The following is a 144179-nucleotide window of genomic DNA, read 5'->3' as shown; positions in this document are numbered from 1 at the left end:
GTGGAAAAAACGTGGTCGTCAAAGGTGACATTTGCCTAGTGATGGGCAAAAATTTCCAAAATTCAGTAGTGATGGGCAAACAAAAATAGAGTGACATTTTCAATATATTTTCTTGAAAAATAAAAAAACTTTAAGGGAAAATTCGGATAAGCAGTGGAGGACGTAGAGAAAATTCAGGAATAATTTTCTCTGCCGGTCCGGAATTTTTCCGCCCACCCGTTCTCCCACCACGTGCTGGCAAAGTTGGTGATTCCCCTTAAAGAGCTAAGACGCAAAAATTCGAGGAAAACTAGAAAGTGAAGCCGGAAAACTCCGATTTTCAGTGAATGGTGTCGAGGCAGAGGGCTTTTAGTTTTCAAAAGTGATTCCGGGAATTTTCCGCCCACCCCTTTTCCCCCCGCGCCCGTAAAACTTTGAAGGGTGTCGCTGAGACGGCGGAACACGCCGTTTTCAGCTGCCCCAGGTTCGCCACTGAACGCGGAAGGCTGCTCGAGGCGGGTAGTATGAGCGAGATCACCCCCGAGGGTCTCGTTGCCGCTCTGTTCGAGAGGAAACGTTGGAGCAGCATCTGTGAGTTCGTCGCCGGCGTCACGGACGAGCTCCAGGACGGTTGGAACGCGGAAAGATAGCTGTTGGCTGTGCAGGGCCAGCCGTCAGCCGCACACCTCCCTGACAACTCGGTGGCCGTCGCTCGTAACCAGCGCCGGAACGTTGCGAGGAACGCGGCACGGGCGAGAGCGAGGGAGTTACAGCGAGGTGGGCGGCCCCCAACACCACCTCCATCGCCGACAACAGCTGCGCGCCGGGCAGCCATTCGCGAGCGAGTCGCGAGATTCAGGGAGAGGCGAAGGACTGTGGCCTCCCTGGCATGGCTGTACGGCGAGGGCGCGGATTCGTCCAGCGACGAAGAGGACGATTCTCCGCCAGCAGCTCCAGAGCAGCAAATCAGCAATCGACCAGGTGGCCTCTCTGCCGCTGAAGCAGCCGCGGCAACGGAGGCAGAAACAGCGGCACGTTAATTTAAAAAAAAACGCAATGAGAGTACGAAGGGCTTTGAAGCCATAGTAAGCGGCCTTCGATAGGCACTCGAAGATTGGTTTGAACTCAGGAAAAGAGAAATTTTGTATATATGTTAAGAAACGATAAGAGTAGGTTACAAATGCGCGATGCTACTTTGCATATACACCCTGGCCAAAAAACCCTCGCGGGGCAACGGTCAGGGGGTGGAGTGTGGATTTTTTGTTGAGGCTTATTATAGATAGATTTCAATAAAAAATTCGTATTAAAAAAAAAAGCCACCAAATGAATGCACGTGTTCGCAGTGCTCGTGGTGATTTGTTCAATTTTTAGGTGAAAAGTGTTTTAAAATCGTGCGAAAACGCTTATAAACGCTAAATAACGATAAAACACAGTGTTTAGTGGTGAAAAACTAGTGAAAATCGATTCATAAACAGTTAAAAAGTGGGTGCAAAAAAGTGTACACATTTTGTATGGGGAGTGTTTACTTCCTTTTTTTCCCTCATCTTTACTCCTATGGAGGCCGAATGGGGTACTAAAATGTGCGTGAGAGTGCCCGCTATGTGATTGTGTAAAAAAACCGGACGGAAAACGGTTAAAATCTGATAAAATAGCGTTAAAAAGTGGTGGAAAAAACGTGGTCGTCAAAGGTGACATTTGCCTTGTAATGGGCAAAAATTGACAAAATTCAGTAGTGATGGGCAAACAAAAATAGAGTGACATTTTCAATATATTTTCGTGAAAAATGAAAAAACTTTAAGGGAAAATTCGGATAAGCAGTGGAGGACGTAGAGAAAATTCAGGAATAATTTTCTGTGCCGGTCCGGAATTTTTCCGCCCACCCGTTCTCCCACCACGTGCCGGCAAAGTTGGTGATTCCCTTTAAAGAGCTAAGACGCAAAAATTCGAGGAAAACTAGAAAGTGAAGCCGGAAAACTCTGATTTTCAGTGAGTGGTGTCGAGGCAGAGGGCCTTTAATTTTCAAAAGCGATTCCGGGAATTTTCCGCCCACCCCTTTTCCCCCCGCGCCCGTAAAACTTTGAAGGGTGTCGGTGAACGCCTTAATCGGGGGAAATTAAGGGGAAAAACTTTAAAGTGTGTGAAAAGTGTTTTAAAATCGTGCGAAAACGCTTATAAACGCTAAATAACGATAAAACACAGTGTTTAGTGGTGAAAAGCTAGTGGAAATCGGTTCATAAACAGTTAAAAAGTGGGTGCAAAAAAGTGTACACATTTTGTATGGGGAGTGTTTACTTCCTTTTTTTCCCTCACCTTTACTCCTATGGAGGCCGGATGGGGTACTAAAATGTGCGTGAGAGTGCCCGCTATGTGATTGTGTAAAAAAACCGGACGGAAAACGGTTAAAAACTGATAAAATAGCGTTAAAAAGTGGTGGAAAAAACGTGGTCGTCAAAGGTGACATTTGCCAAGTGATGGGCAAAAATTGCCAAAATTCAGTAGTGATGGGCAAACAAAAATAGAGTGACATTTTCAATATATTTTCGTGAAAAATAAAAAAAATTTAAGGGAAAATTCGGATAAGCAGTGGAGGACGTAGAGAAAATTCTGGAATAATTTTCTGTGCCAGTCCGGAATTTTTCCGCCCACCCGTTCTCCCACCACGTGCCGGCAAAGTTGGTGATTCCCCTTAAAGAGCTAAGACGCAAAAATTCGAGAAAAACTAGAAAGTGAAGCCGGAAAACTTCGATTTTCAGTCAGTGGTGTCGAGGCAGAGGGCCTTTAATTTTCAAAAGCGATTTCGGGAATTTTCCGCCCACCCCTTTTCCCCCCGCGCCCGTAAAACTTTGAAGGGTGTCGGTGAACGCCTTAATCGGGGGAAATTAAGGGGAAAAACTTTAAAGTGTGTGAAAAGTGTTTTAAAATCGTGCGAAAACGCTTATAAACGCTAAATAACGATAAAACACAGTGTTTAGTGGTGAAAAGCTAGTGGAAATCGGTTCATAAACAGTTAAAAAGTGGGTGCAAAAAAGTGTACACATTTTGTATGGGGAGTGTTTACTTCCTTTTTTTCCCTCATCTTTACTCCTATGGAGGCCGGATGGGGTACTAAAATGTGCGTGAGAGTGCCCGCTATGTGATTGTGTAAAAAAACCGGACGGAAAACGGCTAAAAACTAATAAAATACCCAACCAACAATTGACAGCTATCTTGTTGGCAAAAGGGGTGATGAGGGAAGATAAACAACAGAGAGAAAGGTAATGGTGTGTTGAACCACGCCGCTGACCTGTAGGGAGAAAGAGATAGCATCTGGAGAGAACGAGAGAGAATGAAAACAGCTGATCGGCCTTCAATAGGATTTCAAAACAAAACCAAACTGTTCTAATGTTAGGAAAACATTTAATTAAATGTGATAGTTTTAAGTGATAAATGCGTGCAATATTGAAAGTGCAGAGTGCGCGAGGAATGCTGAGCAAGCTGGGAGAGCCGATGAAGAACAAATCGGCCGGGAACGAGAAGCGGAAAGCCAACCCAGAACTAACAGACGACAACATTCATCAGACAACAGTTGTAGACGTTGCTGGTAAATGTTTCACGTTTGGTATACCTCGGAGCTGGAATGTGAAGTGAGCACGTATAGCGTTATAAATGCGCCAAAACAACATCTTCAAACTCTTAAAATAAACCGGTTTTAATAGCCATCCACATACACTAGAACATTTATTAGTTGAAAGAATCTACCGGTCTACAATCCGAAAGAAAAGTGTATCTTGCCCGGGACTTCCTTCCGCCTGGGAAAGATGAATGGGACAAGGATAAGTTGTTTTGGATAGTACGGACCACCAGCTACGAATCAAGTCACATGAATGCGCGAAACAGAACGGTACATTCGGAATGGATTGTCGAATCTGCTGAACAGATTGTTTGAGGCTGAACCAGGGACGGGAGTGGACTTGACACAGGCCCCTTTACATATGTTTGTAAATTGTTATGATAAGAGCAACGCCCATAAGGAAATGCACGTTTGTGTGGATGGGCTTGCGAACCTGGGCCCCCGAGGCCGCTCAGTTAGCTTAACGGTAAACCCGCCACTACGGACCAGGACAATCAAAGCTGAGAGAACTGGGTAAGAACCAATGGCAGATGGTTGTATAGAACCAAAGGCTAGCGCTGATCAGTATAGTGGTTCCCCGATGATGCCATGGAGTTGCAATGCCGATTGTCTTAACGCCCCCCAAACTCCTCGCAAAAGCTGACCTTGACGGGAGTTACTTAGTAAATATATATCAAGCGCATAAACTTTTCCTAATTCGTGCCCGACGGGTGAGAAAACATATAGGATATATGGTTTGAAATCTTCATATTCATTCTTCACAACTCATCCCACACCTGCTGGCGACCAATGACGTCATCAGGCTATCTTGGAAGACCCGGGGAGAGAGTGCCTTTGAAGAAGACCTTTGCCCCTTTCAGTTAAATGCAACTTTATTAACACTTTCACACATTTCACGAGTGGGAAGGAGATCCGGAAACAGATCATTGATTCGACTCAACTCGCCTCCCTCCGCTGACGCTCATTCTGGTCAACATGAGATCCACGTGCGTCAGAAGCTTTTATGTATGTACATATTTTGCGATGTTTCTTGATAGATTTACACAGCAAACCACCATCCTCCTTTCCTGAAATATACAAATCCTTTAACAAAGTTAGACAACTAGAAACACAAATCAACATACGCGAGCCACTGCAAAATTTCTCCTGTTGATGTTGTTGTTGTTCTTGTTCTTGGTGAGAAGCTCCCTGCCTGCAAGTGGAACAAACAATCTTGTGATGAATGACCGTCCCGCATCACTTGCACTGCTGGTTGATATAACGAAAGAACAGCCTCACCAGAAGTACACCGAAGCCGCACGGAACCAGAAAAATGCAGCAGCACGCAATAGGTATGTGTTCAAATCCAGTTATATCTAGACTTTATTCACAGAGCCAGTCACCCATCTATTCAACGCAGCAGAATGAGACGATATACCGACGTAGCAAACTCCCGCTAAAAGTATGATGAAACAGAGAACGGAATACAACAACAACACTTCGGCAGGACAGAGAGGGCAAATAGCAGCACAACACATGTGCCATGTGCCCAAGACCCGGAGCACGTTCAATTAAACGTGGAGCACGTTCAACATTTTTTGGACGTCAACCAATTTTTTTTGGGACGCCATTTTGAAATGCCAAACCAATCGACCGTCAGGCACAAACATGAACCGACCTTCCCTCTAAATCCTGCGATCGAGGAGTAGGTGAATTTAACCGTGGTGAATTGCCGCATGGGTAGCGTTAAAAAGTGGTGGAAAAAACGTGGACGTCAAAGGTGACATTTGCCAAGTGATGGGCAAAAATTGCCAAAATTCAGTAGTGATGGGCAAACAAAAATAGAGTGACATTTTCAATATATTTTCGTGAAAAATAAAAACAAATTTAAGGGAAAATTCGGATAAGCAGTGGAGGACGTAGAGAAAATTCAGGAATAATTTTCTGTGCCAGTCCGGAATTTTTCCGCCCACCCGTTCTTCCACCACGTGCCGGCAAAGTTGGTGATTCCCCTTAAAGAGCTAAGACGCAAAAATTCGAGAAAAACTAGAAAGTGAAGCCGGAAAACTTCGATTTTCAGTCAGTGGTGTCGAGGCAGAGGGCCTTTAATTTTCAAAAGCGATTTCGGGAATTTTCCGCCCACCCCTTTTCCCCCCGCGCCCGTAAAACTTTGAAGGGTGTCGGTGAACGCCTTAATCGGGGGAAATTAAGGGGAAAAACTTTAAAGTGTGTGAAAAGTGTTTTAAAATCGTGCGAAAACGCTTATAAACGCTAAATAACGATAAAACACAGTGTTTAGTGGTGAAAAGCTAGTGAAAATCGATTCATAAACAGTTAAAAAGTGGGTGCAAAAAAGTGTACACATTTTGTATGGGGGAGGGGAACCCAGAACTAACAGACGACAACATTCATCAGACAACAGTTGTAGACGTTGCTGGTAAATGTTTCACGTTTGGTATACCTCGGAGCTGGAATGTGAAGTGAGCACGTATAGCGTTATAAATGCGCCAAAACAACATCTTCAAACTCTTAAAATAAACCGGTTTTAATAGCCATCCACATACACTAGAACATTTATTAGTTGAAAGAATCTACCGGTCTACAATCCGAAAGAAAAGTGTATCTTGCCCGGGACTTCCTTCCGCCTGGGAAAGATGAATGGGACAAGGATAAGTTGTTTTGGATAGTACGGACCACCAGCTACGAATCAAGTCACATGAATGCGCGAAACAGAACGGTACATTCGGAATGGATTGTCGAATCTGCTGAACAGATTGTTTGAGGCTGAACCAGGGACGGAAGTGGACTTGACACAGGCCCCTTTACATATGTTTGTAAATTGTTATGATAAGAGCAACGCCCATAAGGAAATGCACGTTTGTGTGGATGGGCTTGCGAACCTGGGCCCCCGAGGCCGCTCAGTTAGCTTAACGGTAAACCCGCCACTACGGACCAGGACAATCAAAGCTGAGAGAACTGGGTAAGAACCAATGGCAGATGGTTGTATAGAACCAAAGGCTAGCGCTGATCAGTATAGTGGTTCCCCGATGATGCCATGGAGTTGCAATGCCGATTGTCTTAACGCCCCCCAAACTCCTCGCAAAAGCTGACCTTGACGGGAGTTACTTAGTAAATATATATCAAGCGCATAAACTTTTCCTAATTCGTGCCCGACGGGTGAGAAAACATATAGGATATATGGTTTGAAATCTTCATATTCATTCTTCACAACTCATCCCACACCTGCTGGCGACCAATGACGTCATCAGGCTATCTTGGAAGACCCGGGGAGAGAGTGCCTTTGAAGAAGACCTTTGCCCCTTTCAGTTAAATGCAACTTTATTAACACTTTCACACATTTCACGAGTGGGAAGGAGATCCGGAAACAGATCATTGATTCGACTCAACTCGCCTCCCTCCGCTGACGCTCATTCTGGTCAACATGAGATCCACGTGCGTCAGAAGCTTTTATGTATGTACATATTTTGCGATGTTTCTTGATAGATTTACACAGCAAACCACCATCCTCCTTTCCTGAAATATACAAATCCTTTAACAAAGTTAGACAACTAGAAACACAAATCAACATACGCGAGCCACTGCAAAATTTCTCCTGTTGATGTTGTTGTTGTTCTTGTTCTTGGTGAGAAGCTCCCTGCCTGCAAGTGGAACAAACAATCTTGTGATGAATGACCGTCCCGCATCACTTGCACTGCTGGTTGATATAACGAAAGAACAGCCTCACCAGAAGTACACCGAAGCCGCACGGAACCAGAAAAATGCAGCAGCACGCAATAGGTATGTGTTCAAATCCAGTTATATCTAGACTTTATTCACAGAGCCAGTCACCCATCTATTCAACGCAGCAGAATGAGACGATATACCGACGTAGCAAACTCCCGCTAAAAGTATGATGAAACAGAGAACGGAATACAACAACAACACTTCGGCAGGACAGAGAGGGCAAATAGCAGCACAACACATGTGCCATGTGCCCAAGACCCGGAGCACGTTCAATTAAACGTGGAGCACGTTCAACATTTTTTGGACGTCAACCAATTTTTTTTGGGACGCCATTTTGAAATGCCAAACCAATCGACCGTCAGGCACAAACATGAACCGACCTTCCCTCTAAATCCTGCGATCGAGGAGTAGGTGAATTTAACCGTGGTGAATTGCCGCATGGGTAGCGTTAAAAAGTGGTGGAAAAAACGTGGTCGTCAAAGGTGACATTTGCCAAGTGATGGGCAAAAATTGCCAAAATTCAGTAGTGATGGGCAAACAAAAATAGAGTGACATTTTCAATATATTTTCGTGAAAAATAAAAAAAAATTTAAGGGAAAATTCGGATAAGCAGTGGAGGACGTAGAGAAAATTCAGGAATAATTTTCTGTGCCAGTCCGGAATTTTTCCGCCCACCCGTTCTCCCACCACGTGCCGGCAAAGTTGGTGATTCCCCTTAAAGAGCTAAGACGCAAAAATTCGAGAAAAACTAGAAAGTGAAGCCGGAAAACTTCGATTTTCAGTGAGTGGTGTCGAGGCAGAGGGCCTTTAATTTTCAAAAGCGATTTCGGGAATTTTCCGCCCACCCCTTTTCCCCCCGCGCCCGTAAAACTTTGAAGGGTGTCGGTGAACGCCTTAATCGGGGGAAATTAAGGGGAAAAACTTTAAAGTGTGTGAAAAGTGTTTTAAAATCGTGCGAAAACGCTTATAAACGCTAAATAACGATAAAACACAGTGTTTAGTGGTGAAAAGCTAGTGAAAATCGATTCATAAACAGTTAAAAAGTGGGTGCAAAAAAGTGTACACATTTTGTATGGGGAGTGTTTACTTCCTTTTTTTCCCTCATCTTTACTCCTATGGAGGCCGGATGGGGTACTAAAATGTGCGTGAGAGTGCCCGCTATGTGATTGTGTAAAAAAACCGGACGGAAAACGGCTAAAAACTAATAAAATACCCAACCAACAATTGACAGCTATCTTGTTGGCAAAAGGGGTGATGAGGGAAGATAAACAACAGAGAGAAAGGTAATGGTGTGTTGAACCACGCCGCTGACCTGTAGGGAGAAAGAGATAGCATCTGGAGAGAACGAGAGAGAATGAAAACAGCTGATCGGCCTTCAATAGGATTTCAAAACAAAACCAAACTGTTCTAATGTTAGGAAAACATTTAATTAAATGTGATAGTTTTAAGTGATAAATGCGTGCAATATTGAAAGTGCAGAGTGCGCGAGGAATGCTGAGCAAGCTGGGAGAGCCGATGAAGAACAAATCGGCCGGGAACGAGAAGCGGAAAGCCAACCCAGAACTAACAGACGACAACATTCATCAGACAACAGTTGTAGACGTTGCTGGTAAATGTTTCACGTTTGGTATACCTCGGAGCTGGAATGTGAAGTGAGCACGTATAGCGTTATAAATGCGCCAAAACAACATCTTCAAACTCTTAAAATAAACCGGTTTTAATAGCCATCCACATACACTAGAACATTTATTAGTTGAAAGAATCTACCGGTCTACAATCCGAAAGAAAAGTGTATCTTGCCCGGGACTTCCTTCCGCCTGGGAAAGATGAATGGGACAAGGATAAGTTGTTTTGGATAGTACGGACCACCAGCTACGAATCAAGTCACATGAATGCGCGAAACAGAACGGTACATTCGGAATGGATTGTCGAATCTGCTGAACAGATTGTTTGAGGCTGAACCAGGGACGGAAGTGGACTTGACACAGGCCCCTTTACATATGTTTGTAAATTGTTATGATAAGAGCAACGCCCATAAGGAAATGCACGTTTGTGTGGATGGGCTTGCGAACCTGGGCCCCCGAGGCCGCTCAGTTAGCTTAACGGTAAACCCGCCACTACGGACCAGGACAATCAAAGCTGAGAGAACTGGGTAAGAACCAATGGCAGATGGTTGTATAGAACCAAAGGCTAGCGCTGATCAGTATAGTGGTTCCCCGATGATGCCATGGAGTTGCAATGCCGATTGTCTTAACGCCCCCCAAACTCCTCGCAAAAGCTGACCTTGACGGGAGTTACTTAGTAAATATATATCAAGCGCATAAACTTTTCCTAATTCGTGCCCGACGGGTGAGAAAACATATAGGATATATGGTTTGAAATCTTCATATTCATTCTTCACAACTCATCCCACACCTGCTGGCGACCAATGACGTCATCAGGCTATCTTGGAAGACCCGGGGAGAGAGTGCCTTTGAAGAAGACCTTTGCCCCTTTCAGTTAAATGCAACTTTATTAACACTTTCACACATTTCACGAGTGGGAAGGAGATCCGGAAACAGATCATTGATTCGACTCAACTCGCCTCCCTCCGCTGACGCTCATTCTGGTCAACATGAGATCCACGTGCGTCAGAAGCTTTTATGTATGTACATATTTTGCGATGTTTCTTGATAGATTTACACAGCAAACCACCATCCTCCTTTCCTGAAATATACAAATCCTTTAACAAAGTTAGACAACTAGAAACACAAATCAACATACGCGAGCCACTGCAAAATTTCTCCTGTTGATGTTGTTGTTGTTCTTGTTCTTGGTGAGAAGCTCCCTGCCTGCAAGTGGAACAAACAATCTTGTGATGAATGACCGTCCCGCATCACTTGCACTGCTGGTTGATATAACGAAAGAACAGCCTCACCAGAAGTACACCGAAGCCGCACGGAACCAGAAAAATGCAGCAGCACGCAATAGGTATGTGTTCAAATCCAGTTATATCTAGACTTTATTCACAGAGCCAGTCACCCATCTATTCAACGCAGCAGAATGAGACGATATACCGACGTAGCAAACTCCCGCTAAAAGTATGATGAAACAGAGAACGGAATACAACAACAACACTTCGGCAGGACAGAGAGGGCAAATAGCAGCACAACACATGTGCCATGTGCCCAAGACCCGGAGCACGTTCAATTAAACGTGGAGCACGTTCAACATTTTTTGGACGTCAACCAATTTTTTTTGGGACGCCATTTTGAAATGCCAAACCAATCGACCGTCAGGCACAAACATGAACCGACCTTCCCTCTAAATCCTGCGATCGAGGAGTAGGTGAATTTAACCGTGGTGAATTGCCGCATGGGTAGCGTTAAAAAGTGGTGGAAAAAACGTGGACGTCAAAGGTGACATTTGCCAAGTGATGGGCAAAAATTGCCAAAATTCAGTAGTGATGGGCAAACAAAAATAGAGTGACATTTTCAATATATTTTCGTGAAAAATAAAAACAAATTTAAGGGAAAATTCGGATAAGCAGTGGAGGACGTAGAGAAAATTCAGGAATAATTTTCTGTGCCAGTCCGGAATTTTTCCGCCCACCCGTTCTTCCACCACGTGCCGGCAAAGTTGGTGATTCCCCTTAAAGAGCTAAGACGCAAAAATTCGAGAAAAACTAGAAAGTGAAGCCGGAAAACTTCGATTTTCAGTCAGTGGTGTCGAGGCAGAGGGCCTTTAATTTTCAAAAGCGATTTCGGGAATTTTCCGCCCACCCCTTTTCCCCCCGCGCCCGTAAAACTTTGAAGGGTGTCGGTGAACGCCTTAATCGGGGGAAATTAAGGGGAAAAACTTTAAAGTGTGTGAAAAGTGTTTTAAAATCGTGCGAAAACGCTTATAAACGCTAAATAACGATAAAACACAGTGTTTAGTGGTGAAAAGCTAGTGAAAATCGATTCATAAACAGTTAAAAAGTGGGTGCAAAAAAGTGTACACATTTTGTATGGGGGAGGGGAACCCAGAACTAACAGACGACAACATTCATCAGACAACAGTTGTAGACGTTGCTGGTAAATGTTTCACGTTTGGTATACCTCGGAGCTGGAATGTGAAGTGAGCACGTATAGCGTTATAAATGCGCCAAAACAACATCTTCAAACTCTTAAAATAAACCGGTTTTAATAGCCATCCACATACACTAGAACATTTATTAGTTGAAAGAATCTACCGGTCTACAATCCGAAAGAAAAGTGTATCTTGCCCGGGACTTCCTTCCGCCTGGGAAAGATGAATGGGACAAGGATAAGTTGTTTTGGATAGTACGGACCACCAGCTACGAATCAAGTCACATGAATGCGCGAAACAGAACGGTACATTCGGAATGGATTGTCGAATCTGCTGAACAGATTGTTTGAGGCTGAACCAGGGACGGAAGTGGACTTGACACAGGCCCCTTTACATATGTTTGTAAATTGTTATGATAAGAGCAACGCCCATAAGGAAATGCACGTTTGTGTGGATGGGCTTGCGAACCTGGGCCCCCGAGGCCGCTCAGTTAGCTTAACGGTAAACCCGCCACTACGGACCAGGACAATCAAAGCTGAGAGAACTGGGTAAGAACCAATGGCAGATGGTTGTATAGAACCAAAGGCTAGCGCTGATCAGTATAGTGGTTCCCCGATGATGCCATGGAGTTGCAATGCCGATTGTCTTAACGCCCCCCAAACTCCTCGCAAAAGCTGACCTTGACGGGAGTTACTTAGTAAATATATATCAAGCGCATAAACTTTTCCTAATTCGTGCCCGACGGGTGAGAAAACATATAGGATATATGGTTTGAAATCTTCATATTCATTCTTCACAACTCATCCCACACCTGCTGGCGACCAATGACGTCATCAGGCTATCTTGGAAGACCCGGGGAGAGAGTGCCTTTGAAGAAGACCTTTGCCCCTTTCAGTTAAATGCCACTTTATTAACACTTTCACACATTTCACGAGTGGGAAGGAGATCCGGAAACAGATCATTGATTCGACTCAACTCGCCTCCCTCCGCTGACGCTCATTCTGGTCAACATGAGATCCACGTGCGTCAGAAGCTTTTATGTATGTACATATTTTGCGATGTTTCTTGATAGATTTACACAGCAAACCACCATCCTCCTTTCCTGAAATATACAAATCCTTTAACAAAGTTAGACAACTAGAAACACAAATCAACATACGCGAGCCACTGCAAAATTTCTCCTGTTGATGTTGTTGTTGTTCTTGTTCTTGGTGAGAAGCTCCCTGCCTGCAAGTGGAACAAACAATCTTGTGATGAATGACCGTCCCGCATCACTTGCACTGCTGGTTGATATAACGAAAGAACAGCCTCACCAGAAGTACACCGAAGCCGCACGGAACCAGAAAAATGCAGCAGCACGCAATAGGTATGTGTTCAAATCCAGTTATATCTAGACTTTATTCACAGAGCCAGTCACCCATCTATTCAACGCAGCAGAATGAGACGATATACCGACGTAGCAAACTCCCGCTAAAAGTATGATGAAACAGAGAACGGAATACAACAACAACACTTCGGCAGGACAGAGAGGGCAAATAGCAGCACAACACATGTGCCATGTGCCCAAGACCCGGAGCACGTTCAATTAAACGTGGAGCACGTTCAACATTTTTTGGACGTCAACCAATTTTTTTTGGGACGCCATTTTGAAATGCCAAACCAATCGACCGTCAGGCACAAACATGAACCGACCTTTCCTCTAAATCCTGCGATCGAGGAGTAGGTGAATTTAACCGTGGTGAATTGCCGCATGGGTAGCGTTAAAAAGTGGTGGAAAAAACGTGGTCGTCAAAGGTGACATTTGCCAAGTGATGGGCAAAAATTGCCAAAATTCAGTAGTGATGGGCAAACAAAAATAGAGTGACATTTTCAATATATTTTCGTGAAAAATAAAAAAAAATTTAAGGGAAAATTCGGATAAGCAGTGGAGGACGTAGAGAAAATTCAGGAATAATTTTCTGTGCCAGTCCGGAATTTTTCCGCCCACCCGTTCTCCCACCACGTGCCGGCAAAGTTGGTGATTCCCCTTAAAGAGCTAAGACGCAAAAATTCGAGAAAAACTAGAAAGTGAAGCCGGAAAACTTCGATTTTCAGTCAGTGGTGTCGAGGCAGAGGGCCTTTAATTTTCAAAAGCGATTTCGGGAATTTTCCGCCCACCCCTTTTCCCCCCGCGCCCGTAAAACTTTGAATGGTGTCGGTGAACGCCTTAATCGGGGGAAATTAAGGGGAAAAACTTTAAAGTGTGTGAAAAGTGTTTTAAAATCGTGCGAAAACGCTTATAAACGCTAAATAACGATAAAACACAGTGTTTAGTGGTGAAAAGCTAGTGGAAATCGGTTCATAAACGGTTAAAAAGTGGGTGCAAAAAAGTGTACACATTTTGTATGGGGAGTGTTTACTTCCTTTTTTTCCCTCATCTTTACTCCTATGGAGGCCGGATGGGGTACTAAAATGTGCGTGAGAGTGCCCGCTATGTGATTGTGTAAAAAAACCGGACGGAAAACGGCTAAAAACTAATAAAATACCCAACCAACAATTGACAGCTATCTTGTTGGCAAAAGGGGTGATGAGGGAAGATAAACAACAGAGAGAAAGGTAATGGTGTGTTGAACCACGCCGCTGACCTGTAGGGAGAAAGAGATAGCATCTGGAGAGAACGAGAGAGAATGAAAACAGCTGATCGGCCTTCAATAGGATTTCAAAACAAAACCAAACTGTTCTAATGTTAGGAAAACATTTAATAAAATGTGATAGTTTTAAGTGATAAATGCGTGCAATATTGAAAGTGCAGAGTGCGCGAGGAATGCTGAGCAAGCTGGGAGAGCCGATGAAGAACAAATCGGCCGGGAACGAGAAGCGGAAAGCCAACCCAGAACTAACAGACGACAACATTCATCAGACAACAGTTGTAGACGTTGCTGGTAAATGTTTCACGTTTGGTATACCTCGGAGCTGGAATGTGAAGTGAGCACGTATAGCGTTATAAATGCGCCAAAACAACATCTTCAAACTCTTAAAATAAACCGGTTTTAATAGCCATCCACATACACTAGAACATTTATTAGTTGAAAGAATCTACCGGTCTACAATCCGAAAGAAAAGTGTATCTTGCCCGGGACTTCCTTCCGCCTGGGAAAGATGAATGGGACAAGGATAAGTTGTTTTGGATAGTACGGACCACCAGCTACGAATCAAGTCACATGAATGCGCGAAACAGAACGGTACATTCGGAATGGATTGTCGAATCTGCTGAACAGATTGTTTGAGGCTGAACCAGGGACGGAAGTGGACTTGACACAGGCCCCTTTACATATGTTTGTAAATTGTTATGATAAGAGCAACGCCCATAAGGAAATGCACGTTTGTGTGGATGGGCTTGCGAACCTGGGCCCCCGAGGCCGCTCAGTTAGCTTAACGGTAAACCCGCCACTACGGACCAGGACAATCAAAGCTGAGAGAACTGGGTAAGAACCAATGGCAGATGGTTGTATAGAACCAAAGGCTAGCGCTGATCAGTATAGTGGTTCCCCGATGATGCCATGGAGTTGCAATGCCGATTGTCTTAACGCCCCCCAAACTCCTCGCAAAAGCTGACCTTGACGGGAGTTACTTAGTAAATATATATCAAGCGCATAAACTTTTCCTAATTCGTGCCCGACGGGTGAGAAAACATATAGGATATATGGTTTGAAATCTTCATATTCATTCTTCACAACTCATCCCACACCTGCTGGCGACCAATGACGTCATCAGGCTATCTTGGAAGACCCGGGGAGAGAGTGCCTTTGAAGAAGACCTTTGCCCCTTTCAGTTAAATGCAACTTTATTAACACTTTCACACATTTCACGAGTGGGAAGGAGATCCGGAAACAGATCATTGATTCGACTCAACTCGCCTCCCTCCGCTGACGCTCATTCTGGTCAACATGAGATCCACGTGCGTCAGAAGCTTTTATGTATGTACATATTTTGCGATGTTTCTTGATAGATTTACACAGCAAACCACCATCCTCCTTTCCTGAAATATACAAATCCTTTAACAAAGTTAGACAACTAGAAACACAAATCAACATACGCGAGCCACTGCAAAATTTCTCCTGTTGATGTTGTTGTTGTTCTTGTTCTTGGTGAGAAGCTCCCTGCCTGCAAGTGGAACAAACAATCTTGTGATGAATGACCGTCCCGCATCACTTGCACTGCTGGTTGATATAACGAAAGAACAGCCTCACCAGAAGTACACCGAAGCCGCACGGAACCAGAAAAATGCAGCAGCACGCAATAGGTATGTGTTCAAATCCAGTTATATCTAGACTTTATTCACAGAGCCAGTCACCCATCTATTCAACGCAGCAGAATGAGACGATATACCGACGTAGCAAACTCCCGCTAAAAGTATGATGAAACAGAGAACGGAATACAACAACAACACTTCGGCAGGACAGAGAGGGCAAATAGCAGCACAACACATGTGCCATGTGCCCAAGACCCGGAGCACGTTCAATTAAACGTGGAGCACGTTCAACATTTTTTGGACGTCAACCAATTTTTTTTGGGACGCCATTTTGAAATGCCAAACCAATCGACCGTCAGGCACAAACATGAACCGACCTTCCCTCTAAATCCTGCGATCGAGGAGTAGGTGAATTTAACCGTGGTGAATTGCCGCATGGGTAGCGTTAAAAAGTGGTGGAAAAAACGTGGTCGTCAAAGGTGACATTTGCCAAGTGATGGGCAAAAATTGCCAAAATTCAGTAGTGATGGGCAAACAAAAATAGAGTGACATTTTCAATATATTTTCGTGAAAAATAAAAAAAAATTTAAGGGAAAATTCGGATAAGCAGTGAAGGACGTAGAGAAAATTCAGGAATAATTTTCTGTGCCAGTCCGGAATTTTTCCGCCCACCCGTTCTCCCACCACGTGCCGGCAAAGTTGGTGATTCCCCTTAAAGAGCTAAGACGCAAAAATTCGAGAAAAACTAGAAAGTGAAGCCGGAAAACTTCGATTTTCAGTCAGTGGTGTCGAGGCAGAGGGCCTTTAATTTTCAAAAGCGATTTCGGGAATTTTCCGCCCACCCCTTTTCCCCCCGCGCCCGTAAAACTTTGAAGGGTGTCGGTGAACGCCTTAATCGGGGGAAATTAAGGGGAAAAACTTTAAAGTGTGTGAAAAGTGTTTTAAAATCGTGCGAAAACGCTTATAAACGCTAAATAACGATAAAACACAGTGTTTAGTGGTGAAAAGCTAGTGAAAATCGATTCATAAACAGTTAAAAAGTGGGTGCAAAAAAGTGTACACATTTTGTATGGGGGAGGGGAACCCAGAACTAACAGACGACAACATTCATCAGACAACAGTTGTAGACGTTGCTGGTAAATGTTTCACGTTTGGTATACCTCGGAGCTGGAATGTGAAGTGAGCACGTATAGCGTTATAAATGCGCCAAAACAACATCTTCAAACTCTTAAAATAAACCGGTTTTAATAGCCATCCACATACACTAGAACATTTATTAGTTGAAAGAATCTACCGGTCTACAATCCGAAAGAAAAGTGTATCTTGCCCGGGACTTCCTTCCGCCTGGGAAAGATGAATGGGACAAGGATAAGTTGTTTTGGATAGTACGGACCACCAGCTACGAATCAAGTCACATGAATGCGCGAAACAGAACGGTACATTCGGAATGGATTGTCGAATCTGCTGAACAGATTGTTTGAGGCTGAACCAGGGACGGAAGTGGACTTGACACAGGCCCCTTTACATATGTTTGTAAATTGTTATGATAAGAGCAACGCCCATAAGGAAATGCACGTTTGTGTGGATGGGCTTGCGAACCTGGGCCCCCGAGGCCGCTCAGTTAGCTTAACGGTAAACCCGCCACTACGGACCAGGACAATCAAAGCTGAGAGAACTGGGTAAGAACCAATGGCAGATGGTTGTATAGAACCAAAGGCTAGCGCTGATCAGTATAGTGGTTCCCCGATGATGCCATGGAGTTGCAATGCCGATTGTCTTAACGCCCCCCAAACTCCTCGCAAAAGCTGACCTTGACGGGAGTTACTTAGTAAATATATATCAAGCGCATAAACTTTTCCTAATTCGTGCCCGACGGGTGAGAAAACATATAGGATATATGGTTTGAAATCTTCATATTCATTCTTCACAACTCATCCCACACCTGCTGGCGACCAATGACGTCATCAGGCTATCTTGGAAGACCCGGGGAGAGAGTGCCTTTGAAGAAGACCTTTGCCCCTTTCAGTTAAATGCAACTTTATTAACACTTTCACACATTTCACGAGTGGGAAGGAGATCCGGAAACAGATCATTGATTCGACTCAACTCGCCTCCCTCCGCTGACGCTCATTCTGGTCAACATGAGATCCACGTGCGTCAGAAGCTTTTATGTATGTACATATTTTGCGATGTTTCTTGATAGATTTACACAGCAAACCACCATCCTCCTTTCCTGAAATATACAAATCCTTTAACAAAGTTAGACAACTAGAAACACAAATCAACATACGCGAGCCACTGCAAAATTTCTCCTGTTGATGTTGTTGTTGTTCTTGTTCTTGGTGAGAAGCTCCCTGCCTGCAAGTGGAACAAACAATCTTGTGATGAATGACCGTCCCGCATCACTTGCACTGCTGGTTGATATAACGAAAGAACAGCCTCACCAGAAGTACACCGAAGCCGCACGGAACCAGAAAAATGCAGCAGCACGCAATAGGTATGTGTTCAAATCCAGTTATATCTAGACTTTATTCACAGAGCCAGTCACCCATCTATTCAACGCAGCAGAATGAGACGATATACCGACGTAGCAAACTCCCGCTAAAAGTATGATGAAACAGAGAACGGAATACAACAACAACACTTCGGCAGGACAGAGAGGGCAAATAGCAGCACAACACATGTGCCATGTGCCCAAGACCCGGAGCACGTTCAATTAAACGTGGAGCACGTTCAACATTTTTTGGACGTCAACCAATTTTTTTTGGGACGCCATTTTGAAATGCCAAACCAATCGACCGTCAGGCACAAACATGAACCGACCTTCCCTCTAAATCCTGCGATCGAGGAGTAGGTGAATTTAACCGTGGTGAATTGCCGCATGGGTAGCGTTAAAAAGTGGTGGAAAAAACGTGGTCGTCAAAGGTGACATTTGCCAAGTGATGGGCAAAAATTGCCAAAATTCAGTAGTGATGGGCAAACAAAAATAGAGTGACATTTTCAATATATTTTCGTGAAAAATAAAAAAAATTTAAGGGAAAATTCGGATAAGCAGTGGAGGACGTAGAGAAAATTCAGGAATAATTTTCTGTGCCAGTCCGGAATTTTTCCGCCCACCCGTTCTCCCACCACGTGCCGGCAAAGTTGGTGATTCCCCTTAAAGAGCTAAGACGCAAAAATTCGAGAAAAACTAGAAAGTGAAGCCGGAAAACTTCGATTTTCAGTCAGTGGTGTCGAGGCAGAGGGCCTTTAATTTTCAAAAGCGATTTCGGGAATTTTCCGCCCACCCCTTTTCCCCCCGCGCCCGTTAAACTTTGAAGGGTGTCGGTGAACGCCTTAATCGGGGGAAATTAAGGGGAAAAACTTTAAAGTGTGTGAAAAGTGTTTTAAAATCGTGCGAAAACGCTTATAAACGCTAAATAACGATAAAACACAGTGTTTAGTGGTGAAAAGCTAGTGGAAATCGGTTCATAAACAGTTAAAAAGTGGGTGCAAAAAAGTGTACACATTTTGTATGGGGAGTGTTTACTTCCTTTTTTTCCCTCACCTTTACTCCTATGGAGGCCGGATGGGGTACTAAAATGTGCGTGAGAGTGCCCGCTATGTGATTGTGTAAAAAAACCGGACGGAAAACGGTTAAAAACTGATAAAATAGCGTTAAAAAGTGGTGGAAAAAACGTGGTCGTCAAAGGTGACATTTGCCAAGTAATGGGCAAAAATTGACAAAATTCAGTAGTGATGGGCAAACAAAAATAGAGTGACATTTTCAATATATTTTCGTGAAAAATAAAAAAAAACTTTAAGGGAAAATTCGGATAAGCAGTGGAGGACGTAGAGAAAATTCAGGAATAATTTTCTGTGCCGGTCCGGAATTTTTCCACCCACCCGTTCTCCCACCACGTGCCGGCAAAGTTGGTGATTCCCCTTAAAGAGCTAAGACGCAAAAATTCGAGGAAAACTAGAAAGTGAAGCCGGAAAACTCCGATTTTCAGTGAGTGGTGTCGAGGCAGAGGGCCTATAATTTTCAAAAGCGATTCCGGGAATTTTCCGCACACCCCTTTCCCCCCGCGCCCGTTAAACTTTGAAGGGTGTCGGTGAACGCCTTAATCGGGGGAAATTAAGGGGAAAAACTTTAAAGTGTGTGAAAAGTGTTTTAAAATCGTGCGAAAACGCTTATAAACGCTAAATAACGAAAAAACACAGTGTTTAGTGGTGAAAAACTAGTGAAAATCGATTCATAAACAGTTAAAAAGTGGGTGGAAAAAGTGTACACATTTTGTATGGGGAGTGTTTACTTCCTATTTTTCCCTCATCTTTACTCCTATGGAGGCCGGATGGGGTACTAAAATGTGCGTGAGAGTGCCCGCTATGTGATTGTGTAAAAAAACCGGACGGAAAATGGTTAAAAACTGATAAAATAGCGTTAAAAAGTGGTGGAAAAAACGTGGTCGTCAAAGGTGACATTTGCCTAGTGATGGGCAAAAATTGCCAAAATTCAGTAGTGATGGGCAAACCAAAATAGAGTGACATTTTCAATATATTTTCGTGAAAAATAAAATAACTTTAAGGGAAAAATCGGATAAGCAGTGGAGGACGTAGAAAAAATTCAGGAATAATTTTCTCTGCCGGTCCGGAATTTTTCCGCCCACCCGTTCTCCCACCACGTGCCGGCAAAGTTGGTGATTCCCCTTAAAGAGCTAAGACGCAAAAATTCGAGAAAAACTAGAAAGTGAAGCCGGAAAACTTCGATTTTCAGTCAGTGGTGTCGAGGCAGAGGGCCTTTAATTTTCAAAAGCGATTTCGGGAATTTTCCGCCCACCCCTTTTCCCCCCGCGCCCGTAAAACTTTGAATGGTGTCGGTGAACGCCTTAATCGGGGGAAATTAAGGGGAAAAACTTTAAAGTGTGTGAAAAGTGTTTTAAAATCGTGCGAAAACGCTTATAAACGCTAAATAACGATAAAACACAGTGTTTAGTGGTGAAAAGCTAGTGGAAATCGATTCATAAACAGTTAAAAAGTGGGTGCAAAAAAGTGTACACATTTTGTATGGGGGAGGGGAACCCAGAACTAACAGACGACAACATTCATCAGACAACAGTTGTAGACGTTGCTGGTAAATGTTTCACGTTTGGTATACCTCGGAGCTGGAATGTGAAGTGAGCACGTATAGCGTTATAAATGCGCCAAAACAACATCTTCAAACTCTTAAAATAAACCGGTTTTAATAGCCATCCACATACACTAGAACATTTATTAGTTGAAAGAATCTACCGGTCTACAATCCGAAAGAAAAGTGTATCTTGCCCGGGACTTCCTTCCGCCTGGGAAAGATGAATGGGACAAGGATAAGTTGTTTTGGATAGTACGGACCACCAGCTACGAATCAAGTCACATGAATGCGCGAAACAGAACGGTACATTCGGAATGGATTGTCGAATCTGCTGAACAGATTGTTTGAGGCTGAACCAGGGACGGAAGTGGACTTGACACAGGCCCCTTTACATATGTTTGTAAATTGTTATGATAAGAGCAACGCCCATAAGGAAATGCACGTTTGTGTGGATGGGCTTGCGAACCTGGGCCCCCGAGGCCGCTCAGTTAGCTTAACGGTAAACCCGCCACTACGGACCAGGACAATCAAAGCTGAGAGAACTGGGTAAGAACCAATGGCAGATGGTTGTATAGAACCAAAGGCTAGCGCTGATCAGTATAGTGGTTCCCCGATGATGCCATGGAGTTGCAATGCCGATTGTCTTAACGCCCCCCAAACTCCTCGCAAAAGCTGACCTTGACGGGAGTTACTTAGTAAATATATATCAAGCGCATAAACTTTTCCTAATTCGTGCCCGACGGGTGAGAAAACATATAGGATATATGGTTTGAAATCTTCATATTCATTCTTCACAACTCATCCCACACCTGCTGGCGACCAATGACGTCATCAGGCTATCTTGGAAGACCCGGGGAGAGAGTGCCTTTGAAGAAGACCTTTGCCCCTTTCAGTTAAATGCAACTTTATTAACACTTTCACACATTTCACGAGTGGGAAGGAGATCCGGAAACAGATCATTGATTCGACTCAACTCGCCTCCCTCCGCTGACGCTCATTCTGGTCAACATGAGATCCACGTGCGTCAGAAGCTTTTATGTATGTACATATTTTGCGATGTTTCTTGATAGATTTACACAGCAAACCACCATCCTCCTTTCCTGAAATATACAAATCCTTTAACAAAGTTAGACAACTAGAAACACAAATCAACATACGCGAGCCACTGCAAAATTTCTCCTGTTGATGTTGTTGTTGTTCTTGTTCTTGGTGAGAAGCTCCCTGCCTGCAAGTGGAACAAACAATCTTGTGATGAATGACCGTCCCGCATCACTTGCACTGCTGGTTGATATAACGAAAGAACAGCCTCACCAGAAGTACACCGAAGCCGCACGGAACCAGAAAAATGCAGCAGCACGCAATAGGTATGTGTTCAAATCCAGTTATATCTAGACTTTATTCACAGAGCCAGTCACCCATCTATTCAACGCAGCAGAATGAGACGATATACCGACGTAGCAAACTCCCGCTAAAAGTATGATGAAACAGAGAACGGAATACAACAACAACACTTCGGCAGGACAGAGAGGGCAAATAGCAGCACAACACATGTGCCATGTGCCCAAGACCCGGAGCACGTTCAATTAAACGTGGAGCACGTTCAACATTTTTTGGACGTCAACCAATTTTTTTTGGGACGCCATTTTGAAATGCCAAACCAATCGACCGTCAGGCACAAACATGAACCGACCTTCCCTCTAAATCCTGCGATCGAGGAGTAGGTGAATTTAACCGTGGTGAATTGCCGCATGGGTAGCGTTAAAAAGTGGTGGAAAAAACGTGGACGTCAAAGGTGACATTTGCCAAGTGATGGGCAAAAATTGCCAAAATTCAGTAGTGATGGGCAAACAAAAATAGAGTGACATTTTCAATATATTTTCGTGAAAAATAAAAACAAATTTAAGGGAAAATTCGGATAAGCAAAGGAGGACGTAGAGAAAATTCAGGAATAATTTTCTGTGCCAGTCCGGAATTTTTCCGCCCACCCGTTCTTCCACCACGTGCCGGCAAAGTTGGTGATTCCCCTTAAAGAGCTAAGACGCAAAAATTCGAGAAAAACTAGAAAGTGAAGCCGGAAAACTTCGATTTTCAGTCAGTGGTGTCGAGGCAGAGGGCCTTTAATTTTCAAAAGCGATTTCGGGAATTTTCCGCCCACCCCTTTTCCCCCCGCGCCCGTTAAACTTTGAAGGGTGTCGGTGAACGCCTTAATCGGGGGAAATTAAGGGGAAAAACTTTAAAGTGTGTGAAAAGTGTTTTAAAATCGTGCGAAAACGCTTATAAACGCTAAATAACGATAAAACACAGTGTTTAGTGGTGAAAAGCTAGTGGAAATCGGTTCATAAACAGTTAAAAAGTGGGTGCAAAAAAGTGTACACATTTTGTATGGGGAGTGTTTACTTCCTTTTTTTCCCTCACCTTTACTCCTATGGAGGCCGGATGGGGTACTAAAATGTGCGTGAGAGTGCCCGCTATGTGATTGTGTAAAAAAACCGGACGGAAAACGGTTAAAAACTGATAAAATAGCGTTAAAAAGTGGTGGAAAAAACGTGGTCGTCAAAGGTGACATTTGCCAAGTAATGGGCAAAAATTGACAAAATTCAGTAGTGATGGGCAAACAAAAATAGAGTGACATTTTCAATATATTTTCGTGAAAAATAAAAAAAAACTTTAAGGGAAAATTCGGATAAGCAGTGGAGGACGTAGAGAAAATTCAGGAATAATTTTCTGTGCCGGTCCGGAATTTTTCCACCCACCCGTTCTCCCACCACGTGCCGGCAAAGTTGGTGATTCCCCTTAAAGAGCTAAGACGCAAAAATTCGAGGAAAACTAGAAAGTGAAGCCGGAAAACTCCGATTTTCAGTGAGTGGTGTCGAGGCAGAGGGCCTATAATTTTCAAAAGCGATTCCGGGAATTTTCCGCACACCCCTTTCCCCCCGCGCCCGTTAAACTTTGAAGGGTGTCGGTGAACGCCTTAATCGGGGGAAATTAAGGGGAAAAACTTTAAAGTGTGTGAAAAGTGTTTTAAAATCGTGCGAAAACGCTTATAAACGCTAAATAACGAAAAAACACAGTGTTTAGTGGTGAAAAACTAGTGAAAATCGATTCATAAACAGTTAAAAAGTGGGTGGAAAAAGTGTACACATTTTGTATGGGGAGTGTTTACTTCCTATTTTTCCCTCATCTTTACTCCTATGGAGGCCGGATGGGGTACTAAAATGTGCGTGAGAGTGCCCGCTATGTGATTGTGTAAAAAAACCGGACGGAAAATGGTTAAAAACTGATAAAATAGCGTTAAAAAGTGGTGGAAAAAACGTGGTCGTCAAAGGTGACATTTGCCTAGTGATGGGCAAAAATTGCCAAAATTCAGTAGTGATGGGCAAACCAAAATAGAGTGACATTTTCAATATATTTTCGTGAAAAATAAAATAACTTTAAGGGAAAAATCGGATAAGCAGTGGAGGACGTAGAAAAAATTCAGGAATAATTTTCTCTGCCGGTCCGGAATTTTTCCGCCCACCCGTTCTCCCACCACGTGCCGGCAAAGTTGGTGATTCCCCTTAAAGAGCTAAGACGCAAGAATTCGAGGAAAACTAGAAAGTGAAGCCGGAAAACTCCGATTTTCAGTGAGTGGTGTCGAGGCAGAGGGCCTATAATTTTCAAAAGCGCTTCCGGGAATTTTCCGCCCACCCCTTTTCCCCCCGCGCCCGTAAAACTTCGAAGGGTGTCGGTGAACGCCTTAATCGGGGGAAATTAAGGGGAAAAACTTTAAAGTGTGTGAAAAGTGTTTTAGAATCGTGCGAAAACGCTTATAAACGCTAAATAACGATAAAACACATTGTTTAGTGGTGAAAAACTTGTGAAAATCGATTCATAAACAGTTAAAAAGTGGGTGCAAAAAAGTGTACACATTTTGTATGGGGAGTGTTTACTTCGTTTTTTCCCTCATCTTTACTCCTATGGAGGCCGGAAGGGGTACTTAAATGTGCGTGAGAGTGCCCGCTATGTGATTGTGTAAAAAAACCGGACGGAAAACGGCTAAAAACTGATAAAATAGCGTTAAAAAGTGGTGGAAAAAACGTGGTCGTCAAAGGTGACATTTGCCTAGTGATGGGCAAAAATTGCCAAAATTCAGTGGTGATGGGCAAACAAAAATAGAGTGACATTTTCAATATATTTTCGTGAAAAATAGAGAAAAATAGGGTGACATTTTCAATATATTTTCGTGAAAAATAAAAAAACTTTAAGGGAAAATTCGGATAAGCAGTGGAGGACGTAGAGAAAATTCAGGAATAATTTTCTGTGCCGGTCCGGAATTTTTCCGCCCACCCGTTCTCCCACCACGTGCCGGCAAAGTTGGTGATTCCCCTTAAAGAGCTAAGACGCAAAAATTCGAGGAAAACTAGAAAGTGAAGCCGGAAAACTCCGATTTTCAAAGAGTGGTGTCGAGGCAGAGGGCCTATAATTTTCAAAAGCAATTCCGGGAATGTTCCGCCCACCCCTTTTCCCCCCGCGCCCGTAAAACTTTGAAGGGTGTCGGTGAACGCCTTAATCGGGGGAAATTAAGGGGAAAAACTTTAAAGTGTGCGGAAAATTATTGTTAGTGGTTGGAAAATTCAGCTAAGAGGAGGAAAGTGTGGATCGCTGTAGGAGACAGTTTGTCAGTGTGGTTTTGGAATTTTCCACCCACCCCACCCTCGTCTAAGTGCTCCCAAATATCGGTGGCTTGGGGGAAAGCCGAAAGTGACGAGCCCGGTGGCTGGAGGGAAGGCTCAGGACCCGAGCCAGGGTGCCGACCCCGGAGACTTGGGTGTCGGCACAAGCAACGAACCCGGTGACTTGAGCGTTAGCAAAAGCGACGAACCTCAGTGACTTGAGCGAGTGACAAGCAGCTCATTTTTCATCTGGCGGGAGATGAAATAATTCGGAAATCCGTCAACCAGCCTGATCCCCCCCTCTCACCCACCCGTTAGAAAACTGCTGGAATAAAGCCGTGTGAACCGGACAGAAACGGCAGTAGTCGTTCCAGCCATGTCGTCGGGGCTGGGAGATGACGCCCACCTCCCGGCGACACGCGTTTTGCGCCCTCGGACGAGAGCGTCGTCGGTAGTATCATCCCAGGAGGAACGGATGATGCGTAAACCGACAGAAATGTCCATTGAATGTTCGCTGGGGGAGGAGAACATGTGCATCTCCAGCGAGGATGAAGAGTGTTTGGACGATTTGAACACGACGGTCGTTCCCAGGGTAATCGTGGAGAGGCTTCAGCTGCCCAGGGATGAGAAGGAGCCTGCATCGTCGGACACAGTAGCGGCACTGCTGCGGCAACTGCAGAGCCGCGACGAGCAAGTGGCAGTTATGCAGGCGAACCTCGACCGTCTGACTTCGCAAATTGCGCAGCTCATAGGAGAGCTATCCAGCACGCGCAAGGAGCTGGAGCTGTACCGACAGGGTACGCAGACGGTTGCGTCGATGCATTCGGTGGAAGGCAGTAGCGCTCGTGGCTACTACGCTGCCATCACCAATGAGCAGCGCACGTATGCCGAAGTGGTGGGCAGCAGCTCGTGGGTGCGCCAGCAGCGCAAGCGTGGCAAGTGCGGAGGAAACGAGCGGCCATCACAGCAGCAGCAGCAACAGCAACCACGACAGCCACGTCTGCGCTGCTGCAGCCACGTCAGCAGCAGCCCCGGCAGCAATGGCCTGCATTGCAGCAGCAGCAGCAGCCGCGACAGCAGCAGCAGCCACGACAGCAACAGTGGCAGCAGCAGCAGCAACAGCAGCGAGGCGAGCGATACGTGCCACCGCAGCTTCGCACACCGCAGCAGCAGCAGCGTCCGCAGCAGCAGCAGCAACAACAGTCCAAGGGGCGTCGTGTACGACCCGACCGCATCGCGGTGGTTCCGGGTGCGAACAAAACCTGGACTGAGATGTACGTTAAACTACGTACGTCTCAGGAGCTGCAGGACGTCCGGGCGGACATCGGGATGGGGCGTCGGACCGCGCAAGGCCACCTGATAGTCCCGCTGCGCAAGAACGTGGACAGCGCGGAGCTGGCTCGCCGCATTCAGCTGGCGCTCGGCGAGGATGGCGTGGCCCGGGTCGTGACGGAGATGGGAGAAGTTCTCGTCACAAACGTCGACCCCTTGGCCCAGGAGAGCGACGAGGAGCTCGCTATCAAGCAGCAGCTAGGAGCGGAGCCGGGAATTGCGCGGGTCGAGCTGTGGGAGCTCCGCGATGGCACGAAGCGGGCTCGAGTGCGGCTTCCACTCGGAAAGGCTCGGCTTCTGATTGGCCAGAAGCTTACTCTGTGCCAGTGTGTAAGCGGCATCCGTGAGGTCCCGAAGAAGCCGCTTGACCTTCAGCGCTGCTTCCGCTGAACGGTCGGGTCAGTGCCTGCAGTGTGGCGAGGTAGGCCACCGCATCAGCCAGTGCACCGCGGCGGCTAGGTGCATATTCTGCCAGGGGCCCCATCGCGTGGGCCACTCATCGTGCCGCCAGAACCCGCAGTGGCGGGTGTAATGCGGGTGATGCAGGCCAACCTGGGTGGTGGACGCATCGCCCAGGACCTGGCCTTGCAGACAGCCCGCACGAAGCGGGCCGACGTGCTGTTGCTGTCGGAGGTTTACCGGCCTCCAGATGGTAGCGGTAACTGAGCGGTCGACTCGTCGGGGGGAGCGGCTGTGGTGGCGACCGGCCACCTCCCAATCCAGCGGGTCTGGAGCTGTGCCATGCCCGGATTGGCAGCAGCGCAGATTGGAGGGGTGGTTTACATCAGCTGCTACGCCCCTCCGCGTCTCAACACCGGCGAGTTCGAGCAGTTACTGGAGGCGGTGGAGTTGGAGGCCCAACCTCACCCGCGTATCGTCTTGGCAGGCGATTTTAACGCCTGGAACGAGGAGTGGGGTAGCCAGCGTTCTACCTGGCGCGGTGAAGAGCTGCTTGATACCGTCAGGCAGCTGGGCCTTGTGGTCCTGAACCAAGGCTCGGTCCCGACGTTCGTGGGCAACGGAGTCGCCACTCCCAGTGTCGTGGATGTGTCTTTTGCGAGCGCATCCATCGCTCGTCCGGACACTTGGGAGGTGGCAGTGGACACCGCTGCGTGCCACTACACGGCATCGGACCATCGGTATATCTTCTTCACCGTGGGGCCTCCAACTCGTGACCAGCAGCAGCGACAACAGCAGCAGCACCAGCACCAGCAGCAGCAGCAGCAGCAGCAGCAGCAGCAACAGCAGCAGCAGCAGCAGCAGCAGCATCATCGTCAGCGGGGACAGGGGTCCTTAACGTCGTCCACCACTTTCCGGCACGTTGGCCGTAGATGGAAGACGACGCAGTTTTCGGTCGAGGCATTCACAGCTGCACTCCAGACGGCCAGATTCCCGGAGCGAGCCGTGAGCCAGGAGGGGATGGTCGCCGCCATGTTCGATGCATGCGACGACACGATGGAGCGCGTCACTGTGTCACATCGTGACCCCCATCGCGACCTCTTCTGGTGGACCCCGGAGATTCTGCGTCTTCGGGAGGAGTGTGCGGCTGTGCACGAGAGAATGCTTCGTACGACCGATCTGCAGGAGCGCAGCGCCGTGGCCGCACATCATCGGTCGGCGAGGAGAGCGGTGGAGAAGGCTGTCCGGGCCAGCAAGCGTGCACAGCTTGATGAGCTGATACAACAGGCGGAGACCAATGAGTTTGGGGCCGGTTACCGGGTGGTAATGTCTCGCCTTCGTGGCAGCTTTGTGCCACCGGAGACAGACCGTGCCGTACTGGAACAGATTGCCAACGATCTGTTTCCAACTCATCCGCCTGTTGTCTGGCCTGACTCCGAATTGCCGAGTGCGGACACCGAAGAGCAGAGGACATCGCTGACCCCCGTTACCGCGGACGAGCTGCTTAGCATCGTGGGATCAATGGCGAACAGGAAAGCGCCTGGATTGGACGGTATCCCCAATGCTGCGGTTAAGACGGGAATTAGGAAGTACCCGGAGGTTTTCGTCCGTTTGTATCAGGACTGCCTGGACCGGGGTGCGTTTCCAGCGCCCTGGAAGAGGCAGCGCTTGGTGCTGCTGCCAAAGCCTGGCAAACCTCCCGGGGAAAGCTCCTCCTACCGGCCGCTGTGCATGCTTGATGCACTCGGCAAGGTGTTGGAGCGCCTAATCCTTAACCGGCTGAACGAGTTCCTGGAGGAACCAGATGCGGAACGATTGTCGGACGAACAGTACGGATTCCGGCGGGGCAGATCCACCATCAGTGCGATCCAGCGCGTTGTCGAAGCGGGCAGGAAGGCCATGTCCTTTCATCGTACCAATGCCCGAGACAAGCGCTGCCTGATGGTGGTTGCCCTGGACATCCGCAACGCGTTCAAATCCGCGCCTTGGCAGGCCATCGCCAGCGCGTTGAGGGACAAGGGGGTACCGTCGTCGCTGCAGAGGATGCTGAAAAGCTACTTCGAGGATCGGCGACTGGTTATCGACACCAGCGAGGGCCCCGTCGAGCGCAGCATACGACGGGGTCCTGGGTGTCCAGTTGCCTGAGGGGGCCGAGGTTATTGGCTACGCCGATGACCTTGTAGTCTTGGTCCCCGCAACGACACCCCAAGCCGCTTCCTCAACTGCTGAACGCGCCATCGCGGCGATCACGACCTGGCTGGACCGGAATCGTCTTTCGTTGGCTCCGGAGAAGACGGAAATGACGCTCATCTCCACCCTGAAGCGTCATCCGGTCGTCAGCATCAACATCGGGGGAGTGGTCGTGCAATCCCAGCGCTCCATCCGCTATCTTGGAGTTTGGTTGCACGACCACCTGTCATGGTTGCCGCACGTTCAGCAGGTTGCAGCGAAGGCCATGAGGGTTGCGGAAGCCATCACGCGCCTCATGCCGAACCACAGTGGCCCGAAGTCGTCGCGTGCCCGACTACTGGCGGCCGTAGCGGACTCCATCCTTCGCTACGGGGCCCCAGTATGGTCGGAGGGATTGCGGCTGCAACAGTGTCGCAGACTGGTACAGCGTGTGCAGAGGACGACGGCCATTCGGGTGTGTCGGGCTTTCCGGACGGTGAGGGGAGAGACGGCCGTGCTGCTGGCCAGTCTCATCCCGATATGCCTGCTGGTCGAGGAGGACAGCAGGGTGCATCATCGTCTGCAGGATCCTGCGAACGAACACTCGAGAGCGAGTGTAAAGAACATGGAGCGCGACCGTACCTACGGGCAGTGGCAGCAGCAGTGGGACGCGGATGCTGCTAGAGAGGACGCCAGTCGGTTCACTCGGTGGACGTATCGAGTGATACCTGACGTGAGGACATGGCAGTCACGGAAACACGGAGACGTGACGTTCCAGTTGGCGCAGGTTTTGTCCGGTCACGGTTTTTTCCGTGACTACCTGTGCCGGATGGGCTTCACGTCGTCCCTGGACTGCCTCAGATGTCCTGGCGTCGCTGAGACGGCGGAACACGCCGTTTTCAGCTGCCCCAGGTTCGCCACTGAACGCGGAAGGCTGTTCGAGGCGGGTAGTATGAGCGAGATTACCCCCGAAGGTCTCGTTGCCGCTCTGCTCGAGAACCCGGAACGTTGGAGCAGCATCTGTGAGTTCGTCGCCGGCGTCACGGACGAGCTCCAGGACGGTTGGAACGCGGAAAGGGAGCTGTTGGCTGCGCAGGGCCAGCCGTCAGCCGCACACCTCCCTGACAACTCGGTGGCCGTCGCTCGTAACCAGCGCCGGAACGTTGCGAGGAACGCGGCACGGGCGAGAGCGAGGGAGTTACAGCGAGGTGGGCGGCCCCCAACACCACCTCCATCGCCGACAACAGCTGCGCGCCGGGCAGCCATTCGCGAGCGAGTCGCGAGATTCAGGGAGAGGCGAAGGACTGTGGCCTCCCTGGCATGGCTGTACGGCGAGGGCACGGATTCGTCCAGCGACGAAGAGGACGATTCTCCGCCAGCAGCTCCAGAGCAGCAAATCAGCAATCGACCAGGTGGCCTCTCTGCCGCTGAAGCAGCCGCGGCAACGGAGGCAGAAACAGCGGCACGTTAATTTAAAAAAAACGCAATGAGAGTACGAAGGGCTTTGAAGCCATAGTAAGCGGCCTTCGATAGGCACTCGAAGATTGGTTTGAACTCAGGAAAAGAGAAATTTTGTATATATGTTAAGAAACGATAAGAGTAGGTTACAAATGCGCGATGCTACTTTGCATATACACCCTGGCCAAAAAACCCTCGCGGGGCAACGGTCAGGGGGTGGAGTGTGGATTTTTTGTTGAGGCTTATAATCGATAGATTTCAATAAAAAATTCTTATTTAAAAAAAAATAAAAGCCAGTTTCCCTGTAGCGGTGAGCTGTCATTTGGAGTGAATGCACGTGTTCGCAGTGCTCGTGGTGATTTGTTCAATTTTTAGGTGAAAAGTGTTTTAAAATCGTGCGAAAACGCTTATAAACGCTAAATAACGATAAAACAAAGTGTTTAGTGGTGAAAAACTAGTGAAAATCGATTCATAAACAGTTAAAAAGTGGGTGCAAAAAAGTGTACACATTTTGTCTGGGGAGTGTTTACTTCCTTTTTTTCCCTCATCTTTACTCCTATGGAGGCCGGATGGGGTACTAAAATGTGCGTGAGAGTGCCCGCTATTTGATTGTGTGAAAAAACCGGACGGAAAACGGTTAAAAACTGATAAAATAGCGTTAAAAAGTGGTGGAAAAAACGTGGTCGTCAAAGGTGACATTTGCCTAGTGATGGGCAAAAATTGCCAAAATTCAGTAGTGATGGGCAAACAAAAATAGAGTGACATTTTCAATATATTTTCGTGAAAAATAAAAAAACTGTAAGGGAAAATTCGGATAAGCAGTGGAGGACGTAGAAAAAATTCAGGAATAATTTTCTCTGCCGGTCCGGAATTTTTCCGCCCACCCGTTCTCTCACCACGTGCCGGCAAAGTTGGTGATTCCCCTTAAAGAGCTAAGACGCAAAAATTCGAGGAAAACTAGAAAGTGAAGCCGGAAAACTCCGATTTTCAGTGAGTGGTGTCGAGGCAAAGGGCCTTTAATTTTCAAAAGCGATTCCGGGAATTTTCCGCCCACCCCTTTTCCCCCCGCGCCCGTAAAACTTCGAAGGGTGTCGGTGAACGCCTTAATCGGGAGAAATTAAGGGGAAAAACTTTAAAGTGTGTGAAAAGTGTTTTAAAATCGTGCGAAAACGCTTATAAACGCTAAATAACGATAAAACACAGTGTTTAGTGGTGAAAAACTAGTGAAAATCGATTCATAAACAGTTAACAAGTGGGTGCAAAAAAGTGTACACATTTTGTATGGGGAGTGTTTACTTCCTTTTTTTCCCTCACCTTTACTCCTATGGAGGCCGGATGGGGTACTTAAATGTGCGTGAGAGTGCCCGCTATGTCATTGTGTAAAAAAACCGGACGGAAAACGGTTAAAAACTGATAAAATAGCGTTAAAAAGTGGTGGAAAAAACGTGGTCGTCAAAGGTGACATTTGCCTAGTGATGGGCAAAAATTGCCAAAATTCAGTAGTGATGGGCAAACAAAAATAGAGTGACATTTTCAATATATTTTCGTGAAAAATAAAAAAACTTTAAGGGAAAATTCGGATAAGCAGTGGAGGACGTAGAGAAAATTCAGGAATAATTTTCTGTGCCGGTCCGGAATTTTTCCGTCCACCCGTTCTCCCACCACGTGCCGGCAAAGTTGGTGATTCCCCTTAAAGAGCTAAGACGCAAAAATTCGAGGAAAACTAGAAAGTGAAGCCGGAAAACTCCGATTTTCAGTGAGTGGTGTCGAGGCAGAGGGCCTTTAATTTTCAAAAGCGATTCCGGGAATTTTCCGCCCACCCCTTTTCCCCCCGCGCCCGTAAAACTTTGAAGGGTGTCGGTGAACGCCTTAATCGGGGGAAATTAATGGGAAAAACTTTAAAATAAAAAAACTTTAAGGCAAAATTCGGATAAGCAGTGGAGGACGTAGAGAAAATTCAGGGGAATTAAGAAATTAAGGGGAAAAACTTTAAAGTGTGTGAAAAGTGTTTTAAAATCGTGCGAAAACGCTTATAAACGCTAAATAACGATAAAACACAGTGTTTAGTGGTGAAAAACTAGTGAAAATCGATTCATAAACAGTTAAAAAGTGGGTGCAAAAAAGTGTACACATTTTGTATGGGGAGTGTTTACTTCCTTTTTTTCCCTCATCTTTACTCCTATGGAGGCCGGATGGGGTACTAAAATGTGCGTGAGAGTGCCCGCTATGTGATTGTGTAAAAAAACCGGACGGAAAACGGCTAAAAACTGATAAAATAGCGTTAAAAAGTGGTGGAAAAAACGTGGTCGTCAAAGGTGACATTTGCCTAGTGATGGGCAAAAATTGCCAAAATTCAGTAGTGATGGGCAAACAAAAATAGAGTGACATTTTCAATATATTTTCGTGAAAAATAAAAAAACTTTAAGGGAAAATTCGGATAAGCAGTGGAGGACGTAGAAAAAATTCAGGAATAATTTTCTGTGCCGGTCCGGAATTTTTCCGCACACCCGTTCTCCCACCACGTGCCGGCAAAGTTGGTGATTCCCCTTAAAGAGCTAAGACGCAAAAATTCGAGAAAAACTAGAAAGTGAAGCCGGAAAACTCCGATTTTCAGTGAGTGGTGTCGAGGCAGAGGGCCTTTAATTTTCAAAAGCGATTCCGGGAATTTTCCGCCCATCCCTTTTCCCCCCGCGCCCGTAAAACTTTGAAGGGTGTCGGTGAACGCCTTAATCGGGGGAAATTAAGGGGAAAAACTTTAAAGTGTGTGAAAAGTGTTTTAAAATCGTGCGAAAACGCTTATACACGCGAAATAACGATAAAACACAATGTTTAGTGGTGAAAAACTAGTGAAAATCGATTCATAAACAGTTAAAAAGTGGGTGCAAAAAAGTGTACACATTTTGTATGTGGAGTGTTTACTTCCTTTTTTTCCCTCATCTTTACTCCTATGGAGGCCGGATGGGGTACTTAAATGTGCGTGAGAGTGCCCGCTATGTGATTGTGTAAAAAAACCGGACGGAAAACGGCTAAAAACTGATAAAATAGCGTTAAAAAGTGGTGGAAAAAACGTGGTCGTCAAAGGTGACATTTGCCTAGTGATGGGCAAAAATTGCCAAAATTCAGTAGTGATGGGCAAACAAAAATAGAGTGACATTTTCAATATATTTTCGTGAAAAATAAAAAACTTTAAGGGAAAATTCGGATAAGCAGTGGAGGACGTAGAGAAAATTCAGGAATAATTTTCTGTGCCGGTCCGGAATTTTTCCGCCCACCCGTTCTCCCACCACGTGCCGGCAAAGTTGGTGATTCCCCTTAAAAAGCTAAGACGCAAAAATTCGAGAAAAACTAGAAAGTGAAGCCGGAAAACTCTGATTTTCAGTGAGTGGTGTCGAGGCAGAGGGCCTTTAATTTTCAAAAGCGATTCCGGGAATTTTCCGCCCACCCCTTTTCCCCCCGCGCCCGTAAAACTTTGAAGGGTGTCGGTGAACGCCTTAATCGGGGGAAATTAAGGGGAAAAACTTTAAAGTGTGTGAAAAGTGTTTTAAAATCGTGCGAAAACGCTTATAAACGCTAAATAACGATAAAACACAGTGTTTAGTGGTGAAAAGCTAGTGGAAATCGGTTCATAAACAGTTAAAAAGTGGGTGCAAAAAAGTGTACACATTTTGTATGGGGAGTGTTTACTTCCTTTTTTTCTTTCACCTTTACTCCTATGGAGGCCGGATGGGGTACTAAAATGTGCGTGAGAGTGCCCGCTATGTGATTGTGTAAAAAAACCGGACGGAAAACGGTTAAAAACTGATAAAATAGCGTTAAAAAGTGGTGGAAAAAACGTGGTCGTCAAAGGTGACATTTGCCAAGTGATGGGCAAAAATTGCCAAAATTCAGTAGTGATGGGCAAACAAAAATAGAGTGACATTTTCAATATATTTTCGTGAAAAAAAAACTTTAAGGGAAAATTCGGATAAGCAGTGGAGGACGTAGAGAAAATTCAGGAATAATTTTCTGTGCCAGTCCGGAATTTTTCCGCCCACCCGTTCTCCCACCACGTGCCGGCAAAGTTGGTGATTCCCCTTAAAGAGCTAAGACGCAAAAATTCGAGAAAAACTAGAAAGTGAAGCCGGAAAACTCCGATTTTCAGTGAGTGGTGTCGAGGCAGAGGGCCTTTAATCTTCAAAAGCGATTCCGGGAATTTTCCGTCCACCCCTTTTCCCCCCGCGCCCGTTAAACTTTGAAGGGTGTCGGTGAACGCCTTAATCGGGGGAAATTAAGGGGAAAAACTTTAAAGTGTGTGAAAAGTGTTTTAAAATCGTTCGAAAACGCTTATAAACGCTAAATAACGATATAACACAGTGTTTAGTGGTGAAAAACTAGTGAAAATCGATTCATAAACAGTTAAAAAGTGGGTGCAAAAAAGTGTACACATTTTGTATGGGGAGTGTTCACTTCGTTTTTTCCCTCATCTTTACTCCTATGGAGGCCGGATGGGGTACTAAAATGTGCGTGAGAGTGCCCGCTATGTGATTGTGTAAAAAAACCGGACGGAAAACGGCTAAAAACTAATAAAATACCCAACCAACAATTGACAGCTATCTTGTTGGCAAAAGGGGTGATGAGGGAAGATAAACAACAGAGAGAAAGGTAATGGTGTGTTGAACCACGCCGCTGACCTGTAGGGAGAAAGAGATAGCATCTGGAGAGAACGAGAGAGAATGAAAACAGCTGATCGGCCTTCAATAGGATTTCAAAACAAAACCAAACTGTTCTAATGTTAGGAAAACATTTAATTAAATGTGATAGTTTTAAGTGATAAATGCGTGCAATATTGAAAGTGCAGAGTGCGCGAGGAATGCTGAGCAAGCTGGGAGAGCCGATGAAGAACAAATCGGCCGGGAACGAGAAGCGGAAAGCCAACCCAGAACTAACAGACGACAACATTCATCAGACAACAGTTGTAGACGTTGCTGGTAAATGTTTCACGTTTGGTATACCTCGGAGCTGGAATGTGAAGTGAGCACGTATAGCGTTATAAATGCGCCAAAACAACATCTTCAAACTCTTAAAATAAACCGGTTTTAATAGCCATCCACATACACTAGAACATTTATTAGTTGAAAGAATCTACCGGTCTACAATCCGAAAGAAAAGTGTATCTTGCCCGGGACTTCCTTCCGCCTGGGAAAGATGAATGGGACAAGGATAAGTTGTTTTGGATAGTACGGACCACCAGCTACGAATCAAGTCACATGAATGCGCGAAACAGAACGGTACATTCGGAATGGATTGTCGAATCTGCTGAACAGATTGTTTGAGGCTGAACCAGGGACGGAAGTGGACTTGACACAGGCCCCTTTACATATGTTTGTAAATTGTTATGATAAGAGCAACGCCCATAAGGAAATGCACGTTTGTGTGGATGGGCTTGCGAACCTGGGCCCCCGAGGCCGCTCAGTTAGCTTAACGGTAAACCCGCCACTACGGACCAGGACAATCAAAGCTGAGAGAACTGGGTAAGAACCAATGGCAGATGGTTGTATAGAACCAAAGGCTAGCGCTGATCAGTATAGTGGTTCCCCGATGATGCCATGGAGTTGCAATGCCGATTGTCTTAACGCCCCCCAAACTCCTCGCAAAAGCTGACCTTGACGGGAGTTACTTAGTAAATATATATCAAGCGCATAAACTTTTCCTAATTCGTGCCCGACGGGTGAGAAAACATATAGGATATATGGTTTGAAATCTTCATATTCATTCTTCACAACTCATCCCACACCTGCTGGCGACCAATGACGTCATCAGGCTATCTTGGAAGACCCGGGGAGAGAGTGCCTTTGAAGAAGACCTTTGCCCCTTTCAGTTAAATGCAACTTTATTAACACTTTCACACATTTCACGAGTGGGAAGGAGATCCGGAAACAGATCATTGATTCGACTCAACTCGCCTCCCTCCGCTGACGCTCATTCTGGTCAACATGAGATCCACGTGCGTCAGAAGCTTTTATGTATGTACATATTTTGCGATGTTTCTTGATAGATTTACACAGCAAACCACCATCCTCCTTTCCTGAAATATACAAATCCTTTAACAAAGTTAGACAACTAGAAACACAAATCAACATACGCGAGCCACTGCAAAATTTCTCCTGTTGATGTTGTTGTTGTTCTTGTTCTTGGTGAGAAGCTCCCTGCCTGCAAGTGGAACAAACAATCTTGTGATGAATGACCGTCCCGCATCACTTGCACTGCTGGTTGATATAACGAAAGAACAGCCTCACCAGAAGTACACCGAAGCCGCACGGAACCAGAAAAATGCAGCAGCACGCAATAGGTATGTGTTCAAATCCAGTTATATCTAGACTTTATTCACAGAGCCAGTCACCCATCTATTCAACGCAGCAGAATGAGACGATATACCGACGTAGCAAACTCCCGCTAAAAGTATGATGAAACAGAGAACGGAATACAACAACAACACTTCGGCAGGACAGAGAGGGCAAATAGCAGCACAACACATGTGCCATGTGCCCAAGACCCGGAGCACGTTCAATTAAACGTGGAGCACGTTCAACATTTTTTGGACGTCAACCAATTTTTTTTGGGACGCCATTTTGAAATGCCAAACCAATCGACCGTCAGGCACAAACATGAACCGACCTTTCCTCTAAATCCTGCGATCGAGGAGTAGGTGAATTTAACCGTGGTGAATTGCCGCATGGGTAGCGTTAAAAAGTGGTGGAAAAAACGTGGTCGTCAAAGGTGACATTTGCCAAGTGATGGGCAAAAATTGCCAAAATTCAGTAGTGATGGGCAAACAAAAATAGAGTGACATTTTCAATATATTTTCGTGAAAAATAAAAAAAAATTTAAGGGAAAATTCGGATAAGCAGTGAAGGACGTAGAGAAAATTCAGGAATAATTTTCTGTGCCAGTCCGGAATTTTTCCGCCCACCCGTTCTCCCACCACGTGCCGGCAAAGTTGGTGATTCCCCTTAAAGAGCTAAGACGCAAAAATTCGAGAAAAACTAGAAAGTGAAGCCGGAAAACTTCGATTTTCAGTGAGTGGTGTCGAGGCAGAGGGCCTTTAATTTTCAAAAGCGATTTCGGGAATTTTCCGCCCACCCCTTTTCCCCCCGCGCCCGTAAAACTTTGAAGGGTGTCGGTGAACGCCTTAATCGGGGGAAATTAAGGGGAAAAACTTTAAAGTGTGTGAAAAGTGTTTTAAAATCGTGCGAAAACGCTTATAAACGCTAAATAACGATAAAACACAGTGTTTAGTGGTGAAAAGCTAGTGAAAATCGATTCATAAACAGTTAAAAAGTGGGTGCAAAAAAGTGTACACATTTTGTATGGGGGAGGGGAACCCAGAACTAACAGACGACAACATTCATCAGACAACAGTTGTAGACGTTGCTGGTAAATGTTTCACGTTTGGTATACCTCGGAGCTGGAATGTGAAGTGAGCACGTATAGCGTTATAAATGCGCCAAAACAACATCTTCAAACTCTTAAAATAAACCGGTTTTAATAGCCATCCACATACACTAGAACATTTATTAGTTGAAAGAATCTACCGGTCTACAATCCGAAAGAAAAGTGTATCTTGCCCGGGACTTCCTTCCGCCTGGGAAAGATGAATGGGACAAGGATAAGTTGTTTTGGATAGTACGGACCACCAGCTACGAATCAAGTCACATGAATGCGCGAAACAGAACGGTACATTCGGAATGGATTGTCGAATCTGCTGAACAGATTGTTTGAGGCTGAACCAGGGACGGAAGTGGACTTGACACAGGCCCCTTTACATATGTTTGTAAATTGTTATGATAAGAGCAACGCCCATAAGGAAATGCACGTTTGTGTGGATGGGCTTGCGAACCTGGGCCCCCGAGGCCGCTCAGTTAGCTTAACGGTAAACCCGCCACTACGGACCAGGACAATCAAAGCTGAGAGAACTGGGTAAGAACCAATGGCAGATGGTTGTATAGAACCAAAGGCTAGCGCTGATCAGTATAGTGGTTCCCCGATGATGCCATGGAGTTGCAATGCCGATTGTCTTAACGCCCCCCAAACTCCTCGCAAAAGCTGACCTTGACGGGAGTTACTTAGTAAATATATATCAAGCGCATAAACTTTTCCTAATTCGTGCCCGACGGGTGAGAAAACATATAGGATATATGGTTTGAAATCTTCATATTCATTCTTCACAACTCATCCCACACCTGCTGGCGACCAATGACGTCATCAGGCTATCTTGGAAGACCCGGGGAGAGAGTGCCTTTGAAGAAGACCTTTGCCCCTTTCAGTTAAATGCAACTTTATTAACACTTTCACACATTTCACGAGTGGGAAGGAGATCCGGAAACAGATCATTGATTCGACTCAACTCGCCTCCCTCCGCTGACGCTCATTCTGGTCAACATGAGATCCACGTGCGTCAGAAGCTTTTATGTATGTACATATTTTGCGATGTTTCTTGATAGATTTACACAGCAAACCACCATCCTCCTTTCCTGAAATATACAAATCCTTTAACAAAGTTAGACAACTAGAAACACAAATCAACATACGCGAGCCACTGCAAAATTTCTCCTGTTGATGTTGTTGTTGTTCTTGTTCTTGGTGAGAAGCTCCCTGCCTGCAAGTGGAACAAACAATCTTGTGATGAATGACCGTCCCGCATCACTTGCACTGCTGGTTGATATAACGAAAGAACAGCCTCACCAGAAGTACACCGAAGCCGCACGGAACCAGAAAAATGCAGCAGCACGCAATAGGTATGTGTTCAAATCCAGTTATATCTAGACTTTATTCACAGAGCCAGTCACCCATCTATTCAACGCAGCAGAATGAGACGATATACCGACGTAGCAAACTCCCGCTAAAAGTATGATGAAACAGAGAACGGAATACAACAACAACACTTCGGCAGGACAGAGAGGGCAAATAGCAGCACAACACATGTGCCATGTGCCCAAGACCCGGAGCACGTTCAATTAAACGTGGAGCACGTTCAACATTTTTTGGACGTCAACCAATTTTTTTTGGGACGCCATTTTGAAATGCCAAACCAATCGACCGTCAGGCACAAACATGAACCGACCTTCCCTCTAAATCCTGCGATCGAGGAGTAGGTGAATTTAACCGTGGTGAATTGCCGCATGGGTAGCGTTAAAAAGTGGTGGAAAAAACGTGGTCGTCAAAGGTGACATTTGCCAAGTGATGGGCAAAAATTGCCAAAATTCAGTAGTGATGGGCAAACAAAAATAGAGTGACATTTTCAATATATTTTCGTGAAAAATAAAAAAAAATTTAAGGGAAAATTCGGATAAGCAGTGAAGGACGTAGAGAAAATTCAGGAATAATTTTCTGTGCCAGTCCGGAATTTTTCCGCCCACCCGTTCTCCCACCACGTGCCGGCAAAGTTGGTGATTCCCCTTAAAGAGCTAAGACGCAAAAATTCGAGAAAAACTAGAAAGTGAAGCCGGAAAACTTCGATTTTCAGTGAGTGGTGTCGAGGCAGAGGGCCTTTAATTTTCAAAAGCGATTTCGGGAATTTTCCGCCCACCCCTTTTCCCCCCGCGCCCGTAAAACTTTGAAGGGTGTCGGTGAACGCCTTAATCGGGGGAAATTAAGGGGAAAAACTTTAAAGTGTGTGAAAAGTGTTTTAAAATCGTGCGAAAACGCTTATAAACGCTAAATAACGATAAAACACAGTGTTTAGTGGTGAAAAGCTAGTGAAAATCGATTCATAAACAGTTAAAAAGTGGGTGCAAAAAAGTGTACACATTTTGTATGGGGGAGGGGAACCCAGAACTAACAGACGACAACATTCATCAGACAACAGTTGTAGACGTTGCTGGTAAATGTTTCACGTTTGGTATACCTCGGAGCTGGAATGTGAAGTGAGCACGTATAGCGTTATAAATGCGCCAAAACAACATCTTCAAACTCTTAAAATAAACCGGTTTTAATAGCCATCCACATACACTAGAACATTTATTAGTTGAAAGAATCTACCGGTCTACAATCCGAAAGAAAAGTGTATCTTGCCCGGGACTTCCTTCCGCCTGGGAAAGATGAATGGGACAAGGATAAGTTGTTTTGGATAGTACGGACCACCAGCTACGAATCAAGTCACATGAATGCGCGAAACAGAACGGTACATTCGGAATGGATTGTCGAATCTGCTGAACAGATTGTTTGAGGCTGAACCAGGGACGGAAGTGGACTTGACACAGGCCCCTTTACATATGTTTGTAAATTGTTATGATAAGAGCAACGCCCATAAGGAAATGCACGTTTGTGTGGATGGGCTTGCGAACCTGGGCCCCCGAGGCCGCTCAGTTAGCTTAACGGTAAACCCGCCACTACGGACCAGGACAATCAAAGCTGAGAGAACTGGGTAAGAACCAATGGCAGATGGTTGTATAGAACCAAAGGCTAGCGCTGATCAGTATAGTGGTTCCCCGATGATGCCATGGAGTTGCAATGCCGATTGTCTTAACGCCCCCCAAACTCCTCGCAAAAGCTGACCTTGACGGGAGTTACTTAGTAAATATATATCAAGCGCATAAACTTTTCCTAATTCGTGCCCGACGGGTGAGAAAACATATAGGATATATGGTTTGAAATCTTCATATTCATTCTTCACAACTCATCCCACACCTGCTGGCGACCAATGACGTCATCAGGCTATCTTGGAAGACCCGGGGAGAGAGTGCCTTTGAAGAAGACCTTTGCCCCTTTCAGTTAAATGCAACTTTATTAACACTTTCACACATTTCACGAGTGGGAAGGAGATCCGGAAACAGATCATTGATTCGACTCAACTCGCCTCCCTCCGCTGACGCTCATTCTGGTCAACATGAGATCCACGTGCGTCAGAAGCTTTTATGTATGTACATATTTTGCGATGTTTCTTGATAGATTTACACAGCAAACCACCATCCTCCTTTCCTGAAATATACAAATCCTTTAACAAAGTTAGACAACTAGAAACACAAATCAACATACGCGAGCCACTGCAAAATTTCTCCTGTTGATGTTGTTGTTGTTCTTGTTCTTGGTGAGAAGCTCCCTGCCTGCAAGTGGAACAAACAATCTTGTGATGAATGACCGTCCCGCATCACTTGCACTGCTGGTTGATATAACGAAAGAACAGCCTCACCAGAAGTACACCGAAGCCGCACGGAACCAGAAAAATGCAGCAGCACGCAATAGGTATGTGTTCAAATCCAGTTATATCTAGACTTTATTCACAGAGCCAGTCACCCATCTATTCAACGCAGCAGAATGAGACGATATACCGACGTAGCAAACTCCCGCTAAAAGTATGATGAAACAGAGAACGGAATACAACAACAACACTTCGGCAGGACAGAGAGGGCAAATAGCAGCACAACACATGTGCCATGTGCCCAAGACCCGGAGCACGTTCAATTAAACGTGGAGCACGTTCAACATTTTTTGGACGTCAACCAATTTTTTTTGGGACGCCATTTTGAAATGCCAAACCAATCGACCGTCAGGCACAAACATGAACCGACCTTCCCTCTAAATCCTGCGATCGAGGAGTAGGTGAATTTAACCGTGGTGAATTGCCGCATGGGTAGCGTTAAAAAGTGGTGGAAAAAACGTGGACGTCAAAGGTGACATTTGCCAAGTGATGGGCAAAAATTGCCAAAATTCAGTAGTGATGGGCAAACAAAAATAGAGTGACATTTTCAATATATTTTCGTGAAAAATAAAAACAAATTTAAGGGAAAATTCGGATAAGCAGTGGAGGACGTAGAGAAAATTCAGGAATAATTTTCTGTGCCAGTCCGGAATTTTTCCGCCCACCCGTTCTTCCACCACGTGCCGGCAAAGTTGGTGATTCCCCTTAAAGAGCTAAGACGCAAAAATTCGAGAAAAACTAGAAAGTGAAGCCGGAAAACTTCGATTTTCAGTCAGTGGTGTCGAGGCAGAGGGCCTTTAATTTTCAAAAGCGATTTCGGGAATTTTCCGCCCACCCCTTTTCCCCCCGCGCCCGTAAAACTTTGAAGGGTGTCGGTGAACGCCTTAATCGGGGGAAATTAAGGGGAAAAACTTTAAAGTGTGTGAAAAGTGTTTTAAAATCGTGCGAAAACGCTTATAAACGCTAAATAACGATAAAACACAGTGTTTAGTGGTGAAAAGCTAGTGAAAATCGATTCATAAACAGTTAAAAAGTGGGTGCAAAAAAGTGTACACATTTTGTATGGGGGAGGGGAACCCAGAACTAACAGACGACAACATTCATCAGACAACAGTTGTAGACGTTGCTGGTAAATGTTTCACGTTTGGTATACCTCGGAGCTGGAATGTGAAGTGAGCACGTATAGCGTTATAAATGCGCCAAAACAACATCTTCAAACTCTTAAAATAAACCGGTTTTAATAGCCATCCACATACACTAGAACATTTATTAGTTGAAAGAATCTACCGGTCTACAATCCGAAAGAAAAGTGTATCTTGCCCGGGACTTCCTTCCGCCTGGGAAAGATGAATGGGACAAGGATAAGTTGTTTTGGATAGTACGGACCACCAGCTACGAATCAAGTCACATGAATGCGCGAAACAGAACGGTACATTCGGAATGGATTGTCGAATCTGCTGAACAGATTGTTTGAGGCTGAACCAGGGACGGAAGTGGACTTGACACAGGCCCCTTTACATATGTTTGTAAATTGTTATGATAAGAGCAACGCCCATAAGGAAATGCACGTTTGTGTGGATGGGCTTGCGAACCTGGGCCCCCGAGGCCGCTCAGTTAGCTTAACGGTAAACCCGCCACTACGGACCAGGACAATCAAAGCTGAGAGAACTGGGTAAGAACCAATGGCAGATGGTTGTATAGAACCAAAGGCTAGCGCTGATCAGTATAGTGGTTCCCCGATGATGCCATGGAGTTGCAATGCCGATTGTCTTAACGCCCCCCAAACTCCTCGCAAAAGCTGACCTTGACGGGAGTTACTTAGTAAATATATATCAAGCGCATAAACTTTTCCTAATTCGTGCCCGACGGGTGAGAAAACATATAGGATATATGGTTTGAAATCTTCATATTCATTCTTCACAACTCATCCCACACCTGCTGGCGACCAATGACGTCATCAGGCTATCTTGGAAGACCCGGGGAGAGAGTGCCTTTGAAGAAGACCTTTGCCCCTTTCAGTTAAATGCCACTTTATTAACACTTTCACACATTTCACGAGTGGGAAGGAGATCCGGAAACAGATCATTGATTCGACTCAACTCGCCTCCCTCCGCTGACGCTCATTCTGGTCAACATGAGATCCACGTGCGTCAGAAGCTTTTATGTATGTACATATTTTGCGATGTTTCTTGATAGATTTACACAGCAAACCACCATCCTCCTTTCCTGAAATATACAAATCCTTTAACAAAGTTAGACAACTAGAAACACAAATCAACATACGCGAGCCACTGCAAAATTTCTCCTGTTGATGTTGTTGTTGTTCTTGTTCTTGGTGAGAAGCTCCCTGCCTGCAAGTGGAACAAACAATCTTGTGATGAATGACCGTCCCGCATCACTTGCACTGCTGGTTGATATAACGAAAGAACAGCCTCACCAGAAGTACACCGAAGCCGCACGGAACCAGAAAAATGCAGCAGCACGCAATAGGTATGTGTTCAAATCCAGTTATATCTAGACTTTATTCACAGAGCCAGTCACCCATCTATTCAACGCAGCAGAATGAGACGATATACCGACGTAGCAAACTCCCGCTAAAAGTATGATGAAACAGAGAACGGAATACAACAACAACACTTCGGCAGGACAGAGAGGGCAAATAGCAGCACAACACATGTGCCATGTGCCCAAGACCCGGAGCACGTTCAATTAAACGTGGAGCACGTTCAACATTTTTTGGACGTCAACCAATTTTTTTTGGGACGCCATTTTGAAATGCCAAACCAATCGACCGTCAGGCACAAACATGAACCGACCTTTCCTCTAAATCCTGCGATCGAGGAGTAGGTGAATTTAACCGTGGTGAATTGCCGCATGGGTAGCGTTAAAAAGTGGTGGAAAAAACGTGGTCGTCAAAGGTGACATTTGCCAAGTGATGGGCAAAAATTGCCAAAATTCAGTAGTGATGGGCAAACAAAAATAGAGTGACATTTTCAATATATTTTCGTGAAAAATAAAAAAAAATTTAAGGGAAAATTCGGATAAGCAGTGGAGGACGTAGAGAAAATTCAGGAATAATTTTCTGTGCCAGTCCGGAATTTTTCCGCCCACCCGTTCTCCCACCACGTGCCGGCAAAGTTGGTGATTCCCCTTAAAGAGCTAAGACGCAAAAATTCGAGAAAAACTAGAAAGTGAAGCCGGAAAACTTCGATTTTCAGTCAGTGGTGTCGAGGCAGAGGGCCTTTAATTTTCAAAAGCGATTTCGGGAATTTTCCGCCCACCCCTTTTCCCCCCGCGCCCGTAAAACTTTGAATGGTGTCGGTGAACGCCTTAATCGGGGGAAATTAAGGGGAAAAACTTTAAAGTGTGTGAAAAGTGTTTTAAAATCGTGCGAAAACGCTTATAAACGCTAAATAACGATAAAACACAGTGTTTAGTGGTGAAAAGCTAGTGGAAATCGGTTCATAAACGGTTAAAAAGTGGGTGCAAAAAAGTGTACACATTTTGTATGGGGAGTGTTTACTTCCTTTTTTTCCCTCATCTTTACTCCTATGGAGGCCGGATGGGGTACTAAAATGTGCGTGAGAGTGCCCGCTATGTGATTGTGTAAAAAAACCGGACGGAAAACGGCTAAAAACTAATAAAATACCCAACCAACAATTGACAGCTATCTTGTTGGCAAAAGGGGTGATGAGGGAAGATAAACAACAGAGAGAAAGGTAATGGTGTGTTGAACCACGCCGCTGACCTGTAGGGAGAAAGAGATAGCATCTGGAGAGAACGAGAGAGAATGAAAACAGCTGATCGGCCTTCAATAGGATTTCAAAACAAAACCAAACTGTTCTAATGTTAGGAAAACATTTAATAAAATGTGATAGTTTTAAGTGATAAATGCGTGCAATATTGAAAGTGCAGAGTGCGCGAGGAATGCTGAGCAAGCTGGGAGAGCCGATGAAGAACAAATCGGCCGGGAACGAGAAGCGGAAAGCCAACCCAGAACTAACAGACGACAACATTCATCAGACAACAGTTGTAGACGTTGCTGGTAAATGTTTCACGTTTGGTATACCTCGGAGCTGGAATGTGAAGTGAGCACGTATAGCGTTATAAATGCGCCAAAACAACATCTTCAAACTCTTAAAATAAACCGGTTTTAATAGCCATCCACATACACTAGAACATTTATTAGTTGAAAGAATCTACCGGTCTACAATCCGAAAGAAAAGTGTATCTTGCCCGGGACTTCCTTCCGCCTGGGAAAGATGAATGGGACAAGGATAAGTTGTTTTGGATAGTACGGACCACCAGCTACGAATCAAGTCACATGAATGCGCGAAACAGAACGGTACATTCGGAATGGATTGTCGAATCTGCTGAACAGATTGTTTGAGGCTGAACCAGGGACGGAAGTGGACTTGACACAGGCCCCTTTACATATGTTTGTAAATTGTTATGATAAGAGCAACGCCCATAAGGAAATGCACGTTTGTGTGGATGGGCTTGCGAACCTGGGCCCCCGAGGCCGCTCAGTTAGCTTAACGGTAAACCCGCCACTACGGACCAGGACAATCAAAGCTGAGAGAACTGGGTAAGAACCAATGGCAGATGGTTGTATAGAACCAAAGGCTAGCGCTGATCAGTATAGTGGTTCCCCGATGATGCCATGGAGTTGCAATGCCGATTGTCTTAACGCCCCCCAAACTCCTCGCAAAAGCTGACCTTGACGGGAGTTACTTAGTAAATATATATCAAGCGCATAAACTTTTCCTAATTCGTGCCCGACGGGTGAGAAAACATATAGGATATATGGTTTGAAATCTTCATATTCATTCTTCACAACTCATCCCACACCTGCTGGCGACCAATGACGTCATCAGGCTATCTTGGAAGACCCGGGGAGAGAGTGCCTTTGAAGAAGACCTTTGCCCCTTTCAGTTAAATGCAACTTTATTAACACTTTCACACATTTCACGAGTGGGAAGGAGATCCGGAAACAGATCATTGATTCGACTCAACTCGCCTCCCTCCGCTGACGCTCATTCTGGTCAACATGAGATCCACGTGCGTCAGAAGCTTTTATGTATGTACATATTTTGCGATGTTTCTTGATAGATTTACACAGCAAACCACCATCCTCCTTTCCTGAAATATACAAATCCTTTAACAAAGTTAGACAACTAGAAACACAAATCAACATACGCGAGCCACTGCAAAATTTCTCCTGTTGATGTTGTTGTTGTTCTTGTTCTTGGTGAGAAGCTCCCTGCCTGCAAGTGGAACAAACAATCTTGTGATGAATGACCGTCCCGCATCACTTGCACTGCTGGTTGATATAACGAAAGAACAGCCTCACCAGAAGTACACCGAAGCCGCACGGAACCAGAAAAATGCAGCAGCACGCAATAGGTATGTGTTCAAATCCAGTTATATCTAGACTTTATTCACAGAGCCAGTCACCCATCTATTCAACGCAGCAGAATGAGACGATATACCGACGTAGCAAACTCCCGCTAAAAGTATGATGAAACAGAGAACGGAATACAACAACAACACTTCGGCAGGACAGAGAGGGCAAATAGCAGCACAACACATGTGCCATGTGCCCAAGACCCGGAGCACGTTCAATTAAACGTGGAGCACGTTCAACATTTTTTGGACGTCAACCAATTTTTTTTGGGACGCCATTTTGAAATGCCAAACCAATCGACCGTCAGGCACAAACATGAACCGACCTTCCCTCTAAATCCTGCGATCGAGGAGTAGGTGAATTTAACCGTGGTGAATTGCCGCATGGGTAGCGTTAAAAAGTGGTGGAAAAAACGTGGTCGTCAAAGGTGACATTTGCCAAGTGATGGGCAAAAATTGCCAAAATTCAGTAGTGATGGGCAAACAAAAATAGAGTGACATTTTCAATATATTTTCGTGAAAAATAAAAAAAAATTTAAGGGAAAATTCGGATAAGCAGTGAAGGACGTAGAGAAAATTCAGGAATAATTTTCTGTGCCAGTCCGGAATTTTTCCGCCCACCCGTTCTCCCACCACGTGCCGGCAAAGTTGGTGATTCCCCTTAAAGAGCTAAGACGCAAAAATTCGAGAAAAACTAGAAAGTGAAGCCGGAAAACTTCGATTTTCAGTCAGTGGTGTCGAGGCAGAGGGCCTTTAATTTTCAAAAGCGATTTCGGGAATTTTCCGCCCACCCCTTTTCCCCCCGCGCCCGTAAAACTTTGAAGGGTGTCGGTGAACGCCTTAATCGGGGGAAATTAAGGGGAAAAACTTTAAAGTGTGTGAAAAGTGTTTTAAAATCGTGCGAAAACGCTTATAAACGCTAAATAACGATAAAACACAGTGTTTAGTGGTGAAAAGCTAGTGAAAATCGATTCATAAACAGTTAAAAAGTGGGTGCAAAAAAGTGTACACATTTTGTATGGGGGAGGGGAACCCAGAACTAACAGACGACAACATTCATCAGACAACAGTTGTAGACGTTGCTGGTAAATGTTTCACGTTTGGTATACCTCGGAGCTGGAATGTGAAGTGAGCACGTATAGCGTTATAAATGCGCCAAAACAACATCTTCAAACTCTTAAAATAAACCGGTTTTAATAGCCATCCACATACACTAGAACATTTATTAGTTGAAAGAATCTACCGGTCTACAATCCGAAAGAAAAGTGTATCTTGCCCGGGACTTCCTTCCGCCTGGGAAAGATGAATGGGACAAGGATAAGTTGTTTTGGATAGTACGGACCACCAGCTACGAATCAAGTCACATGAATGCGCGAAACAGAACGGTACATTCGGAATGGATTGTCGAATCTGCTGAACAGATTGTTTGAGGCTGAACCAGGGACGGAAGTGGACTTGACACAGGCCCCTTTACATATGTTTGTAAATTGTTATGATAAGAGCAACGCCCATAAGGAAATGCACGTTTGTGTGGATGGGCTTGCGAACCTGGGCCCCCGAGGCCGCTCAGTTAGCTTAACGGTAAACCCGCCACTACGGACCAGGACAATCAAAGCTGAGAGAACTGGGTAAGAACCAATGGCAGATGGTTGTATAGAACCAAAGGCTAGCGCTGATCAGTATAGTGGTTCCCCGATGATGCCATGGAGTTGCAATGCCGATTGTCTTAACGCCCCCCAAACTCCTCGCAAAAGCTGACCTTGACGGGAGTTACTTAGTAAATATATATCAAGCGCATAAACTTTTCCTAATTCGTGCCCGACGGGTGAGAAAACATATAGGATATATGGTTTGAAATCTTCATATTCATTCTTCACAACTCATCCCACACCTGCTGGCGACCAATGACGTCATCAGGCTATCTTGGAAGACCCGGGGAGAGAGTGCCTTTGAAGAAGACCTTTGCCCCTTTCAGTTAAATGCAACTTTATTAACACTTTCACACATTTCACGAGTGGGAAGGAGATCCGGAAACAGATCATTGATTCGACTCAACTCGCCTCCCTCCGCTGACGCTCATTCTGGTCAACATGAGATCCACGTGCGTCAGAAGCTTTTATGTATGTACATATTTTGCGATGTTTCTTGATAGATTTACACAGCAAACCACCATCCTCCTTTCCTGAAATATACAAATCCTTTAACAAAGTTAGACAACTAGAAACACAAATCAACATACGCGAGCCACTGCAAAATTTCTCCTGTTGATGTTGTTGTTGTTCTTGTTCTTGGTGAGAAGCTCCCTGCCTGCAAGTGGAACAAACAATCTTGTGATGAATGACCGTCCCGCATCACTTGCACTGCTGGTTGATATAACGAAAGAACAGCCTCACCAGAAGTACACCGAAGCCGCACGGAACCAGAAAAATGCAGCAGCACGCAATAGGTATGTGTTCAAATCCAGTTATATCTAGACTTTATTCACAGAGCCAGTCACCCATCTATTCAACGCAGCAGAATGAGACGATATACCGACGTAGCAAACTCCCGCTAAAAGTATGATGAAACAGAGAACGGAATACAACAACAACACTTCGGCAGGACAGAGAGGGCAAATAGCAGCACAACACATGTGCCATGTGCCCAAGACCCGGAGCACGTTCAATTAAACGTGGAGCACGTTCAACATTTTTTGGACGTCAACCAATTTTTTTTGGGACGCCATTTTGAAATGCCAAACCAATCGACCGTCAGGCACAAACATGAACCGACCTTCCCTCTAAATCCTGCGATCGAGGAGTAGGTGAATTTAACCGTGGTGAATTGCCGCATGGGTAGCGTTAAAAAGTGGTGGAAAAAACGTGGTCGTCAAAGGTGACATTTGCCAAGTGATGGGCAAAAATTGCCAAAATTCAGTAGTGATGGGCAAACAAAAATAGAGTGACATTTTCAATATATTTTCGTGAAAAATAAAAAAAATTTAAGGGAAAATTCGGATAAGCAGTGGAGGACGTAGAGAAAATTCAGGAATAATTTTCTGTGCCAGTCCGGAATTTTTCCGCCCACCCGTTCTCCCACCACGTGCCGGCAAAGTTGGTGATTCCCCTTAAAGAGCTAAGACGCAAAAATTCGAGAAAAACTAGAAAGTGAAGCCGGAAAACTTCGATTTTCAGTCAGTGGTGTCGAGGCAGAGGGCCTTTAATTTTCAAAAGCGATTTCGGGAATTTTCCGCCCACCCCTTTTCCCCCCGCGCCCGTTAAACTTTGAAGGGTGTCGGTGAACGCCTTAATCGGGGGAAATTAAGGGGAAAAACTTTAAAGTGTGTGAAAAGTGTTTTAAAATCGTGCGAAAACGCTTATAAACGCTAAATAACGATAAAACACAGTGTTTAGTGGTGAAAAGCTAGTGGAAATCGGTTCATAAACAGTTAAAAAGTGGGTGCAAAAAAGTGTACACATTTTGTATGGGGAGTGTTTACTTCCTTTTTTTCCCTCACCTTTACTCCTATGGAGGCCGGATGGGGTACTAAAATGTGCGTGAGAGTGCCCGCTATGTGATTGTGTAAAAAAACCGGACGGAAAACGGTTAAAAACTGATAAAATAGCGTTAAAAAGTGGTGGAAAAAACGTGGTCGTCAAAGGTGACATTTGCCAAGTAATGGGCAAAAATTGACAAAATTCAGTAGTGATGGGCAAACAAAAATAGAGTGACATTTTCAATATATTTTCGTGAAAAATAAAAAAAAACTTTAAGGGAAAATTCGGATAAGCAGTGGAGGACGTAGAGAAAATTCAGGAATAATTTTCTGTGCCGGTCCGGAATTTTTCCACCCACCCGTTCTCCCACCACGTGCCGGCAAAGTTGGTGATTCCCCTTAAAGAGCTAAGACGCAAAAATTCGAGGAAAACTAGAAAGTGAAGCCGGAAAACTCCGATTTTCAGTGAGTGGTGTCGAGGCAGAGGGCCTATAATTTTCAAAAGCGATTCCGGGAATTTTCCGCACACCCCTTTCCCCCCGCGCCCGTTAAACTTTGAAGGGTGTCGGTGAACGCCTTAATCGGGGGAAATTAAGGGGAAAAACTTTAAAGTGTGTGAAAAGTGTTTTAAAATCGTGCGAAAACGCTTATAAACGCTAAATAACGAAAAAACACAGTGTTTAGTGGTGAAAAACTAGTGAAAATCGATTCATAAACAGTTAAAAAGTGGGTGGAAAAAGTGTACACATTTTGTATGGGGAGTGTTTACTTCCTATTTTTCCCTCATCTTTACTCCTATGGAGGCCGGATGGGGTACTAAAATGTGCGTGAGAGTGCCCGCTATGTGATTGTGTAAAAAAACCGGACGGAAAATGGTTAAAAACTGATAAAATAGCGTTAAAAAGTGGTGGAAAAAACGTGGTCGTCAAAGGTGACATTTGCCTAGTGATGGGCAAAAATTGCCAAAATTCAGTAGTGATGGGCAAACCAAAATAGAGTGACATTTTCAATATATTTTCGTGAAAAATAAAATAACTTTAAGGGAAAAATCGGATAAGCAGTGGAGGACGTAGAAAAAATTCAGGAATAATTTTCTCTGCCGGTCCGGAATTTTTCCGCCCACCCGTTCTCCCACCACGTGCCGGCAAAGTTGGTGATTCCCCTTAAAGAGCTAAGACGCAAAAATTCGAGAAAAACTAGAAAGTGAAGCCGGAAAACTTCGATTTTCAGTCAGTGGTGTCGAGGCAGAGGGCCTTTAATTTTCAAAAGCGATTTCGGGAATTTTCCGCCCACCCCTTTTCCCCCCGCGCCCGTAAAACTTTGAATGGTGTCGGTGAACGCCTTAATCGGGGGAAATTAAGGGGAAAAACTTTAAAGTGTGTGAAAAGTGTTTTAAAATCGTGCGAAAACGCTTATAAACGCTAAATAACGATAAAACACAGTGTTTAGTGGTGAAAAGCTAGTGGAAATCGATTCATAAACAGTTAAAAAGTGGGTGCAAAAAAGTGTACACATTTTGTATGGGGGAGGGGAACCCAGAACTAACAGACGACAACATTCATCAGACAACAGTTGTAGACGTTGCTGGTAAATGTTTCACGTTTGGTATACCTCGGAGCTGGAATGTGAAGTGAGCACGTATAGCGTTATAAATGCGCCAAAACAACATCTTCAAACTCTTAAAATAAACCGGTTTTAATAGCCATCCACATACACTAGAACATTTATTAGTTGAAAGAATCTACCGGTCTACAATCCGAAAGAAAAGTGTATCTTGCCCGGGACTTCCTTCCGCCTGGGAAAGATGAATGGGACAAGGATAAGTTGTTTTGGATAGTACGGACCACCAGCTACGAATCAAGTCACATGAATGCGCGAAACAGAACGGTACATTCGGAATGGATTGTCGAATCTGCTGAACAGATTGTTTGAGGCTGAACCAGGGACGGAAGTGGACTTGACACAGGCCCCTTTACATATGTTTGTAAATTGTTATGATAAGAGCAACGCCCATAAGGAAATGCACGTTTGTGTGGATGGGCTTGCGAACCTGGGCCCCCGAGGCCGCTCAGTTAGCTTAACGGTAAACCCGCCACTACGGACCAGGACAATCAAAGCTGAGAGAACTGGGTAAGAACCAATGGCAGATGGTTGTATAGAACCAAAGGCTAGCGCTGATCAGTATAGTGGTTCCCCGATGATGCCATGGAGTTGCAATGCCGATTGTCTTAACGCCCCCCAAACTCCTCGCAAAAGCTGACCTTGACGGGAGTTACTTAGTAAATATATATCAAGCGCATAAACTTTTCCTAATTCGTGCCCGACGGGTGAGAAAACATATAGGATATATGGTTTGAAATCTTCATATTCATTCTTCACAACTCATCCCACACCTGCTGGCGACCAATGACGTCATCAGGCTATCTTGGAAGACCCGGGGAGAGAGTGCCTTTGAAGAAGACCTTTGCCCCTTTCAGTTAAATGCAACTTTATTAACACTTTCACACATTTCACGAGTGGGAAGGAGATCCGGAAACAGATCATTGATTCGACTCAACTCGCCTCCCTCCGCTGACGCTCATTCTGGTCAACATGAGATCCACGTGCGTCAGAAGCTTTTATGTATGTACATATTTTGCGATGTTTCTTGATAGATTTACACAGCAAACCACCATCCTCCTTTCCTGAAATATACAAATCCTTTAACAAAGTTAGACAACTAGAAACACAAATCAACATACGCGAGCCACTGCAAAATTTCTCCTGTTGATGTTGTTGTTGTTCTTGTTCTTGGTGAGAAGCTCCCTGCCTGCAAGTGGAACAAACAATCTTGTGATGAATGACCGTCCCGCATCACTTGCACTGCTGGTTGATATAACGAAAGAACAGCCTCACCAGAAGTACACCGAAGCCGCACGGAACCAGAAAAATGCAGCAGCACGCAATAGGTATGTGTTCAAATCCAGTTATATCTAGACTTTATTCACAGAGCCAGTCACCCATCTATTCAACGCAGCAGAATGAGACGATATACCGACGTAGCAAACTCCCGCTAAAAGTATGATGAAACAGAGAACGGAATACAACAACAACACTTCGGCAGGACAGAGAGGGCAAATAGCAGCACAACACATGTGCCATGTGCCCAAGACCCGGAGCACGTTCAATTAAACGTGGAGCACGTTCAACATTTTTTGGACGTCAACCAATTTTTTTTGGGACGCCATTTTGAAATGCCAAACCAATCGACCGTCAGGCACAAACATGAACCGACCTTCCCTCTAAATCCTGCGATCGAGGAGTAGGTGAATTTAACCGTGGTGAATTGCCGCATGGGTAGCGTTAAAAAGTGGTGGAAAAAACGTGGACGTCAAAGGTGACATTTGCCAAGTGATGGGCAAAAATTGCCAAAATTCAGTAGTGATGGGCAAACAAAAATAGAGTGACATTTTCAATATATTTTCGTGAAAAATAAAAACAAATTTAAGGGAAAATTCGGATAAGCAAAGGAGGACGTAGAGAAAATTCAGGAATAATTTTCTGTGCCAGTCCGGAATTTTTCCGCCCACCCGTTCTTCCACCACGTGCCGGCAAAGTTGGTGATTCCCCTTAAAGAGCTAAGACGCAAAAATTCGAGAAAAACTAGAAAGTGAAGCCGGAAAACTTCGATTTTCAGTCAGTGGTGTCGAGGCAGAGGGCCTTTAATTTTCAAAAGCGATTTCGGGAATTTTCCGCCCACCCCTTTTCCCCCCGCGCCCGTTAAACTTTGAAGGGTGTCGGTGAACGCCTTAATCGGGGGAAATTAAGGGGAAAAACTTTAAAGTGTGTGAAAAGTGTTTTAAAATCGTGCGAAAACGCTTATAAACGCTAAATAACGATAAAACACAGTGTTTAGTGGTGAAAAGCTAGTGGAAATCGGTTCATAAACAGTTAAAAAGTGGGTGCAAAAAAGTGTACACATTTTGTATGGGGAGTGTTTACTTCCTTTTTTTCCCTCACCTTTACTCCTATGGAGGCCGGATGGGGTACTAAAATGTGCGTGAGAGTGCCCGCTATGTGATTGTGTAAAAAAACCGGACGGAAAACGGTTAAAAACTGATAAAATAGCGTTAAAAAGTGGTGGAAAAAACGTGGTCGTCAAAGGTGACATTTGCCAAGTAATGGGCAAAAATTGACAAAATTCAGTAGTGATGGGCAAACAAAAATAGAGTGACATTTTCAATATATTTTCGTGAAAAATAAAAAAAAACTTTAAGGGAAAATTCGGATAAGCAGTGGAGGACGTAGAGAAAATTCAGGAATAATTTTCTGTGCCGGTCCGGAATTTTTCCACCCACCCGTTCTCCCACCACGTGCCGGCAAAGTTGGTGATTCCCCTTAAAGAGCTAAGACGCAAAAATTCGAGGAAAACTAGAAAGTGAAGCCGGAAAACTCCGATTTTCAGTGAGTGGTGTCGAGGCAGAGGGCCTATAATTTTCAAAAGCGATTCCGGGAATTTTCCGCACACCCCTTTCCCCCCGCGCCCGTTAAACTTTGAAGGGTGTCGGTGAACGCCTTAATCGGGGGAAATTAAGGGGAAAAACTTTAAAGTGTGTGAAAAGTGTTTTAAAATCGTGCGAAAACGCTTATAAACGCTAAATAACGAAAAAACACAGTGTTTAGTGGTGAAAAACTAGTGAAAATCGATTCATAAACAGTTAAAAAGTGGGTGGAAAAAGTGTACACATTTTGTATGGGGAGTGTTTACTTCCTATTTTTCCCTCATCTTTACTCCTATGGAGGCCGGATGGGGTACTAAAATGTGCGTGAGAGTGCCCGCTATGTGATTGTGTAAAAAAACCGGACGGAAAATGGTTAAAAACTGATAAAATAGCGTTAAAAAGTGGTGGAAAAAACGTGGTCGTCAAAGGTGACATTTGCCTAGTGATGGGCAAAAATTGCCAAAATTCAGTAGTGATGGGCAAACCAAAATAGAGTGACATTTTCAATATATTTTCGTGAAAAATAAAATAACTTTAAGGGAAAAATCGGATAAGCAGTGGAGGACGTAGAAAAAATTCAGGAATAATTTTCTCTGCCGGTCCGGAATTTTTCCGCCCACCCGTTCTCCCACCACGTGCCGGCAAAGTTGGTGATTCCCCTTAAAGAGCTAAGACGCAAGAATTCGAGGAAAACTAGAAAGTGAAGCCGGAAAACTCCGATTTTCAGTGAGTGGTGTCGAGGCAGAGGGCCTATAATTTTCAAAAGCGCTTCCGGGAATTTTCCGCCCACCCCTTTTCCCCCCGCGCCCGTAAAACTTCGAAGGGTGTCGGTGAACGCCTTAATCGGGGGAAATTAAGGGGAAAAACTTTAAAGTGTGTGAAAAGTGTTTTAGAATCGTGCGAAAACGCTTATAAACGCTAAATAACGATAAAACACATTGTTTAGTGGTGAAAAACTTGTGAAAATCGATTCATAAACAGTTAAAAAGTGGGTGCAAAAAAGTGTACACATTTTGTATGGGGAGTGTTTACTTCGTTTTTTCCCTCATCTTTACTCCTATGGAGGCCGGAAGGGGTACTTAAATGTGCGTGAGAGTGCCCGCTATGTGATTGTGTAAAAAAACCGGACGGAAAACGGCTAAAAACTGATAAAATAGCGTTAAAAAGTGGTGGAAAAAACGTGGTCGTCAAAGGTGACATTTGCCTAGTGATGGGCAAAAATTGCCAAAATTCAGTGGTGATGGGCAAACAAAAATAGAGTGACATTTTCAATATATTTTCGTGAAAAATAGAGAAAAATAGGGTGACATTTTCAATATATTTTCGTGAAAAATAAAAAAACTTTAAGGGAAAATTCGGATAAGCAGTGGAGGACGTAGAGAAAATTCAGGAATAATTTTCTGTGCCGGTCCGGAATTTTTCCGCCCACCCGTTCTCCCACCACGTGCCGGCAAAGTTGGTGATTCCCCTTAAAGAGCTAAGACGCAAAAATTCGAGGAAAACTAGAAAGTGAAGCCGGAAAACTCCGATTTTCAAAGAGTGGTGTCGAGGCAGAGGGCCTATAATTTTCAAAAGCAATTCCGGGAATGTTCCGCCCACCCCTTTTCCCCCCGCGCCCGTAAAACTTTGAAGGGTGTCGGTGAACGCCTTAATCGGGGGAAATTAAGGGGAAAAACTTTAAAGTGTGCGGAAAATTATTGTTAGTGGTTGGAAAATTCAGCTAAGAGGAGGAAAGTGTGGATCGCTGTAGGAGACAGTTTGTCAGTGTGGTTTTGGAATTTTCCACCCACCCCACCCTCGTCTAAGTGCTCCCAAATATCGGTGGCTTGGGGGAAAGCCGAAAGTGACGAGCCCGGTGGCTGGAGGGAAGGCTCAGGACCCGAGCCAGGGTGCCGACCCCGGAGACTTGGGTGTCGGCACAAGCAACGAACCCGGTGACTTGAGCGTTAGCAAAAGCGACGAACCTCAGTGACTTGAGCGAGTGACAAGCAGCTCATTTTTCATCTGGCGGGAGATGAAATAATTCGGAAATCCGTCAACCAGCCTGATCCCCCCCTCTCACCCACCCGTTAGAAAACTGCTGGAATAAAGCCGTGTGAACCGGACAGAAACGGCAGTAGTCGTTCCAGCCATGTCGTCGGGGCTGGGAGATGACGCCCACCTCCCGGCGACACGCGTTTTGCGCCCTCGGACGAGAGCGTCGTCGGTAGTATCATCCCAGGAGGAACGGATGATGCGTAAACCGACAGAAATGTCCATTGAATGTTCGCTGGGGGAGGAGAACATGTGCATCTCCAGCGAGGATGAAGAGTGTTTGGACGATTTGAACACGACGGTCGTTCCCAGGGTAATCGTGGAGAGGCTTCAGCTGCCCAGGGATGAGAAGGAGCCTGCATCGTCGGACACAGTAGCGGCACTGCTGCGGCAACTGCAGAGCCGCGACGAGCAAGTGGCAGTTATGCAGGCGAACCTCGACCGTCTGACTTCGCAAATTGCGCAGCTCATAGGAGAGCTATCCAGCACGCGCAAGGAGCTGGAGCTGTACCGACAGGGTACGCAGACGGTTGCGTCGATGCATTCGGTGGAAGGCAGTAGCGCTCGTGGCTACTACGCTGCCATCACCAATGAGCAGCGCACGTATGCCGAAGTGGTGGGCAGCAGCTCGTGGGTGCGCCAGCAGCGCAAGCGTGGCAAGTGCGGAGGAAACGAGCGGCCATCACAGCAGCAGCAGCAACAGCAACCACGACAGCCACGTCTGCGCTGCTGCAGCCACGTCAGCAGCAGCCCCGGCAGCAATGGCCTGCATTGCAGCAGCAGCAGCAGCCGCGACAGCAGCAGCAGCCACGACAGCAACAGTGGCAGCAGCAGCAGCAACAGCAGCGAGGCGAGCGATACGTGCCACCGCAGCTTCGCACACCGCAGCAGCAGCAGCGTCCGCAGCAGCAGCAGCAACAACAGTCCAAGGGGCGTCGTGTACGACCCGACCGCATCGCGGTGGTTCCGGGTGCGAACAAAACCTGGACTGAGATGTACGTTAAACTACGTACGTCTCAGGAGCTGCAGGACGTCCGGGCGGACATCGGGATGGGGCGTCGGACCGCGCAAGGCCACCTGATAGTCCCGCTGCGCAAGAACGTGGACAGCGCGGAGCTGGCTCGCCGCATTCAGCTGGCGCTCGGCGAGGATGGCGTGGCCCGGGTCGTGACGGAGATGGGAGAAGTTCTCGTCACAAACGTCGACCCCTTGGCCCAGGAGAGCGACGAGGAGCTCGCTATCAAGCAGCAGCTAGGAGCGGAGCCGGGAATTGCGCGGGTCGAGCTGTGGGAGCTCCGCGATGGCACGAAGCGGGCTCGAGTGCGGCTTCCACTCGGAAAGGCTCGGCTTCTGATTGGCCAGAAGCTTACTCTGTGCCAGTGTGTAAGCGGCATCCGTGAGGTCCCGAAGAAGCCGCTTGACCTTCAGCGCTGCTTCCGCTGAACGGTCGGGTCAGTGCCTGCAGTGTGGCGAGGTAGGCCACCGCATCAGCCAGTGCACCGCGGCGGCTAGGTGCATATTCTGCCAGGGGCCCCATCGCGTGGGCCACTCATCGTGCCGCCAGAACCCGCAGTGGCGGGTGTAATGCGGGTGATGCAGGCCAACCTGGGTGGTGGACGCATCGCCCAGGACCTGGCCTTGCAGACAGCCCGCACGAAGCGGGCCGACGTGCTGTTGCTGTCGGAGGTTTACCGGCCTCCAGATGGTAGCGGTAACTGAGCGGTCGACTCGTCGGGGGGAGCGGCTGTGGTGGCGACCGGCCACCTCCCAATCCAGCGGGTCTGGAGCTGTGCCATGCCCGGATTGGCAGCAGCGCAGATTGGAGGGGTGGTTTACATCAGCTGCTACGCCCCTCCGCGTCTCAACACCGGCGAGTTCGAGCAGTTACTGGAGGCGGTGGAGTTGGAGGCCCAACCTCACCCGCGTATCGTCTTGGCAGGCGATTTTAACGCCTGGAACGAGGAGTGGGGTAGCCAGCGTTCTACCTGGCGCGGTGAAGAGCTGCTTGATACCGTCAGGCAGCTGGGCCTTGTGGTCCTGAACCAAGGCTCGGTCCCGACGTTCGTGGGCAACGGAGTCGCCACTCCCAGTGTCGTGGATGTGTCTTTTGCGAGCGCATCCATCGCTCGTCCGGACACTTGGGAGGTGGCAGTGGACACCGCTGCGTGCCACTACACGGCATCGGACCATCGGTATATCTTCTTCACCGTGGGGCCTCCAACTCGTGACCAGCAGCAGCGACAACAGCAGCAGCACCAGCACCAGCAGCAGCAGCAGCAGCAGCAGCAGCAGCAACAGCAGCAGCAGCAGCAGCAGCAGCATCATCGTCAGCGGGGACAGGGGTCCTTAACGTCGTCCACCACTTTCCGGCACGTTGGCCGTAGATGGAAGACGACGCAGTTTTCGGTCGAGGCATTCACAGCTGCACTCCAGACGGCCAGATTCCCGGAGCGAGCCGTGAGCCAGGAGGGGATGGTCGCCGCCATGTTCGATGCATGCGACGACACGATGGAGCGCGTCACTGTGTCACATCGTGACCCCCATCGCGACCTCTTCTGGTGGACCCCGGAGATTCTGCGTCTTCGGGAGGAGTGTGCGGCTGTGCACGAGAGAATGCTTCGTACGACCGATCTGCAGGAGCGCAGCGCCGTGGCCGCACATCATCGGTCGGCGAGGAGAGCGGTGGAGAAGGCTGTCCGGGCCAGCAAGCGTGCACAGCTTGATGAGCTGATACAACAGGCGGAGACCAATGAGTTTGGGGCCGGTTACCGGGTGGTAATGTCTCGCCTTCGTGGCAGCTTTGTGCCACCGGAGACAGACCGTGCCGTACTGGAACAGATTGCCAACGATCTGTTTCCAACTCATCCGCCTGTTGTCTGGCCTGACTCCGAATTGCCGAGTGCGGACACCGAAGAGCAGAGGACATCGCTGACCCCCGTTACCGCGGACGAGCTGCTTAGCATCGTGGGATCAATGGCGAACAGGAAAGCGCCTGGATTGGACGGTATCCCCAATGCTGCGGTTAAGACGGGAATTAGGAAGTACCCGGAGGTTTTCGTCCGTTTGTATCAGGACTGCCTGGACCGGGGTGCGTTTCCAGCGCCCTGGAAGAGGCAGCGCTTGGTGCTGCTGCCAAAGCCTGGCAAACCTCCCGGGGAAAGCTCCTCCTACCGGCCGCTGTGCATGCTTGATGCACTCGGCAAGGTGTTGGAGCGCCTAATCCTTAACCGGCTGAACGAGTTCCTGGAGGAACCAGATGCGGAACGATTGTCGGACGAACAGTACGGATTCCGGCGGGGCAGATCCACCATCAGTGCGATCCAGCGCGTTGTCGAAGCGGGCAGGAAGGCCATGTCCTTTCATCGTACCAATGCCCGAGACAAGCGCTGCCTGATGGTGGTTGCCCTGGACATCCGCAACGCGTTCAAATCCGCGCCTTGGCAGGCCATCGCCAGCGCGTTGAGGGACAAGGGGGTACCGTCGTCGCTGCAGAGGATGCTGAAAAGCTACTTCGAGGATCGGCGACTGGTTATCGACACCAGCGAGGGCCCCGTCGAGCGCAGCATACGACGGGGTCCTGGGTGTCCAGTTGCCTGAGGGGGCCGAGGTTATTGGCTACGCCGATGACCTTGTAGTCTTGGTCCCCGCAACGACACCCCAAGCCGCTTCCTCAACTGCTGAACGCGCCATCGCGGCGATCACGACCTGGCTGGACCGGAATCGTCTTTCGTTGGCTCCGGAGAAGACGGAAATGACGCTCATCTCCACCCTGAAGCGTCATCCGGTCGTCAGCATCAACATCGGGGGAGTGGTCGTGCAATCCCAGCGCTCCATCCGCTATCTTGGAGTTTGGTTGCACGACCACCTGTCATGGTTGCCGCACGTTCAGCAGGTTGCAGCGAAGGCCATGAGGGTTGCGGAAGCCATCACGCGCCTCATGCCGAACCACAGTGGCCCGAAGTCGTCGCGTGCCCGACTACTGGCGGCCGTAGCGGACTCCATCCTTCGCTACGGGGCCCCAGTATGGTCGGAGGGATTGCGGCTGCAACAGTGTCGCAGACTGGTACAGCGTGTGCAGAGGACGACGGCCATTCGGGTGTGTCGGGCTTTCCGGACGGTGAGGGGAGAGACGGCCGTGCTGCTGGCCAGTCTCATCCCGATATGCCTGCTGGTCGAGGAGGACAGCAGGGTGCATCATCGTCTGCAGGATCCTGCGAACGAACACTCGAGAGCGAGTGTAAAGAACATGGAGCGCGACCGTACCTACGGGCAGTGGCAGCAGCAGTGGGACGCGGATGCTGCTAGAGAGGACGCCAGTCGGTTCACTCGGTGGACGTATCGAGTGATACCTGACGTGAGGACATGGCAGTCACGGAAACACGGAGACGTGACGTTCCAGTTGGCGCAGGTTTTGTCCGGTCACGGTTTTTTCCGTGACTACCTGTGCCGGATGGGCTTCACGTCGTCCCTGGACTGCCTCAGATGTCCTGGCGTCGCTGAGACGGCGGAACACGCCGTTTTCAGCTGCCCCAGGTTCGCCACTGAACGCGGAAGGCTGTTCGAGGCGGGTAGTATGAGCGAGATTACCCCCGAAGGTCTCGTTGCCGCTCTGCTCGAGAACCCGGAACGTTGGAGCAGCATCTGTGAGTTCGTCGCCGGCGTCACGGACGAGCTCCAGGACGGTTGGAACGCGGAAAGGGAGCTGTTGGCTGCGCAGGGCCAGCCGTCAGCCGCACACCTCCCTGACAACTCGGTGGCCGTCGCTCGTAACCAGCGCCGGAACGTTGCGAGGAACGCGGCACGGGCGAGAGCGAGGGAGTTACAGCGAGGTGGGCGGCCCCCAACACCACCTCCATCGCCGACAACAGCTGCGCGCCGGGCAGCCATTCGCGAGCGAGTCGCGAGATTCAGGGAGAGGCGAAGGACTGTGGCCTCCCTGGCATGGCTGTACGGCGAGGGCACGGATTCGTCCAGCGACGAAGAGGACGATTCTCCGCCAGCAGCTCCAGAGCAGCAAATCAGCAATCGACCAGGTGGCCTCTCTGCCGCTGAAGCAGCCGCGGCAACGGAGGCAGAAACAGCGGCACGTTAATTTAAAAAAAACGCAATGAGAGTACGAAGGGCTTTGAAGCCATAGTAAGCGGCCTTCGATAGGCACTCGAAGATTGGTTTGAACTCAGGAAAAGAGAAATTTTGTATATATGTTAAGAAACGATAAGAGTAGGTTACAAATGCGCGATGCTACTTTGCATATACACCCTGGCCAAAAAACCCTCGCGGGGCAACGGTCAGGGGGTGGAGTGTGGATTTTTTGTTGAGGCTTATAATCGATAGATTTCAATAAAAAATTCTTATTTAAAAAAAAATAAAAGCCAGTTTCCCTGTAGCGGTGAGCTGTCATTTGGAGTGAATGCACGTGTTCGCAGTGCTCGTGGTGATTTGTTCAATTTTTAGGTGAAAAGTGTTTTAAAATCGTGCGAAAACGCTTATAAACGCTAAATAACGATAAAACAAAGTGTTTAGTGGTGAAAAACTAGTGAAAATCGATTCATAAACAGTTAAAAAGTGGGTGCAAAAAAGTGTACACATTTTGTCTGGGGAGTGTTTACTTCCTTTTTTTCCCTCATCTTTACTCCTATGGAGGCCGGATGGGGTACTAAAATGTGCGTGAGAGTGCCCGCTATTTGATTGTGTGAAAAAACCGGACGGAAAACGGTTAAAAACTGATAAAATAGCGTTAAAAAGTGGTGGAAAAAACGTGGTCGTCAAAGGTGACATTTGCCTAGTGATGGGCAAAAATTGCCAAAATTCAGTAGTGATGGGCAAACAAAAATAGAGTGACATTTTCAATATATTTTCGTGAAAAATAAAAAAACTGTAAGGGAAAATTCGGATAAGCAGTGGAGGACGTAGAAAAAATTCAGGAATAATTTTCTCTGCCGGTCCGGAATTTTTCCGCCCACCCGTTCTCCCACCACGTGCCGGCAAAGTTGGTGATTCCCCTTAAAGAGCTAAGACGCAAAAATTCGAGGAAAACTAGAAAGTGAAGCCGGAAAACTCCGATTTTCAGTGAGTGGTGTCGAGGCAGAGGGCCTTTAATTTTCAAAAGCGATTCCGGGAATTTTCCGCCCACCCCTTTTCCCCCCGCGCCCGTAAAACTTCGAAGGGTGTCGGTGAACGCCTTAATCGGGAGAAATTAAGGGGAAAAACTTTAAAGTGTGTGAAAAGTGTTTTAAAATCGTGCGAAAACGCTTATAAACGCTAAATAACGATAAAACACAGTGTTTAGTGGTGAAAAACTAGTGAAAATCGATTCATAAACAGTTAACAAGTGGGTGCAAAAAAGTGTACACATTTTGTATGGGGAGTGTTTACTTCCTTTTTTTCCCTCACCTTTACTCCTATGGAGGCCGGATGGGGTACTTAAATGTGCGTGAGAGTGCCCGCTATGTCATTGTGTAAAAAAACCGGACGGAAAACGGTTAAAAACTGATAAAATAGCGTTAAAAAGTGGTGGAAAAAACGTGGTCGTCAAAGGTGACATTTGCCTAGTGATGGGCAAAAATTGCCAAAATTCAGTAGTGATGGGCAAACAAAAATAGAGTGACATTTTCAATATATTTTCGTGAAAAATAAAAAAACTTTAAGGGAAAATTCGGATAAGCAGTGGAGGACGTAGAGAAAATTCAGGAATAATTTTCTGTGCCGGTCCGGAATTTTTCCGTCCACCCGTTCTCCCACCACGTGCCGGCAAAGTTGGTGATTCCCCTTAAAGAGCTAAGACGCAAAAATTCGAGGAAAACTAGAAAGTGAAGCCGGAAAACTCCGATTTTCAGTGAGTGGTGTCGAGGCAGAGGGCCTTTAATTTTCAAAAGCGATTCCGGGAATTTTCCGCCCACCCCTTTTCCCCCCGCGCCCGTAAAACTTTGAAGGGTGTCGGTGAACGCCTTAATCGGGGGAAATTAATGGGAAAAACTTTAAAATAAAAAAACTTTAAGGCAAAATTCGGATAAGCAGTGGAGGACGTAGAGAAAATTCAGGGGAATTAAGAAATTAAGGGGAAAAACTTTAAAGTGTGTGAAAAGTGTTTTAAAATCGTGCGAAAACGCTTATAAACGCTAAATAACGATAAAACACAGTGTTTAGTGGTGAAAAACTAGTGAAAATCGATTCATAAACAGTTAAAAAGTGGGTGCAAAAAAGTGTACACATTTTGTATGGGGAGTGTTTACTTCCTTTTTTTCCCTCATCTTTACTCCTATGGAGGCCGGATGGGGTACTAAAATGTGCGTGAGAGTGCCCGCTATGTGATTGTGTAAAAAAACCGGACGGAAAACGGCTAAAAACTGATAAAATAGCGTTAAAAAGTGGTGGAAAAAACGTGGTCGTCAAAGGTGACATTTGCCTAGTGATGGGCAAAAATTGCCAAAATTCAGTAGTGATGGGCAAACAAAAATAGAGTGACATTTTCAATATATTTTCGTGAAAAATAAAAAAACTTTAAGGGAAAATTCGGATAAGCAGTGGAGGACGTAGAAAAAATTCAGGAATAATTTTCTGTGCCGGTCCGGAATTTTTCCGCACACCCGTTCTCCCACCACGTGCCGGCAAAGTTGGTGATTCCCCTTAAAGAGCTAAGACGCAAAAATTCGAGAAAAACTAGAAAGTGAAGCCGGAAAACTCCGATTTTCAGTGAGTGGTGTCGAGGCAGAGGGCCTTTAATTTTCAAAAGCGATTCCGGGAATTTTCCGCCCATCCCTTTTCCCCCCGCGCCCGTAAAACTTTGAAGGGTGTCGGTGAACGCCTTAATCGGGGGAAATTAAGGGGAAAAACTTTAAAGTGTGTGAAAAGTGTTTTAAAATCGTGCGAAAACGCTTATACACGCGAAATAACGATAAAACACAATGTTTAGTGGTGAAAAACTAGTGAAAATCGATTCATAAACAGTTAAAAAGTGGGTGCAAAAAAGTGTACACATTTTGTATGTGGAGTGTTTACTTCCTTTTTTTCCCTCATCTTTACTCCTATGGAGGCCGGATGGGGTACTTAAATGTGCGTGAGAGTGCCCGCTATGTGATTGTGTAAAAAAACCGGACGGAAAACGGCTAAAAACTGATAAAATAGCGTTAAAAAGTGGTGGAAAAAACGTGGTCGTCAAAGGTGACATTTGCCTAGTGATGGGCAAAAATTGCCAAAATTCAGTAGTGATGGGCAAACAAAAATAGAGTGACATTTTCAATATATTTTCGTGAAAAATAAAAAACTTTAAGGGAAAATTCGGATAAGCAGTGGAGGACGTAGAGAAAATTCAGGAATAATTTTCTGTGCCGGTCCGGAATTTTTCCGCCCACCCGTTCTCCCACCACGTGCCGGCAAAGTTGGTGATTCCCCTTAAAAAGCTAAGACGCAAAAATTCGAGAAAAACTAGAAAGTGAAGCCGGAAAACTCTGATTTTCAGTGAGTGGTGTCGAGGCAGAGGGCCTTTAATTTTCAAAAGCGATTCCGGGAATTTTCCGCCCACCCCTTTTCCCCCCGCGCCCGTAAAACTTTGAAGGGTGTCGGTGAACGCCTTAATCGGGGGAAATTAAGGGGAAAAACTTTAAAGTGTGTGAAAAGTGTTTTAAAATCGTGCGAAAACGCTTATAAACGCTAAATAACGATAAAACACAGTGTTTAGTGGTGAAAAGCTAGTGGAAATCGGTTCATAAACAGTTAAAAAGTGGGTGCAAAAAAGTGTACACATTTTGTATGGGGAGTGTTTACTTCCTTTTTTTCTTTCACCTTTACTCCTATGGAGGCCGGATGGGGTACTAAAATGTGCGTGAGAGTGCCCGCTATGTGATTGTGTAAAAAAACCGGACGGAAAACGGTTAAAAACTGATAAAATAGCGTTAAAAAGTGGTGGAAAAAACGTGGTCGTCAAAGGTGACATTTGCCAAGTGATGGGCAAAAATTGCCAAAATTCAGTAGTGATGGGCAAACAAAAATAGAGTGACATTTTCAATATATTTTCGTGAAAAAAAAACTTTAAGGGAAAATTCGGATAAGCAGTGGAGGACGTAGAGAAAATTCAGGAATAATTTTCTGTGCCAGTCCGGAATTTTTCCGCCCACCCGTTCTCCCACCACGTGCCGGCAAAGTTGGTGATTCCCCTTAAAGAGCTAAGACGCAAAAATTCGAGAAAAACTAGAAAGTGAAGCCGGAAAACTCCGATTTTCAGTGAGTGGTGTCGAGGCAGAGGGCCTTTAATCTTCAAAAGCGATTCCGGGAATTTTCCGTCCACCCCTTTTCCCCCCGCGCCCGTTAAACTTTGAAGGGTGTCGGTGAACGCCTTAATCGGGGGAAATTAAGGGGAAAAACTTTAAAGTGTGTGAAAAGTGTTTTAAAATCGTTCGAAAACGCTTATAAACGCTAAATAACGATATAACACAGTGTTTAGTGGTGAAAAACTAGTGAAAATCGATTCATAAACAGTTAAAAAGTGGGTGCAAAAAAGTGTACACATTTTGTATGGGGAGTGTTCACTTCGTTTTTTCCCTCATCTTTACTCCTATGGAGGCCGGATGGGGTACTAAAATGTGCGTGAGAGTGCCCGCTATGTGATTGTGTAAAAAAACCGGACGGAAAACGGCTAAAAACTAATAAAATACCCAACCAACAATTGACAGCTATCTTGTTGGCAAAAGGGGTGATGAGGGAAGATAAACAACAGAGAGAAAGGTAATGGTGTGTTGAACCACGCCGCTGACCTGTAGGGAGAAAGAGATAGCATCTGGAGAGAACGAGAGAGAATGAAAACAGCTGATCGGCCTTCAATAGGATTTCAAAACAAAACCAAACTGTTCTAATGTTAGGAAAACATTTAATTAAATGTGATAGTTTTAAGTGATAAATGCGTGCAATATTGAAAGTGCAGAGTGCGCGAGGAATGCTGAGCAAGCTGGGAGAGCCGATGAAGAACAAATCGGCCGGGAACGAGAAGCGGAAAGCCAACCCAGAACTAACAGACGACAACATTCATCAGACAACAGTTGTAGACGTTGCTGGTAAATGTTTCACGTTTGGTATACCTCGGAGCTGGAATGTGAAGTGAGCACGTATAGCGTTATAAATGCGCCAAAACAACATCTTCAAACTCTTAAAATAAACCGGTTTTAATAGCCATCCACATACACTAGAACATTTATTAGTTGAAAGAATCTACCGGTCTACAATCCGAAAGAAAAGTGTATCTTGCCCGGGACTTCCTTCCGCCTGGGAAAGATGAATGGGACAAGGATAAGTTGTTTTGGATAGTACGGACCACCAGCTACGAATCAAGTCACATGAATGCGCGAAACAGAACGGTACATTCGGAATGGATTGTCGAATCTGCTGAACAGATTGTTTGAGGCTGAACCAGGGACGGAAGTGGACTTGACACAGGCCCCTTTACATATGTTTGTAAATTGTTATGATAAGAGCAACGCCCATAAGGAAATGCACGTTTGTGTGGATGGGCTTGCGAACCTGGGCCCCCGAGGCCGCTCAGTTAGCTTAACGGTAAACCCGCCACTACGGACCAGGACAATCAAAGCTGAGAGAACTGGGTAAGAACCAATGGCAGATGGTTGTATAGAACCAAAGGCTAGCGCTGATCAGTATAGTGGTTCCCCGATGATGCCATGGAGTTGCAATGCCGATTGTCTTAACGCCCCCCAAACTCCTCGCAAAAGCTGACCTTGACGGGAGTTACTTAGTAAATATATATCAAGCGCATAAACTTTTCCTAATTCGTGCCCGACGGGTGAGAAAACATATAGGATATATGGTTTGAAATCTTCATATTCATTCTTCACAACTCATCCCACACCTGCTGGCGACCAATGACGTCATCAGGCTATCTTGGAAGACCCGGGGAGAGAGTGCCTTTGAAGAAGACCTTTGCCCCTTTCAGTTAAATGCAACTTTATTAACACTTTCACACATTTCACGAGTGGGAAGGAGATCCGGAAACAGATCATTGATTCGACTCAACTCGCCTCCCTCCGCTGACGCTCATTCTGGTCAACATGAGATCCACGTGCGTCAGAAGCTTTTATGTATGTACATATTTTGCGATGTTTCTTGATAGATTTACACAGCAAACCACCATCCTCCTTTCCTGAAATATACAAATCCTTTAACAAAGTTAGACAACTAGAAACACAAATCAACATACGCGAGCCACTGCAAAATTTCTCCTGTTGATGTTGTTGTTGTTCTTGTTCTTGGTGAGAAGCTCCCTGCCTGCAAGTGGAACAAACAATCTTGTGATGAATGACCGTCCCGCATCACTTGCACTGCTGGTTGATATAACGAAAGAACAGCCTCACCAGAAGTACACCGAAGCCGCACGGAACCAGAAAAATGCAGCAGCACGCAATAGGTATGTGTTCAAATCCAGTTATATCTAGACTTTATTCACAGAGCCAGTCACCCATCTATTCAACGCAGCAGAATGAGACGATATACCGACGTAGCAAACTCCCGCTAAAAGTATGATGAAACAGAGAACGGAATACAACAACAACACTTCGGCAGGACAGAGAGGGCAAATAGCAGCACAACACATGTGCCATGTGCCCAAGACCCGGAGCACGTTCAATTAAACGTGGAGCACGTTCAACATTTTTTGGACGTCAACCAATTTTTTTTGGGACGCCATTTTGAAATGCCAAACCAATCGACCGTCAGGCACAAACATGAACCGACCTTCCCTCTAAATCCTGCGATCGAGGAGTAGGTGAATTTAACCGTGGTGAATTGCCGCATGGGTAGCGTTAAAAAGTGGTGGAAAAAACGTGGTCGTCAAAGGTGACATTTGCCAAGTGATGGGCAAAAATTGCCAAAATTCAGTAGTGATGGGCAAACAAAAATAGAGTGACATTTTCAATATATTTTCGTGAAAAATAAAAAAAAATTTAAGGGAAAATTCGGATAAGCAGTGAAGGACGTAGAGAAAATTCAGGAATAATTTTCTGTGCCAGTCCGGAATTTTTCCGCCCACCCGTTCTCCCACCACGTGCCGGCAAAGTTGGTGATTCCCCTTAAAGAGCTAAGACGCAAAAATTCGAGAAAAACTAGAAAGTGAAGCCGGAAAACTTCGATTTTCAGTGAGTGGTGTCGAGGCAGAGGGCCTTTAATTTTCAAAAGCGATTTCGGGAATTTTCCGCCCACCCCTTTTCCCCCCGCGCCCGTAAAACTTTGAAGGGTGTCGGTGAACGCCTTAATCGGGGGAAATTAAGGGGAAAAACTTTAAAGTGTGTGAAAAGTGTTTTAAAATCGTGCGAAAACGCTTATAAACGCTAAATAACGATAAAACACAGTGTTTAGTGGTGAAAAGCTAGTGAAAATCGATTCATAAACAGTTAAAAAGTGGGTGCAAAAAAGTGTACACATTTTGTATGGGGGAGGGGAACCCAGAACTAACAGACGACAACATTCATCAGACAACAGTTGTAGACGTTGCTGGTAAATGTTTCACGTTTGGTATACCTCGGAGCTGGAATGTGAAGTGAGCACGTATAGCGTTATAAATGCGCCAAAACAACATCTTCAAACTCTTAAAATAAACCGGTTTTAATAGCCATCCACATACACTAGAACATTTATTAGTTGAAAGAATCTACCGGTCTACAATCCGAAAGAAAAGTGTATCTTGCCCGGGACTTCCTTCCGCCTGGGAAAGATGAATGGGACAAGGATAAGTTGTTTTGGATAGTACGGACCACCAGCTACGAATCAAGTCACATGAATGCGCGAAACAGAACGGTACATTCGGAATGGATTGTCGAATCTGCTGAACAGATTGTTTGAGGCTGAACCAGGGACGGAAGTGGACTTGACACAGGCCCCTTTACATATGTTTGTAAATTGTTATGATAAGAGCAACGCCCATAAGGAAATGCACGTTTGTGTGGATGGGCTTGCGAACCTGGGCCCCCGAGGCCGCTCAGTTAGCTTAACGGTAAACCCGCCACTACGGACCAGGACAATCAAAGCTGAGAGAACTGGGTAAGAACCAATGGCAGATGGTTGTATAGAACCAAAGGCTAGCGCTGATCAGTATAGTGGTTCCCCGATGATGCCATGGAGTTGCAATGCCGATTGTCTTAACGCCCCCCAAACTCCTCGCAAAAGCTGACCTTGACGGGAGTTACTTAGTAAATATATATCAAGCGCATAAACTTTTCCTAATTCGTGCCCGACGGGTGAGAAAACATATAGGATATATGGTTTGAAATCTTCATATTCATTCTTCACAACTCATCCCACACCTGCTGGCGACCAATGACGTCATCAGGCTATCTTGGAAGACCCGGGGAGAGAGTGCCTTTGAAGAAGACCTTTGCCCCTTTCAGTTAAATGCAACTTTATTAACACTTTCACACATTTCACGAGTGGGAAGGAGATCCGGAAACAGATCATTGATTCGACTCAACTCGCCTCCCTCCGCTGACGCTCATTCTGGTCAACATGAGATCCACGTGCGTCAGAAGCTTTTATGTATGTACATATTTTGCGATGTTTCTTGATAGATTTACACAGCAAACCACCATCCTCCTTTCCTGAAATATACAAATCCTTTAACAAAGTTAGACAACTAGAAACACAAATCAACATACGCGAGCCACTGCAAAATTTCTCCTGTTGATGTTGTTGTTGTTCTTGTTCTTGGTGAGAAGCTCCCTGCCTGCAAGTGGAACAAACAATCTTGTGATGAATGACCGTCCCGCATCACTTGCACTGCTGGTTGATATAACGAAAGAACAGCCTCACCAGAAGTACACCGAAGCCGCACGGAACCAGAAAAATGCAGCAGCACGCAATAGGTATGTGTTCAAATCCAGTTATATCTAGACTTTATTCACAGAGCCAGTCACCCATCTATTCAACGCAGCAGAATGAGACGATATACCGACGTAGCAAACTCCCGCTAAAAGTATGATGAAACAGAGAACGGAATACAACAACAACACTTCGGCAGGACAGAGAGGGCAAATAGCAGCACAACACATGTGCCATGTGCCCAAGACCCGGAGCACGTTCAATTAAACGTGGAGCACGTTCAACATTTTTTGGACGTCAACCAATTTTTTTTGGGACGCCATTTTGAAATGCCAAACCAATCGACCGTCAGGCACAAACATGAACCGACCTTCCCTCTAAATCCTGCGATCGAGGAGTAGGTGAATTTAACCGTGGTGAATTGCCGCATGGGTAGCGTTAAAAAGTGGTGGAAAAAACGTGGTCGTCAAAGGTGACATTTGCCAAGTGATGGGCAAAAATTGCCAAAATTCAGTAGTGATGGGCAAACAAAAATAGAGTGACATTTTCAATATATTTTCGTGAAAAATAAAAAAAAATTTAAGGGAAAATTCGGATAAGCAGTGGAGGACGTAGAGAAAATTCAGGAATAATTTTCTGTGCCAGTCCGGAATTTTTCCGCCCACCCGTTCTCCCACCACGTGCCGGCAAAGTTGGTGATTCCCCTTAAAGAGCTAAGACGCAAAAATTCGAGAAAAACTAGAAAGTGAAGCCGGAAAACTTCGATTTTCAGTGAGTGGTGTCGAGGCAGAGGGCCTTTAATTTTCAAAAGCGATTTCGGGAATTTTCCGCCCACCCCTTTTCCCCCCGCGCCCGTAAAACTTTGAAGGGTGTCGGTGAACGCCTTAATCGGGGGAAATTAAGGGGAAAAACTTTAAAGTGTGTGAAAAGTGTTTTAAAATCGTGCGAAAACGCTTATAAACGCTAAATAACGATAAAACACAGTGTTTAGTGGTGAAAAGCTAGTGAAAATCGATTCATAAACAGTTAAAAAGTGGGTGCAAAAAAGTGTACACATTTTGTATGGGGGAGGGGAACCCAGAACTAACAGACGACAACATTCATCAGACAACAGTTGTAGACGTTGCTGGTAAATGTTTCACGTTTGGTATACCTCGGAGCTGGAATGTGAAGTGAGCACGTATAGCGTTATAAATGCGCCAAAACAACATCTTCAAACTCTTAAAATAAACCGGTTTTAATAGCCATCCACATACACTAGAACATTTATTAGTTGAAAGAATCTACCGGTCTACAATCCGAAAGAAAAGTGTATCTTGCCCGGGACTTCCTTCCGCCTGGGAAAGATGAATGGGACAAGGATAAGTTGTTTTGGATAGTACGGACCACCAGCTACGAATCAAGTCACATGAATGCGCGAAACAGAACGGTACATTCGGAATGGATTGTCGAATCTGCTGAACAGATTGTTTGAGGCTGAACCAGGGACGGAAGTGGACTTGACACAGGCCCCTTTACATATGTTTGTAAATTGTTATGATAAGAGCAACGCCCATAAGGAAATGCACGTTTGTGTGGATGGGCTTGCGAACCTGGGCCCCCGAGGCCGCTCAGTTAGCTTAACGGTAAACCCGCCACTACGGACCAGGACAATCAAAGCTGAGAGAACTGGGTAAGAACCAGTGGCAGATGGTTGTATAGAACCAAAGGCTAGCGCTGATCAGTATAGTGGTTCCCAGATGATGCCATGGAGTTGCAATGCCGATTGTCTTAACGCCCCCCAAACTCCTCGCAAAAGCTGACCTTGACGGGAGTTACTTAGTAAATATATATCAAGCGCATAAACTTTTCCTAATTCGTGCCCGACGGGTGAGAAAACATATAGGATATATGGTTTGAAATCTTCATATTCATTCTTCACAACTCATCCCACACCTGCTGGCGACCAATGACGTCATCAGGCTATCTTGGAAGACCCGGGGAGAGAGTGCCTTTGAAGAAGACCTTTGCCCCTTTCAGTTAAATGCAACTTTATTAACACTTTCACACATTTCACGAGTGGGAAGGAGATCCGGAAACAGATCATTGATTCGACTCAACTCGCCTCCCTCCGCTGACGCTCATTCTGGTCAACATGAGATCCACGTGCGTCAGAAGCTTTTATGTATGTACATATTTTGCGATGTTTCTTGATAGATTTACACAGCAAACCACCATCCTCCTTTCCTGAAATATACAAATCCTTTAACAAAGTTAGACAACTAGAAACACAAATCAACATACGCGAGCCACTGCAAAATTTCTCCTGTTGATGTTGTTGTTGTTTTTGTTCTTGGTGAGAAGCTCCCTGCCTGCAAGTGGAACAAACAATCTTGTGATGAATGACCGTCCCGCATCACTTGCACTGCTGGTTGATATAACGAAAGAACAGCCTCACCAGAAGTACACCGAAGCCGCACGGAACCAGAAAAATGCAGCAGCACGCAATAGGTATGTGTTCAAATCCAGTTATATCTAGACTTTATTCACAGAGCCAGTCACCCATCTATTCAACGCAGCAGAATGAGACGATATACCGACGTAGCAAACTCCCGCTAAAAGTATGATGAAACAGAGAACGGAATACAACAACAACACTTCGGCAGGACAGAGAGGGCAAATAGCAGCACAACACATGTGCCATGTGCCCAAGACCCGGAGCACGTTCAATTAAACGTGGAGCACGTTCAACATTTTTTGGACGTCAACCAATTTTTTTTGGGACGCCATTTTGAAATGCCAAACCAATCGACCGTCAGGCACAAACATGAACCGACCTTCCCTCTAAATCCTGCGATCGAGGAGTAGGTGAATTTAACCGTGGTGAATTGCCGCATGGGTAGCGTTAAAAAGTGGTGGAAAAAACGTGGTCGTCAAAGGTGACATTTGCCAAGTGATGGGCAAAAATTGCCAAAATTCAGTAGTGATGGGCAAACAAAAATAGAGTGACATTTTCAATATATTTTCGTGAAAAATAAAAAAAATTTAAGGGAAAATTCGGATAAGCAGTGGAGGACGTAGAGAAAATTCAGGAATAATTTTCTGTGCCAGTCCGGAATTTTTCCGCCCACCCGTTCTCCCACCACGTGTCGGCAAAGTTGGTGATTCCCCTTAAAGAGCTAAGACGCAAAAATTCGAGAAAAACTAGAAAGTGAAGCCGGAAAACTTCGATTTTCAGTGAGTGGTGTCGAGGCAGAGGGCCTTTAATTTTCAAAAGCGATTTCGGGAATTTTCCGCCCACCCCTTTTCCCCCCGCGCCCGTAAAACTTTGAAGGGTGTCGGTGAACGCCTTAATCGGGGGAAATTAAGGGGAAAAACTTTAAAGTGTGTGAAAAGTGTTTTAAAATCGTGCGAAAACGCTTATAAACGCTAAATAACGATAAAATACAGTGTTTAGTGGTGAAAAGCTAGTGGAAATCGGTTCATAAACAGTTAAAAAGTGGGTGCAAAAAAGTGTACACATTTTGTATGGGGAGTGTTTACTTCCTTTTTTTCCCTCATCTTTACTCCTATGGAGGCCGGATGGGGTACTAAAATGTGCGTGAGAGTGCCCGCTATGTGATTGTGTAAAAAAACCGGACGGAAAACGGTTAAAAACTGATAAAATAGCGTTAAAAAGTGGTGGAAAAAACGTGGTCGTCAAAGGTGACATTTGCCTAGTGATGGGCAAAAATTGCCAAAATTCAGTAGTGATGGGCAAACAAAAATAGAGTGACATTTTCAATATATTTTCGTGAAAAATAAAAAAACTGTAAGGGAAAATTCGGATAAGCAGTGGAGGACGTAGAAAAAATTCAGGAATAATTTTCTCTGCCGGTCCGGAATTTTTCCGCCCACCCGTTCTCCCACCACGTGCCGGCAAAGTTGGTGATTCCCCTTAAAGAGCTAAGACGCAAAAATTCGAGGAAAACTAGAAAGTGAAGCCGGAAAACTCCGATTTTCAGTGAGTGGTGTCGAGGCAGAGGGCCTTTAATTTTCAAAAGCGATTCCGGGAATTTTCCGCCCACCCCTTTTCCCCCCGCCCCCGTAAAACTTCGAAGGGTGTCGGTGAACGCCTTAATCGGGGGAAATTAAGGGGAAAAACTTTAAAGTGTGTGAAAAGTGTTTTAAAATCGTGCGAAAACGCTTATAAACGCTAAATAACGATAAAACACAGTGTTTAGTGGTGAAAAACTAGTGAAAATCGATTCATAAACAGTTAAAAAGTGGGTGCAAAAAAGTGTACACATTTTGTCTGGGGAGTGTTTACTTCCTTTTTTTCCCTCATCTTTACTCCTATGGAGGCCGGATGGGGTACTAAAATGTGCGTGAGAGTGCCCGCTATGTGATTGTGTAAAAAAACCGGACGGAAAACGGTTAAAAACTGATAAAATAGCGTTAAAAAGTGGTGGAAAAAACGTGGTCGTCAAAGGTGACATTTGCCTAGTGATGGGCAAAAATTGCCAAAATTCAGTAGTGATGGGCAAACAAAAATAGAGTGACATTTTCAATATATTTTCGTGAAAAATAAAAAAACTTTAAGGGAAAATTCGGATAAGCAGTGGAGGACGTAGAAAAAATTCAGGAATAATTTTCTGTGCCGGTCCGGAATTTTTCCGCCCACCCGTTCTCCCACCACGTGCCGGCAAAGTTGGTGATTCCCCTTAAAGAGCTAAGACGCAAAAATTCGAGAAAAACTAGAAAGTGAAGCCGGAAAACTCCGATTTTCAGTGAGTGGTGTCGAGGCAGAGGGCCTTTAATTTTCAAAAGCGATTCCGGGAATTTTCCGCCCATCCCTTTTCCCCCCGCGCCCGTAAAACTTTGAAGGGTGTCGGTGAACGCCTTAATCGGGGGAAATTAAGGGGAAAAACTTTAAAATAAAAAAACTTTAAGGGAAAATTCGGATAAGCAGTGGAGGACGTAGAGAAAATACAGGGGAATTAAGAAATTAAGGGGAAAAACTTTAAAGTGTGTGAAAAGTGTTTTAAAATCGTGCGAAAACGCTTATAAACGCTAAATAACGATTAAACACAGTGTTTAGTGGTGAAAAACTAGTGAAAATCGATTCATAAACAGTTAAAAAGTGGGTGCAAAAAAGTGTACACATTTTGTATGGGGAGTGTTTACTTCCTTTTTTTCCCTCATCTTTACTCCTATGGAGGCCGGATGGGGTACTAAAATGTGCGTGAAAGTGCCCGCTATGTGATTGTGTAAAAAAACCGGACGGAAAACGGCTAAAAACTGATAAAATAGCGTTAAAAAGTGGTGGAAAAAACGTGGTCGTCAAAGGTGACATTTGCCTAGTGATGGGCAAAAATTGCCAAAATTCAGTAGTGATGGGCAAACAAAAATAGAGTGACATTTTCAATATATTTTCGTGAAAAATAGAGAAAAATAGGGTGACATTTTCAATATATTTTCGTGAAAAATAAAAAAACTTTAAGGGAAAATTCGGATAAGCAGTGGAGGACGTAGAGAAAATTCAGGAATAATTTTCTGTGCCGGTCCGGAATTTTTCCGCCCACCCGTTCTCCCACCACGTGCCGGCAAAGTTGGTGATTCCCCTTAAAGAGCTAAGACGCAAAAATTCGAGAAAAACTAGAAAGTGAAGCCGGAAAACTCCGATTTTCAGTCAGTGGTGTCGAGGCAGAGGGCCTTTAATTTTCAAAAGCGATTCCGGGAATTTTCCGCCCATCCCTTTTCCCCCCGCGCCCATAAAACTTTGAAGGGTGTCGGTGAACGCCTTAATCGGGGGAAATTAAGGGGAAAAACTTTAAAATAAAAAAACTTTAAGGGAAAATTCGGATAAGCAGTGGAGGACGTAGAGAAAATTCAGGGGAATTAAGAAATTAAGGGGAAAAACTTTAAAGTGTGTGAAAAGTGTTTTAAAATCGTGCGAAAACGCTTATAAACGCGAAATAACGATAAAACGCAGTGTTTAGTGGTGAAAAACTAGTGAAAATCGATTCATAAACAGTTAAAAAGTGGGTGGAAAAAGTGTACACATTTTGTATGGGGAGTGTTTACTTCCTATTTTTCCCTCATCTTTACTCCTATGGAGGCCGGATGGGGTACTAAAATGTGCGTGAGAGTGCCCGCTATGTGATTGTGTAAAAAAACCGGACGGAAAACGGTTAAAAACTGATAAAATAGCGTTAAAAAGTGGTGGAAAAAACGTGGTCGTCAAAGGTGACATTTGCCTAGTGATGGGCAAAAATTGCCAAAATGCAGTAGTGATGGGCAAACAAAAATAAAGTGACATTTTCAATATATTTTCGTGAAAAATAAAAAAACTTTAAGGGAAAATTCAGATAAGCTATGGAGGACGTAGAGAAAATTCAGGAATAATTTTCTGTGCCGGTCCGGAATTTTTCCGCCCACCCGTTCTCCCACCACGTGCCGGCAAAGTTGGTGATTCCCCTTAAAAAGCTAAGACGCAAAAATTCGAGGAAAACTAGAAAGTGAAGCCGGAAAACTCAGATTTTCAGTGAGTGGTGTCGAGGCAGAGGGCGTTTAATTTTCAAAAGCGATTCCGGGAATTTTCCGCCCACCCCTTTTCCCCCCGCGCACGTAAAACTTTGAAGGGTGTCGGTGAACGCCTTAATCGGGGGAAATTAAGGGGAAAAACTTTAAAGTGTGTGAAAAGTGTTTTAAAATCGTGCGAAAACGCTTATAAACGCTAAATAACGATAAAACACAGTGTTTGGTGGTGAAAAACTAGTGAAAATCGATTCATAAACAGTTAAAAAGTGGGTGCAAAAAAGTGTACACATTTTGTATGGGGAGTGTTTACTTCCTTTTTTTCCCTCATCTTTACTCCTATGGAGGCCGGATGGGGTACTAAAATGTGCGTGAAAGTGCCCGCTATGTGATTGTGTAAAAAAACCGGACGGAAAACGGCTAAAAACTGATAAAATAGCGTTAAAAAGTGGTGGAAAAAACGTGGTCGTCAAAGGTGACATTTGCCTAGTGATGGGCAAAAATTGCCAAAATTCAGTAGTGATGGGCAAACAAAAATAGAGTGACATTTTCAATATATTTTCGTGAAAAATAAAAAAACTTTAAGGGAAAATTCGGATAAGCAGTGGAGGACGTAGAAAAAATTCAGGAATAATTTTCTGTGCCGGTCCGGAATTTTTCCGCCCACCCGTTCTCCCACCACGTGCCGGCAAAGTTGGTGATTCCCCTTAAAGAGCTAAGACGCAAAAATTCGAGGAAAACTAGAAAGTGAAGCCGGAAAACTCAGATTTTCAGTGAGTGGTGTCGAGGCAGAGGGCGTTTAATTTTCAAAAGCGATTCCGGGAATTTTCCGCCCACCCCTTTTCCCCCCGCGCACGTAAAACTTTGAAGGGTGTCGGTGAACGCCTTAATCGGGGGAAATTAAGGGGAAAAACTTTAAAGTGTGTGAAAAGTGTTTTAAAATCGTGCGAAAACGCTTATAAACGCTAAATAACGATAAAACACAGTGTTTAGTGGTGAAAAACTTGTGAAAATCGATTCATAAACAGTTAAAAAGTGGGTGCAAAAAAGTGTACACATTTTGTATGGGGAGTGTTTACTTCCTTTTTTGCCCTCATCTTTATTGCTATGGAGGCCGGATGGGGTACTAAAATGTGCGTGAGAGTGCCCGCTATGTGATTGTGTGAAAAAACCGGACGGAAAACGGTTAAAAACTGATAAAATAGCGTTAAAAAGTGGTGGAAAAAACGTGGTCGTCAAAGGTGACATTTGCCTAGTGATGGGCAAAAATTGCCAAAATGCAGTAGTGATGGGCAAACAAAAATAGAGTGACATTTTCAATATATTTTCGTGAAAAATAAAAAAACTGTAAGGGAAAATTCGGATAAGCAGTGGAGGACGTAGAAAAAATTCAGGAATAATTTTCTCTGCCGGTCCGGAATTTTTCCGCCCACCCGTTCTCCCACCACGTGCCGGCAAAGTTGGTGATTCCCCTTAAAGAGCTAAGACGCAAAAATTCGAGGAAAACTAGAAAGTGAAGCCGGAAAACTCCGATTTTCAGTGAGTGGTGTCGAGGCAGAGGGCCTTTAATTTTCAAAAGCGATTCCGGGAATTTTCCGGCCACCCCTTTTCCCCCCGCGCCCGTAAAACTTCGAAGGGTGTCGGTGAACGCCTTAATCGGGGGAAATTAAGGGGAAAAACTTTAAAGTGTGTGAAAAGTGTTTTAAAATCGTGCGAAAACGCTTATAAACGCTAAATAACGATAAAACACAGTGTTTAGTGGTGAAAAACTAGTGAAAATCGATTCATAAACAGTTAAAAAGTGGGTGCAAAAAAGTGTACACATTTTGTATGGGGAGTGTTTACTTCCTATTTTTCCCTCATCTTTACTCCTATGGAGGCCGGATGGGGTACTAAAATGTGCGTGAGAGTGCCCGCTATGTGATTGTGTAAAAAAACCGGACGGAAAACGGCTAAAAACTGATAAAATAGCGTTAAAAAGTGGTGGAAAAAACGTGGTCGTCAAAGGTGACATTTGCCTAGTGATGGGCAAAAATTGCCAAAATTCAGTAGTGATGGGCAAACAAAAATAGAGTGACATTTTCAATATATTTTCGTGAAAAATAAAAAAACTTTAAGGGAAAATTCGGATAAGCAGTGGAGGACGTAGAAAAAATTCAGGAATAATTTTCTGTGCCGGTCCGGAATTTTTCCGCACACCCGTTCTCCCACCACGTGCCGGCAAAGTTGGTGATTCCCCTTAAAGAGCTAAGACGCAAAAATTCGAGAAAAACTAGAAAGTGAAGCCGGAAAACTCCGATTTTCAGTGAGTGGTGTCGAGGCAGAGGGCCTTTAATTTTCAAAAGCGATTCCGGGAATTTTCCGCCCATCCCTTTTCCCCCCGCGCCCGTAAAACTTTGAAGGGTGTCGGTGAACGCCTTAATCGGGGGAAATTAAGGGGAAAAACTTTAAAGTGTGTGAAAAGTGTTTTAAAATCGTGCGAAAACGCTTATAAACGCTAAATAACGATAAAACACAGTGTTTAGTGGTGAAAAACTAGTGGAAATCGGTTCATAAACAGTTAAAAAGTGGGTGCAAAAAAGTGTACACATTTTGTATGGGGAGTGTTTACTTCGTTTTTTCCCTCATCTTTACTCCTATGGAGGCCGGAAGGGGTACTTAAATGTGCGTGAGAGTGCCCGCTATGTGATTGTGTAAAAAAACCGGACGGAAAACGGCTAAAAACTGATAAAATAGCGTTAAAAAGTGGTGGAAAAAACGTGGTCGTCAAGAGTGACATTTGCCTAGTGATGGGCAAAAATTGCCAAAATTCAGTAGTGATGGGCAAACAAAAATAGAGTGACATTTTCAATATATTTTCGTGAAAAATAAAATAACTTTAAGGGAAAATTCGGATAAGCAGTGGAGGACGTAGAAAAAATTCAGGAATAATTTTCTCTGCCGGTCCGGAATTTTTCCGCCCACCCGTTCTCCCACCACGTGCCGGCAAAGTTGGTGATTCCCCTTAAAGAGCTAAGACGCAAAAATTCGAGGAAAACTAGAAAGTGAACCCGGAAAACTCCGATTTTCAGTGAGTGGTGTCGAGGCAGAGGGCCTTTAATTTTCAAAAGCGATTCCGGGAATTTTCCGTCCACCCCTTTTCCCCCCGCGCCCGTAAAACTTTGAAGGGTGTCGGTAAACGCCTTAATCGGGGGAAATTAAGGGGAAAAACTTTAAAGTGTGTGAAAAGTGTTTTAAAATCGTGCGAAAACGCTTATAAACGCTAAATAACGATAAAACACAGTGTTTAGTGGTGAAAAACTTGTGAAAATCGATTCATAAACAGTTAAAAAGTGGGTGCAAAAAAGTGTACACATTTTGTATGGGGAGTGTTTACTTCCTTTTTTTCCCTCATCTTAACTCCTTTGGAGGCCGGATGGGGTACTAAAATGTGCGTGAGAGTGCCCGCTATGTGATTGTGTAAAAAAACCGGACGGAAAACGGTTAAAAACTGATAAAATAGCGTTAAAAAGTGGTGGAAAAAACGTGGTCATCAAAGGTGACATTTGCCTATTGATGGGCAAAAATTGCCAAAATTCAGTAGTGATGGGCAAACCAAAATAGAGTGACATTTTCAATATATTTTCGTGAAAAATAAAATAACTTTAAGGGAAAATTCGGATAAGCAGTGGAGGACGTAGAAAAAATTCAGGAATAATTTTCTCTGCCGGTCCGGAATTTTTCCGCCCACCCGTTCTCCCACCACGTGCCGGCAAAGTTGGTGATTCCCCTTAAAGAGCTAAGACGCAAAAATTCGAGGAAAACTAGAAAGTGAACCCGGAAAACTCCGATTTTCAGTGAGTGGTGTCGAGGCAGAGGGCCTTTAATTTTCAAAAGCGATTCCGGGAATTTTCCGCCCACCCCTTTTCCCCCGCGCCCGTAAAACTTTGAAGGGTGTCGGTGAACGCCTTAATCGGGGGAAATTAAGGGGAAAAACTTTAAAGTGTGTGAAAAGTGTTTTAAAATCGTGCGAAAACGCTTATAAACGCTAAATAACGATAAAACACAGTGTTTAGTGGTGAAAAACTAGTGAAAATCGATTCATAAACAGTTAACAAGTGGGTGCAAAAAAGTGTACACATTTTGTATGGGGAGTGTTTACTTCCTTTTTTCCCTCACCTTTACTCCTATGGAGGCCGGATGGGGTACTTAAATGTGCGTGAGAGTGCCCGCTATGTGATTGTGTAAAAAAACCGGACGGAAAACGGCTAAAAACTGATAAAATAGCGTTAAAAAGTGGTGGAAAAAACGTGGTCGTCAAAGGTGACATTTGCCTAGTGATGGGCAAAAATTGCCAAAATTCAGTAGTGATGGGCAAACAAAAATAGAGTGACATTTTCAATATATTTTCGTGAAAAATAAAAAAACTTTAAGGGAAAATTCGGATAAGCAGTGGAGGACGTAGAGAAAATTCAGGAATAATTTTCTGTGCCGGTCCGGAATTTTTCCGCCCACCCGTTCTCCCACCACGTGCCGGCAAAGTTGGTGATTCCCCTTAAAGAGCTAAGACGCAAAAATTCGAGAAAAACTAGAAAGTGAAGCCGGAAAACTCCGATTTTCAGTGAGTGGTGTCGAGGCAGAGGGCCTTTAATTTTCAAAAGCGATTCCGGGAATTTTCCGCCCATCCCTTTTCCCCCCGCGCCCGTAAAACTTTGAAGGGTGTCGGTGAACGCCTTAATCGGGGGAAATTAAGGGGAAAAACTATAAAGTGTGCGGAAAATTATTGTTAGTGGTTGAAAAATTCAGCTAAGAGGAGGAAAGTGTGGATCGCTGTAGGAGACAGTTTGTCAGTGTGGTTTTGGAATTTTCCACCCACCCCACCCTCGTCTAAGTGCTCCCAAATATCGGTGGCTTGGGGGAAAGCCGAAAGTGACGAGCCCGGTGGCTGGAGGGAAGGCTCAGGACCCGAGCCAGGGTGCCGACCCCGGAGACTTGGGTGTCGGCACAAGCAACGAACCCGGTGACTTGAGCGTTAGCAAAAGCGACGAACCTCAGTGACTTGAGCGAGTGACAAGCAGCTCATTTTTCATCTGGCGGGAGATGAAATAATTCGGAAATCCGTCAACCAGCCTGATCCCCCCCTCTCACCCACCCGTTAGAAAACTGCTGGAATAAAGCCGTGTGAACCGGACAGAAACGGCAGTAGTCGTTCCAGCCATGTCGTCGGGGCTGGGAGATGACGCCCACCTCCCGGCGACACGCGTTTTGCGCCCTCGGACGAGAGCGTCGTCGGTAGTATCATCCCAGGAGGAACGGATGACGCGTAAACCGATAGAAATGTCCATTGAATGTTCGCTGGGGGAGGAGAACATGTGCATCTCCAGCGAGGATGAAGAGTGTTTGGACGATTTGAACACGACGGTCGTCCCCAGGGTAATCGTGGAAAGGCTTCAGCTGCCCAGGGATAAGAAGGAGCCTGCATCGTCGGACACAGTAGCGGCACTGCTGCGGCAACTGAAGAGCCGCGACGAGCAGGTGGCAGTTATGCAGGCAAACCTCGACCGTCTGACTTCGCAAATTGCGCAGCTCATAGGAGAGCTATCCAGCACGCGCAAGGAGCTGGAGCTGTACCGACAGGGTACGCAGACGGTTGCGTCGATGCAGTCGGTGGAAGGCAGTAGCGCTCGTGGCTACTACGCTGCAATCACCAACGAGCAGCGCACGTATGCCGAAGTGGTGGGCAGCAGCTCGTGGGTGCGCCAGCAGCGCAAGCGTGGCAAGTGCGGAGGAAACGCGCGGCCATCACAGCAGCAGCAGCAACAGCAACCACGACAGCCACGTCTGCGCTGCTGCAGCCACGTCAGCAGCAGCAGCAGCAGCAATGGCCTGCATTGCAGCAGCAGCAGCAGCCGCGACAGCAGCAGCAGCCACGACAGCAACAGTGGCAGCAGCAGCAGCAACAGCAGCGAGGCGAGCGATACGTGCCACCGCAGCTTCGCACACCGCAACAGCAGCAGCAGCAGCGTCCGCAGCAGCAGCAGCGTCCGCAGCAGCAGCAGCAACAACATCAGCAGCAGTCCAAGGAGCGTCGTGTACGACCCGACCGCATCGCGGTGGTTCCGGGTGCGAACAAAACCTGGACGGAGATGTACGTTAAACTACGTACGTCTCAGGAGCTGCAGGACGTCCGGGCGGACATCGGGATGGGACGTCGGACCGCGCAAGGCCACCTGATAGTCCCGCTGCGCAAGAACGTGGACAGCGCGGAGCTGGCTCGGCGCATTCAGCTGGCGCTCGGCGAGGATGGCGTGGCCCGGGTCGTGACGGAGATGGGAGAATTTCTCGTCACAAACGTCGACCCCTTGGCCCAGGAGAGCGACGTCGAGCTCGCCATCAAGCAGCAGCTAGGAGCGGAGCCGGGAATTGCGCGGGTCGAGCTGTGGGAGCTCCGCGATGGCACGAAGCGGGCTCGAGTGCGGCTTCCACTCGGAAAGGCTCGGCTCCTGATTGGCCAGAAGCTTACTCTGTGCCAGTGTGTAAGCGGCATCCGCGAGGTCCCGAAGAAGCCGCTTGACCTTCAGCGCTGCTTCCGCTGAACGGTCGGGTCAGTGCCTGCAGTGTGGCGAGGTAGGCCACCGCATCAGCCAGTGCACCGCGGCGGCTAGGTGCATATTCTGCCAGGGGCCCCATCGTGCCGCCAGAACCCGCAGTGGCGGGTGTAATGCGGGTGATGCAGGCCAACCTGGGTGGTGGACGCATCGCCCAGGACCTGACCTTGCAGACAGCCCGCACGAAGCGGGCCGACGTGCTGTTGCTGTCGGAGGTTTACCAGCCTCCAGATGGTAGCGGTAACTGGGCGGTCGACTCGTCGGGGGGAGCGGCTGTGGTGGCGACCGGCCACCTCCCAATCCAGCGGGTCTGGCGCTGTGCCATGCCCGGATTGGCAGCAGCGCAGATTGGAGGGGTGGTTTACATCAGCTGCTACGCCCCTCCGCGTCTCAACACCGGCGAGTTCGAGCAGTTACTGGAGGCGGTGGAGTTGGAGGCCCAACCTCACCCGCGTATCGTCCTGGCAGGCGATTTTAACGCCTGGAACGAGGAGTGGGGTAGCCAGCGTTCTACCTGGCGCGGTGAAGAGCTGCTTGATACCGTCAGGCAGCTGGGCCTTGTGGTCCTGAACCAAGGCTCGGTCCCGACGTTCGTGGGCAACGGAGTTGCCACTCCCAGTGTCGTGGATGTGTCTTTTGCGAGCGCATCCATCGCTCGTCCGTACACTTGGGAGGTGGCAGCAGACACCGCTGCGTGCCACTACACGGCATCGGACCATCGGTATATCTTCTTCACCGTGGGACCTCCAACTCGTGACCAGCAGCAGCACCAACACCAGCAGCAGCAGCAGCAGCAGCAGCAGCAGCAACAGCAGCAACAGCAGCAGCAGCAGCATCAGCAACAGCAGCAGCAGCAGCAGCAGCAGCATCATCGTCAGCGGGGACAGGGGTCCTTAACGTCGTCCACCACTTTCCGGCACGTTGGCCGTAGATGGAAGACGACGCAGTTTTCGGTCGAGGCATTCACAGCTGCACTCCAGACGGCCAGATTCCCGGAGCGAGCCGTGAGCCAGGAGGGGATGGTCGCCGCCATGTTCGATGCATGCGACGACACGATGGAGCGCGTCACTGTGTCACATCGTGACCCCCATCGCGACCTCTTCTGGTGGACCCCGGAGATTCTGCGTCTTCGGGAGGAGTGTGCGGCTGTGCACGAGAGAATGCTTCGTACGACCGATCTGCAGGAGCGCAGCGCCGTGGCCGCACATCATCGGTCGGCGAGGAGAGCGGTGGAGAAGGCTGTCCGGGCCAGCAAGCGTGCACAGCTTGATGAGCTGATACAACAGGCGGAGACCAATGAGTTTGGGGCCGGTTACCGGGTGGTAATGTCTCGCCTTCGTGGCAGCTTTGTGCCACCGGAGACAGACCGTGCCGTACTGGAACAGATTGCCAACGATCTGTTTCCAACTCATCCGCCTGTTGTCTGGCCTGACTCCGAATTGCCGAGTGCGGACACCGAAGAGCAGAGGACATCGCTGACCCCCGTTACCGCGGACGAGCTGCTTAGCATCGTGGGATCAATGGCGAACAGGAAAGCGCCTGGATTGGACGGTATCCCCAATGCTGCGGTTAAGACGGCAATTAGGAAGTACCCGGAGGTTTTCGTCCGTTTGTATCAGGACTGCCTGGACCGAGGTGCGTTTCCAGCGCCCTGGAAGAGGCAGCGCTTGGTGCTGCTGCCAAGGCCTGGCAAACCTCCCGGGGAAAGCTCCTCCTACCGGCCGCTGTGCATGCTTGATGCACTCGGCAAGGTGTTGGAGCGCCTAATCCTTAACCGGCTGAACGAGTTCCTGGAGGAACCAGATGCGGAACGATTGTCGGACGAACAGTACGGATTCCGGCGGGGCAGATCCACCATCAGTGCGATCCAGCGCGTTGTCGAAGCGGGCAGGAAGGCCATGTCCTTTCATCGTACCAATGCCCGAGACAAGCGCTGCCTGATGGTGGTTGCCCTGGACATCCGCAACGCGTTCAACTCCGCGCCTTGGCAGGCCATCGCCAGCGCGTTGAGGGACAAGGGGGTACCATCGTCGCTGCAGAGGATGCTGAAAAGCTACTTCGAGGATCGGCGACTGGTTATCGACACCAGCGAGGGCCCCGTCGAGCGCAGCATCAGCGCGGGAGTTCCACAGGGTTCCATATTGGGACCCACGCTGTGGAACGTGCTGTACGACGGGGTCCTGGGTGTCCAGTTGCCTGAGGGGGCCGAGGTTATTGGCTACGCCGATGACCTTGTAGTCTTGGTCCCCGCAACGACACCCCAAGCCGCTTCCTCAACTGCTGAACGCGCCATCGCGGCGATCACGACCTGGCTGGACCGGAACCGTCTTTCGTTGGCTCCGGAGAAGACGGAAATGACGCTCATCTCCACCCTGAAGCGTCATCCGGTCGTCAGCATCAACATCGGGGGAGTGGTCGTGCAATCCCAGCGCTCCATCCGCTATCTTGGAGTTTGGTTGCACGACCACCTGTCATGGTTGCCGCACGTTCAGCAGGTTGCAGCGAAGGCCATGAGGGTTGCGGAAGCCATCACGCGCCTCATGCCGAACCACAGTGGCCCGAAATCGTCACGTGCCCGACTACTGGCGGCCGTTGCGGACTCCATCCTTCGCTACGGGGCCCCAGTATGGTCGGAGGGATTGCAGCTGCAACAGTGTCACAGACTGGTGCAGCGTGTGCAGAGAACGACGGCCATTCGGGTGTGTCGGGCTTTCCGGACGGTGAGGGGAGAGACGGCCGTGCTGCTGGCCAGTCTCATCCCGATATGCCTGCTGGTCGAGGAGGACAGCAGGGTGCATCATCGTCTGCAGGATCCTGCGAACGAACACTCGAGAGCGAGTGTAAAGAACATGGAGCGCGACCGTACCTACGGGCAGTGGCAGCAGCAGTGGGACGCGGATGCTGCTAGAGAGGACGCCAGTCGGTTCACTCGGTGGACGTATCGAGTGATACCTGACGTGAGGACATGGCAGTCACGGAAACACGGAGACGTGACGTTCCAGTTGGCGCAGGTTTTGTCCGGTCACGGTTTTTTCCGTGACTACCTGTGCCGGATGGGCTTCACGTCGTCCCCGGACTGCCCCAGATGTCCTGGCGTCGCTGAGACGGCGGAACACGCCGTTTTCAGCTGCCCCAGGTTCGCCACTGAACGCGGAAGGCTGCTCGAGGCGGGTAGTATGAGCGAGATCACCCCCGAAGGTCTCGTTGCCGCTCTGCTCGAGAGGAAACGTTGGAGCAGCATCTGTGAGTTCGTCGCCGGCGTCACGGACGAGCTCCAGGACGGTTGGAACGCGGAAAGATAGCTGTTGGCTGTGCAGGGCCAGCCGTCAGCCGCACACCTCCCTGACAACTCGGTGGCCATCGCTCGTAACCAGCGCCGGAACGTTGCGAGGAACGCGGCACGGGCGAGAGCGAGGGAGTTACAGCGAGGTGGGCGGCCCCCAACACCACCTCCATCGCCGACAACAGCTGCGCGCCGGGCAGCCATTCGCGAGCGAGTCGCGAGATTCAGGGAGAGGCGAAGGACTGTGGCCTCCCTGGCATGGCTGTACGGCGAGGGCGCGGATTCGTCCAGCGACGAAGAGGACGATTCTCCGCCAGGTTTACGGGCGCGGGGGGAAAAGGGGTGGGCGGAAAATTCCCGGAATCACTTTTGAAAACTTAAAGCCCTCTGCCTCGACACCATTCACTGAAAATCGGAGTTTTCCGGCTTCACTTTCTAGTTTTCCTCGAATTTTTGCGTCTTAGCTCTTTAAGGGGAATCACCAACTTTGCCGGCACGTGGTGGGAGAACGGGTGGGCGGAAAAATTCCGGACCGGCACAGAAAATTATTCCTGAATTTTCTCTACGTCCTCCACTGCTTATCCGAATTTTCCCTTAAAGTTTTTTTATTTTTCAAGAAAATATATTGAAAATGTCACTCTATTTTTGTTTGCCCATCACTACTGAATTTTGGCAATTTTTGCCCATCACTAGGCAAATGTCACCTTTGACGACCACGTTTTTTCCACCACTTTTTAACGCTATTTTATCAGTTTTTAGCCGTTTTCCGTCCGGTTTTTTACACAATCACATAGCGGGCACTCTCACGCACATTTTAGTACCCCATCCGGCCTCCATAGGAGTAAAGATGAGGGAAAAAAGGAAGTAAACACTCCCCATACAAAATGTGTACACTTTTTCCACCCACTGTTTTAACTGTTTATGAATCGATTTTCACAAGTTTTTCACCACTAAACACTGTGTTTTATCGTTATTTAGCGTTTATAAGCGTTTTCGAACGATTTTAAAACACTTTTCACACACTTTAAAGTTTTTCCCCTTAATTTCCCCCGATTAAGGCGTTCACCGACACCCTTCAAAGTTTAACGGGCGCGGGGGGAAAAGGGGTGGACGGAAAATTCCCGGAATCGCTTTTGAAGATTAAAGGCCCTCTGCCTCGACACCACTCACTGAAAATTTGAATTTTCCGGCTCCATTTTCTTATTTTCCTTGAATTTTTTGGTCTTAACACTTTAAGGGGAAATCACCAACTTTGCAGGCACGTGGTGGGAGAACGGGTGGGTGGAAAAATTCCGGACCGGCACAGAAAATTATTCCTGAATTTTCTCTACGTCCTCCACTGCTTATCCGAATTTTCCCTTAAAGTTTTTTTATTTTTCAAGAAAATATATTGAAAATGTCACTCTATTTTTGTTTGCCCATCACTACTGAATTTTGGCAATTTTTGCCCATCACTAGGCAAATGTCACCTTTGACGACCACGTTTTTTCCACCACTTTTTAACGCTATTTTATCAGTTTTTAGCCGTTTTCCGTCCGGTTTTTTACACAATCACATAGCGGGCACTCTCACGCACATTTTAGTACCCCATCCGGCCTCCATAGGAGTAAAGATGAGGGAAAAATAGGAAGTAAACACTCCCCATACAAAATGTGTACACTTTTTTGCACCCACTTATTAACTGTTTATGAATCGATTTTCACTAGTTTTTCACCACTAAACACTGTGTTTTATCGTTATTTAACGTTTATAAGCGTTTTCGCACGATTTTAAAACACTTTTCACCTAAAAATTGAACAAATCACCACGAGCACTGCGAACACGTGCATTCATTTGGTGGCTTTTTTTTAATACGAATTTTTTATTGAAATCTATCTATAATAAGCCTCAACAAAAAATCCACACTCCACCCCCTGACCGTTGCCCCGCGAGGGTTTTTTGGCCAGGGTGTATATGCAAAGTAGCATCGCGCATTTGTAACCTACTCTTATCGTTTCTTAACATATATACAAAATTTCTCTTTTCCTGAGTTCAAACCAATCTTCGAGTGCCTATCGAAGGCCGCTTACTATGGCTTCAAAGCCCTTCGTACTGTTTCTGTTCGAGAGGAAACGTTGGAGCAGCATCTGTGAGTTCGTCGCCGGCGTCACGGACGAGCTCCAGGACGGTTGGAACGCGGAAAGATAGCTGTTGGCTGTGCAGGGCCAGCCGTCAGCCGCACACCTCCCTGACAACTCGGTGGCCATCGCTCGTAACCAGCGCCGGAACGTTGCGAGGAACGCGGCACGGGCGAGAGCGAGGGAGTTACAGCGAGGTGGGCGGCCCCCAACACCACCTCCATCGCCGACAACAGCTGCGCGCCGGGCAGCCATTCGCGAGCGAGTCGCGAGATTCAGGGAGAGGCGAAGGACTGTGGCCTCCCTGGCATGGCTGTACGGCGAGGGCGCGGATTCGTCCAGCGACGAAGAGGACGATTCTCCGCCAGCAGCTCCAGAGCAGCAAATCAGCAATCGACCAGGTGGCCTCTCTGCCGCTGAAGCAGCCGCGGCAACGGAGGCAGAAACAGCGGCACGTTAATTAAAAAAAAACGCAATGAGAGTACGAAGGGCTTTGAAGCCATAGTAAGCGGCCTTCGATAGGCACTCGAAGATTGGTTTGAACTCAGGAAAAGAGAAATTTTGTATATATGTTAAGAAACGATAAGAGTAGGTTACAAATGCGCGATGCTACTTTGCATATACACCCTGGCCAAAAAACCCTCGCGGGGCAACGGTCAGGGGGTGGAGTGTGGATTTTTTGTTGAGGCTTATTATAGATAGATTTCAATAAAAAATTCGTATTAAAAAAAAAAGCCACCAAATGAATGCACGTGTTCGCAGTGCTCGTGGTGATTTGTTCAATTTTAAGGTGAAAAGTGTTTTAAAATCGTGCGAAAACGCTTATAACCCAACCAACAATTGACAGCTATCTTGTAGGCAAAAGGGGGATGAGGGAAGATAAACAACAGAGAGACGGGTAATGGTGTGTTGAACCACGCGGCTGACCTGTAGGGAGAAAGAGATAGCATCTGGAGAGAACGAGAGAGAATGAAAACAGCTGATCGGCCTTCAATAGGATTTCAAAACAAAACCAAACTGTTCTAATGTTGGGAAAACATTTAATGAAATGTGATAGTTTTAAGTGATAAATGCGTGCAATATTGAAAGTGCAGAGTGCGCGAGGAATGCTGAGCAAGCTGGGAGAGCCGATGAAGAACAAATCGGCCGGGAACGAGAAGCGGATAGTCAACCCAGAACTAACAGACGACAACATTCATCAGACAACCGTTGTAGACGTTGCTGGTAAATGTTTCACGTTTGGTGAAACACATACCTCGGAGCTGGAATGTGAAGTGAGCACGTATAGCGTTATAAATGCGCCAAAACAACATCTTCAAACTCTTAAAATAAACCGGTTTTAATAACCATCCACATACACTAGAACATTTATTAGTTGAAAGAATCTACCGGTCTACAATCCGAAAGAAAAGTGTATCTTGCCGGGAAGTTCCTTCCGTCTGCGAAAGATGAATGGGACAAGGATAAGTTGCTTTGGATAGTACGGCTGCGAATCAAGTCACATGAATGCGCGAAGCAGAACGGTACATTCGGAATGGACTATCGAATCTGCTGAACAGATTGTTTGAGGCTGAACCAGGGACGGAAGTGGACTTGACACAGGCCCCTTTACATATGTTTGTAAATTGTTATGATAAGAGCAACGCCCATAAGGAAATGCACGTTTGTGTGGATGGGCTTGCGAACCTGGGCCCCCGAGGCCGCTCAGTTAGCTTAACGGTAAACCCGCCACTACGGACCAGGACAATCAAAGCTGAGAGAACTGGGTAAGAACCAGTGGCAGATGGTTGTATAGAACCAAAGGCTAGCGCTGATCAGTATAGTGGTTCCCCGATGATGCCATGGAGTTGCAATGCCGATTGTCTTAACGCCCCCCAAACTCCTCGCAAAAGCTGACCTTGACGGGAGTTACTTAGTAAATATATATCAAGCGCATAAACTTTTCCTAATTCGTGCCCGACGGGTGAGAAAACATATAGGATATATGGTTTGAAATCTTCATATTCATTCTTCACAACTCATCCCACACCTGCTGGCGACCAATGACGTCATCAGGCTATCTTGGAAGACCCGGGGAGAGAGTGCCTTTGAAGAAGACCTTTGCCCCTTTCAGTTAAATGCCACTTTATTAACACTTTCACACATTTCACGAGTGGGAAGGAGATCCGGAAACAGATCATTGATTCGACTCAACTCGCCTCCCTCCGCTGACGCTCATTCTGGTCAACATGAGATCCACGTGCGTCAGAAGCTTTTATGTATGTACATATTTTGCGATGTTTCTTGATAGATTTACACAGCAAACCACCATCCTCCTTTCCTGAAATATACAAATCCTTTAACAAAGTTAGACAACTAGAAACACAAATCAACATACGCGAGCCACTGCAAAATTTCTCCTGTTGATGTTGTTGTTGTTCTTGTTCTTGGTGAGAAGCTCCCTGCCTGCAAGTGGAACAAACAATCTTGTGATGAATGACCGTCCCGCATCACTTGCACTGCTGGTTGATATAACGAAAGAACAGCCTCACCAGAAGTACACCGAAGCCGCACGGAACCAGAAAAATGCAGCAGCACGCAATAGGTATGTGTTCAAATCCAGTTATATCTAGACTTTATTCACAGAGCCAGTCACCCATCTATTCAACGCAGCAGAATGAGACGATATACCGACGTAGCAAACTCCCGCTAAAAGTATGATGAAACAGAGAACGGAATACAACAACAACACTTCGGCAGGACAGAGAGGGCAAATAGCAGCACAACACATGTGCCATGTGCCCAAGACCCGGAGCACGTTCAATTAAACGTGGAGCACGTTCAACATTTTTTGGACGTCAACCAATTTTTTTTGGGACGCCATTTTGAAATGCCAAACCAATCGACCGTCAGGCACAAACATGAACCGACCTTCCCTCTAAATCCTGCGATCGAGGAGTAGGTGAATTTAACCGTGGTGAATTGCCGCATGGGAAACGTTAAATAACGATAAAACACAGTGTTTAGTGGTGAAAAACTATTGAAAATCGATTCATAAACAGTTAATAAGTGGGTGCAAAAAAGTGTACACATTTTGTATGGGGAGTGTTTACTTCCTTTTTTTCCCTCATCTTTACTCCTATGGAGGCCGGATGGGGTACTTAAATGTGCGTGAGAGTGCCCGCTATGTGATTGTGTAAAAAAACCGGACGGAAAACGGCTAAAAACTGATAAAATAGCGTTAAAAGGTGGTGGAAAAAACGTGGTCGTCAAAGGTGACATTTGCCTAGTGATGGGCAAAAATTGCCAAAATTCAGTAGTGATGGGCAAACAAAAATAGAGTGACATTTTCAATATATTTTCGTGAAAAAAAAACTTTAAGGGAAAATTCGGATAAGCAGTGGAGGACGTAGAGAAAATTCAGGAATAATTTTCTGTGCCGGTCCGGAATTTTTCCGCCCTCCCGTTCTCCCACCACGTGCCTCCAAAGCTGGGGATTCCCCTTAAAGTGTTAAGACTATAAAAATTCAAGGTAAATTAGAAAGGGAAGCCGGAAAACTTCGATTTTCAGTCAGTGGTGTCGAGGCAGAGGGCCTTTAATTTTCAAAAGCGATTTCGGGAATTTTCCGCCCACCCCTTTTCCCCCCGCGCCCGTAAAACTTTGAAGGGTGTCGGTGAACGCCTTAATCGGGGGAAATTAAGGGGAAAAACTTTAAAGTGTGTGAAAAGTGTTTTAAAATCGTGCGAAAACGCTTATAAACGCTAAATAACGATAAAACACAGTGTTTAGTGGTGAAAAGCTAGTGGAAATCGGTTCATAAACAGTTAAAAAGTGGGTGCAAAAAAGTGTACACATTTTGTATGGGGAGTGTTTACTTCCTTTTTTTCCCTCATCTTTACTCCTATGGAGGCCGGATGGGGTACTAAAATGTGCCTGAGAGTGCCCGCTATGTGATTGTGTAAAAAAACCGGACGGAAAACGGTTAAAAACTGATAAAATAGCGTTAAAAAGTGGTGGAAAAAATGTGGTCGTCCAAGGTGACATTTGGCTAGTGATGGGCAAAAATTGCCAAAATTCAGTAGTGATGGGCAAACAAAAATAGAGTGACATTTTCAATATATTTTCGTGAAAAATAAAAAAAATTTAAGGGAAAATTCGGATAAGCAGTGGAGGACGTAGAGAAAATTCAGGAATAATTTTCTGTGCCAGTCCGGAATTTTTCCGCCCACCCGTTCTCCCACCACGTGCCGGCAAAGTTGGTGATTCCCCTTAAAGAGCTAAGACGCAAAAATTCGAGAAAAACTAGAAAGTGAAGCCGGAAAACTTCGATTTTCAGTCAGTGGTGTCGAGGCAGAGGGCCTTTAATTTTCAAAAGCGATGTCGGGAATTTTCCGCCCACCCCTTTTCCCCCCGCGCCCGTAAAACTTTGAAGGGTGTCGGTGAACGCCTTAATCGGGGGAAATTAAGGGGAAAAACTTTAAAGTGTGTGAAAAGTGTTTTAAAATCGAGCGAAAACGCTTATAAACGCTAAATAACGATAAAACACAGTGTTTAGTGGTGAAAAACTAGTGAAAATCGATTCATAAACAGTTAAAAAGTGGGTGCAAAAAAGTGTACACATTTTGTATGGGGAGTGTTTACTTCCTTTTTTTCCCTCATCTATACTCCTATGGAGGCCGGATGGGGTACTTAAATGTGCGTGAGAGTGCCCGCTATGTGATTGTGTAAAAAAACCGGACGGAAAACGGCTAAAAACTGATAAAATAGCGTTAAAAAGTGGTGGAAAAAACGTGGTCGTCAAAGGTGACATTTGCCTAGTAATGGACAAAAATTGCCAAAATTCAGTAGTGATGGGCAAACAAAAATAGAGTGACATTTTCAATATATTTTCGTGAAAAATAAAAAAAAACTTTAAGGGAAAATTCGGATAAGCAGTGGAGGACGTAGAGAAAATTCAGGAATAATTTTCTGTGCCGGTCCGGAATTTTTCCGCCCACCCGTTCTCCCACCACGTGCAGGCAAAGTTGGTGATTCCCCTTAAAGAGCTAAGACGCAAAAATTCGAGGAAAACTAGAAAGTGAAGCCGGAAAACTCCGATTTTCAGTGAGTGGTGTCGAGGCAGAGGGCCTTTCATTTTCAAAAGCGATTCCGGGAATTTTACGCCCACCCCTTTTCCCCCCGCGCCCGTAAAACTTCGAATGGTGTCGGTGAACGCCTTAATCGGGGGAAATTAAGGAGAAAAACTTTAAAGTGTGTGAAAAGTGTTTTAAAATCGTGCGAAAACGCTTATAAACGCTAAATAACGATAAAACACAGTGTTTAGTGGTGAAAACCTAGTGGAAATCGGTTCATAAACAGTTAAAAAGTGGGTGCAAAAAAGTGTACACATTTTGTATGGGGAGTGTTTACTTCCTATTTTTCCCTCATCTTTACTCCTATGGAGGCCGGATGGGGTACTAAAATGTGCGTGAGAGTGCCCGCTATGTGATTGTGTAAAAAAACCGGACGGAAAACGGCTAAAAACTGATAAAATAGCGTTAAAAAGTGGTGGAAAAAACGTGGTCGTCAAAGGTGACATTTGCCTAGTGATGGGCAAAAATTGCCAAAATTCACTAGTGATGGGCAAACAAAAATAGAGTGACATTTTCAATATATTTTCGTGAAAAATAAAAAAAGTTTAAGGGAAAATTCGGATAAGCAGTGGAGGACGTAGAGAAAATTCAGGAATAATTTTCTGTGCCGGTCCGGAATTTTTCCGCCCACCCGTTCTCCCACCACGTGCCGGCAAAGTTGGTGATTCCCCTTAAAGAGCTAAGACGCAAAAATTCGAGGAAAACTAGAAAGTGAAGCCGGAAAACTCCGATTTTCAGTGAGTGGTGTCGAGGCAGAGGGCCTTTCATTTTCAAAAGCGATTCCGGGAATTTTCCGCCCACCCCTTTTCCCCCCGCGCCCGTAAAACTTTGAAGGGTGTCGGTGAACGCCTTAATCGGGGGAAATTAAGGGGAAAAACTTTAAAGTGTGTGAAAAGTGTTTTAAAATCGTGCGAAAACGCTTATAAACGCTAAATAACGATAAAACACAGTGTTTAGTGGTGAAAAACTAGTGAAAATCGATTCATAAACAGTTAAAAAGTGGGTGCAAAAAAGTGTACACATTTTGTATGGGGAGTGTTTACTTCCTTTTTTTCCCTCATCTTTACTCCTATGGAGGCCGGATGGGGTACTAAAATGTGCGTGAGAGTGCCCGCTATGTGATTGTGTAAAAAAACCGGACGGAAAATGGTTAAAAACTGATAAAATAGCGTTAAAAAGTGGTGGAAAAAACGTGGTCGTCAAAGGTGACATTTGCCTAGTGATGGGCAAAAATTGCCAAAATTCAGTAGTGATGGGCAAACAAAAATAGAGTGACATTTTCAATATATTTTCGTGAAAAATGAAAAAACTTTAAGGGAAAATTCGGATAAGCAGTGGAGGACGTAGAGAAAATTCAGGAATAATTTTCTGTGCCGGTCCGGAATTTTTCCGCCCACCCGTTCTCCCACCACGTGCCGGCAAAGTTGGTGATTCCCTTTAAAGAGCTAAGACGCAAAAATTCGAGGAAAACTAGAAAGTGAAGCCGGAAAACTCTGATTTTCATTGAGTGGTGTCGAGGCAGAGGGCTTTTAGTTTTCAAAAGTGATTCCGGGAATTTTCCGCCCACCCCTTTTCCCCCCGCGCCCGTAAAACTTTGAAGGGTGTCGGTGAACGCCTTAATCGGGGGAAATTAAGGGGAAAAACTTTAAAGTGTGTGAAAAGTGTTTTAAAATCGTGCGAAAACGCTTATAAACGCTAAATAACGAAAAAACACAGTGTTTAGTGGTGAAAAACTAGTGAAAATCGATTCATAAACAGTTAAAAAGTGGGTGGAAAAAGTGTACACATTTTGTATGGGGAGTGTTTACTTCCTATTTTTCCCTCATCTTTACTCCTATGGAGGCCGGATGGGGTACTAAAATGTGCGTGAGAGTGCCCGCTATGTGATTGTGTAAAAAAACCGGACGGAAAACGGTTAAAAACTGATAAAATAGCGTTAAAAAGTGGTGGAAAAAACGTGGTCGTCAAAGGTGACATTTGCCTAGTGATGGGCAAAAATTGCCAAAATTCAGTAGTGATGAGCAAACAAAAATAGAGTGACATTTTCAATATATTTTCGTGAAAAATAAAAAAAACTTTAAGGGAAAATTTGGATAAGCAGTGGAGGACGTAGAAAAAATTCAGGAATAATTTTCTGTGCCGGTCCGGAATTTTTCCGCACACCCGTTCTCCCACCACGTGCCGGCAAAGTTGGTGATTCCCCTTAAAGAGCTAAGACGCAAGAATTCGAGGAAAACTAGAAAGTGAAGCCGGAAAACTCCGATTTTCAGTGAGTGGTGTCGAGGCAGAGGGCCTTTAATTTTCAAAAGCGATGTCGGGAATTTTCCGCCCACCCCTTTTCCCCCCGCGCCCGTAAAACTTTGAAGGGTGTCGGTGAACGCCTTAATCGGGGGAAATTAAGGGGAAAAACTTTAAAGTGTGTGAAAAGTGTTTTAAAATCGTGCGAAAACGCTTATAAACGCTAAATAACGATAAAACACAGTGTTTAGTGGTGAAAAGCTAGTGGAAATCGGTTCATAAACGGTTAAAAAGTGGGTGCAAAAAAGTGTACACATTTTGTATGGGGAGTGTTTACTTCCTTTTTTTCCCTCATCTTTACTCCTATGGAGGCCGGATGGGGTACTAAAATGTGCGTGAGAGTGCCCGCTATGTGATTGTGTAAAAAAACCGGACGGAAAACGGCTAAAAACTAATAAAATACCCAACCAACAATTGACAGCTATCTTGTTGGCAAAAGGGGTGATGAGGGAAGATAAACAACAGAGAGAAAGGTAATGGTGTGTTGAACCACGCCGCTGACCTGTAGGGAGAAAGAGATAGCATCTGGAGAGAACGAGAGAGAATGAAAACAGCTGATCGGCCTTCAATAGGATTTCAAAACAAAACCAAACTGTTCTAATGTTAGGAAAACATTTAATAAAATGTGATAGTTTTAAGTGATAAATGCGTGCAATATTGAAAGTGCAGAGTGCGCGAGGAATGCTGAGCAAGCTGGGAGAGCCGATGAAGAACAAATCGGCCGGGAACGAGAAGCGGAAAGCCAACCCAGAACTAACAGACGACAACATTCATCAGACAACAGTTGTAGACGTTGCTGGTAAATGTTTCACGTTTGGTATACCTCGGAGCTGGAATGTGAAGTGAGCACGTATAGCGTTATAAATGCGCCAAAACAACATCTTCAAACTCTTAAAATAAACCGGTTTTAATAGCCATCCACATACACTAGAACATTTATTAGTTGAAAGAATCTACCGGTCTACAATCCGAAAGAAAAGTGTATCTTGCCCGGGACTTCCTTCCGCCTGGGAAAGATGAATGGGACAAGGATAAGTTGTTTTGGATAGTACGGACCACCAGCTACGAATCAAGTCACATGAATGCGCGAAACAGAACGGTACATTCGGAATGGATTGTCGAATCTGCTGAACAGATTGTTTGAGGCTGAACCAGGGACGGAAGTGGACTTGACACAGGCCCCTTTACATATGTTTGTAAATTGTTATGATAAGAGCAACGCCCATAAGGAAATGCACGTTTGTGTGGATGGGCTTGCGAACCTGGGCCCCCGAGGCCGCTCAGTTAGCTTAACGGTAAACCCGCCACTACGGACCAGGACAATCAAAGCTGAGAGAACTGGGTAAGAACCAGTGGCAGATGGTTGTATAGAACCAAAGGCTAGCGCTGATCAGTATAGTGGTTCCCCGATGATGCCATGGAGTTGCAATGCCGATTGTCTTAACGCCCCCCAAACTCCTCGCAAAAGCTGACCTTGACGGGAGTTACTTAGTAAATATATATCAAGCGCATAAACTTTTCCTAATTCGTGCCCGACGGGTGAGAAAACATATAGGATATATGGTTTGAAATCTTCATATTCATTCTTCACAACTCATCCCACACCTGCTGGCGACCAATGACGTCATCAGGCTATCTTGGAAGACCCGGGGAGAGAGTGCCTTTGAAGAAGACCTTTGCCCCTTTCAGTTAAATGCCACTTTATTAACACTTTCACACATTTCACGAGTGGGAAGGAGATCCGGAAACAGATCATTGATTCGACTCAACTCGCCTCCCTCCGCTGACGCTCATTCTGGTCAACATGAGATCCACGTGCGTCAGAAGCTTTTATGTATGTACATATTTTGCGATGTTTCTTGATAGATTTACACAGCAAACCACCATCCTCCTTTCCTGAAATATACAAATCCTTTAACAAAGTTAGACAACTAGAAACACAAATCAACATACGCGAGCCACTGCAAAATTTCTCCTGTTGATGTTGTTGTTGTTCTTGTTCTTGGTGAGAAGCTCCCTGCCTGCAAGTGGAACAAACAATCTTGTGATGAATGACCGTCCCGCATCACTTGCACTGCTGGTTGATATAACGAAAGAACAGCCTCACCAGAAGTACACCGAAGCCGCACGGAACCAGAAAAATGCAGCAGCACGCAATAGGTATGTGTTCAAATCCAGTTATATCTAGACTTTATTCACAGAGCCAGTCACCCATCTATTCAACGCAGCAGAATGAGACGATATACCGACGTAGCAAACTCCCGCTAAAAGTATGATGAAACAGAGAACGGAATACAACAACAACACTTCGGCAGGACAGAGAGGGCAAATAGCAGCACAACACATGTGCCATGTGCCCAAGACCCGGAGCACGTTCAATTAAACGTGGAGCACGTTCAACATTTTTTGGACGTCAACCAATTTTTTTTGGGACGCCATTTTGAAATGCCAAACCAATCGACCGTCAGGCACAAACATGAACCGACCTTCCCTCTAAATCCTGCGATCGAGGAGTAGGTGAATTTAACCGTGGTGAATTGCCGCATGGGAAACGTTAAATAACGATAAAACACAGTGTTTAGTGGTGAAAAACTATTGAAAATCGATTCATAAACAGTTAATAAGTGGGTGCAAAAAAGTGTACACATTTTGTATGGGGAGTGTTTACTTCCTTTTTTTCCCTCATCTTTACTCCTATGGAGGCCGGATGGGGTACTTAAATGTGCGTGAGAGTGCCCGCTATGTGATTGTGTAAAAAAACCGGACGGAAAACGGCTAAAAACTGATAAAATAGCGTTAAAAGGTGGTGGAAAAAACGTGGTCGTCAAAGGTGACATTTGCCTAGTGATGGGCAAAAATTGCCAAAATTCAGTAGTGATGGGCAAACAAAAATAGAGTGACATTTTCAATATATTTTCGTGAAAAAAAAACTTTAAGGGAAAATTCGGATAAGCAGTGGAGGACGTAGAGAAAATTCAGGAATAATTTTCTGTGCCGGTCCGGAATTTTTCCGCCCTCCCGTTCTCCCACCACGTGCCTCCAAAGCTGGGGATTCCCCTTAAAGTGTTAAGACTATAAAAATTCAAGGTAAATTAGAAAGGGAAGCCGGAAAACTTCGATTTTCAGTCAGTGGTGTCGAGGCAGAGGGCCTTTAATTTTCAAAAGCGATTTCGGGAATTTTCCGCCCACCCCTTTTCCCCCCGCGCCCGTAAAACTTTGAAGGGTGTCGGTGAACGCCTTAATCGGGGGAAATTAAGGGGAAAAACTTTAAAGTGTGTGAAAAGTGTTTTAAAATCGTGCGAAAACGCTTATAAACGCTAAATAACGATAAAACACAGTGTTTAGTGGTGAAAAGCTAGTGGAAATCGGTTCATAAACAGTTAAAAAGTGGGTGCAAAAAAGTGTACACATTTTGTATGGGGAGTGTTTACTTCCTTTTTTTCCCTCACCTTTACTCCTATGGAGGCCGGATGGGGTACTAAAATGTGCGTGAGAGTGCCCGCTATGTGATTGTGTAAAAAAACCGGACGGAAAACGGTTAAAAACTGATAAAATAGCGTTAAAAAGTGGTGGAAAAAACGTGGTCGTCAAAGGTGACATTTGCCAAGTAATGGGCAAAAATTGACAAAATTCAGTAGTGATGGGCAAACAAAAATAGAGTGACATTTTCAATATATTTTCGTGAAAAATAAAAAAAACTTTAAGGGAAAATTCGGATAAGCAGTGGAGGACGTAGAGAAAATTCAGGAATAATTTTCTGTGCCGGTCCGGAATTTTTCCACCCACCCGTTCTCCCACCACGTGCCGGCAAAGTTGGTGATTCCCCTTAAAGAGCTAAGACGCAAAAATTCGAGAAAAACTAGAAAGTGAAGCCGGAAAACTTCGATTTTCAGTCAGTGGTGTCGAGGCAGAGGGCCTTTAAATTTCAAAAGCGATTTCGGGAATTTTCCGCCCACCCCTTTTCCCCCCGCGCCCGTAAAACTTTGAAGGGTGTCGGTGAACGCCTTAATCGGGGGAAATTAAGGGGAAAAACTTTAAAGTGTGTGAAAAGTGTTTTAAAATCGTGCGAAAACGCTAATAAACGCTAAATAACGATAAAACACAGTGTTTAGTGGTGAAAAGCTAGTGGAAATCGGTTCATAAACAGTTAAAAAGTGGGTGCAAAAAAGTGTACACATTTTGTATGGGGAGTGTTTACTTCCTTTTTTTCCCTCATCTTTACTCCTATGGAGGCCGGATGGGGTACTAAAATGTGCGTGAGAGTGCCCGCTATGTGATTGTGTAAAAAAACCGGACGGAAAACGGTTAAAAACTGATAAAATAGCGTTAAAAAGTGGTGGAAAAAATGTGGTCGTCCAAGGTGACATTTGCCTAGTGATGGGCAAAAATTGCCAAAATTCAGTAGTGATGGGCAAACAAAAATAGAGTGACATTTTCAATATATTTTCGTGAAAAATAAAAAAAACTTTAAGGGAAAATTCGGATAAGCAGTGGAGGACGTAGAGAAAATTCAGGAAAAATTTTCTGTGCCAGTCCGGAATTTTTCCGCCCACCCGTTCTCCCACCACGTGCCGGCAAAGTTGGTGATTCCCCTTAAAGAGCTAAGACGCAAAAATTCGAGGAAAACTAGAAAGTGAACCCGGAAAACTCCGATTTTCAGTGAGTGGTGTCGAGGCAGAGGGCCTTTAATTTTCAAAAGCGATTCCGGGAATTTTCCGCCCACCCCTTTTCCCCCGCGCCCGTAAAACTTTGAAGGGTGTCGGTGAACGCCTTAATCGGGGGAAATTAAGGGGAAAAACTTTAAAGTGTGTGAAAAGTGTTTTAAAATCGTGCGAAAACGCTTATAAACGCTAAATAACGATAAAACACAGTGTTTAGTGGTGAAAAACTAGTGAAAATCGATTTATAAACAGTTAAAAAGTGGGTGCAAAAAAGTGTACACATTTTGTATGGGGAGTGTTTACTTCCTTTTTTCCCTCATCTTTACTCCTATGGAGGCCGGATGGGGTACTAAAATGTGCGTGAGGGTGCCCGCTATGTGATTGTGTAAAAAAACCGGACGGAAAACGGCTAAAAACTGATAAAATAGCGTTAAAAAGTGGTGGAAAAAACGTGGTCGTCAAAGGTGACATTTGCCAAGTGATGGGCAAAAATTGCCAAAATTCAGTAGTGATGGGCAAACAAAAATAGAGTGACATTTTCAATATATTTTCGTGAAAAATAAAAAAACTTTAAGGGAAAATTCGGATAAGCAGTGGAGGACGTAGAGAAAATTCAGGAATAATTTTCTGTGCCAGTCCGGAATTTTTCCGCCCACCCGTTCTCCCACCACGTGCCGGCAAAGTTGGTGATTCCCCTTAAAGAGCTAAGACGCAAAAATTCGAGGAAAACTAGAAAGTGAAGCCGGAAAACTCCGATTTTCAGTGAGTGGTGTCGAGGCAGAGGGCCTTTAATTTTCAAAAGCGATTCCGGGAATTTTCCGCCCACCCCTTTTCCCCCCGCGCCCGTAAAACTTTGAAGGGTGTCGGTGAACGCCTTAATCGGGGGAAATTAAGGGGAAAAACTTTAAAGTGTGTGAAAAGTGTTTTAAAATCGTGCGAAAACGCTTATAAACGCTAAATAACGATAAAACACAGTGTTTAGTGGTGAAAAACTAGTGAAAATCGATTCATAAACAGTTAAAAAATGGGTGCAAAAAAGTGTACACATTTTGTATGGGGAGTGTTTACTTCCTTTTTTTCCCTCATCTTTACTCCTATGGAGGCCGGATGGGGTACTAAAATGTGCGTGAGAGTGCCCGCTATGTGATTGTGTAAAAAAACCGGACGGAAAACGGCTAAAAACTGATAAAATAGCGTTAAAAAGTGGTGGAAAAAACGTGGTCGTCAAAGGTGACATTTGCCTAGTGATGGACAAAAATTGCCAAAATTCAGTAGTGATGGGCAAACAAAAATAGAGTGACATTTTCAATATATTTTCTTGAAAAATAAAAAAAACTTTAAGGGAAAATTCAGATAAGCTATGGAGGACGTAGAGAAAATTCAGGAATAATTTTCTGTGCCGGTCCGGAATTTTTTCGCCCACCCGTTCTCCCACCACGTGCCGGCAAAGTTGGTGATTCCCCTTAAAGAGCTAAGACGCAAAAATTCGAGAAAAACTAGAAAGTGAAGCCGGAAAACTCCGATATTCAGTGAGTGGTGTCGAGGCAGAGGGCCTTTAATTTTCAAAAGCGATTCCGGGAATTTTCCGCCCACCCCTTTTCCCCCCGCCTCCGTAAAACTTTGAAGGGTGTCGGTGAACGCCTTAATCGGGGGAAATTAAGGGGAAAAACTTTAAAGTGTGTGAAAAGTGTTTTAAAATCGTGCGAAAACGCTTATAAACGCTAAATAACGATAAAACACAGTGTTTAGTGGTGAAAAACTAGTGAAAATCGATTCATAAACAGTTAAAAAGTGGGTGCAAAAAAGTGTACACATTTTGTATGTGGAGTGTTTACTTCCTTTTTTTCCCTCATCTTTACTCCTATGGAGGCCGGATGGGGTACTAAAATGTGCGTGAGAGTGCCCGCTATGTGATTGTGTAAAAAAACCGGACGGAAAACGGTTAAAAACTGATAAAATAGCGTTAAAAAGTGGTGGAAAAAACGTGGTCGTCAAAGGTGACATTCGCCTAGTGATGGGCAAAAATTGCCAAAATTCAGTAGTGATGGGCAAACAAAAATAGAGTGACATTTTCAATATATTTTCGTGAAAAATAAAAAACTTTAAGGGAAAATTCGGATAAGCAGTGGAGGACGTAGAGAAAATTCAGGAATAATTTTCTGTGCCGGTCCGGAATTTTTCCGCCCACCCGTTCTCCCACCACGTGCCGGCAAAGTTGGTGATTCCCCTTAAAGAGCTAAGACGCAAGAATTCGAGGAAAACTAGAAAGTGAAGCCGGAAAACTCCGATTTTCAGTGAGTGGTGTCGAGGCAGCGGCAATTTAATTTTCAAAAGCGATTCCGGGAATTTTCCGCCCACCCCTTTTCCCCCCGCGCCCGTAAAACTTTGAAGGGTGTCGGTGAACGCCTTAATCGGGGGAAATTAAGGGGAAAAACTTTAAAGTGTGTGAAAAGTGTTTTAAAATCGTGCGAAGTTGCTTATAAACGCTAAATAACGATAAAACACAGTGTTTAGTGGTGAAAAACTAGTGAAAATCGATTCATAAACAGTTAAAAAGTGGGTGCAAAAAAGTGTACACATTTTGTATGGGGAGTGTTTACTTCCTTTTTTTCCCTCATCTATACTCCTATGGAGGCCGGATGGGGTACTTAAATGTGCGTGAGAGTGCCCGCTATGTGATTGTGTAAAAAAACCGGACGGAAAACGGTTAAAAACTGATAAAATAGCGTTAAAAAGTGGTGGAAAAAACGTGGTCGTCAAAGATGACATTTGCCTAGTGATGGGCAAAAATTGCCAAAATTCAGTAGTGATGGGCAAACAAAAATAGAGTGACATTTTCAATATATTTTCGTGAAAAATAAAAAACTTTAAGGGAAAATTCGGATAAGCAGTGGAGGACGTAGAGAAAATTCAGGAATAATTTTCTGTGCCGGTCCGGAATTTTTCCGCCCACCCGTTCTCCCACCACGTGCCGGCAAAGTTGGTGATTCCCCTTAAAGAGCTAAGACGCAAGAATTCGAGGAAAACTAGAAAGTGAAGCCGGAAAACTCCGATTTTCAGTGAGTGGTGTCGAGGCAGCGGCAATTTAATTTTCAAAAGCGATTCCGGGAATTTTCCGCCCACCCCTTTTCCCCCCGCGCCCGTAAAACTTTGAAGGGTGTCGGTGAACGCCTTAATCGGGGGAAATTAAGGGGAAAACTTTAAAGTGTGTGAAAAGTGTTTTAAAATCGTGCGAAAACGCTTATACACGCGAAATAACGATAAAACACAATGTTTAGTGGTGAAAACCTAGTGAAAATCGATTCATAAACAGTTAAAAAGTGGGTGCAAAAAAGTGTACACATTTTGTATGGGGAGTGTTTACTTCCTATTTTCCCTCATCTTTACTCCTATGGAGGCCGGATGGGGTACTAAAATGTGCGTGAGAGTGCCCGCTATGTGATTGTGTAAAAAAACCGGACGGAAAATGGCTAAAAACTGATAAAATAGCGTTAAAAAGTGGTGGAAAAAACGTGGTCGTCAAAGGTGACATTTGCCTAGTGATGGGCAAAAATTGCCAAAATTCAGTAGTGATGGGCAAACAAAAATAGAGTGACATTTTCAATATATTTTCGTGAAAAATAAAAAAAAACTTTAAGGGAAAATTCGGATAAGCAGTGGAGGACGTAGAAAAAATTCAGGAATAATTTTCTCTGCCGGTCCGGAATTTTTCCGCCCACCCGTTCTCCCACCACGTGCCGGCAAAGTTGGTGATTCCCCTTAAAGAGCTAAGACGCAAAAATTCGAGGAAAACTAGAAAGTGAAGCCGGAAAACTCCGATTTTCAGTGAGTGGTGTCGAGGCAGAGGGCCTTTAATTTTCAAAAGCGATTCCGGGAATTTTCCGCCCACCCCTTTTCCTACCGCGCCCGTAAATCTTTGAAGGGTGTCGGTGAACGCCTTAATCGGGAGAAATTAAGGGGAAAAACTTTAAAGTGTGTGAAAAGTGTTTTAAAATGGAGGCCGGATGGGGTACTAAAATGTGCGTGAGAGTGCCCGCTATGTGATTGTGTAAAAAAACCGGACGGAAAACGGCTAAAAACTGATAAAATAGCGTTAAAAAGTGGTGGAAAAAACGTGGTCGTCAAAGGTGACATTTGCCTAGTGATGGGCAAAAATTGCCAAAATTCAGTAGTGATGGGCAAACAAAAATAGAGTGACATTTTCAATATATTTTCGTGAAAAATAAAAAAAAAACTTTAAGGGAAAATTCGGATAAGCAGTGGAGGACGTAGAGAAAATTCAGGAATAATTTTCTGTGCCAGTCCGGAATTTTTCCGCCCACCCGTTCTCCCACCACGTGTCGGCAAAGTTGGTGATTCCCCTTAAAGAGCTAAGACGCAAAAATTCGAGGAAAACTAGAAAGTGAAGCCGGAAAACTCCGATTTTCAGTGAGTGGTGTCGAGGCAGAGGGCCTTTAATTTTCAAAAGCGATTCCGGGAATTTTCCGCCCACCCCTTTTCCTACCGCGCCCGTAAATCTTTGAAGGGTGTCGGTGTACGCCTTAATCGGGAGAAATTAAGGGGAAAAACTTTAAAGTGTGTGAAAAGTGTTTTAAAATGGAGGCCGGATGGGGTACTAAAATGTGCGTGAGAGTGCCCGCTATGTGATTGTGTAAAAAAACCGGACGGAAAACGGTTAAAAACTGATAAAATAGCGTTAAAAAGTGGTGGATAAAACGTGGTCGTCAAAGGTGACATTTGCCTAGTGATGGGCAAAAATTGCCAAAATTCAGTAGTGATGGGCAAACAAAAATAGAGTGACATTTTCAATATATTTTCGTGAAAAATAAAAAAAACTTTAAGGGAAAATTCGGATAAGCAGTAGAGGACGTAGAATAAATTCAGGAATAATTTTCTGTGCCGGTCCGGAATTTTTCCGCCCACCCGTTCTCCCACCACGTGCCGGCAAAGTTGGTGATTCCCCTTAAAGAGCTAAGACGCAAGAATTCGAGGAAAACTAGAAAGTGAAGCCGGAAAACTCCGATTTTCAGTGAGTGGTGTCGAGGCAGAGGGCTTTTAGTTTTCAAAAGTGATTCCGGGAATTTTCCGCCCACCCCTTTTCCCCCCGCGCCCGTAAAACTTTGAAGGGTGTCGGTGAACGCCTTAATCGGGGGAAATTAAGGGGAAAAACTTTAAAGTGTGTGAAAAGTGTTTTAAAATCGTGCGAAAACGCTTATAAACGCTAAATAACGAAAAAACACAGTGTTTAGTGGTGAAAAACTAGTGAAAATCGATTCATAAACAGTTAAAAAGTGGGTGGAAAAAGTGTACACATTTTGTATGGGGAGTGTTTACTTCCTTTTTTTCCCTCATCTTTACTCCTATGGAGGCCGGATGGGGTACTAAAATGTGCGTGAGAGTGCCCGCTATGTGATTGTGTAAAAAAACCGGACGGAAAACGGTTAAAAACTGATAAAATAGCGTTAAAAAGTGGTGGAAAAAACGTGGTCGTCAAAGGTGACATTTGCCTAGTGATGGGCAAAAATTGCCAAAATTCAGTAGTGATGAGCAAACAAAAATAGAGTGACATTTTCAATATATTTTCGTGAAAAATAAAAAAAACTTTAAGGGAAAATTTGGATAAGCAGTGGAGGACGTAGAAAAAATTCAGGAATAATTTTCTGTGCCGGTCCGGAATTTTTCCGCACACCCGTTCTCCCACCACGTGCCGGCAAAGTTGGTGATTCCCCTTAAAGAGCTAAGACGCAAGAATTCGAGGAAAACTAGAAAGTGAAGCCGGAAAACTCCGATTTTCAGTGAGTGGTGTCGAGGCAGAGGGCCTTTAATTTTCAAAAGCGATTCCGGGAATTTTCCGCCCACCCCTTTTCCCCCCGCGCCCGTAAAACTTTGAAGGGTGTCGGTGAACGCCTTAATCGGGGGAAATTAAGGGGAAAAACTTTAAAGTGTGTGAAAAGTGTTTTAAAATCGTGCGAAAACGCTTATAAACGCTAAATAACGATAAAACACAGTGTTTAGTGGTGAAAAGCTAGTGGAAATCGGTTCATAAACGGTTAAAAAGTGGGTGCAAAAAAGTGTACACATTTTGTATGGGGAGTGTTTACTTCCTTTTTTTCCCTCATCTTTACTCCTATGGAGGCCGGATGGGGTACTAAAATGTGCGTGAGAGTGCCCGCTATGTGATTGTGTAAAAAAACCGGACGGAAAACGGCTAAAAACTAATAAAATACCCAACCAACAATTGACAGCTATCTTGTTGGCAAAAGGGGTGATGAGGGAAGATAAACAACAGAGAGAAAGGTAATGGTGTGTTGAACCACGCCGCTGACCTGTAGGGAGAAAGAGATAGCATCTGGAGAGAACGAGAGAGAATGAAAACAGCTGATCGGCCTTCAATAGTATTTCAAAACAAAACCAAACTGTTCTAATGTTAGGAAAACATTTAATAAAATGTGATAGTTTTAAGTGATAAATGCGTGCAATATTGAAAGTGCAGAGTGCGCGAGGAATGCTGAGCAAGCTGGGAGAGCCGATGAAGAACAAATCGGCCGGGAACGAGAAGCGGAAAGCCAACCCAGAACTAACAGACGACAACATTCATCAGACAACAGTTGTAGACGTTGCTGGTAAATGTTTCACGTTTGGTATACCTCGGAGCTGGAATGTGAAGTGAGCACGTATAGCGTTATAAATGCGCCAAAACAACATCTTCAAACTCTTAAAATAAACCGGTTTTAATAGCCATCCACATACACTAGAACATTTATTAGTTGAAAGAATCTACCGGTCTACAATCCGAAAGAAAAGTGTATCTTGCCCGGGACTTCCTTCCGCCTGGGAAAGATGAATGGGACAAGGATAAGTTGTTTTGGATAGTACGGACCACCAGCTACGAATCAAGTCACATGAATGCGCGAAACAGAACGGTACATTCGGAATGGATTGTCGAATCTGCTGAACAGATTGTTTGAGGCTGAACCAGGGACGGAAGTGGACTTGACACAGGCCCCTTTACATATGTTTGTAAATTGTTATGATAAGAGCAACGCCCATAAGGAAATGCACGTTTGTGTGGATGGGCTTGCGAACCTGGGCCCCCGAGGCCGCTCAGTTAGCTTAACGGTAAACCCGCCACTACGGACCAGGACAATCAAAGCTGAGAGAACTGGGTAAGAACCAGTGGCAGATGGTTGTATAGAACCAAAGGCTAGCGCTGATCAGTATAGTGGTTCCCCGATGATGCCATGGAGTTGCAATGCCGATTGTCTTAACGCCCCCCAAACTCCTCGCAAAAGCTGACCTTGACGGGAGTTACTTAGTAAATATATATCAAGCGCATAAACTTTTCCTAATTCGTGCCCGACGGGTGAGAAAACATATAGGATATATGGTTTGAAATCTTCATATTCATTCTTCACAACTCATCCCACACCTGCTGGCGACCAATGACGTCATCAGGCTATCTTGGAAGACCCGGGGAGAGAGTGCCTTTGAAGAAGACCTTTGCCCCTTTCAGTTAAATGCCACTTTATTAACACTTTCACACATTTCACGAGTGGGAAGGAGATCCGGAAACAGATCATTGATTCGACTCAACTCGCCTCCCTCCGCTGACGCTCATTCTGGTCAACATGAGATCCACGTGCGTCAGAAGCTTTTATGTATGTACATATTTTGCGATGTTTCTTGATAGATTTACACAGCAAACCACCATCCTCCTTTCCTGAAATATACAAATCCTTTAACAAAGTTAGACAACTAGAAACACAAATCAACATACGCGAGCCACTGCAAAATTTCTCCTGTTGATGTTGTTGTTGTTCTTGTTCTTGCTGAGAAGCTCCCTGCCTGCAAGTGGAACAAACAATCTTGTGATGAATGACCGTCCCGCATCACTTGCACTGCTGGTTGATATAACGAAAGAACAGCCTCACCAGAAGTACACCGAAGCCGCACGGAACCAGAAAAATGCAGCAGCACGCAATAGGTATGTGTTCAAATCCAGTTATATCTAGACTTTATTCACAGAGCCAGTCACCCATCTATTCAACGCAGCAGAATGAGACGATATACCGACGTAGCAAACTCCCGCTAAAAGTATGATGAAACAGAGAACGGAATACAACAACAACACTTCGGCAGGACAGAGAGGGCAAATAGCAGCACAACACATGTGCCATGTGCCCAAGACCCGGAGCACGTTCAATTAAACGTGGAGCACGTTCAACATTTTTTGGACGTCAACCAATTTTTTTTGGGACGCCATTTTGAAATGCCAAACCAATCGACCGTCAGGCACAAACATGAACCGACCTTCCCTCTAAATCCTGCGATCGAGGAGTAGGTGAATTTAACCGTGGTGAATTGCCGCATGGGAAACGTTAAATAACGATAAAACACAGTGTTTAGTGGTGAAAAACTATTGAAAATCGATTCATAAACAGTTAATAAGTGGGTGCAAAAAAGTGTACACATTTTGTATGGGGAGTGTTTACTTCCTTTTTTTCCCTCATCTTTACTCCTATGGAGGCCGGATGGGGTACTTAAATGTGCGTGAGAGTGCCCGCTATGTGATTGTGTAAAAAAACCGGACGGAAAACGGCTAAAAACTGATAAAATAGCGTTAAAAGGTGGTGGAAAAAACGTGGTCGTCAAAGGTGACATTTGCCTAGTGATGGGCAAAAATTGCCAAAATTCAGTAGTGATGGGCAAACAAAAATAGAGTGACATTTTCAATATATTTTCGTGAAAAAAAAACTTTAAGGGAAAATTCGGATAAGCAGTGGAGGACGTAGAGAAAATTCAGGAATAATTTTCTGTGCCGGTCCGGAATTTTTCCGCCCTCCCGTTCTCCCACCACGTGCCTCCAAAGCTGGGGATTCCCCTTAAAGTGTTAAGACTATAAAAATTCAAGGTAAATTAGAAAGGGAAGCCGGAAAACTTCGATTTTCAGTCAGTGGTGTCGAGGCAGAGGGCCTTTAATTTTCAAAAGCGATTTCGGGAATTTTCCGCCCACCCCTTTTCCCCCCGCGCCCGTAAAACTTTGAAGGGTGTCGGTGAACGCCTTAATCGGGGGAAATTAAGGGGAAAAACTTTAAAGTGTGTGAAAAGTGTTTTAAAATCGTGCGAAAACGCTTATAAACGCTAAATAACGATAAAACACAGTGTTTAGTGGTGAAAAGCTAGTGGAAATCGGTTCATAAACAGTTAAAAAGTGGGTGCAAAAAAGTGTACACATTTTGTATGGGGAGTGTTTACTTCCTTTTTTTCCCTCACCTTTACTCCTATGGAGGCCGGATGGGGTACTAAAATGTGCGTGAGAGTGCCCGCTATGTGATTGTGTAAAAAAACCGGACGGAAAACGGTTAAAAACTGATAAAATAGCGTTAAAAAGTGGTGGAAAAAACGTGGTCGTCAAAGGTGACATTTGCCAAGTAATGGGCAAAAATTGACAAAATTCAGTAGTGATGGGCAAACAAAAATAGAGTGACATTTTCAATATATTTTCGTGAAAAATAAAAAAAACTTTAAGGGAAAATTCGGATAAGCAGTGGAGGACGTAGAGAAAATTCAGGAATAATTTTCTGTGCCGGTCCGGAATTTTTCCACCCACCCGTTCTCCCACCACGTGCCGGCAAAGTTGGTGATTCCCCTTAAAGAGCTAAGACGCAAAAATTCGAGAAAAACTAGAAAGTGAAGCCGGAAAACTTCGATTTTCAGTCAGTGGTGTCGAGGCAGAGGGCCTTTAATTTTCAAAAGCGATTTCGGGAATTTTCCGCCCACCCCTTTTCCCCCCGCGCCCGTAAAACTTTGAAGGGTGTCGGTGAACGCCTTAATCGGGGGAAATTAAGGGGAAAAACTTTAAAGTGTGTGAAAAGTGTTTTAAAATCGTGCGAAAACGCTAATAAACGCTAAATAACGATAAAACACAGTGTTTAGTGGTGAAAAGCTAGTGGAAATCGGTTCATAAACAGTTAAAAAGTGGGTGCAAAAAAGTGTACACATTTTGTATGGGGAGTGTTTACTTCCTTTTTTTCCCTCATCTTTACTCCTATGGAGGCCGGATGGGGTACTAAAATGTGCGTGAGAGTGCCCGCTATGTGATTGTGTAAAAAAACCGGACGGAAAACGGTTAAAAACTGATAAAATAGCGTTAAAAAGTGGTGGAAAAAATGTGGTCGTCCAAGGTGACATTTGCCTAGTGATGGGCAAAAATTGCCAAAATTCAGTAGTGATGGGCAAACAAAAATAGAGTGACATTTTCAATATATTTTCGTGAAAAATAAAAAAACTTTAAGGGAAAATTCGGATAAGCAGTGGAGGACGTAGAGAAAATTCAGGAAAAATTTTCTGTGCCAGTCCGGAATTTTTCCGCCCACCCGTTCTCCCACCACGTGCCGGCAAAGTTGGTGATTCCCCTTAAAGAGCTAAGACGCAAAAATTCGAGGAAAACTAGAAAGTGAACCCGGAAAACTCCGATTTTCAGTGAGTGGTGTCGAGGCAGAGGGCCTTTAATTTTCAAAAGCGATTCCGGGAATTTTCCGCCCACCCCTTTTCCCCCGCGCCCGTAAAACTTTGAAGGGTGTCGGTGAACGCCTTAATCGGGGGAAATTAAGGGGAAAAACTTTAAAGTGTGTGAAAAGTGTTTTAAAATCGTGCGAAAACGCTTATAAACGCTAAATAACGATAAAACACAGTGTTTAGTGGTGAAAAACTAGTGAAAATCGATTTATAAACAGTTAAAAAGTGGGTGCAAAAAAGTGTACACATTTTGTATGGGGAGTGTTTACTTCCTTTTTTCCCTCATCTTTACTCCTATGGAGGCCGGATGGGGTACTAAAATGTGCGTGAGGGTGCCCGCTATGTGATTGTGTAAAAAAACCGGACGGAAAACGGCTAAAAACTGATAAAATAGCGTTAAAAAGTGGTGGAAAAAACGTGGTCGTCAAAGGTGACATTTGCCAAGTGATGGGCAAAAATTGCCAAAATTCAGTAGTGATGGGCAAACAAAAATAGAGTGACATTTTCAATATATTTTCGTGAAAAATAAAAAAACTTTAAGGGAAAATTCGGATAAGCAGTGGAGGACGTAGAGAAAATTCAGGAATAATTTTCTGTGCCAGTCCGGAATTTTTCCGCCCACCCGTTCTCCCACCACGTGCCGGCAAAGTTGGTGATTCCCCTTAAAGAGCTAAGACGCAAAAATTCGAGGAAAACTAGAAAGTGAAGCCGGAAAACTCCGATTTTCAGTGAGTGGTGTCGAGGCAGAGGGCCTTTAATTTTCAAAAGCGATTCCGGGAATTTTCCGCCCACCCCTTTTCCCCCCGCGCCCGTAAAACTTTGAAGGGTGTCGGTGAACGCCTTAATCGGGGGAAATTAAGGGGAAAAACTTTAAAGTGTGTGAAAAGTGTTTTAAAATCGTGCGAAAACGCTTATAAACGCTAAATAACGATAAAACACAGTGTTTAGTGGTGAAAAACTAGTGAAAATCGATTCATAAACAGTTAAAAAATGGGTGCAAAAAAGTGTACACATTTTGTATGGGGAGTGTTTACTTCCTTTTTTTCCCTCATCTTTACTCCTATGGAGGCCGGATGGGGTACTAAAATGTGCGTGAGAGTGCCCGCTATGTGATTGTGTAAAAAAACCGGACGGAAAACGGCTAAAAACTGATAAAATAGCGTTAAAAAGTGGTGGAAAAAACGTGGTCGTCAAAGGTGACATTTGCCTAGTGATGGACAAAAATTGCCAAAATTCAGTAGTGATGGGCAAACAAAAATAGAGTGACATTTTCAATATATTTTCTTGAAAAATAAAAAAAACTTTAAGGGAAAATTCAGATAAGCTATGGAGGACGTAGAGAAAATTCAGGAATAATTTTCTGTGCCGGTCCGGAATTTTTTCGCCCACCCGTTCTCCCACCACGTGCCGGCAAAGTTGGTGATTCCCCTTAAAGAGCTAAGACGCAAAAATTCGAGAAAAACTAGAAAGTGAAGCCGGAAAACTCCGATATTCAGTGAGTGGTGTCGAGGCAGAGGGCCTTTAATTTTCAAAAGCGATTCCGGGAATTTTCCGCCCACCCCTTTTCCCCCCGCCTCCGTAAAACTTTGAAGGGTGTCGGTGAACGCCTTAATCGGGGGAAATTAAGGGGAAAAACTTTAAAGTGTGTGAAAAGTGTTTTAAAATCGTGCGAAAACGCTTATAAACGCTAAATAACGATAAAACACAGTGTTTAGTGGTGAAAAACTAGTGAAAATCGATTCATAAACAGTTAAAAAGTGGGTGCAAAAAAGTGTACACATTTTGTATGTGGAGTGTTTACTTCCTTTTTTTCCCTCATCTTTACTCCTATGGAGGCCGGATGGGGTACTAAAATGTGCGTGAGAGTGCCCGCTATGTGATTGTGTAAAAAAACCGGACGGAAAACGGTTAAAAACTGATAAAATAGCGTTAAAAAGTGGTGGAAAAAACGTGGTCGTCAAAGGTGACATTCGCCTAGTGATGGGCAAAAATTGCCAAAATTCAGTAGTGATGGGCAAACAAAAATAGAGTGACATTTTCAATATATTTTCGTGAAAAATAAAAAACTTTAAGGGAAAATTCGGATAAGCAGTGGAGGACGTAGAGAAAATTCAGGAATAATTTTCTGTGCCGGTCCGGAATTTTTCCGCCCACCCGTTCTCCCACCACGTGCCGGCAAAGTTGGTGATTCCCCTTAAAGAGCTAAGACGCAAGAATTCGAGGAAAACTAGAAAGTGAAGCCGGAAAACTCCGATTTTCAGTGAGTGGTGTCGAGGCAGCGGCAATTTAATTTTCAAAAGCGATTCCGGGAATTTTCCGCCCACCCCTTTTCCCCCCGCGCCCGTAAAACTTTGAAGGGTGTCGGTGAACGCCTTAATCGGGGGAAATTAAGGGGAAAAACTTTAAAGTGTGTGAAAAGTGTTTTAAAATCGTGCGAAGTTGCTTATAAACGCTAAATAACGATAAAACACAGTGTTTAGTGGTGAAAAACTAGTGAAAATCGATTCATAAACAGTTAAAAAGTGGGTGCAAAAAAGTGTACACATTTTGTATGGGGAGTGTTTACTTCCTTTTTTTCCCTCATCTATACTCCTATGGAGGCCGGATGGGGTACTTAAATGTGCGTGAGAGTGCCCGCTATGTGATTGTGTAAAAAAACCGGACGGAAAACGGTTAAAAACTGATAAAATAGCGTTAAAAAGTGGTGGAAAAAACGTGGTCGTCAAAGATGACATTTGCCTAGTGATGGGCAAAAATTGCCAAAATTCAGTAGTGATGGGCAAACAAAAATAGAGTGACATTTTCAATATATTTTCGTGAAAAATAAAAAACTTTAAGGGAAAATTCGGATAAGCAGTGGAGGACGTAGAGAAAATTCAGGAATAATTTTCTGTGCCGGTCCGGAATTTTTCCGCCCACCCGTTCTCCCACCACGTGCCGGCAAAGTTGGTGATTCCCCTTAAAGAGCTAAGACGCAAGAATTCGAGGAAAACTAGAAAGTGAAGCCGGAAAACTCCGATTTTCAGTGAGTGGTGTCGAGGCAGCGGCAATTTAATTTTCAAAAGCGATTCCGGGAATTTTCCGCCCACCCCTTTTCCCCCCGCGCCCGTAAAACTTTGAAGGGTGTCGGTGAACGCCTTAATCGGGGGAAATTAAGGGGAAAACTTTAAAGTGTGTGAAAAGTGTTTTAAAATCGTGCGAAAACGCTTATACACGCGAAATAACGATAAAACACAATGTTTAGTGGTGAAAACCTAGTGAAAATCGATTCATAAACAGTTAAAAAGTGGGTGCAAAAAAGTGTACACATTTTGTATGGGGAGTGTTTACTTCCTATTTTTCCCTCATCTTTACTCCTATGGAGGCCGGATGGGGTACTAAAATGTGCGTGAGAGTGCCCGCTATGTGATTGTGTAAAAAAACCGGACGGAAAATGGCTAAAAACTGATAAAATAGCGTTAAAAAGTGGTGGAAAAAACGTGGTCGTCAAAGGTGACATTTGCCTAGTGATGGGCAAAAATTGCCAAAATTCAGTAGTGATGGGCAAACAAAAATAGAGTGACATTTTCAATATATTTTCGTGAAAAATAAAAAAAAACTTTAAGGGAAAATTCGGATAAGCAGTGGAGGACGTAGAAAAAATTCAGGAATAATTTTCTCTGCCGGTCCGGAATTTTTCCGCCCACCCGTTCTCCCACCACGTGCCGGCAAAGTTGGTGATTCCCCTTAAAGAGCTAAGACGCAAAAATTCGAGGAAAACTAGAAAGTGAAGCCGGAAAACTCCGATTTTCAGTGAGTGGTGTCGAGGCAGAGGGCCTTTAATTTTCAAAAGCAATTCCGGGAATTTTCCGCCCACCCCTTTTCCTACCGCGCCCGTAAATCTTTGAAGGGTGTCGGTGAACGCCTTAATCGGGAGAAATTAAGGGGAAAAACTTTAAAGTGTGTGAAAAGTGTTTTAAAATGGAGGCCGGATGGGGTACTAAAATGTGCGTGAGAGTGCCCGCTATGTGATTGTGTAAAAAAACCGGACGGAAAACGGCTAAAAACTGATAAAATAGCGTTAAAAAGTGGTGGAAAAAACGTGGTCGTCAAAGGTGACATTTGCCTAGTGATGGGCAAAAATTGCCAAAATTCAGTAGTGATGGGCAAACAAAAATAGAGTGACATTTTCAATATATTTTCGTGAAAAATAAAAAAAAAACTTTAAGGGAAAATTCGGATAAGCAGTGGAGGACGTAGAGAAAATTCAGGAATAATTTTCTGTGCCAGTCCGGAATTTTTCCGCCCACCCGTTCTCCCACCACGTGTCGGCAAAGTTGGTGATTCCCCTTAAAGAGCTAAGACGCAAAAATTCGAGGAAAACTAGAAAGTGAAGCCGGAAAACTCCGATTTTCAGTGAGTGGTGTCGAGGCAGAGGGCCTTTAATTTTCAAAAGCGATTCCGGGAATTTTCCGCCCACCCCTTTTCCTACCGCGCCCGTAAATCTTTGAAGGGTGTCGGTGTACGCCTTAATCGGGAGAAATTAAGGGGAAAAACTTTAAAGTGTGTGAAAAGTGTTTTAAAATGGAGGCCGGATGGGGTACTAAAATGTGCGTGAGAGTGCCCGCTATGTGATTGTGTAAAAAAACCGGACGGAAAACGGTTAAAAACTGATAAAATAGCGTTAAAAAGTGGTGGATAAAACGTGGTCGTCAAAGGTGACATTTGCCTAGTGATGGGCAAAAATTGCCAAAATTCAGTAGTGATGGGCAAACAAAAATAGAGTGACATTTTCAATATATTTTCGTGAAAAATAAAAAAAACTTTAAGGGAAAATTCGGATAAGCAGTAGAGGACGTAGAATAAATTCAGGAATAATTTTCTGTGCCGGTCCGGAATTTTTCCGCCCACCCGTTCTCCCACCACGTGCCGGCAAAGTTGGTGATTCCCCTTAAAGAGCTAAGACGCAAGAATTCGAGGAAAACTAGAAAGTGAAGCCGGAAAACTCCGATTTTCAGTGAGTGGTGTCGAGGCAGCGGCAATTTAATTTTCAAAAGCGATTCCGGGAATTTTCCGCCCACCCCTTTTCCCCCCGCGCCCGTAAAACTTTGAAGGGTGTCGGTGAACGCCTTAATCGGGGGAAATTAAGGGGAAAAACTTTAAAGTGTGTGAAAAGTGTTTTAAAATCGAGCGAAAACGCTTATAAACGCTAAATAACGATAAAACACAGTGTTTAGTGGTGAAAAGCTAGTGGAAATCGGTTCATAAACAGTTAAAAAGTGGGTGCAAAAAAGTGTACACATTTTGTATGGGGAGTGTTTACTTCCTTTTTTTCCCTCATCTTTACTCCTATGGAGGCCGGATGGGGTACTAAAATGTGCGTGAGAGTGCCCGCTATGTGATTGTGTAAAAAAACCGGACGGAAAACGGTTAAAAACTGATAAAATAGCGTTAAAAAGTGGTGGAAAAAACGTGGTCGTCAAAGGTGACATTTGCCTAGTGATGGGCAAAAATTGCCAAAATTCAGTAGTGATGGGCAAACAAAAATAGAGTGACATTTTCAATATATTTTCTTGGAAAATAAAAAAACTTTAAGGGAAAATTCGGATAAGCAGTGGAGGACGTAGAGAAAATTCAGGAATAATTTTCTGTGCCGGTCCGGAATTTTTCCGCCCACCCGTTCTCCCACCACGTGCCGGCAAAGTTGGTGATTCCCCTTAAAGAGCTAAGACGCAAAAATTCGAGGAAAACTAGAAAGTGAAGCCGGAAAACTCCGATTTTCAGTGAGTGGTGTCAAGGCAGAGGGCCTTTAATTTTCAAAAGTGATTCCGGGAATTTTCCGCCCACCCCTTTTCCCCCCGCGCCCGTAAAATTTTGAAGGGTGTCGGTGAACGCCTTAATCGGGGGAAATTAAGGGGAAAAACTTTAAAGTGTGTGAAAAGTGTTTTAAAATCGTGCGAAAACGCTTATAAACGCTAAATAACGATAAAACACAGTGTTTAGTGGTGAAAAACTAGTGAAAATCGATTCATAAACAGTTAAAAAGTGGGTGCAAAAAAGTGTACACATTTTGTATGGGGAGTGTTTACTTCCTTTTTTCCCTCATCTTTACTCCTATGGAGGCCGGATGGGGTACTAAAATGTGCGTGAGGGTGCCCGCTATGTGATTGTGTAAAAAAACCGGACGGAAAACGGTTAAAAACTGATAAAATAGCGTTAAAAAGTGGTGGAAAAAACGTGGTCGTCAAAGGTGACATTCGCCTAGTGATGGGCAAAAATTGCCAAAATTCAGTAGTGATGGGCAAACAAAAATAGAGTGACATTTTCAATATATTTTCTTGGAAAATAAAAAAACTTTAAGGGAAAATTCGGATAAGCAGTGGAGGACGTAGAGAAACTTCAGGAATAATTTTCTGTGCCGGTCCGGAATTTTTCCGCCCACCCGTTCTCCCACCACGTGCCGGCAAAGTTGGTGATTCCCCTTAAAGAGCTAAGACGCAAGAATTCGAGGAAAACTAGAAAGTGAAGCCGGAAAACTCCGATTTTCAGTGAGTGGTGTCAAGGCAGAGGGCCTTTAATTTTCACAAGCGATTCCGGGAATTTTCCGCCCACCCCTTTTCCCCCCGCGCCCGTAAAACTTTGAAGGGTGTCGGTGAACGCCTTAATCGGGGGAAATTAAGGGGAAAAACTTTAAAGTGTGTGAAAAGTGTTTTAAAATCGTGCGAAAACGCTTATAAACGCTAAATAACGAAAACACACAGTGTTAAGTGGTGAAAAACTAGTGAAAATCGATTCATAAACAGTTAAAAAGTGGGTGGAAAAAGTGTACACATTTTGTATGGGGAGTGTTTACTTCCTATTTTTCCCTCATCTTTACTCCTATGGAGGCCGGATGGGGTACTAAAATGTGCGTGAGAGTGCCCGCTATGTGATTGTGTAAAATTGTCCGGAATTTTTCCGGACAACGCTATGTGATTGTCCGGAATTTTTCCGCCCACCCGTTCTCCCACCACGTGCCGGCAAAGTTGGTGATTCCCCTTAAAGAGCTAAGACGCAAGAATTCGAGGAAAACTAGAAAGTGAAGCCGGAAAACTCCGATTTTCAGTGAGTGGTGTCAAGGCAGAGGGCCTTTAATTTTCACAAGCGATTCCGGGAATTTTCCGCCCACCCCTTTTCCCCCCGCGCCCGTAAAACTTTGAAGGGTGTCGGTGAACGCCTTAATCGGGGGAAATTAAGGGGAAAAACTTTAAAGTGTGTGAAAAGTGTTTTAAAATCGTGCGAAAACGCTTATAAACGCTAAATAACGATAAAACACAGTGTTTAGTGGTGAAAAACTAGTGAAAATCGATTCATAAACAGTTAAAAAGTGGGTGCAAAAAAGTGTACACATTTTGTATGGGGAGTGTTTACTTCCTTTTTTTCCCTCATCTTTACTCCTATGGAGGCCGGATGGGGTACTAAAATGTGCGTGAGAGTGCCCGCTATGTGATTGTGTAAAAAAACCGGACGGAAAACGGCTAAAAACTGATAAAATAGCGTTAAAAAGTGGTGGAAAAAACGTGGTCGTCAAAGGTGACATTTGCCAAGTGATGGGCAAAAATTGCCAAAATTCAGTAGTGATGGGCAAACAAAAATAGAGTGACATTTTCAATATATTTTCGTGAAAAATAAAAAAACTTTAAGGGAAAATTCGGATAAGCAGTGGAGGACGTAGAAAAAATTCAGGAATAATTTTCTCTGCCGGTCCGGAATTTTTCCGCCCACCCGTTCTCCCACCACGTGCCGGCAAAGTTGGTGATTCCCCTTAAAGAGCTAAGACGCAAAAATTCGAGGAAAACTAGAAAGTGAAGCCGGAAAACTCCGATTTTCAGTGAGTGGTGTCGAGGCAGAGGGCCTTTAATTTTCAAAAGCGATTCCGGGAATTTTCCGCCCACCCCTTTTCCCCCCGCGCCCGTAAAACTTTGAAGGGTGTCGGTGAACGCCTTAATCGGGGGAAATTAAGGGGAAAAACTTTAAAGTGTGTGAAAAGTGTTTTAAAATCGTGCGAAAACGCTTATAAACGCTAAATAACGATAAAACACAGTGTTTAGTGGTGAAAAACTAGTGAAAATCGATTCATAAACAGTTAAAAAGTGGGTGGAAAAAGTGTACACATTTTGTATGGGGAGTGTTTACTTCCTATTTTTCCCTCATCTTTACTCCTATGGAGGCCGGATGGGGTACTTAAATGTGCGTGAGAGTGCCCGCTATGTGATTGTGTAAAAAAACCGGACGGAAAACGGTTAAAAACTGATAAAATAGCGTTAAAAAGTGGTGGAAAAAACGTGGTCGTCAAAGGTGACATTTGCCTAATGATGGGCAAAAATTGCCAAAATTCAGTAGTGATGAGCAAACAAAAATAGAGTGACATTTTCAATATATTTTCGTGAAAAATAAAAAAACTTTAAGGGAAAATTTGGATAAGCAGTGGAGGACGTAGAGAAAATTCAGGAATAATTTTCTGTGCCGGTCCGGAATTTTTCCGCCCACCCGTTCTCCCACCACGTGCCGGAAAAGTTGGTGATTCCCCTTAAAGAGCTAAGACGCAAAAATTCGAGGAAAACTAGAAAGTGAAGCCGGAAAACTCCGATTTTCAGTGAGTGGTGTCGAGGCAGAGGGCCTTTAATTTTCAAAAGCGATTTCGGGAATTTTCCGCCCACCCCTTTTCCCCCCGCGCCCGTAAAACTTTGAAGGGTGTCGGTGAACGCCTTAATCGGGGGAAATTAAGGGGAAAAACTTTAAAGTGTGTGAAAAGTGTTTTAAAATCGTGCGAAAACGCTTATAAACGCTAAATAACGATAAAATACAGTGTTTAGTGGTGAAAAGCTAGTGGAAATCGGTTCATAAACAGTTAAAAAGTGGGTGCAAAAAAGTGTACACATTTTGTATGGGGAGTGTTTACTTCCTATTTTTCCCTCATCTTTACTCCTATGGAGGCCGGATGGGGTACTAAAATGTGCGTGAGAGTGCCCGCTATGTGATTGTGTAAAAAAACCGGACGGAAAACGGCTAAAAACTGATAAAATAGCGTTAAAAAGTGGTGGAAAAAACGTGGTCGTCAAAGGTGGCATTTGCCTAGTGATGGGCAAAAATTGCCAAAATTCAGTAGTGATGGGCAAACAAAAATAGAGTGACATTTTCAATATATTTTCTTGAAAAATAAAAAAACTTTAAGGGAAAATTCGGATAAGCAGTGGAGGACGTAGAGAAAATTCAGGAATAATTTTCTGTGCCGGTCCGGAATTTTTCCGCCCATCCGTTCTCCCACCACGTGCCGGCAAAGTTGGTGATTCCCCTTAAAGAGCTAAGACGCAAAAATTCGAGGAAAACTAGAAAGTGAAGCCGGAAAACTCCGATTTTCAGTGAATGTTGTCGAGGCAGAGGGCTTTTAGTTTTCAAAAGTGATTCCGGGAATTTTCCGCCCACCCCTTTTCCCCCCGCGCCCGTAAAACTTTGAAGGGTGTCGGTGAACGCCTTAATCGGGGGAAATTAAGGGGAAAAACTTTAAAGTGTGTGAAAAGTGTTTTAAAATCGTGCGAAAACGCTTATAAACGCTAAATAACGAAAAAACACAGTGTTTAGTGGTGAAAAACTAGTGAAAATCGATTCATAAACAGTTAAAAAGTGGGTGGAAAAAGTGTACACATTTTGTATGGGGAGTGTTTACTTCCTATTTTTCCCTCATCTTTACTCCTATGGAGGCCGGATGGGGTACTAAAATGTGCGTGAGAGTGCCCGCTATGTGATTGTGTAAAAAAACCGGACGGAAAACGGTTAAAAACTGATAAAATAGCGTTAAAAAGTGGTGGAAAAAACGTGGTCGTCAAAGGTGACATTTGCCTAGTGATGGGCAAAAATTGCCAAAATTCAGTAGTGATGAGCAAACAAAAATAGAGTGACATTTTCAATATATTTTCGTGAAAAATAAAAAACTTTAAGGGAAAATTCGGATAAGCAGTGGAGGACGTAGAGAAAATTCAGGAATAATTTTCTGTGCCGGTCCGGAATTTTTCCGCCCACCCGTTCTCCCACCACGTGCCGGCAAAGTTGGTGATTCCCCTTAAAGAGCTAAGACGCAAGAATTCGAGGAAAACTAGAAAGTGAAGCCGGAAAACTCCGATTTTCAGTGAGTGGTGTCGAGGCAGAGGGCCTTTAATTTTCAAAAGCGATGTCGGGAATTTTCCGCCCACCCCTTTTCCCCCCGCGCCCGTAAAACTTTGAAGGGTGTCGGTGAACGCCTTAATCGGGGGAAATTAAGGGGAAAAACTTTAAAGTGTGTGAAAAGTGTTTTAAAATCGTGCGAAAACGCTTATAAACGCTAAATAACGATAAAACACAGTGTTTAGTGGTGAAAAGCTAGTGGAAATCGGTTCATAAACAGTTAAAAAGTGGGTGCAAAAAAGTGTACACATTTTGTATGGGGAGTGTTTACTTCCTATTTTTCCCTCATCTTTACTCCTATGGAGGCCGGATGGGGTACTAAAATGTGCGTGAGAGTGCCCGCTATGTGATTGTGTAAAAAAACCGGACGGAAAACGGTTAAAAACTGATAAAATAGCGTTAAAAAGTGGTGGAAAAAATGTGGTCGTCCAAGGTGACATTTGCCAAGTAATGGGCAAAAATTGCCAAAATTCAGTAGTGATGGGCAAACAAAAATAGAGTGACATTTTCAATATATTTTCGTGAAAAATAAAAAAACTTTAAGGGAAAATTCGGATAAGCAGTGGAGGACGTAGAGAAAATTCAGGAATAATTTTCTGTGCCAGTCCGGAATTTTTCCGCCCACCCGTTCTCCCACCACGTGCCGGCAAAGTTGGTGATTCCCCTTAAAGAGCTAAGACGCAAAAATTCGAGGAAAACTAGAAAGTGAAGCCGGAAAACTCCGATTTTCAGTGAGTGGTGTCGAGGCAGAGGGCCTTTAATTTTCAAAAGCGATTCCGGGAATTTTCCGCCCACCCCTTTTCCCCCCGCGCCCGTAAAACTTTGAAGGGTGTCGGTGAACGCCTTAATCGGGGGAAATTAAGGGGAAAAACTTTAAAGTGTGTGAAAAGTGTTTTAAAATCGTGCGAAAACGCTTATAAACGCTAAATAACGATAAAACACAGTGTTTAGTGGTGAAAAGCTAGTGGAAATCGGTTCATAAACAGTTAAAAAGTGGGTGCAAAAAAGTGTACACATTTTGTATGGGGAGTGTTTACTTCCTATTTTTCCCTCATCTTTACTCCTATGGAGGCCGGATGGGGTACTAAAATGTGCGTGAGAGTGCCCGCTATGTGATTGTGTAAAAAAACCGGACGGAAAACGGCTAAAAACTGATAAAATAGCGTTAAAAAGTGGTGGAAAAAACGTGGTCGTCAAAGGTGGCATTTGCCTAGTGATGGGCAAAAATTGCCAAAATTCAGTAGTGATGGGCAAACAAAAATAGAGTGACATTTTCAATATATTTTCTTGAAAAATAAAAAAAACTTTAAGGGAAAATTCGGATAAGCAGTGGAGGACGTAGAGAAAAATCAGGAATAATTTTCTGTGCCGGTCCGGAATTTTTCCGCCCATCCGTTCTCCCACCACGTGCCGGCAAAGTTGGTGATTCCCCTTAAAGAGCTAAGACGCAAAAATTCGAGGAAAACTAGAAAGTGAAGCCGGAAAACTCCGATTTTCAGTGAATGTTGTCGAGGCAGAGGGCTTTTAGTTTTCAAAAGTGATTCCGGGAATTTTCCGCCCACCCCTTTTCCCCCCGCGCCCGTAAAACTTTGAAGGGTGTCGGTGAACGCCTTAATCGGGGGAAATTAAGGGGAAAAACTTTAAAGTGTGTGAAAAGTGTTTTAAAATCGTGCGAAAACGCTTATAAACGCTAAATAACGAAAAAACACAGTGTTTAGTGGTGAAAAACTAGTGAAAATCGATTCATAAACAGTTAAAAAGTGGGTGGAAAAAGTGTACACATTTTGTATGGGGAGTGTTTACTTCCTATTTTTCCCTCATCTTTACTCCTATGGAGGCCGGATGGGGTACTAAAATGTGCGTGAGAGTGCCCGCTATGTGATTGTGTAAAAAAACCGGACGGAAAACGGTTAAAAACTGATAAAATAGCGTTAAAAAGTGGTGGAAAAAACGTGGTCGTCAAAGGTGACATTTGCCTAGTGATGGGCAAAAATTGCCAAAATTCAGTAGTGATGGGCAAACAAAAATAGAGTGACATTTTCAATATATTTTCGTGAAAAATAAAAAACTTTAAGGGAAAATTCGGATAAGCAGTGGAGGACGTAGAGAAAATTCAGGAATAATTTTCTGTGCCGGTCCGGAATTATTCCGCCCACCCGTTCTCCCACCACGTGCCGGCAAAGTTGGTGATTCCCCTTAAAGAGCTAAGACGCAAAAATTCGAGGAAAACTAGAAAGTGAAGCCGGAAAACTCCGATTTTCAGTGAATGTTGTCGAGGCAGAGGGCTTTTAGTTTTCAAAAGTGATTCCGGGAATTTTCCGCCCACCCCTTTTCCCCCCGCGCCCGTAAAACTTTGAAGGGTGTCGGTGAACGCCTTAATCGGGGGAAATTAAGGGGAAAAACTTTAAAGTGTGTGAAAAGTGTTTTAAAATCGTGCGAAAACGCTTATAAACGCTAAATAACGAAAAAACACAGTGTTTAGTGGTGAAAAACTAGTGAAAATCGATTCATAAACAGTTAAAAAGTGGGTGGAAAAAGTGTACACATTTTGTATGGGGAGTGTTTACTTCCTATTTTTCCCTCATCTTTACTCCTATGGAGGCCGGATGGGGTACTAAAATGTGCGTGAGAGTGCCCGCTATGTGATTGTGTAAAAAAACCGGACGGAAAACGGTTAAAAACTGATAAAATAGCGTTAAAAAGTGGTGGAAAAAACGTGGTCGTCAAAGGTGACATTTGCCTAGTGATGGGCAAAAATTGCCAAAATTCAGTAGTGATGAGCAAACAAAAATAGAGTGACATTTTCAATATATTTTCGTGAAAAATAAAAAAAACTTTAAGGGAAAATTTGGATAAGCAGTGGAGGACGTAGAGAAAATTCAGGAATAATTTTCTGTGCCGGTCCGGAATTTTTCCGCCCACCCGTTCTCCCACCACGTGCCGGCAAAGTTGGTGATTCCCCTTAAAGAGCTAAGACGCAAGAATTCGAGGAAAACTAGAAAGTGAAGCCGGAAAACTCCGATTTTCAGTGAGTGGTGTCGAGGCAGAGGGCCTTTAATTTTCAAAAGCGATGTCGGGAATTTTCCGCCCACCCCTTTTCCCCCCGCGCCCGTAAAACTTTGAAGGGTGTCGGTGAACGCCTTAATCGGGGGAAATTAAGGGGAAAAACTTTAAAGTGTGTGAAAAGTGTTTTAAAATCGTGCGAAAACGCTTATAAACGCTAAATAACGATAAAACACAGTGTTTAGTGGTGAAAAGCTAGTGGAAATCGGTTCATAAACGGTTAAAAAGTGGGTGCAAAAAAGTGTACACATTTTGTATGGGGAGTGTTTACTTCCTTTTTTTCCCTCATCTTTACTCCTATGGAGGCCGGATGGGGTACTAAAATGTGCGTGAGAGTGCCCGCTATGTGATTGTGTAAAAAAACCGGACGGAAAACGGCTAAAAACTAATAAAATACCCAACCAACAATTGACAGCTATCTTGTTGGCAAAAGGGGTGATGAGGGAAGATAAACAACAGAGAGAAAGGTAATGGTGTGTTGAACCACGCCGCTGACCTGTAGGGAGAAAGAGATAGCATCTGGAGAGAACGAGAGAGAATGAAAACAGCTGATCGGCCTTCAATAGGATTTCAAAACAAAACCAAACTGTTCTAATGTTAGGAAAACATTTAATAAAATGTGATAGTTTTAAGTGATAAATGCGTGCAATATTGAAAGTGCAGAGTGCGCGAGGAATGCTGAGCAAGCTGGGAGAGCCGATGAAGAACAAATCGGCCGGGAACGAGAAGCGGAAAGCCAACCCAGAACTAACAGACGACAACATTCATCAGACAACAGTTGTAGACGTTGCTGGTAAATGTTTCACGTTTGGTATACCTCGGAGCTGGAATGTGAAGTGAGCACGTATAGCGTTATAAATGCGCCAAAACAACATCTTCAAACTCTTAAAATAAACCGGTTTTAATAGCCATCCACATACACTAGAACATTTATTAGTTGAAAGAAGTTACCGGTCTACAATCCGAAAGAAAAGTGTATCTTGCCCGGGACTTCCTTCCGCCTGGGAAAGATGAATGGGACAAGGATAAGTTGTTTTGGATAGTACGGACCACCAGCTACGAATCAAGTCACATGAATGCGCGAAACAGAACGGTACATTCGGAATGGATTGTCGAATCTGCTGAACAGATTGTTTGAGGCTGAACCAGGGACGGAAGTGGACTTGACACAGGCCCCTTTACATATGTTTGTAAATTGTTATGATAAGAGCAACGCCCATAAGGAAATGCACGTTTGTGTGGATGGGCTTGCGAACCTGGGCCCCCGAGGCCGCTCAGTTAGCTTAACGGTAAACCCGCCACTACGGACCAGGACAATCAAAGCTGAGAGAACTGGGTAAGAACCAATGGCAGATGGTTGTATAGAACCAAAGGCTAGCGCTGATCAGTATAGTGGTTCCCCGATGATGCCATGGAGTTGCAATGCCGATTGTCTTAACGCCCCCCAAACTCCTCGCAAAAGCTGACCTTGACGGGAGTTACTTAGTAAATATATATCAAGCGCATAAACTTTTCCTAATTCGTGCCCGACGGGTGAGAAAACATATAGGATATATGGTTTGAAATCTTCATATTCATTCTTCACAACTCATCCCACACCTGCTGGCGACCAATGACGTCATCAGGCTATCTTGGAAGACCCGGGGAGAGAGTGCCTTTGAAGAAGACCTTTGCCCCTTTCAGTTAAATGCAACTTTATTAACACTTTCACACATTTCACGAGTGGGAAGGAGATCCGGAAACAGATCATTGATTCGACTCAACTCGCCTCCCTCCGCTGACGCTCATTCTGGTCAACATGAGATCCACGTGCGTCAGAAGCTTTTATGTATGTACATATTTTGCGATGTTTCTTGATAGATTTACACAGCAAACCACCATCCTCCTTTCCTGAAATATACAAATCCTTTAACAAAGTTAGACAACTAGAAACACAAATCAACATACGCGAGCCACTGCAAAATTTCTCCTGTTGATGTTGTTGTTGTTCTTGTTCTTGGTGAGAAGCTCCCTGCCTGCAAGTGGAACAAACAATCTTGTGATGAATGACCGTCCCGCATCACTTGCACTGCTGGTTGATATAACGAAAGAACAGCCTCACCAGAAGTACACCGAAGCCGCACGGAACCAGAAAAATGCAGCAGCACGCAATAGGTATGTGTTCAAATCCAGTTATATCTAGACTTTATTCACAGAGCCAGTCACCCATCTATTCAACGCAGCAGAATGAGACGATATACCGACGTAGCAAACTCCCGCTAAAAGTATGATGAAACAGAGAACGGAATACAACAACAACACTTCGGCAGGACAGAGAGGGCAAATAGCAGCACAACACATGTGCCATGTGCCCAAGACCCGGAGCACGTTCAATTAAACGTGGAGCACGTTCAACATTTTTTGGACGTCAACCAATTTTTTTTGGGACGCCATTTTGAAATGCCAAACCAATCGACCGTCAGGCACAAACATGAACCGACCTTCCCTCTAAATCCTGCGATCGAGGAGTAGGTGAATTTAACCGTGGTGAATTGCCGCATGGGAAACGTTAAATAACGATAAAACACAGTGTTTAGTGGTGAAAAACTATTGAAAATCGATTCATAAACAGTTAATAAGTGGGTGCAAAAAAGTGTACACATTTTGTATGGGGAGTGTTTACTTCCTTTTTTTCCCTCATCTTTACTCCTATGGAGGCCGGATGGGGTACTTAAATGTGCGTGAGAGTGCCCGCTATGTGATTGTGTAAAAAAACCGGACGGAAAACGGCTAAAAACTGATAAAATAGCGTTAAAAGGTGGTGGAAAAAACGTGGTCGTCAAAGGTGACATTTGCCTAGTGATGGGCAAAAATTGCCAAAATTCAGTAGTGATGGGCAAACAAAAATAGAGTGACATTTTCAATAAATTTTCGTGAAAAAAAAAACTTTAAGGGAAAATTCGGATAAGCAGTGGAGGACGTAGAGAAAATTCAGGAATAATTTTCTGTGCCGGTCCGGAATTTTTCCGCCCTCCCGTTCTCCCACCACGTGCCTCCAAAGCTGGGGATTCCCCTTAAAGTGTTAAGACTATAAAAATTCAAGGTAAATTAGAAAGGGAAGCCGGAAAACTTCGATTTTCAGTCAGTGGTGTCGAGGCAGAGGGCCTTTAATTTTCAAAAGCGATTTCGGGAATTTTCCGCCCACCCCTTTTCCCCCCGCGCCCGTAAAACTTTGAAGGGTGTCGGTGAACGCCTTAATCGGGGGAAATTAAGGGGAAAAACTTTAAAGTGTGTGAAAAGTGTTTTAAAATCGTGCGAAAACGCTTATAAACGCTAAATAACGATAAAACACAGTGTTTAGTGGTGAAAAGCTAGTGGAAATCGGTTCATAAACAGTTAAAAAGTGGGTGCAAAAAAGTGTACACATTTTGTATGGGGAGTGTTTACTTCCTTTTTTTCCCTCACCTTTACTCCTATGGAGGCCGGATGGGGTACTAAAATGTGCGTGAGAGTGCCCGCTATGTGATTGTGTAAAAAAACCGGACGGAAAACGGTTAAAAACTGATAAAATAGCGTTAAAAAGTGGTGGAAAAAACGTGGTCGTCAAAGGTGACATTTGCCAAGTAATGGGCAAAAATTGACAAAATTCAGTAGTGATGGGCAAACAAAAATAGAGTGACATTTTCAATATATTTTCGTGAAAAATAAAAAAAAACTTTAAGGGAAAATTCGGATAAGCAGTGGAGGACGTAGAGAAAATTCAGGAATAATTTTCTGTGCCGGTCCGGAATTTTTCCACCCACCCGTTCTCCCACCACGTGCCGGCAAAGTTGGTGATTCCCCTTAAAGAGCTAAGACGCAAAAATTCGAGGAAAACTAGAAAGTGAAGCCGGAAAACTCCGATTTTCAGTGAGTGGTGTCGAGGCAGAGGGCCTTTAATTTTCAAAAGCGATTTCGGGAATTTTCCGCCCACCCCTTTTCCCCCCGCGCCCGTAAAACTTTGAAGGGTGTCGGTGAACGCCTTAATCGGGGGAAATTAAGGGGAAAAACTTTAAAGTGTGTGAAAAGTGTTTTAAAATCGTGCGAAAACGCTTATAAACGCTAAATAACGATAAAACACAGTGTTTAGTGGTGAAAAGCTAGTGGAAATCGGTTCATAAACAGTTAAAAAGTGGGTGCAAAAAAGTGTACACATTTTGTATGGGGAGTGTTTACTTCCTTTTTTTCCCTCACCTTTACTCCTATGGAGGCCGGATGGGGTACTAAAATGTGCGTGAGAGTGCCCGCTATGTGATTGTGTAAAAAAACCGGACGGAAAACGGTTAAAAACTGATAAAATAGCGTTAAAAAGTGGTGGAAAAAATGTGGTCGTCCAAGGTGACATTTGCCAAGTAATGGGCAAAAATTGCCAAAATTCAGTAGTGATGGGCAAACAAAAATAGAGTGACATTTTCAATATATTTTCGTGAAAAATAAAAAAACTTTAAGGGAAAATTCGGATAAGCAGTGGAGGACGTAGAGAAAATTCAGGAATAATTTTCTGTGCCAGTCCGGAATTTTTCCGCCCACCCGTTCTCCCACCACGTGCCGGCAAAGTTGGTGATTCCCCTTAAAGAGCTAAGACGCAAAAATTCGAGGAAAACTAGAAAGTGAAGCCGGAAAACTCCGATTTTCAGTGAGTGGTGTCGAGGCAGAGGGCCTTTAATTTTCAAAAGCGATTCCGGGAATTTTCCGCCCACCCCTTTTCCCCCCGCGCCCGTAAAACTTTGAAGGGTGTCGGTGAACGCCTTAATCGGGGGAAATTAAGGGGAAAAACTTTAAAGTGTGTGAAAAGTGTTTTAAAATCGTGCGAAAACGCTTATAAACGCTAAAAAACGATTAAACACAGTGTTTAGTGGTGAAAAACTAGTGAAAATCGATTCATAAACAGTTAAAAAGTGGGTGCAAAAAAGTGTACACATTTTGTATGGGGAGTGTTTACTTCCTTTTTTTCCCTCATCTTTACTCCTATGGAGGCCGGATAGGGTACTAAAATGTGCGTGAGAGTGCCCGCTATGTGATTGTGTAAAAAAACCGGACGGAAAACGGCTAAAAACTGATAAAATAGCGTTAAAAAGTGGTGGAAAAAACGTGGTCGTCAAAGGTGACATTTGCCTAGTGATGGACAAAAATTGTCAAAATCCAGTAGTGATGGGCAAACAAAAATAGAGTGACATTTTCAATATATTTTCGTGAAAAATAAAAAAACTTTAAGGGAAAATTCGGATAAGCTATGGAGGACGTAGAGAAAATTCAGGAATAATTTTCTGTGCCGGTCCGGAATTTTTCCGCCCACCCGTTCTCCCACCACGTGCCGGCAAAGTTGGTGATTCCCCTTAAAGAGCTAAGACGCAAAAATTCGAGGAAAACTAGAAAGTGAAGCCGGAAAACTCCGATTTTCAGTGAGTGGTGTCGAGGCAGAGGGCCTTTAATTTTCAAAAGCGATTCCGGGAATTTTCCGCCCACCCCTTTTCCCCCCGCGCCCGTAAAACTTTGAAGGGTGTCGGTGAACGCCTTAATCGGGGGAAATTAAGGGGAAAAACTTTAAAGTGTGTGAAAAGTGTTTTAAAATCGTGCGAAAACGCTTATAAACGCTAAATAACGATAAAACACAGTGTTTAGTGGTGAAAAACTAGTGAAAATCGATTCATAAACAGTTAAAAAATGGGTGCAAAAAAGTGTACACATTTTGTATGGGGAGTGTTTACTTCCTATTTTTCCCTCATCTTTACTCCTATGGAGGCCGGATGGGGTACTAAAATGTGCGTGAGAGTGCCCGCTATGTGATTGTGTAAAAAAACCGGACGGAAAACGGCTAAAAACTGATAAAATAGCGTTAAAAAGTGGTGGAAAAAACGTGGTCGTCAAAGGTGACATTTGCCTAGTGATGGACAAAAATTGCCAAAATTCAGTAGTGATGGGCAAATAAAAATAGAGTGACATTTTCAATATATTTTCTTGAAAAATAAAAAAACTTTAAGGGAAAATTCAGATAAGCTATGGAGGACGTAGAGAAAATTCAGGAATAATTTTCTGTGCCGGTCCGGAATTTTTTCGCCCACCCGTTCTCCCACCACGTGCCGGCAAAGTTGGTGATTCCCCTTAAAGAGCTAAGACGCAAAAATTCGAGAAAAACTAGAAAGTGAAGCCGGAAAACTCCGATATTCAGTGAGTGGTGTCGAGGCAGAGGGCCTTTAATTTTCAAAAGCGATTCCGGGAATTTTCCGCCCACCCCTTTTCCCCCCGCCTCCGTAAAACTTTGAAGGGTGTCGGTGAACGCCTTAATCGGGGGAAATTAAGGGGAAAAACTTTAAAGTGTGTGAAAAGTGTTTTAAAATCGTGCGAAAACGCTTATAAACGCTAAATAACGATAAAACACAGTGTTTAGTGGTGAAAAACTAGTGAAAATCGATTCATAAACAGTTAAAAAGTGGGTGCAAAAAAGTGTACACATTTTGTATGGGGAGTGTTTACTTCCTTTTCTTCCCTCATCTTTACTCCTATGGAGGCCGGATGGGGTACTAAAATGTGCGTGAGAGTGCCCGCTATGTGATTGTGTAAAAAAACCGGACGGAAAACGGCTAAAAACTGATAAAATAGCGTTAAAAAGTGGTGGAAAAAACGTGGTCGTCAAAGGTGACATTTGCCTAGTGATGGGCAAAAATTGCCAAAATTCAGTAGTGATGGGCAAACAAAAATAGAGTGACATTTTCAATATATTTTCGTGAAAAATAAAAAAAAACTTTAAGGGAAAATTCGGATAAGCAGTGAAGGACGTAGAGAAAATTCAGGAATAATTTTCTGTGCCGGTCCGGAATTTTTCCGCCCACCCGTTCTCCCACCACGTGTCGGCAAAGTTGGTGATTCCCCTTAAAGAGCTAAGACGCAAAAATTCGAGGAAAACTAGAAAGTGAAGCCGGAAAACTCCGATTTTCAGTGAGTGGTGTCGAGGCAGAGGGCCTTTAATTTTCAAAAGCGATTCCGGGAATTTTCCGCCCACCCCTTTTCCTACCGCGCCCGTAAATCTTTGAAGGGTGTCGGTGTTCGCCTTAATCGGGAGAAATTAAGGGGAAAAACTTTAAAGTGTGTGAAAAGTGTTTTAAAATGGAGGCCGGATGGGGTACTAAAATGTGCGTGAGAGTGCCCGCTATGTGATTGTGTAAAAAAACCGGACGGAAAACGGTTAAAAACTGATAAAATAGCGTTAAAAAGTGGTGGATAAAACGTGGTCGTCAAAGGTGACATTTGCCTAGTGATGGGCAAAAATTGCCAAAATTCAGTAGTGATGGGCAAACAAAAATAGAGTGACATTTTCAATATATTTTCGTGAAAAATAAAAAAAACTTTAAGGGAAAATTCGGATAAGCAGTAGAGGACGTAGAATAAATTCAGGAATAATTTTCTGTGCCGGTCCGGAATTTTTCCGCCCACCCGTTCTCCCACCACCTGCCGGCAAATTTGGTGATTCCCCTTAAAGAGCTAAGACGCAAGAATTCGAGGAAAACTAGAAAGTGAAGCCGGAAAACTCCGATTTTCAGTGAGTGGTGTCGAGGCAGCGGCAATTTAATTTTCAAAAGCGATTCCGGGAATTTTCCGCCCACCCCTTTTCCCCCCGCGCCCGTAAAACTTTGAAGGGTGTCGGTGAACGCCTTAATCGGGGGAAATTAAGGGGAAAAACTTTAAAGTGTGTGAAAAGTGTTTTAAAATCGTGCGAAGTTGCTTATAAACGCTAAATAACGATAAAACACAGTATTTAGTGGTGAAAAACTAGTGAAAATCGATTCATAAACAGTTAAAAAGTGGGTGCAAAAAAGTGTACACATTTTGTATGGGGAGTGTTTACTTCCTTTTTTTCCCTCATCTTTACTCCTATGGAGGCCGGATGGGGTACTTAAATGTGCGTGAGAGTGCCCGCTATGTGATTGTGTAAAAAAACCGGACGGAAAACGGTTAAAAACTGATAAAATAGCGTTAAAAAGTGGTGGAAAAAACGTGGTCGTCAAAGATGACATTTGCCTAGTGATGGGCAAAAATTGCCAAAATTCAGTAGTGATGGGCAAACAAAAATAGAGTGACATTTTCAATATATTTTCGTGAAAAATAAAAAACTTTAAGGGAAAATTCGGATAAGCAGTGGAGGACGTAGAGAAAATTCAGGAATAATTTTCTGTGCCGGTCCGGAATTTTTCCGCCCACCCGTTCTCCCACCACGTGCCGGCAAAGTTGGTGATTCCCCTTAAAGAGCTAAGACGCAAGAATTCGAGGAAAACTAGAAAGTGAAGCCGGAAAACTCCGATTTTCAGTGAGTGGTGTCGAGGCAGCGGCAATTTAATTTTCAAAAGCGATTCCGGGAATTTTCCGCCCACCCCTTTTCCCCCCGCGCCCGTAAAACTTTGAAGGGTGTCGGTGAACGCCTTAATCGGGGGAAATTAAGGGGAAAACTTTAAAGTGTGTGAAAAGTGTTTTAAAATCGTGCGAAAACGCTTATACACGCGAAATAACGATAAAACACAATGTTTAGTGGTGAAAACCTAGTGAAAATCGATTCATAAACAGTTAAAAAGTGGGTGCAAAAAAGTGTACACATTTTGTATGTGGAGTGTTTACTTCCTTTTTTTCCCTCATCTTTACTCCTATGGAGGCCGGATGGGGTACTAAAATGTGCGTGAGAGTGCCCGCTATGTGATTGTGTAAAAAAACCGGACGGAAAACGGCTAAAAACTGATAAAATAGCGTTAAAAAGTGGTGGAAAAAACGTGGTCGTCAAAGGTGACATTTGCCTAGTGATGGGCAAAAATTGCCAAAATTCAGTAGTGATGGGCAAACAAAAATAGAGTGACATTTTCAATATATTTTCGTGAAAAATAAAAAAACTTTAAGGGAAAATTCGGATAAGCAGTGGAGGACGTAGAGAAAATTCAGGAATAATTTTCTGTGCCGGTCCGGAATTTTTCCGCCCACCCGTTCTCCCACCACGTGCCGGCAAAGTTGGTGATTCCCCTTAAAGAGCTAAGACGCAAAAATTCGAGGAAAACTAGAAAGTGAAGCCGGAAAACTCCGATATTCAGTGAGTGGTGTCGAGGCAGAGGGCCTTTAATTTTCAAAAGCGATTCCGGAAATGTTCCGCCCACCCCTTTTCCCCCGCGCCTCCGTAAAACTTTGAAGGGTGTCGGTGAACGCCTTAATCGGGGGAAATTAAGGGGAAAAACTTTAAAGTGTGTGAAAAGTGTTTTAAAATCGTGCGAAAACGCTTATAAACGCTAAATAACGAAAAAACACAGTGTTTAGTGGTGAAAAACTAGTGAAAATCGATTCATAAACAGTTAAAAAGTGGGTGCAAAAAAGTGTACACATTTTGTATGGGGAGTGTTTACTTCCTTTTCTTCCCTCATCTTTACTCCTATGGAGGCCGGATGGGGTACTAAAATGTGCGTGAGAGTGCCCGCTATGTGATTGTGTAAAAAAACCGGACGGAAAACGGCTAAAAACTGATAAAATAGCGTTAAAAAGTGGTGGAAAAAACGTGGTCGTCAAAGGTGACATTTGCCTAGTGATGGGCAAAAATTGCCAAAATTCAGTAGTGATGGGCAAACAAAAATAGAGTGACATTTTCAATATATTTTCGTGAAAAATAAAAAAACTTTAAGGGAAAATTCGGATAAGCAGTGGAGGACGTAGAGAAAATTCAGGAATAATTTTCTGTGCCGGTCCGGAATTTTTCCGCCCACCCGTTCTCCCACCACGTGCCGGCAAAGTTGGTGATTCCCCTTAAAGAGCTAAGACGCAAAAATTCGAGAAAAACTAGAAAGTGAAGCCGGAAAACTTCGATTTTCAGTGAGTGGTGTCGAGGCAGAGGGCCTTTAATTTTCAAAAGCGATTCCGGGAATTTTCCGCCCACCCCTTTTCCCCCCGCGCCCGTAAAACTTTGAAGGGTGTCGGTGAACGCCTTAATCGGGGGAAATTAAGGGGAAAAACTTTAAAGTGTGTGAAAAGTGTTTTAAAATCGAGCGAAAACGCTTATAAACGCTAAATAACGATAAAACACAGTGTTTAGTGGTGAAAAACTAGTGGAAATCGGTTCATAAACAGTTAAAAAGAGGGTGCAAAAAAGTATACACATTTTGTATGGGGAGTGTTTACTTCCTTTTTTTCCCTCACCTTTACTCCTATGGAGGCCGGATGGGGTACTAAAATGTGCGTGAGAGTGCCCGCTATGTGATTGTGTAAAAAAACCGGACGGAAAACGGCTAAAAACTGATAAAATAGCGTTAAAAAGTGGTGGAAAAAACGTGGTCGTCAAAGGTGACATTTGCCTAGTGATGGGCAAAAATTGCCAAAATTCAGTAGTGATGGGCAAACAAAAATAGAGTGACATTTTCAATATATTTTCGTGAAAAATAAAAAAAAAACTTTAAGGGAAAATTCGGATAAGCAGTGGAGGACGTAGAGAAAATTCAGGAATAATTTTCTGTGCCGGTCCGGAATTTTTCCGCCCACCCGTTCTCCCACCACGTGCCGGCAAAGTTGGTGATTCCCCTTAAAGAGCTAAGACGCAAGAATTCGAGGAAAACTAGAAAGTGAAGCCGGAAAACTCCGATTTTCAGTGAGTGGTGTCAAGGCAGAGGGCCTTTAATTTTCACAAGCGATTCCGGGAATTTTCCGCCCACCCCTTTTCCTACCGCGCCCGTAAATCTTTGAAGGGTGTCGGTGAACGCCTTAATCGGGAGAAATTAAGGGGAAAAACTTTAAAGTGTGTGAAAAGTGTTTTAAAATGGAGGCCGGATGGGGTACTAAAATGTGCGTGAGAGTGCCCGCTATGTGATTGTGTAAAAAAACCGGACGGAAAACGGTTAAAAACTGATAAAATAGCGTTAAAAAGTGGTGGATAAAACGTGGTCGTCAAAGGTGACATTTGCCTAGTGATGGGCAAAAATTGCCAAAATTCAGTAGTGATGGGCAAACAAAAATAGAGTGACATTTTCAATATATTTTCGTGAAAAATAAAAAAAACTTTAAGGGAAAATTCGGATAAGCAGTAGAGGACGTAGAATAAATTCAGGAATAATTTTCTGTGCCGGTCCGGAATTTTTCCGCCCACCCGTTCTCCCACCACGTGTCGGCAAAGTTAATGATTCCCCTTAAAGAGCTAAGACGCAAAAATTCGAGGAAAACTAGAAAGTGAAGCCGGAAAACTCCGATTTTCAGTGAGTGGTGTCGAGGCAGAGGGCCTTTAATTTTCAAAAGCGATTCCGGGAATTTTCCGCCCACCCCTTTTCCTACCGCGCCCGTAAATCTTTGAAGGGTGTCGGTGTACGCCTTAATCGGGAGAAATTAAGGGGAAAAACTTTAAAGTGTGTGAAAAGTGTTTTAAAATGGAGGCCGGATGGGGTACTAAAATGTGCGTGAGAGTGCCCGCTATGTGATTGTGTAAAAAAACCGGACGGAAAACGGTTAAAAACTGATAAAATAGCGTTAAAAAGTGGTGGAAAAAACGTGGTCGTCAAAGGTGACATTTGCCTAGTGATGGGCAAAAATTGCCAAAATTCAGTAGTGATGGGCAAACAAAAATAGAGTGACATTTTCAATATATTTTCTTGAAAAATAAAAAAACTTTAAGGGAAAATTCGGATAAGCAGTGGAGGACGTAGAGAAAATTCAGGAATAATTTTCTGTGCCGGTCCGGAATTTTTCCGCCCACCCGTTCTCCCACCACGTGCCGGCAAAGTTGGTGATTCCCCTTAAAGAGCTAAGACGCAAAAATTCGAGGAAAACTAGAAAGTGAAGCCGGAAAACTCCGATTTTCAGTGAGTGGTGTCAAGGCAGAGGGCCTTTAATTTTCAAAAGCGATTCCGGGAATTTTCCGCCCACCCCTTTTCCCCCCGCGCCCGTAAAACTTTGAAGGGTGTCGGTGAACGCCTTAATCGGGGGAAATTAAGGGGAAAAACTTTAAAGTGTGTGAAAAGTGTTTTAAAATCGTGCGAAGTTGCTTATAAACGCTAAATAACGATAAAACACAGTGTTTAGTGGTGAAAAACTAGTGAAAATCGATTCATAAACAGTTAAAAAGTGGGTGCAAAAAAGTGTACACATTTTGTATGGAGAGTGTTTACTTCCTTTTTTTTCCCTCATCTTTACTCCTATGGAGGCCGGATGGGGTACTAAAATGTGCGTGAGAGTGCCCGCTATGTGATTGTGTAAAAAAACCGGACGGAAAACGGTTAAAAACTGATAAAATAGCGTTAAAAAGTGGTGGAAAAAACGTGGTCGTCAAAGGTGACATTTGCCTAGTGATGGGCAAAAATTGCCAAAATTCAGTAGTGATGGGCAAACAAAAATAGAGTGACATTTTCAATACATTTTCGTGAAAAATAAAAAACTTTAAGGGAAAATTCGGATAAGCAGTGGAGGACGTAGAGAAAATTCAGGAATAATTTTCTGTGCCGGTCCGGAATTTTTCCGCCCACCCGTTCTCCCACCACGTGCCGGCAAAGTTGGTGATTCCCCTTAAAGAGCTAAGACGCAAGAATTCGAGGAAAACTAGAAAGTGAAGCCGGAAAACTCCGATTTTCAGTGAGTGGTGTCAAGGCAGAGGGCCTTTAATTTTCACAAGCGATTCCGGGAATTTTCCGCCCACCCCTTTTCCCCCCGCGCCCGTAAAACTTTGAAGGGTGTCGGTGAACGCCTTAATCGGGGGAAATTAAGGGGAAAAACTTTAAAGTGTGTGAAAAGTGTTTTAAAATCGTGCGAAAATGCTTATAAACGCTAAATAACGAAAACACACAGTGTTTAGTGGTGAAAAACTAGTGAAAATCGATTCATAAACAGTTAAAAAGTGGGTGCAAAAAAGTGTACACATTTTGTATGGAGAGTGTTTACTTCCTTTTTTTTCCCTCATCTTTACTCCTATGGAGGCCGGATGGGGTACTAAAATGTGCGTGAAAGTGCCCGCTATGTGATTGTGTAAAAAAACCGGACGGAAAACGGCTAAAAACTGATAAAATAGCGTTAAAAAGTGGTGGAAAAAACGTGGTCGTCAAAGGTGACATTTGCCTAGTGATGGGCAAAAATTGCCAAAATTCAGTAGTGATGGGCAAACAAAAATAGAGTGACATTTTCAATATATTTTCGTGAAAAATAAAAAAAAACTTTAAGGGAAAATTCGGATAAGCTATGGAGGACGTAGAGAAAATTCAGGAATAATTTTCTGTGCCGGTCCGGAATTTTTCCGCCCACCCGTTCTCCCACCACGTGCCGGCAAAGTTGGTGAGTCCCCTTAAAGAGCTAAGACGCAAAAATTCGAGGAAAACTAGAAAGTGAAGCCGGAAAACTCCGATTTTCAGTGAGTGGTGTCGAGGCAGAGGGCCTTTAATTTTCAAAAGCAATTCCGGGAATTTTCCGCCCACCCCTTTTCCCCCCGCGCCCGTAAAACTTTGAAGGGTGTCGGTGAACGCCTTAATCGGGGGAAATTAAGGGGAAAAACTTTAAAGTGTGTGAAAAGTGTTTTAAAATCGTGCGAAGTTGCTTATAAACGCTAAATAACGATAAAACACAGTGTTTAGTGGTGAAAAACTAGTGAAAATCGATTCATAAACAGTTAAAAAGTGGGTGCAAAAAAGTGTACACATTTTGTATGGAGAGTGTTTACTTCCTTTTTTTTCCCTCATCTTTACTCCTATGGAGGCCAGATGGGGTACTAAAATGTGCGTGAGAGTGCCCGCTATGTGATTGTGTAAAAAAACCGGACGGAAAACGGTTAAAAACTGATAAAATAGCGTTAAAAAGTGGTGGAAAAAACGTGGTCGTCAAAGGTGACATTTGCCTAGTGATGGGCAAAAATTGCCAAAATGCAGTAGTGATGGGCAAACAAAAATAGAGTGACATTTTCAATATATTTTCTTGAAAAATAAAAAAACTTTAAGGGAAAATTCTGATAAGCTATGGAGGACGTAGAGAAAATTCAGGAATAATTTTCTGTGCCGGTCCGGAATTTTTCCGCCCACCCGTTCTCCCACCACGTGCCGGCAAAGTTGGTGATTCCCCTTAAAGAGCTAAGACGCAAAAATTCGAGAAAAACTAGAAAGTGAAGCCGGAAAACTCCGATATTCAGTGAGTGGTGTCGAGGCAGAGGGCCTTTAATTTTCAAAAGCGATTCCGGGAATGTTCCGCCCACCCCTTTTCCCCCCGCCTCCGTAAAACTTTGAAGGGTGTCGGTGAACGCCTTAATCGGGGGAAATTAAGGGGAAAAACTTTAAAGTGTGTGAAAAGTGTTTTAAAATCGTGCGAAAACGCTTATAAACGCTAAATAACGAAAAAACACAGTGTTTAGTGGTGAAAAACTAGTGAAAATCGATTCATAAACAGTTAAAAAGTGGGTGCAAAAAAGTGTACACATTTTGTATGGGGAGTGTTTACTTCCTTTTCTTCCCTCATCTTTACTCCTATGGAGGCCGGATGGGGTACTAAAATGTGCGTGAGAGTGCCCGCTATGTGATTGTGTAAAAAAACCGGACGGAAAACGGCTAAAAACTGATAAAATAGCGTTAAAAAGTGGTGGAAAAAACGTGGTCGTCAAAGGTGACATTTGCCTAGTGATGGGCAAAAATTGCCAAAATTCAGTAGTGATGGGCAAACAAAAATAGAGTGACATTTTCAATATATTTTCGTGAAAAATAAAAAAAAACTTTAAGGGAAAATTCGGATAAGCTATGGAGGACGTAGAGAAAATTCAGGAATAATTTTCTGTGCCGGTCCGGAATTTTCCGCCCACCTCCCACCACGTGCCGGCAAAGTTGGTGAGTCCCCTTAAAGAGCTAAGACGCAAAAATTCGAGGAAAACTAGAAAGTGAAGCCGGAAAACTCCGATTTTCAGTGAGTGGTGTCGAGGCAGCGGCAATTTAATTTTCAAAAGCGATTCCGGGAATTTTCCGCCCACCCCTTTTCCCCCCGCGCCCGTAAAACTTTGAAGGGTGTCGGTGAACGCCTTAATCGGGGGAAATTAAGGGGAAAAACTTTAAAGTGTGTGAAAAGTGTTTTAAAATCGTGCGAAAACGCTTATAAACGCTAAATAACGATAAAACACAGTGTTTAGTGGTGAAAAACTAGTGAAAAGCGATTCATAAACAGTTAAAAAGTGAGTGCAAAAAAGTGTACACATTTTGTATGGGGAGTGTTTACTTCCTATTTTTCCCTCATCTTTACTCCTATGGAGGCCGGATGGGGTACTAAAATGTGCGTGAGAGTGCCCGCTATGTGATTGTGTAAAAAAACCGGACGGAAAACGGCTAAAAACTGATAAAATAGCGTTAAAAAGTGGTGGAAAAAACGTGGTCGTCAAAGGTGACATTTGCCTAGTGATGGGCAAAAATTGCCAAAATTCAGTAGTGATGGGCAAACAAAAATAGAGTGACATTTTCAATATATTTTCGTGAAAAAAAAAACTTTAAGGGAAAATTCGGATAAGCAGTGGAGGACGTAGAGAAAATTCAGGAATAATTTTCTGTGCCGGTCCGGAATTTTTCCGCCCACCCGTTCTCCCACCACGTGCCGGCAAAGTTGGTGATTCCCCTTAAAGAGCTAAGACGCAAAAATTCGAGGAAAACTAGAAAGTGAAGCCGGAAAACTCCGATTTTCAGTGAGTGGTGTCGAGGCAGAGGGCCTTTAATTTTCAAAAGCAATTCCGGGAATTTTCCGCCCACCCCTTTTCCGCCCACCCCTTTTCCCCCCGCGCCCGTAAAACTTTGAAGGGTGTCGGTGAACGCCTTAATCGGGGGAAATTAAGGGGAAAAACATTAAAGTGTGTGAAAAGTGTTTTAAAATCGTGCGAAAACGCTTATAAACGCTAAATAACGAAAAAACACAGTGTTTAGTGGTGAAAAACTAGTGAAAATCGATTCATAAACAGTTAAAAAGTGGGTGGAAAAAGTGTACACATTTTGTATGGAGAGTGTTTACTTCCTATTTTTCCCTCATCTTTACTCCTATGGAGGCCGGATGGGGTACTAAAATGTGCGTGAGAGTGCCCGCTATGTGATTGTGTAAAAAAACCGGACGGAAAACGGTTAAAAACTGATAAAATAGCGTTAAAAAGTGGTGGAAAAAACGTGGTCGTCAAAGGTGACATTTGCCTAGTGATGGGCAAAAATTGCCAAAATGCAGTAGTGATGGGCAAACAAAAATAGAGTGACATTTTCAATATATTTTCTTGAAAAATAAAAAAAGTTTAAGGGAAAATTCGGATAAACAGTGGAGGACGTAGAGAAAATTCAGGAATAATTTTCTGTGCCGGTCCGGAATTTTTCCGCCCACCCGTTCTCCCACCACGTGCCGGCAAAGTTGGTGATTCCCCTTAAAGAGCTAAGACGCAAAAATTCGAGGAAAACTAGAAAGTGAAGCCGGAAAACTCCGATTTTCAGTGAGTGGTGTCGAGGCAGCGGCAATTTAATTTTCAAAAGCAATTCCGGGAATTTTCCGCCCACCCCTTTTCCCCCCGCGCCCGTAAAACTTTGAAGGGTGTCGGTGAACGCCTTAATCGGGGGAAATTAAGGGGAAAAACTTTAAAGTGTGTGAAAAGTGTTTTAAAATCGTGCGAAAACGCTTATAAACGCTAAATAACGAAAAAACACAGTGTTTAGTGGTGAAAAACTAGTGAAAATCGATTCATAAACAGTTAAAACAGTGGGTGGAAAAAGTGTACACATTTTGTATGGGGAGTGTTTACTTCCTATTTTTCCCTCATCTTTACTCCTATGGAGGCCGGATGGGGTACTAAAATGTGCGTGAGAGTGCCCGCTATGTGATTGTGTAAAAAAACCGGACGGAAAACGGCTAAAAACTGATAAAATAGCGTTAAAAAGTGGTGGAAAAAACGTGGTCGTCAAAGGTGACATTTGCCTAGTGATGGGCAAAAATTGCCAAAATTCAGTAGTGATGGGCAAACAAAAATAGAGTGACATTTTCAATATATTTTCGTGAAAAATAAAAAAAGTTTAAGGGAAAATTCGGATAAGCAGTGGAGGACGTAGAGAAAATTCAGGAATAATTTTCTGTGCCGGTCCGGAATTTTTCCGCCCACCCGTTCTCCCACCACGTGCCGGCAAAGTTGGTGATTCCCCTTAAAGAGCTAAGACGCAAAAATTCGAGAAAAACTAGAAAGTGAAGCCGGAAAACTTCGATTTTCAGTGAGTGGTGTCGAGGCAGAGGGCCTTTAATTTTCAAAAGCGATTCCGGGAATTTTCCGCCCACCCCTTTTCCCCCCGCGCCCGTAAAACTTTGAAGGGTGTCGGTGAACGCCTCAATCGGGGGAAATTAAGGGGAAAAACTTTAAAGTGTGTGAAAAGTGTTTTAAAATCGTGCGAAAACGCTTATAAACGCTAAATAACGATAAAACACAGTGTTTAGTGGTGAAAAACTAGTGAAAATCGATTCATAAACAGTTAAAAAGTGGGTGGAAAAAGTGTACACATTTTGTATGGAGAGTGTTTACTTCCTTTTTTTTCCCTCATCTTTACTCCTATGGAGGCCGGATGGGGTACTAAAATGTGCGTGAGAGTGCCCGCTATGTGATTGTGTAAAAAAACCGGACGGAAAATGGTTAAAAACTGATAAAATAGCGTTAAAAAGTGGTGGAAAAAACGTGGTCGTCAAAGGTGACATTTGCCAAGTGATGGGCAAAAATTGCCAAAATTCAGTAGTGATGAGCAAACAAAAATAGAGTGACATTTTCAATATATTTTCGTGAAAAATAAAAAAAACTTTAAGGGAAAATTTGGATAAGCAGTGGAGGACGTAGAGAAAATTCAGGAATAATTTTCTGTGCCGGTCCGGAATTTTTCCGCCCACCCGTTCTCCCACCACGTGCCGGCAAAGTTGGTGATTCCCCTTGAAGAGCTAAGACGCAAAAATTCGAGAAAAACTAGAAAGTGAAGCCGGAAAACTTCGATTTTCAGTGAGTGGTGTCGAGGCAGAGGGCCTTTAATTTTCAAAAGCGATTCCGGGAATTTTCCGCCCACCCCTTTTCCCCCCGCGCCCGTAAAACTTTGAAGGGTGTCGGTGAACGCCTTAATCGGGGGAAATTAAGGGGAAAAACTTTAAAGTGTGTGAAAAGTGTTTTAAAATCGTGCGAAAACGCTTATAAACGCTAAATAACGATAAAACACAGTGTTTAGTGGTGAAAAACTAGTGAAAATCGATTCATAAACAGTTAAAAAGTGGGTGGAAAAAGTGTACACATTTTGTATGGGGAGTGTTTACTTCCTATTTTTCCCTCATCTTTACTCCTATGGAGGCCGGATGGGGTACTAAAATGTGCGTGAGAGTGCCCGCTATGTGATTGTGTAAAAAAACCGGACGGAAAACGGCTAAAAACTGATAAAATAGCGTTAAAAAGTGGTGGAAAAAACGTGGTCGTCAAAGGTGACATTTGCCTAGTGATGGGCAAAAATTGCCAAAATTCAGTAGTGATGGGCAAACAAAAATAGAGTGACATTTTCAATATATTTTCGAGAAAAATAAAAAAACTTTAAGCGAAAATTCGGATAAGCAGTGGAGGACGTAGAGAAAATTCAGGAATAATTTTCTGTGCCGGTCCGGAATTTTTCCGCCCACCCGTTCTCCCACCACGTGCCGGCAAAGTTGGTGATTCCCCTTAAAGAGCTAAGACGCAAAAATTCGAGGAAAACTAGAAAGTGAAGCCGGAAAACTCCGATTTTCAGTGAGTGGTGTCGAGGCAGAGGGCCTTTAATTTTCAAAAGCG

General features: G+C 44.6%; 1 protein-coding gene across 1 annotated transcript; it reads left to right on the top strand.

Moving 5' to 3' along the window:
• The first annotated feature begins 25851 nt into the window (after positions 1-25851).
• LOC126566709 (uncharacterized) lies at positions 25852-89594 on the top strand. The gene is made up of 4 exons (XM_050223284.1): positions 25852-26353; positions 57462-58004; positions 82868-83430; positions 89493-89594. Exons 1-4 carry the CDS (start codon positions 25852-25854, stop codon positions 89592-89594), a joined length of 1710 nt encoding a protein of 569 aa, XP_050079241.1.
• The last annotated feature ends 54585 nt before the right edge of the window (positions 89595-144179 follow it).

Source organism: Anopheles maculipalpis (assembly GCF_943734695.1).
Source record: "Anopheles maculipalpis chromosome X unlocalized genomic scaffold, idAnoMacuDA_375_x X_unloc_2, whole genome shotgun sequence".
NCBI classification, from domain to species: Eukaryota; Metazoa; Arthropoda; class Insecta; order Diptera; family Culicidae; genus Anopheles; species Anopheles maculipalpis.
The sequence above is the reverse complement of the archived record's forward strand: the minus strand, read 5'-3'. Positions and strand labels throughout refer to the sequence as shown.

What these genes read in the sequence shown, in the direction of transcription:
- LOC126566709 (XM_050223284.1), top strand. Translation starts at nt 25,852, where the DNA reads ATGTCCATTGAATGTTCGCTGGGGGAGGAGAACATGTGCATCTCCAGC. An exon ending in ACAGCAACCACGACAGCCAC is followed by an intron (nt 26,354 to 57,461) that starts GTCTGCGCTGCT and finishes CGTCGTCGGTAG; the next exon opens with TATCATCCCAGGAGGAACGG. An exon ending in ACAGCAACCACGACAGCCAC is followed by an intron (nt 58,005 to 82,867) that starts GTCTGCGCTGCT and finishes CGTCGTCGGTAG; the next exon opens with TATCATCCCAGGAGGAACGG.